The sequence below is a fragment of the Budorcas taxicolor genome, chromosome 1 (assembly GCF_023091745.1).
Source record: "Budorcas taxicolor isolate Tak-1 chromosome 1, Takin1.1, whole genome shotgun sequence".
Taxonomy (NCBI): domain Eukaryota; kingdom Metazoa; phylum Chordata; class Mammalia; order Artiodactyla; family Bovidae; genus Budorcas; species Budorcas taxicolor.
This window is the reverse complement of record NC_068910.1, coordinates 48,258,199-48,362,684: the sequence shown is the minus strand read 5'-3', so window position 1 is coordinate 48,362,684 and position 104,486 is coordinate 48,258,199. Positions and strand designations below refer to the sequence as shown.

At 42.7% G+C, this 104,486-nt stretch overlaps 1 protein-coding gene across 1 annotated transcript; it reads right to left on the bottom strand.

Moving 5' to 3' along the window:
* Positions 1 to 19,352: 19,352 nt before the first annotated feature.
* On the bottom strand, positions 19,353 to 96,994 carry SCN11A (sodium voltage-gated channel alpha subunit 11). Its single transcript, XM_052648062.1, has 26 exons — positions 96,728 to 96,994; positions 93,640 to 93,758; positions 92,569 to 92,670; positions 89,764 to 89,892; positions 88,052 to 88,155; positions 83,674 to 83,841; positions 82,821 to 82,884; positions 78,130 to 78,271; positions 77,154 to 77,351; positions 76,084 to 76,257; positions 72,330 to 72,459; positions 71,095 to 71,333; positions 66,752 to 66,934; positions 63,626 to 63,994; positions 60,791 to 61,213; positions 58,387 to 58,497; positions 57,559 to 57,673; positions 54,912 to 55,066; positions 48,957 to 49,130; positions 42,797 to 42,898; positions 42,058 to 42,327; positions 41,331 to 41,384; positions 39,879 to 40,020; positions 34,126 to 34,226; positions 26,856 to 27,126; positions 19,353 to 20,380 (listed from the first exon to the last, which is right to left on the bottom strand). The coding sequence occupies exons 1-26, from the start codon at positions 96,992 to 96,994 to the stop codon at positions 19,353 to 19,355; spliced, it is 5,334 nt and encodes a 1,777-aa protein (XP_052504022.1).
* Positions 96,995 to 104,486: the final 7,492 nt, after the last annotated feature.

The following is a 104,486-nucleotide window of genomic DNA, read 5'->3' as shown; positions in this document are numbered from 1 at the left end:
GCATCACCTGATGTGGATTCAGTAGAAGTCGGCCAGAGAAATTCTTATAAGAAAAGAAAACATTTGGGATCTCGAACCTCTTAGCCCTGGGCTGGAAGGAAGACTTGAGAGCTGGGTTGGAAGAAACAGGGTGTGCTCTAAGAGCTATGCCATGCCCTGGAGAATTGGGAGCTCGGAATACGACTTAATCTAAATGGACAAAGGAAATACAGAATGGATGTTAATGGATATTTCAATCCAAGATGAAATATGACTCCAAGGAGCATTTCAATATAATATATATTTAATTGAAATGAACTACAAATCTTAAATCAAAAATGATGTTAGTGATTCCATGCAGAATGAGAATTGCTCTGTGACCTTCATTTTCTCCCTCTTTAATGCATATTTGGGGAGAGAACTGCTGGCTCAAGTATTTGCTGAATGAATGAGTGAATGAATGAAGTTGCATTGGCAGAAGTGTTAGTCACTCAGTCGTGTCTGACTCTGTGAACCCATGGACTGTAGCTCACTAGGCTCGTCTGTCCATGGAATTCTCCAGGCAAGAATACTGGAATGGGTTGCCATTTCCTTCTCCAGGGGATCTTCCTGACCCGGGGATTGAACCTGGCTCTCTTGCATTGCAGGCAGACTCTTTACTGACTGAGCCTCTAGGGAAGCATTGGCAGAGGAGGTTTCTGAAACTATACTTTTAATAATGCAATTAATTTCCTGTGCTTTCCAGGTTTTCTACAGTGAAAAGAAATCACTTCGATAGAATAAGATTGGAATTGATTTGGGGACTGGTTAGGAATCTGTCCTCTTGAGGGAAAACTTCCTGAGGGGCCAGTAAGATACTCACTCTCCCAGGCCAGAGATGGTGCCCTTCTGACCTTTAACCCAACTACGGGGAAAAGATGAAGACAGATGCTGGTCAGCAAGGCTGGAGTGGTGAACCATCTGGGACTGAGTTTCTCTGTGTTAGGGGTTGTACGTGGAGCTGGTGTTCCAGGGGAGGCACTCAGGTGGCCTCTCCCTGAACACAGTTTTGGCTATGAAGGTCCATGCACTTGTCACATGTAATTCTAGAACAATCTGTCTGGATCTGTGGCCAACAAAACAGCAGAGCTGCAGCTAAGCTAAAGAAGAATGGCTGGCAGATGGGTGGGAACTGTGTTGAGAAACAGCTGTTAGTGCAAAGGAGAAAGGTGTGTCCAGGCCCACAGCTCCTCTCACTGGTTAGAAATGACTGGAATGTGACAAACCAGCTCAAACCTCCCTAGAGTAAGTCCCTCAGATCTTCCTGGAACTCACAGCAGAAAATTCATTGAAGGACTTCACTGGAGTGGAGGTCACAGTAGGCTGGAGCTTTCCTGGAAGGGGCAGGACTGTATCTGAGGGTCCTCTGGATGGGGAGGGTGGAGAGCAGGGATGGATGGAGACCCAGCAATGGACCAGCAGAGTGGCCGCCAAATGTCATTGGCAGTATCCTGTCCAGCAGCCCCGGAGTGATCCTAAAATGCATAGTCCAGAGCCCTATTCCTAGAGATTTCTTCCTCTCCTTTTGTAGATTTGGAGTTGTTTCCAAGAATCTGCATTTTTCACAAGTACTCTGGATGATTCCAGGGCAGCATGTCAAACATTAGACTTTGGCTACTATGTTAGCGTGGGCTGTCATGACAAAATACCAAAAGCTGGGTGGCTTAAACAACAGCAGTTTATTTTCTCACAGTTCTGAAGGCTGGGAAGTTTCAGACGGAACCTGGCAACGTTGTTTCTGGTGAGAGCTCTCCTCCTGGCTGTCGACGGCCACCTTCCCGCAGTGCTCCCACCCGGCCTTTCTTCTGTGCACTTGCAATCTCTGGGGTCTCTTCTTCTAAGAAGCCCAATCCTATCAGGTTAGGGCCTCATCCTGTGGCCTGATGTAACTTTGGCCATCTTCTTAATTATCTTCCATCTCTAAATACAGTCACATTGAGAGTTTCAAACTATGAATTTGCATGGGTTCATGCTCAGTAGCTAAGTCATGTCAGGCTCTTTGCAGTCCCTGCCAGACTCCTCTGCCCATGGGATTTTCCAGGCAAGAATACTGAAGTAGGTTAGCCATTTCTTCCTCCGAGGGATCTTCCCAACCCAGGGATTGAACCTGCATCTCCTACACTGGCAGGCAGGTTCTTTGCCACTGAGCCACCTGGGAAGCCCTAATTATGAATTTCAGGGGACACAAACCAGTCCACAGACTGTACCGACTCCTATGGAAGAGGAGTGGGTCCTGGTTACCTGGTTGATGATGGTGGAGGATGTTCAGTGAGACGGGCCAAGATTCTGGCAAAGGATCCTTTGCAGGGAGGTGACTGATATCAGATCTGTCTCCTCTTTCAGACCATTTGATGATCAGCACATAGCAAGCAGGGGTTTTACTACACTATGACACAAGTAATGTTATATGACTTTATTTTTCTAATATTAAATGGCATATGTCTGTGAGCCTCCAGCCCTCCAGGAATAAGAACTTTCAGTCATCCCTGGGGTGATTCTTCTCTCTCCCTCCTCCCAGGGGTGAGTGATCTCTCTAGGCTTCCTTACAAGGTCTGGAGCACCTGGAGAAGGTGCCCTGGTCTCACACCACACCAGTGACCATGGCTGTGCTGTTTAAACGTGCATGGTCTCTTGAAGGTGGCAAGTGACTCCTTGGTGTCCTGCTTCGTAAGACATCTTTTGCCAGGGCTGGGACACCCAGGACCTGGAACGCAACTTCCCTTTAACATGACAAGGTGATTTTCCTCTGGTTCTGCCCTGACTCCTGAACAGCCTCATTACTCCTCTAGCTCAAAATTTCTCCCCAGCCAAACTGAAGAGGCTGAACAAAGCACTGATATCTCTAACATGCAAAATCCCCTTCGTGGTCCCAGGGAACATCCACTTCATTCTTAGTCCCAGGTCATTGATCCTACACCACTCCATGCCTTCCACTCTGGGACTCACGAACTTCCATAATCTGTGCCCAGTAGGTCTGTGATGGAACAATGCTGTCCCTCGTTCTTGGTTGGGGCTTGGGAGGAACAGGGGAAAGCTGGGCATCTGGTGGAAGCTGAGAGCTTGCCTTCCAGAGTTTAATGGCCTATCCCAATCAGCTCCCTTGGAGTATTCAGGTCTCCAGAACATGATGCTTAATATGCAGGCTCTCCCAACCCTGGAAAACAGGAAAGGGCCAGAGGGTATATTTCCTGTCTGAAAAGTAATGGGGTCAAAAGAGATGGATAGCATGTCCATCAGAATGACAGGATTCTAGAATGTCAATGCCGAAGAGAACTGAGAGCTCATCGAGTCAGTTTCCTTCTTTTACAGATGAGGAAACAGAGCCCAGAGAGGGGAAGGGATTTGCCCAGGGTCTCACAGCAGGCTGGTTCCAGGGCAGGAACAGATCCCCCGGACCCATGAGTCTCACACTGGCTCTGCTTTTCTCATTCTCAGTGGATGCGGGCCTGGTTCTTCTGCTCCAACTGTATCTTATCATTTACCTGGTTCTACTAACCATACAATCACTATGTACTTCATCAGAAAATGTGTAATAGATCCTAAAGCCCTAGGGAAACTACATATATCCATATCCATACACATATGTGCACACACTTCCAGACTCCAAGGTAACCCCTGTCAGCACTGGGAAATCCGTTCTCCCAGGACAGGGGGAAAATCCCCAGTTCAGGGGCCTGGTGCCCAGCCCGTGGGACTGGCACCTAATGACAAGTGTGGACCACAGCAGCCAGCCCTCACCATCAAGCTCAGAATGGGAATGGGTGGCCACCCGAACACAGTGGAGAAGATCCATAGATCCCTCCGTTAGCAGTGTTAAACCCACAGTGCTTAGCTGAGACCTCATCTGTGAGCCATTAGGAAAGTGGGGAGCATACTTGTGCATTTCTTTGAGACCCGGAAGCCATGTGTCCTGCCCTTGGCATGAACATAGTTGGCACTGACCTCTGCAGTGAGCTGTTCAGACCCAACGAGGCAGGCTGAGGCCATGACAGTCAGTGAGAACAGAGAGAACAGCACCAGCGTTAACAGCGACACCAGCCAACACTGCTCATTATGTGCCAACAGCCTTACATGGTTACCCCACTTCATTCCCAGAATGAATCGAGGACAAAGGTGGTGGAGCTGCAGTAGGGAGAAGGGGGCTGCGAGTGACATGGGGGTGGGGTGGGGCTGGGAGGGCAAGGAGGAGCATGAGCGGCCCCCGCGTTCCTCTGATGAAATGTTCCAAGCAAGTTCTGCGTCTCCCCTGAACGCAACCCCAAAACCCTTCAGCCATCATCTCTGAGCCTCTACTGGTTGGGAAAGCAAGTGTGTGAATGTGTCCTTCTGGCCATAGCTCTATAACCACGGTGGAGAGACAGCAAGGGAAGGAGGTTGATTCTGGCCCCAAAATCATACTCTCCTCTCTTTCCGATACCTGGGGGCTCTTCCTGACCTGGCTGGTGCCAGGACAGGTCCCACCAGGCATCGGGGGCACAGCAAGCCTTCCCTTATATGCCTTTCCAGGTGGTGCAGTGGTAAGAATCTTCCTGCTAATACAGGAGATGTGGGAGACCCAGGTTTGATCCCTGGGTCGGGAAGATGCCTTGGAGAAGGAAACGGCAACCCACTCCAGTGTTCTTGTTTGGAAAACCCCAAGGACAGAGGAGACTGGTGGGCTACAGTTCATGGGCTTGCAAAGAGGGGGACATGACTTAGTGATTGAACAGCAACAACAAAGCTTCCCTTGTGCAGGTATTTCTGTGGGAAGAAGCGCTGAGGCGCTGCCTTCACTGCAAGTGCCTTATTCACTTGGGTGTCAGTTTGCCATAATTATTCATGTGACCCGCCTTCTTCCTGCTCCTCTAGGCCCGGCACCAAGGCGGGTACTGGATTTCTCCATGACCAACCTTCTGAGCAGCAGCAGGGGGCCAGGCAAGTGGACTCTCAGCCAGAGAAGAAGGGCCATGTGAGAGCCGCACCCACAAGCACACTCACCAAAAGTAGGACGGACACTGACTGTCCCCGAATCAAGGGCAGCACGCTCAGCCTCTCACCTGCAAAGCTCCGGAAGCTGCTGCAGCAGCCCCGAGTCACTAGTGGTTTTATCTTTCTCATTCTAACACCAAGCAAACTGACTTAGGGACAAAATTTTCTAAGTCAAAATGGAAAGACCAGGTGAAACACTGAGGCGACCAGTTCCTTAAAGACCTCTGCGTCATTTAGGACACTAGAGATACCCATTCAGAACTCACCTTGGAGAGTCCCCAGGGACCCTGGGAAATGGACTCCCAGGAGAATGTCCATCCAGAGGCTTGCGGGGCTGGGTCCCAGGATACAGGCCCACACACAGAGTTATTTCTTTGGCAGCATCCAAATGATTTCCTAATAATGAAAGGCAAGCCACAAGAGCCAAAGAATGAAGAGTAAAGGAATAAGATTGGGGTTCCTTGAAGGAATAGGACTACTCTTCTATCATCTTTGTACCCCTATCCTGACCCTTCAAAATCTAACAATACACATTCAGTAAATACTTAATACATAGTGATGTCAATACTAATTGAACTGTATCTCACTTAAGTTTCATAGTTGCCTCATGAAATAGGCATGGTCATTACTGTCCTCATTTTCAAAATGATTAAATCTCAGAGAGACTGAGGCTGGCTCCAAGGTCACCCCACTGCTATTGGATAACATGGATGTGAGATCCACGCAGCTGCCATTGTGTGACATGTTTTTGGCCCAGAGAGAGCAACAGAGTCCTTGCAATGAGGATGGTACAGAGTTGGGAGCAGATTGTAATCACAGAACCAGTGGCACCCTCTCTGGCTCACTCTGCTCAAATTTATCTATTTCTGGTCATTTTAAATCCAATTTGAATTCCATTATTTCATTCTGGGAATGGAATACATAGGAAATGTTGTGTCACCCTTCAAGGTTGTTGACAGAACCATTGCATCAATTAGAAATTCCTCACAATTGCTTGAAACAGAGGCTTTCAAGATTGCCTTAGAGAGTCCGCATCTCTCTTTCTCTAATGTAGGTGGGATGCAGCAGTGGGTGTTTCAGCGCTAGCGCAGCACAGCCACGGTCCTGTCAGGTCCCACACTCTTCTCTTCCTCCCCTGCCATCCTGAGGTTGTAGCTGCTATTCTTTAGTGCGCCCCGTGGTCACATCATGGCTATTAAAGCCCCACTATCACATCTGTATTCCAGGCAGAAAGGCAGAGGAGGTGGTAAAGGAAAAAAAGGGCCTGTATCAACTGATTTAGCCCCCTCTTTTAAGGAATTTGTCTAGAAGCCTCTTTCAGCAATGTCCACCATAACTTATTGGCCAGAACTTACGGCAAGTCTATTCCTAGCTTCAAGGGAGAAATAAAACTGTGTATTTTTAAGGTGAGCACTTTGACACCTCTAATATAATCAGATTTCTTTTACTAACAAAAGAGGAGAGTGGGTTTTGGGTGAGCCCCTCACCAGTTCTGCTGCAACTTTGCCTTCATTACTTTGGTCTCGGTAGTTAAGGACAGCCCTGGGGCACACCTCAGAGCGACTTAGCTGTAAGTGACTTGACCTTGAGAAACCTGGGGTGAGCCTGGCCCTGCTCTAAACTCTTCCCAGCAGCGGCCTCAGCAGCACAGCCTGTCTGGACTGGCCTCAGGTAGGAAAGCACCTGTGTTGGGGGAGAATAAATACCTTTGGCTTGACTATGTCCTGTGGCTGCTGTGAGCTCAGGGGAGCCGATGAACGTGATACTACCTCAGAGATTGTGATGGCCAAGATCTCACCACTAAGAACCAGCAGTACTGGCATCATCGGAGAGCTTGCTAGAAATGAAACTTCTCAGTCCACCCCCACCCTCCCCGCCCTGCAGCCCTACTGCATCTGTATTTTCATCAGGCTGCAGGTGATTTAGGTACATTAAAGTTTCCGAAGCATTTCCCTCTAGCAGCTGTCCCCAACCTTTTGGGCACCACAGACCGGTTTCGTGGAAGACAATTTTACCATGGTTTCAGGATGATTCAAGCATATTACATTTATTGTGCATTTTATTTCTATTTTTATTACATCAGCTCCACCTCAGATCATCAGACAATAGATCCTGGAGGTTGGGGACCCCTGCTCTAAAGCAGTAGGCCTGAATCATAAGGGAGTCCAGGAGACAGGTGAGCTCACCTAAGACACTTCCTCCAGCATGATGAAGTATCTTGGGAAAGTCATTCTCCCTCTCTGAGCTCAGTCTTCCCACCTGTTAGAGAAGGGGTCTGCACCAGACCCTTGCTCCACAAAGTGTGGTCTTGGATCAACTGCATCAGCATCGCCCTGGTAGACATGCAGAAATTCAGCCCAAGCAGAGTGACTAAAGAAGAGTCTGCATTTTGACAGCTTCCCCAGCTGAGGCATCTGTACATTACAGTTGGAGAAACCCTGCCCTAGATGCCCTCTGTGCTCTAAAATGAGAGTTCAAAGTCATTTTAGGCAACTGGTCCCAGGGTCCCAGTCTATAATGTGAGTGATGGGAGACCACTGATTCCTGGAGCTTCTTAGGTTGGGCTGAGTGGAGACAAATTCCCTTTGAGAGTGCAGTGGCTGGCAGAGCACAGGGTGGCAAGCCATGAGGCTGGCACTAAGGGTACCTGGGCTAGGTCTAGAGTTGGGATCAGGCTGGGGCTTCCTCATCAGGGATTTCTCCTTTGGAGATGGATGGGTACCTGGATCCAGAGGTGAAGCTGCAGACAGTGCTCTGGGGATGACTCTGAACCACACCTCCTTCCTCCCCTTCTCCCTCTCCAGGGAAGAGGTGGGCACACCTGAGGTAGACAGGTGAGCAGAGAATGTACCATGAGTCAATGCTGCCAGCTTTCAGCCAGAGGAGGAGGCAGGGCCCTGCCTCACCAGTCTTCTTGCCGCTGGGCGCTGCGTTATTAAAAAGAATCCTTTAAAACTGCTGGATGTTTTAGACTAAATAAAGCTGTGCTCCCACTCGGATTGAGCTTATAATGGAGTCTAATTTTATAAAGAAACCAATTAATGGCTTTGTAAATATAAAAGAAAGGATCCCTGCTTTTTTTCTTGACCAAAAGGCCCCAGAAGTTAGCCCTGTAAAAATGTCAAATCTTGCTTTAAAGAATGGCAGGACTTCTCCGAGGAGAATAACAGGAAATGACTCACAGAGGGTGCCCCGAGGCCACTCAGCTGTACAAAGGGGCCCCCTGAGCAGTCATGCGAAGCTGCTGACCCACCGACTGCCGGGAGGAGAGTGCCCCGCCCACGGGAGAGGTGGGGGGTTGCTGTCTTCTTTAGGCTGGGGCTCTCTGAAGGGCCCGGGGATGCTGGAGCGCTGGTGATGAGGCTGAGAGTCTTCTACAAGATCTGGCACCTTGAGGAAAACTCACCTAGAAATAATGCTAAGTTAACCACACAAAACTGCCAGTCCAGGAGCTCTTACCTTTACTGGACTTGCTCTGGCTCTTATCTTGGTCTCATTTGATGAGCTGGTGGAAACCCAAAAGATGTCTTCCTGGTTTCTTGTGGATTGACTCAGGCCTTAATCTTCTGTTCTGCCATCTAGCTCCCTATCTGTTTCTTTTTCACTTCCTTTCTCCTCCTTCCCCTTCTCCCCTGTTCCCCGGGCCCTTTCCCTTCTCAATCCATAGGCTTGCCTGATCCAAGGCCCTTACTAAGGACAGCAGCTCTGCTCCAGATGCCCAGATCTTCCGGGGATGCACAAATCAGAAGATATTCAGATGGAACACATCAGTATAGCCACAGCAGCCAGGGCCTGGAGCAAATAGAAGGCTCTGTGTTATTTTTTGTTGTTCTTGAAAAAAAGAAGCCATCAGTTTTGAATATTTTCTATGCCAGTTGTTGAGTGGCTGCTGCCTTGAGCCCCTGTACTAGTCAGAAAGCAGAATCTACCTCAGATGGTTCAGGAAACAGGAATGAAGGACTGTCTATGGAGGTGTGGATGCAATTGCTTTACTTACCTATTGCTGTGTCACAAATTGTTGTTGTTGTTTAGTTGCTGAGCCGTACCTGGCTCTTTGCGACCCCCATGGACTGTAGCTGCCAGGTTCCATTGTCCATGGGATTTCCCAGGCAAGAATACTGGAGTGGATTGCCATTTCCTTCTCCAGGGGATCTTCCCGACCCAGGGACTGAACCCACAACTCCTGCATTGGCAGGCAGATTCTTTACCACTAAAATTACCTTAACATTTTACATAAACCAATATACATTTGTGTTTTCATGTAGTTTTTCAGGGATGAAAATCTGCGAGCTCCTTAGCTGGGTGCCTCTCACTAATTCTGACTCTGATGAGGTTGCCACCCAGCTGTTCATAGGGGCCACAGTCATCTCAAGACTTGGCTAAGGCTGCATGACCCATTTCAGAGCCCATTTAGGGGATTTGGGGCATTTTGCAGACCTCCTGAAGACCATCTACAGATCTCCAATCTTGAATGTGTCTCCCTGTTCTTTCTCTGCTCACTCAGAGATGAGGGGCTGCAAGGGTAAACACAATGAGCATACATCTCAGAGCATCCAAAGTTAGGCTCATAGAGGGCATCGGTGTTGCTCAAGGTCACAGCAATTTGGTGGCAAAGCAGAGCTCAGTCGCCGGCTGCACTGTGAGGAAGGGCAGTGAAGTTTTCTCAGCATCTCGTCTAGGGAGCGGGAAGGCAGCTGCAGGCCCCAAAGGCTCTGAGCAAAGGCTGTTGTGGGGCTCCATAGAGCGTTCTTAAGTGTAATTGACTTTTAGGCATTAAACTTTTACCAGGATGAGCTCACAAGGTCTGTAGGGAGAAGGAGAGTGCCTGGTATTTCCTGCCTCTTGGGGCAGCGTCTTGGTGCAGAAAAGCCCATCCTCCAGGCTGCAGGATGGAGCCCTCCACTGGGAAACAGAAGAAGGGTGAAGCCCCTGAAGAGACTGAAGGCCAGGATATGAGTGTTCAGTGGCCAACGGGTTCTAACTAAATCTGGGGGGTAGGGGGCTGGGGATAAGATCACCCACTCAGTAGCCCTCCTGTGCAATGTGTCTACTGTAGGGGTGGGGAGAAGAGACAGAGGACTCAGTCCTCTCTCACAGGGAACGCCCCCTTCTCACATAGCCCCCTGACCATGTCTACTCACATTTTTGTCCCTAAGTCTGCCCCATGATGGACCTGGTTTAAATCACGACCAATCTCTGGGCATCGGTTTTCTCATCTGTATAATGAGGAGTTGGAAGGATGATGTCCTGAAATGTTTTACCCTGATGAAGGAGTTGTTGTTTAGTCACTAAGTCATGCCTGATTCATTTGCCACCGCATGGACATAGCCCTCCAGGCTCCTCTGTCCCTGGGATTTCCCAGTCAAGAATATTGCAGTAGGTTGACATTTCCTTCCCCAGGGGATCTTCCCTACCCAGGGATCAAACCTGCCTCTCCTGGATTGCAGGTGGATTCTTTACCCTGAGCCAACAGGGAAGCCCCAGTGGCGGTGCTAGTGGTAAAGACCCCACCTACCAATGCAGGAGATAAGAGATGCAGATTCAGTTCCTGGGCTGGGAAAATCCCCTAGAGGAGGGAAGGGCTACCCACTCCAGTATTCTTGCCTGGAGAATCCCGTGGACAGAGGAGCCTAGCAGGCTACAGTCCATAGGAATGCAAAGAGTCGGAAACAACTGAAATGACTTAGCACATCCCGATTCTTATCCCAAGGTTTCTTTCCAAATACACTGAGGCAGCCACTCTGAATCCCCAGGCAAAATATCACCTTTGTTTGATGTGTCTTCCCAGCAGCCTCCTCCTTTAGTTTCAGGACTAAAATAATAGTTCCAGAGGCTTATTGAGATTTCTATTAGAATTCAAAAACTCAAGGGTTTTATTTTAACAGGCTTATTAAAGTATAATTGACATACCACAAACTGCAGATATTTGAAGAGTACAATTTGATAAATTTTGACACATACTATTCATTTGTAAAACCATCAAGTTTCACAAGTGAAAACCACCACTATCAAGATGGTAAACAAATCCATCATCCCCCAAAATTTCTTCATGCCCCTTTATCCTCCCTTTTTACCAACTCTTCCCCACCCCCAGGTTACCAGTGACTTACTTTCTGTCACAACAGTTCACTAGGTTACATTTTCTTCTTTCAAAAGGAAAAGGCAACCTCCAGAATGTTAGAAAATATTTGCAAACCGTGCTAATGTCCAAAATAGATAAAGAACTCACACAACTCAATAGCCAAAAACCCAAACAAACCATTGAGAAATGGACAAAAAAAGTGAGTAGACATTTTCCAAAGAAGACATATATATGCCCAGCAGGTACATGAAAAAGTGCTCATCATCACTAACCATCAGGGAAATGCAGTGAGATATCACTTCACATCTATTGGAATGACTATTATAAAAAAGACAAGACATAGCAAATATTGGTGAGGGTAAGGAGCAAAGGGAACCCTTGTATACTGTTCGTGGGAACAAAATGGTACAGCTAAGATGGAAAACTATATGGACGTACCTCAATTTCAAAACAGATAACCATGTGATCCAGCAAACCCTCTATAGATTATATATCCAAAGGAAATGAAATCACAATCTCAAAGACATATCTGCACTCCAGAGTTCATTGCAGCATTATTAACAATTGCCAAAGCAAGGAAACAACCTCAACATCCATAAAGGATGAAGAGATAAAGAAACCGCCATGCATATATGTGCAGTGGAATGCCATTCAGCCATGAAAAAGAAGGAAATCCTGTCATTTGCAACAACACGATTGAATCTGGAGGACATTTTGCTAAGTGAAATATGCCAGACACAGAAAGCCAAATGCTGCGTGATCACACTTATATGTGGAATCTAAAAAAGTCAAACCCTTAGAACCAGAGAGCATAAGAGTGGTTACCAGCAGCTGGCAGTGGGGATGGGGTGGGAAAATTAGAGAGATGTTGGTCAAGGGGTACAAACTTTCATTATAAGATGAATAAGTTCTGGTAAGTCTAACATACAGTATAGCAAATGCGGTTAATACTGTCTTATACACTAGAAATGAGCTAAGAGAGTAGATCTTAAGTTTTCTCAGCACAGCAGAAGGAAAAAAAAGGGTAACTATGTGGGGTGATCAATATGAGAATTAACTTGACTGTGGGAATCATTTCACAGTGTATATGTAGTTCAAACCATCATGCTGTACACCGTAAATATATACAACTTTTGTTTGTCAATTATACCTCAGTAAAGCTAGGAAAAAAATAGAGTTTAAGCTATCATTGTGATTTGGCTCCAAAAGTGATTTTAAAATACAGAAAGAGCTTAGAACATGGGAAGGAGGGGGGACTTGAAGCTGTAACTGCAGCTAAAAATGTGGAAGACACAGTGCTTTTAGTTAGACTGTATGCTTGCTCAGGGTGGCTTGGGATGGGGGACTGATGGAGATTAAGGTAAACTAAATCAGCACCATCACACCTCTTGAAATCACCATTGTCTGACTAGCACACCTGACGTTTACATTCAGTTCAGTTCAGTTCAGTCGCTCAGTCGTGTCCGACTCTGTGACCCCATGAACTGCAGCACGCCAGGCCTCCCTGTCCATCACCAGCTCCCGGAGTTCACTCAGACTCATGTCCATCGAGTCCGTGATGCCATCCAGCCATCTCATCCTCGGTCGTCCCCTTCTCCTCCTGCCCCCAATCCCTCCCAGCATCAGAGTCTTTTCCAATGAGTCAACTCTTTGCATGAGGTGGCCAAAGTACTGGAGTTTCAGCTTCAGCATCAGTCCTTCCAAAGAAATCCCAGGGCTGATCTCCTTCAGAATGGACTGGTTGGATCTCCTTGCAGTCCAAGGGACTCTCAAGAGTCTTCTCCAACACCACAGTTCAAACGCATCCATTCTTTGGTGCTCAGCCTTCTTCACAGTCCAACTCTCACATCCATACATGACCACTGGGAAAACCATAGCCTTGACTAGATGGACCTTAGCTGGCAAAGTAATGTTTCTGCTTTTGAATATACTATCTAGGTTGGTCATAACTTTTCTTCCAAGGAGTAAGCGTCTTTTAATTTCATGGATGCAGTCACCATCTGCAGTGATTTTGGAGCCCCCCAAAATAAAGTCTGACACTCTTTCCACTGTTTCCCCATCTATTTCCCATGAAGTGATGGGACCAGATGCCATGATCTTTGTTTTCTGAATGTTGAGCTTTAAGCCAACTTTTTTGCTCTTCTCTTTCACTTTCATCAAGAGGCTTTTTAGCTCCTCTTCACTTTCTGCCATAAGGGTGGTGTCATCTGCATATCTGAGGTTATTGATATTTCTCCTGGCAATCTTGATTCCAGCTTGTGTTTCTTCCAGTCCAGCGTTTCTCATGATGTACTCTGCATAGAAGTTAAATAAGCAGGGTGACAATATACAGCCTTGACGTACTCCTTTTCCTATTTGGAACCAGTCTGTTGTTCCATGTCCAGTTCTAACTGTTGCTTCCTGACCTGCATATAGGTTTCTCAAGAGGCAGGTTAGGTGGTCTGGTATTCCCATCTCTTTCAGAATTTTCCACAGATTATTGTGATCCACACAGTCAAAGGCTTTGGCATAGTCAATAAAGCAGAAATAGATGTTTTTCTGGAACTCTCTTGCTTTTTCCATGATCCAGCGGATGTTGGCAATTTGATCTCTGGTTCCTCTGCCTTTTTGAAAACCAGCTTGAGCATCAGGAAGTTCACGGTTCATGTATTGCTGAAGCCTGGCTTGGACAATTTTGAGCATTACTTTACTAGCATGTGAGATGAGTGCAATTGTGCGGTAGTTTGAGCATTCTTTGGCATTGCCTTTCTTTGGAATTGGAATGAAAACTGACCTTTTCCAGTCCTGTGGCCACCGCTGAGTTTTCCAAATTTGCTGGCATATTGAGTGCAGCACTTTCACAGCATCATCTTTCAGGATTTGAAATAGCTCAACTGGAATTCCATCACCTCCACTAGCTTTGTTCGTAGTGATGCTTTCTAAGGCCCACTTGACTTCACATTCCAAGATGTCTGGCTCTAGATTAGTAATCACATCATCATGACTATCTGGGTCGTGAAGATCTTTTTTGTACAGTTCTTCTGTGTATTCTTGCCACCTCTTCTTAATATCTTCTGCTTCTGTTAGGTCCATACAATTTCTGTCCTTTATCGAGCCCATCTTTGCATGAAATGTTCCCTTGGTATCTCTGCAGTACTTGGATCCAATCTCAAAAATGACAGAATGATCTCTGTTCGTCTCCAAGGCAAACCATTCAATATCACAGTTATCCAAGTCTATGCCCAACTAGTAACGCTGAAGTTTACATTAATAGAAGTATATTGTCCGAAAGGGGGGAACAGGTTCCTTCTGGCCCTCTGGGTGCCAGGGGCTAGAGGAGATAGATTAACCAGTTTGCCTAGAAAAAGAAGGAGAAAATGATAAAAGGATTGAAGTGAAATCCAAGTATTAGGAAATGGAGTACACTGACAGAACTGAGGATGCTGATTTTTGAGACAGAACATAGCCTCTCCCATGCAGAGCATGTTTCCACAATGTAAGAACTTTGAATACATGCATTGCCTCCAGAGGCCAAGAAATGGATGGTGAAAGATCCACAGATATAGTTGTTCAGTCGCTAAGTTCTGTCTGACTCTTTGAGGCCCTGTGAACTATAGCACGCCAGGCTTCCCTGTGCTTCACTGTCTCCCAGAGTTCTCGCAAATTCATGTCCATGATGCTATCTAACCATTTCATCCTCTGCTACCTCCTTCTCCTTTTGCCTTCAATCTTTCCCAGAATCAGGGGCTTATTCCAATGAGTTGGCTCTTCACATCAGGTTGTCAAAGTATTGGAGCTTCAGCATCAGTCCTTTCAAAGAATACTCAGGGTTGATTTCCTTTAGGACTGACTGGTTCCATCTCCTTGCTGTCCAAGGGACTCTCAAGAGTCGTCTCCAGTTCAAAAGCATCAATTCTTTGGTACTCAGTCTTCTTTATGGTCCAGCTCTCACATCTGTACATGACTACTGGAAAAACCAAAGCTTTGACTAAATGGACCTAAGCACAGACGTAACCAGGAAAATTCTGCACTCTCCCTTCACTTTCAACCACATCATCTCTGTGTGGTACGGTAGTGATAGCTTAAGCACTGGAGCCAGATTGCCTGGGCTTAAATTCTGTCAGGGCCACTTATTGGCTATGTGGCCTTGAACAAGCCTGTTATTTCCCCCACATGCCTCAGTTTTCTCATCAGAATAATGAAGATCAAAAATAGTTTCTCTTTAATGAGCTGTTGTGAAGATTAAACAAGGTAATACTGGGAAAGTGGCTACTGAGTCCAGAATAAATGTTCAGTAAATGTCAGCATTTGTTTTCTCCCTGCCTCTTTGATGACTCCTGGGCAGGGAAGGACAGGATTGCCCACTGAATGAACCTGGAGGTTCTATCTGAGTTGCCAGGCAACAACCTTCAGGGACCAGCGGCTCCCTCTCCTTGAGCAGGAGGAGCAGTATGGGCTTTCAGCTTCCCTAAGGGCATTGGGCGCCAGAAGCTAACGTTCCAAAACAGCTCCCCGGAAGAGCTGACTCCTGAGTCTGGATTATTTATAAGGCAAGCTCTCACACTTGTTCCATGAAAGGGTAGGGATCCCTTCCTGGAACACCATGGCTCTGTGCCGTGGCTTCTTGCACACTTCCTGGTGGGAGAGATGGTAGGACCAGGTAGCTCATCTTGCCATCCGTAACTTTCCTGTGAAGCCTGCTCTTTGCCCACACTGTGTGTCGTGGTGTGACCTTCACCTACCTCCCCACACCCTTCTTTGAACCATCTCACTCCTCACCTTTATTCTCTGAAAGCATGACCCCCAGGGTGAGTCCTCTGCCTCCTTCTAGAGCTGGATATGCTCACTCCTCCGTGATTTCATCTGCTCCCAGGTTTTCAAATATCACCCTTGTTCTGAGGGTTCCTGTCCAGGCCATGTCCCCAAGTTTCAGGCCTGGCTGAACACTGTCACTTGGACCTGGCATCCTTAAAATCTTCAAAACGTTCAAAACTGCACTGGCTTTTAGATTTCTTCTTCCTTCATGACAACAAACAAAAATAAATGAAAACAAGTCTTGTCCCTCCTAGGCATTAATTTGGTAACTTGTGCTGCCATATATCTTGTCACCCTGGCCCCAAATCTAAAGGTTCCTCCCTAGACGCTTCGCCCCATGGACAGGCACTCAGCGCAAGAATCTGATCTCACTGCATGCCCCCACCCCTCCGTCCTCAGTGCCTCCTGCACACCAGGAACAGCATTCTGGTCTCTCTCTCCTGCATGCCACCTGAACACTCAGTCCAGCTAATTTTCTCCCCTGCTCAAACACCATCAGTGCTTCCTTCTTTCTGATACGTTAGAACTCTTCACTGTGGCATTGGAGGCTCTCCACAAAACTGTCCACTTCTAGATTCAGTTGCTGCTGCTCCACTATCTATACTCTGAGCCCAGTCAATGGGGGAGCTCACGCTCCCTTCCACTTCTGACACTCCCTACCCTCCAGGATGCTGCCGCTATTGTCTCCTCCCCTTTAAAACACCCTCCTGAACCACCTCTACCCATCACAGTCCCACGCATTACCCAGCTCATCTCAGATGCTCCCTTCTATCTTCTGAAGTCTTCTTGTGAGCCTGTCTCCACTCAGCTTTGAGAAGAGAGCTGTGTCCATGCTCTTGTTATTTTGCATTCTATTTATCATCACACAAACACCTATCTAATGCTCCTCCCAATTAGCACATATGCCCTTGAAGACATATGGTGAAGACCCATTGGTTAGAAGCAGTCTACACAAGGCAGTGTTGCACTGGCCCTCCAGAACTTGTCTGTTGACTGAACTGAGCAGGGACTGATTTGCCTGGGGGAAAGAAGTCTCAGAAGACAGGGGGCTGGCTTCATGTGTCTGCAGGATTGTCTACCATGAATAGTCTCAGGAGAGCTGAGCTCAGACCAACATCTCTGCCTCTTGTGGGTATCCTGGATCCTTGCACAGTGACAGCCATCTCTGTGAGTTTTCTAGCACCCATCCAGGGTTAATTCACCACTTCCTTCACCCCTCTAACCTTCTGGCTCTTTGAGCAGCAGGCTCATACAGAGAGATGCTGTGCTACTTTTAGAAAAGAACGTGTCGGGCGTTTGCTGCCATCTAGTGAGGAGGTGAGGCTCAGCCTCTTGCAGAAGCCAGAGGGATCCTGTGCTCTCCCCAGGAGCTGGCTCCAGGAATCCAGCACCAGTGACATGGACCATGTGGGGATGGACAGGTGTGTGTGCCAAGGGCACAAGTCATTGCACAGAACAGATAATATTTAAGCCCCTAAATTGTAATCTGGAATAGGCAAGACCATATCCTTCCAGACCCTCCCTTACCTCCAGCCAGGCAGTGTCCCTGTTAGAATCATGACCAACTATCTTTTCCAGAAAACTTGGTAGGAATCTGTAAACACTGAGAGTTCGTAATTGGAGGCCTCTTCAGGAAGCTGTAGATAATCCCCAGGGCCTCAAGCAGGACTGGTTGTGGCTTTAGAACTGGTGATTTCCACACAGCTCCTGCAGTCCTGCCTGGGAGTCCCTCTGGCTCTGTCTCAAAAGTGCCCTAGTTCTGGGAACAAGCACTCCTCTGCCGCAGTATGGCGCAGATGCCCGGGCTCCACCTGGTGAGTGATTGCACACACCCTGGGTTATTGTAAGGAACAGATGAGATTATGCATGGCAAATGCTTAGCCAGTGTCTGACCTGCAGCAAATGCTAAGTCTATTAGATATTGATAATGATTAGATAATGATGTTACTACTTTTACCAGTGCTTCAGAGCACAAGGCTGCCTACAAAACTCACAAAATTTAGGCCCTGGACATGAATACATTGAGTCATGGTTAGATCTTGTGTACAATGAAAATAAGTTCCCTCTTAATATGCCACAGCATCCAGCTTTGGCCTTACCTCCACTGGACAGTGAGGGGCAGGGCAGAGGCTCAGGGCTCAGACTCCAGGCTGCTGACAGGCACATCACCTCCTCCAGCCTGTCAGAGGTACAGGATTCCAGGGCTATTTCTGCGGGATTTTCCTGAGCCTAGATTATTACACTGTAGTTCTTTGCCCCCAGTCCAGCTAATGTCTTGCTTGGCCTCTGGGAATCTCCAGTTTTTAGGGAGGCCCTGGGCTACTCCTGGGGCCAGGCCCTTCTGATTGACTTGGTTGTTCTCTGGGCTGTGTTTCATGTATATATTCAGCCAGAACTGAATGTAGGGCTCATCAAATGACTGAGGTCTCTGGCTAACCATTATGTCTTATGGCTCCCCTGCCCTGGGGTCCAGGTGTTGTGCTAAGTGGGGTGCACTCTCCATCCAAGGTGCCCACTGCAGATATTTCACCGGAAGTGAGACTGTCTTACTGGTTCCAGTCAATGGTGTGTTCAGCCAGCTCTAGGCAGCTCACAAGAACTGACTGTGGACATCTTTCCCAACTCTACATTCAGAAACATCATGTTGGTAGCTTGAAATTGGTCATGAAGGGAGTACTCACCACAGAAATCAGTAAACACTACAAATCATGGCTTGTTTCTTTTTTCCTGAAGAGCAGTTATTACGCACTTATCAGCACACCACTGGCTATCGCCTTTAATTCCAACTTAGGTACCACATTTAAACCATTACTCACACAAGCACCAAACAAAAGAATTTTTAGTGTATTATCCGAATGAAATGCAAACTGAAAGCTTCATTTATTTATTTTTTCCCCACATATATATAACAGGTATTGCAGCTAGTGAAAGATAGGGTAGTAACTGACACAAATCATGATCATGCTTTTAGGTTTGAAATAAACTCAAAATATTCAACATTGGCTAAAAAAGTCTGCAATAAGTATTTATTGGCAGGTTTTGAATTCTCACTTAGCATGCAAAAGAGCTATATGTGATAAGCCACATACTTTTACTGGGGAAAACATCCAACAAAGGTATTGGGCACAGTACTCAGGAACACATGGGAAACATAATTTAAAACTTTAATGTGTTTTTTTGTTTCTTATTCTTTTGACATAATTCGAACTGTGCTTCGATCCTCATGTTAGTATGTCTTCTATAGACCTTTCTAATGTCTTTTTCTTTGTTAAAACTGTACTGGTAGTAATAGTCAGGCACCCTTATCTCGATAAGAATCCTTTGATGTGAGCTTTAAAATATTTTCTTTCAGCCAGGAAAAAAAGGAATGGCTAGTTCGAAGAGTTCTAGTTTTGAGTACTTGTTTGTACACAGAGCTGCGGATGGCTTGGAGCTCAAGAGGCCGGAGGCAAGGCTTGGAGGCTGTGAGGTATGGGTGGAGGTGTGGGGCTCAGTCATAATGGACCTTGCCCTCGGCCACCCCAGAGCTGGGTAAGTCTCCATTGGAGAGTGTCTGGAGGGTTGAATGAGGCCTGTCTTTCAAGGTACACTTGGTCTTCATCATGTACTTTCGAAAGGCCTTTTGAATAACAGCAGCACATCTTTCCTCTTCCTTCCTTTTGGTGGTGGTGATTATGGGTTCATATAACTTCTTGAAAGGGTTGGCCTCCATGAACTTCTCCTCTATCGCTGCTTTCATGCTATCCAGGCCACTGGACTCACCAAGTACCCTCGTGGTGAAAGCGAAGAGAATATCCAAGCAATGGAGACGATCTCCACTCACCATTGGCAAGTCCATGACTAAAAATTGGTATTTATTTGGCTTTGCCACTCGCAGAGGCTCAGGAAGGGCATCAGCAAAGTCAGAAAGGGCAGAATATTTGATAAATTGTGTTGCTTCTGGGTCAAACTTTTCCCAGACTTCGTAGAACATTTCAAAGTCATCTTCACCCAAAGGGTCCTCACTTTCTTCAGTGGCTACATTGAAGTTTTCTAAAATCACAGCAATATACATGTTGACCACAATGAGAGAGGAGATGATGATGTAAGTGACAAAGTAGATTATGGCTATGGTAGAGAGGTGACAGCTCTCTGTCTTGGGGTCACAGGAATTATTTGACTTTAACATGGGGCTGAGGAGGGCATCCCAGCCTGCCGTCGTGGTTATCTGGAAGAGGCAGAGCATGCTGCTTATAAAAGTTTGGAAGTTGAAGATGTCATCAATTCCAGAATCTTCCTTCACTTTGCGAAAAGAGTTCATACCAAAAATGGCATAAATAAACATAACCAGAAAGAGGAGAAGACCAATATTAAATAGAGAGGGCAGGGACATCATCAGAGCGAAAAGCAGAGTTCTGATTCTTCGTGCTGCTCGAACAAGTCTCAGGATTCGGCCAATCCGAACCAAGCGAACCATTCTGAACAGTGTTGGAGGGAAAGGAATCTCGGCCTGGGTTTCCAAGGCAGAAACCACGGTACCTAAAGACAAGGAGGAGGGTCAATGAATTTCCAGCAGACAGATTGATTTTAGACATATCCTGTCTCTCCTGCTTTCAATCTGAGTGAGACCAACTTTTTACCATTACTTTTCAGCTTATGTACAAAATTAAGAAGTTTTTTTACCCATATCAGGGAAAAAATATATATGTGCCTTAAACTGGAGAGCAATCTTCAAGGTTCATACAATTTAGATAGGAATTTAGATGGGTCAGGACATCTAAAAAGACCCTTCAAAGAAAAGAAATAAAATGCAGTTTATTACTATTTTGTAAGTTACCTAATGGACTTGAAATACATTATCATCTATGTTGGTCATTTAAAATCACTCATGGGGTAGCAAATATAACAGTTTTCCATATTTATTATATACATAGAATGGAAAACATATAAACTATTGATGGAGTCATTTAGATTACAATGCAAAGAGAAATTTCTGCTACTGAAGGTTGGCTTGAGTGTGAGCTATCAGTGGAAGTTGTACACCCCTAACCCCAAGGTTTCTTAAACAAACAGGTTCTCACTGTAGAGAAATTTGAACACAGCCTGCTGTAGGCAAGGACAGAGCTAGAGAAAGAAGGTAGTGTTGCGTTGCTTGTCTTTGGGCTAAAACCGCCAGAGATTTCTCATCTTTGTCAATACGCTCATTCCAAGGACTTCTGGAAGTCCAAACTCAAAAAGCTACGGGAATAAATTGGAGACAGTTTCTCTGTTATTGTAAATATCCCAGAAGTGGCATCTCAAGCAGAAGTTTCTGCAGACTGCTGAACATTTGGCCTAAAACATCATCCTGTTTTTTCATTGCTTGCTCTGCAAGCAAGTGATACAAGGATTTAAAACAACACACATTTTGACCCAAATATTACAGAATGGCTTGAACATGCTTGCCTCATAGACACAGGGCCTTGTTCTTCCTCTGAGGATCCTCTAAGGTCATTAGGTATGATGGACAGCCAATTTTTTTGAGATGTGGAATTTTTACCATTTCAGCAACAACTGGAGGAGGTCCCTCCTTTAAGGTCTGCTTCCTCTGTGAATATTTCTTTGAGTAATCAAGCTCACAGTAATTTGTCTTTCCTGTGAGCTCAGTTCTTTCGTGCAGCAAGTGATTTGGGGTTCAATTAATTTCTCTGTCTTTTTCTGATTCCTTAATGTGGTAGGTCTTAATTTTGTTGTTGTTCAGTCACTCAGTTGTGTCCAATTCTTTGTGACTCCATAGACTGCAGCATGCCAGGCCTCCCTGTCCTTTACCATCTCCCAGAGTTTGCTCAAACTCATGTCCATTGAGTTGGTGATGTCATCCAACCATCTCATCCTGTGTCACCCGCTTCTCCTCCTGCCTTCAATCTTTCCCAGCATGAGGGTCTTTTCCAGTCAGCTCTTTGAATCAGGTGGCCAAAGTACTGGAGCTTCAGCTTCAGCATCAATCCTTCCAATGAATGTTCAGGGTTGATTTCCTTTAGGATTGACTGGTTTGATCTCCTGGCTGTCCAAGAGACTCTCTAGAGTCTTCTCCAGCACCATAGTTCAAAAGCATCAGTTCTTCAGCACTCGGCCTTCTTTACGGTCCAACTCTCATATGCGTACATGACTACTGGAAAAACCATAGTTTTGACTATAAGGACCTTTGTCAGCAAAGTGACGTCTCTGCTTTTTAATAGGCTGTCTAGTTTTGTCATAGTTTTTCTTCCAAGGAGCAAGCATCTTTTAATTTCATGGTAGCAGTCACTATCTGCAGTGATTTGTGAGCCCAAGAAAATAAAGTCTGTCATTGTTTTCATTTTCCCCCCATCCATTTGGCATGAAGTTACGGGACTGGATGCCGTGATCTTCATTCTTTGAATGCTGAATTCTTAGGTCAACTTTTTCACTCTCTTCTTTCACCTCCAAGGGGCTCTTTAGTTTCTATTCACTTTCTGCCATTAGGGTGGTATCATTTGCATATCTGAAGTTATAGATATTTCTCCTGGCAATTTTGATTCCAGCTGTGCTTCACAGCCCAGCATTTCACATGATGTACTCTGCATATAAGTTAAAAAAGCAGGGTGACAACGTACAGCCTTGACGCATTCCTTTTGAAGCAGTCAGTTGTTCCGTGTCCGGTTCTAACTGTTGCTTCTTGACCTGCATACAGGTTTCCCAGGAGGCAGGTGAGGTGGTCTGGTACTCCTTCCTATCTCTTGTAGAGTTGTCCACAATTTGTTGTGATCCTCAGAGTCAAAGGTTTTAGCGTAGTCAGTGAAGCAGAAGTAGATATTTTTCCAGAATTCACCTGCTTTTTCTATGATTCAATAGATGTTGGTAATTTGATCTCTGATTCTTCTGATGTTTTTAAACCCAGTTTGTACACCTAGAAGTTCTCAGTTCATGTACTGCTGGAGCCTAGCTTGAAGGATTTTAAGCATAACCTTGCTAACATGTGAAATGAGTGTAATTGTGTGGTAGTTTGAATGTTCTTTGACATTGCCCTTCTTTGGGATTGGAATGAAAACTGAACTTTTCCAGTCCTGGGGCCACAGTTGAGTTTTCCAAATTTGCTGACACATTGAGTGCAGCACCTTCATAGCATCATCTTTTAGGATTTTAAATAGCTCAGACAGAATTCCATCACCCCTATTAGCTTTCTTTGTAGTAATGCTTCCTAAGGCCTATTTGATTTCGGACTCCCGGACGTCTGATGCTAGATGATGATCACACCACCATGGTTATCTGTGCCATGAAGATCTTTTTTGTATAGTTCTCCTGTGTATTCTTGCCACCTCTTCCTAATATCTTCTGCTTCTATTAGGTCCATACCATTTCTTTCCTTTACTGTGCCTATCTTTGCATGAAATGTTCCCTTGGTATGTCTAATTTTCTTAAAGAGATCTCTAGTCTTTCCCATTCTGTTGTTTTCTCTATTTCTTTGCATTGATCACTTAGGAAGTCTTTCTTATCTCTCCTTGCTATTCTTTGGAACTCTGAATTCAGATGGATGTATCTTTCCATTTCTCCTTTGTCTTTCGCTTCTCTTCTCAACTATTTGTAAGGCCTCCTCAGACAACTGTTTTGCCTTTTTGCATTTCTTTTTCTTGGGGATGGTTTTGATCACTGCCTCCTGTGCAATGTTACAAATCTCTGTCCATAGTTCCTCAGGCACTCTGTCTGTCAGATCTAATCCCTTGAATCTATTTGTCACTTTCACTGTTTAATCATAGGGATTTGATTTAGGTCATACCTGAATGGTCTAGTAGTTTTCCCTACTTACTTCAATTTAAGTCTGAATTTTACAATAAGGAGCTCATGATCTGAGCCACAGTTAGCTACCTGTCTTGTTTTTGCTGATGATACAGAGCTTATCCATCTTCAGCTACAAAGAATAAAATCAACCTAATTTCAGTATTGACCATCTGGTGATGTCCACGTGTACAGTCACCTCTTGTGTTGTTGGAAAAGGGTGTTTGCTATGACCAGAGCATTCTCTTGGAAAAACTCTGTTAGCCTTTTCCCTGCTTCATTTTGTACTCTGAGGTCAAACTTGCCTGTCACTCCAGGTATCTCTTGACTTCCTACTTTTGCATTCCAGTCCCCTATGATGAAAAGGACATCTTTTTTGGTGTTAGTTCTAGAAGGTCTAAAGAAGGTCTTGGAGAAGGAAATGGCAACCCACTCTAGTACTCTTGCCTGGAGAATCCCATGGATGGAGGAGCCCGGTGGGCTAAAGTCCATGGGGTCGCAAAGAGTCGGACACGACTGAGCAACTTCACTTTCACTTTCTAGAAGGTCTTGTAGGTCTTCATAGAAGCATTCAACTTTATACTCTTCAGCATAGTGGTTAGGGCACAGACCTGGATTACTGTCATGTTGAACAGTTTGCCTTGGAAACGAAGAGAGATTATTCTGTCATTTTTGAGATTGCACCCAAGTAGCGTAGTGCATTTCAGACACTTTTGTTGACTTTGAGGGCTACCCCACTTCGTCTAAGGGATTCTTGCCCACAGTAGCAGATATAATGGTCATCTGAATTAAATTCACCGACTCTGGTCCATTTTAGTTCATTTATTCCTAAAATGTCAATGTTGACTCTTGCCATCTCCTGTTTGACCACTTCCAATTTACCTTGATTCATGGACCTAACGTTCCAGGTTCCTATGCAACATTGTTCTTTACAGCACCAGACTTTACTTTCACCACCAGACACATCCATAACTGGGCATCATTTCTGCTCTGGCTAAGCCTCTTCATTCCTTCTGGAGCTATTTCTCCACTCCTCTCCAGCAGCATATTGGACACCTACTGGCCTGGGGCTGGGGTGGGTGTTTACTCCCTCAATGTCATATCTTTTTGTCTTTTCATACTGTTTGTGGGGTTCTCAAGGCAAGAATGCTGAAGTGATTTGCCATTCCCTTCTCCAGTGGACCACATTTTGTTAGAACACACCATGACTCATTCATCTTGGGTGGCCCTACACAGCATGGCTCATAGTTTCATTGAGTTATACAAGGCTATGATCCATGTGATCATTTTGGTTAGTTTTCTGTGATTGTGGTTTTCATTCTGTCTGCCCTCAGAGGGATGAGGGTAAGAGTTTGTGCAAGCTTCCTGATAGGAGGGACTGGCTGCAAGGAAAACTGGGCCTTGCTCTGGAGGGCTGTACCTTGCTCAGTTAATCTTTAATCCAATTTTCTGCTGATGGGAGGGACTGTGCCTGTAGTTTGGCCTGAGGTGGCCCAGTCCTAGAGTCTTCGGTCTATGGTAGGCTATAGGCTGTATGCTGCTGCTGCTAAGTCACTTCAGTCGTGTCTGACTCTGTGCGACCCCAGAGAAGGCAGCCCACTAGGCTCCCCTGTCCCTGGGATTCTCCAGGCAAGAACACTGGAGTGGGCTGCCATTTCCTTCTCCAATGCATGAAAGTGAAAAGTGAAAGTGAAGTCGCTATATGCTGCTGCTGCTGCTGCTAAGTCACTTCAGTCGTGTCCGACTCCTAGCGACCCCATGGACTGCAACCTACCAGGCTCCTCCGTCCATGGGATTTGCCAGGCAAGAGTACTGGAGTGGGTTGCTATTGCCTTCTCCAATAGGCTGTATGGTAGGGATAATGGTGACCTCCTTCAGTTACTGTGAGCTCTACGATGCCTGGCACTGCCTGGAAAAAGTTCAGCAAATAGTGGAATGAATGAGCTGCTCTCTTCATATTGGAGGAAGAGCTCTTTAAGTGCTCAGATGGTTGCCCCAGACTCATCATCATTTTCTAACTTTATTGCTGCTGTCAATTTCACCGGGACTTGTGCTTGAAACTGACTAATAAAGATTAACAGTCTATTTAACCATAAGCATGTTGAAAAATCTATTACTAAACCTTATCTACACAAGTTTCCATGGCTAAAAAGTAGAACAGACTATGAACTGTACCATTTCCTTGGTCCCTGAAACATCTGCGTTGTTGCTATCATGTTAAGAACCAAAATATTTTGATCCAGCATATCTGTTTATTGCATCCTTTCTGAGATAAAACAGAAGCTTCCACTTGTGAAATCCGTTTTCACTGCCTTCATGCTCTTTGAACAATGAGAAGAATCAATCCGTAGGCAGTTTTATGCAATTATGGTTAAATTATCAGTTTAATTAAAGCAGACTTCAAAAACCCAGAGTAAAATCTTATAGCTTAGTCATGAAGAATTTACCTTCGAAGTTAATGTATGTGGATGTGTGTGTATATGTTTCATGAAAAGGTGTATGGCAATAACCCTCTTTTTCTCCCTATTCTTCTTCTATAAACCTTAAGGTTAATTTCTGTCCACAGTTAAGAAAAATATAGTGATTATAGAGTGAAGCTAGTTGGTGAGTGAAACCCAAGCAGTTGACACACTATGTAATTTCCACTATAATTGAAGTGAACATGAGATACAGAATAAAGAAAAAGCACTATTTGTCCTTATGACACATTCTTGCAAGCCCCATCCAGGCTGAGCCATGGAGGCCCTCTATAAAGAAGAGGTATGGGAAGGCCCAGCAATGTCACTGGGGCACAGTAATTGTGATCTGACATCCAAAAGGATTTTGGACTAGGGAAAAAATGGAAACTAAATGCCAAATCCTTAAAACAAGAAATGTTCTTTAGGCCTTATAGTTGTAGAAGAAAATGGAACTTTGACTCAGTTCCCTGGATAAAGCAGGTAGCCCCACAAAAACTTCTAAGTCATCTTAATTTCATCTGTCCCCATTGAATAAATGATCCACATAATTACTTAACTCTATTTCAATTGTGTAGATAGTCAAGGGAGTGAAAATTACTCTGTATTTTCTAGCAACTCCCCAAAGAGAATGGCATTTATTCATCTATTTTTTTTTTCCAAAAACCACATTAAATTTAATTTTCTGCTCTGTGGCTACTCTGGACAAAATTCCAAATGATAAGACTTACAAGTTTACTTCTTGCTCTCATACTAAAGCCCCTCTGGTTGCCAGTTTTACTTACTAACAATAGAAAGGACCACGATCACACAATCAAATAAATTCCAGCCATTGGTGAAGTAGTATTGCCTCAAAGCAAAGATTTTGATGAGACACTCAATTGCAAAGATGACCACAAAGGCCAGGTTGAGACACTCAAGTAAATGTTTCATGGTGTCCGATTGGTCATGTGATTCAGCCATCATGCTCAGCATGTTGAGGAGAATGAGGATGATGATAATGATATCAAAGACCTGGTGTGTGACAAGGTCAAACACAAAGCCTTGGCATTTGTTCTGAGGAAAAAGAAAAAGGAATCATAAACCATTTGGAGTTGTAGGAATGAAATCACATACATTAAAAGGCACATACAATAGCATTTGTCCTCTCTTACATTTAAAGTAGTTTCTTGGAAAATGCACACTTTTATAGGGCAAGAAATTCTTCTAATAGATATTTTTCATTTAATTTCATTAAATTTAATTAGAAACTGGTTTTAAAATGTAGGCATACAGCTTTAATTCCATTTTGAAACTAAATAAATACGTAAATTTTTAGTAACAACATAACTTTGATGTGGTGGATGATTTGTTTTTGTTGAAATAAAACAGCTCATGTTGGGTTTAATCATTAAAAAATGAACTTTGGTCTGTATATTTCACCTATGTCTGTATTTCGACTTTAATAATGTTAATGCAGAGGATACTTGCTCACATACTTTTGTTGGACAAGACAGAATTAACATCTCCAAGGCTCCATTTGTTAGTTTAGAATAATCAGACCTTATACTTAACCAAAACTCTGTATTCAAGCAATTCTTGAAAGCCAATTTCCTAATTCTTGTTCACTTGACAACAAGGCTAGATAAATGGGATTCTGATCCGGTGATTACTAAAACTGGAAACAGAAAAACTGATTATTTCACATGAGTACTGGTGGTGACCTTGCATATTGTTTCGTATATGGCTGACCTGCTCCCGGAAAAGGTGTGCTGGGTGCTCTAGTACAGCTTCTAACTCAGGTTTGCATGCCTTGTCTACCATGTGCAGGGCAATGACTCAACTATCCCACTGTTTCCTTTCATCTCTATAAGGCACGACTTTGTTGTTTGCTTAAGTGGAAACTGTTCTTTAGCACAAACTCAGACACTGATATTGTATGGCATTCTTGACTATACATTGGTTGTTTATGTGTAATATATATATATACCATATGTATATATTAGATTATTTCATATTATATATCATCTAATCAAAGTATGCACATAGTGTTCTATTTAGAAAATGCACAGACCCCTACAAATTCATCTTTATAGTCCCAGGCATCTGTTAGGGTAATCCGGGCAAAAGAGGATGTTTTGTGGTGGTAACAGTACAGAAAGACACGCATTTTTAGGTTTAAGAACTAATATGGAAGTAGAAGCAGGAGTCCAAGAGTGTTCTAATGGAGTAGGTTATGGGAAAGTTAAGGCTGAGGTTATAATTTCTGCTTGGTGGTGCATTCAATCAACTGGAGAACAGAGATGAGAAGTTTGGGGGAGAGATGATGGATGTGTCCTGGGCACACTGGAATTTGAAGTGCCCAGTGGGACATCCAAGGGACATGGGCAGGTAGAGGTATGGGTCTGGAGCTCAGGCAGAGAGCTGGAAAGCAAATGTGGAGTTCTATGGCCTCAGAACTGATATGAACTAACATCAAGAGAATGAATGCTGTCACTATGGGAGCAAGGGCAATGAGAAGAAAAAGGGTTGGAATAGCAGTAGAAGGGTATTACATGTAAGTTGATGTCTTTGAAACTTTGCTCCAGGAGCTCTAAAACTTTTATCAAGGAGTCTGGAGAAGAAACTTGAAAGTCAAATGCATTTCCTATGTGAGAATGCATCGCGGAAGTCAGACAGGACCTGGAGAAAAGATACTTTTAAGGATGCTCTCCAAGAAAGCAGAATAAAGGCTGAGAATAAATGTAAGGGCATGGTAAACACTGGCCTTACAGTTCAACTCTAATATTGAGAAAATGGAGAAGATTAAAAATATAAGCTACCAAATGTGATAGAGGATCAAAAAAAAACTCTGTTATTTTAAGATACATTCTATGTATTTTAATGTATTATACATACATTCTATGTCATTTTACAGTGACTTCTATACCTCAGGATAATTCTTAAAGCCTGTAATGAAGCTACCTTGTGGGAATGCTTTAGGTAGAAATGATTCCAGATCCCTTGGTCTTACTGCTGGAAAGAATATCCATCACTTCTTAGGTTAAAACAGCTGTACTTCCCTCTCTATGCAGTTGCTACTCCAAAGCTCAAAAGATAACATGTAGATTTTAGAAGTTAAAAAAAAAAATCTATGAGGGGTTAAGGGCTAGCTTGTCTAGACTATAACATGCTCAGTCGTGTCTGACTCTTTGTGATCCTGTGGACTGGGGCCTACCAGGCTCCTCTGGCCATAGGCTTTCACAGGCAAGAATACTGGAGCGGAGGACCATTTCCTTCTCCAGGGTATCTTCTTGACCCAGGGACTGGACTCATGTCTCCTGTGTCTCCTTCATTGGCAGGTGAATTTTTTACCATTTGCACCACCTTGGAAGCCCAGTTAAGGGCTAACAGCTGATTCAAAGTCTAAGCTCAAATTCAGACACCAGGGGATCGGGTTTTGTGTTTACCTCATGCAGCACTGCTCTCTGGAATATAGAGTTTAAGATAAATGCTGGGCATTAACTGAGCTGCACTTGGTTGTCGGAATCACTCACTGTGAAGCCATGATTGGAGAGCCACGCAGGAACGTCTCTGGGGTCACACCTACTCCCCGATGAGAAATGCACAAACAAGCTGTAACACAGTCAGGAGTGGAGGCGGCAGCACCCCCGTGGGAGTGCAGTCCATGCCCACTTCAAGTCCACCTCTTGCCTTCTGACACGTCCAGCGCAGCATGTGTGTTCGGTGCTCAGTCACGCCCAACTCTTTGCAGCCCCATGGACTGCAGCCTCCAGGCTCCTCTGTCCATGGGATTTTCCCCGCCAGGCAAGAATACTGCAACGGGTTGTCATGTCCTCCTCCAGGGGATCTTTCCAATCTAGGGATAGAAACTGTGTCTCCTGTGTCTCTGCCTGCATTGGCAGGTGGATCCTTTTGCCACTGAGCCACCTGGGAAGCCCAGGGCAGTGGAGAGGCCTAGAAGCTGCATTATGTGCCCCTGCAACTTCTGTTCAGCTGTGTGCGGCACTGCCAGCTTCACATCCTTCATGAAACAAACTAGTAAATGTGTGTCTCATGAGTCTTTTAGTTAACTCCAAATCTGGGACCAACTGGTACTGAATCAATGGCTGCATATCAGGCACATATAAATAAAAATTCTCTTTGCCTTTCTTGTTGGCTCGAGTTTAAATAAGAACTGCAAAGTGTTTGCTGTTGTTCAGTCACTAACTCATGTCTGACTCTTTGTGACCCCATGAACTGTAGCATGCCAGGCTCTTTCCGTCCTTCACTATCTCCTGGAATTTGCTCAAATTCATCTCCATTGACTCATGACTGATGCCATCCAACCATCTTGTTCTCTGCCATCCCTTTCTCCTTTTGCTTTCAATATTTCCCAGGATCAGGTTCATTTTCAATGAGTCAGCTCTTTGCATCAGATGGTCAAAGTTTTGGAGTTTCAATTTCATCATCAGTCCTTCCAATGAGTATTCAGGGTTGATTTCCCTTAGGATTGACTGGTTTGATCTCCTTGCAGTCAAAGGGACCCTCAAGAGTCTTCTCTAGCAACACACTTTGAAAGTATCAATTCTTCGGCGCTCAGTCTTCTTTATGGTACAGCTCTCACATCCGTGTATGACTCCTGGAAAAACCATAGCTTTGACTATAGAGACCTTGTTGGCCAAGTGATGTCTCTGCTTTTTAATACCCTGTCTAGGTTTGTCATAGCTTTCCTTCCAAGGAGGAAGAGTCTTTTAATTTCATGGCTACAGTCTCTGTCCATGGTGATTTGAGAGCCCAAGAAAATAAAATCTGTCACTGCTTCCACTTATTCCCCTTCTATTTTCCAAGAAATGATGGGGCTGGATGTCATGATTTTTTCAGTGTTGAGTTTCAAGTCAACTTTTTCACTCTCCTCTTGTACCCTCATCAAGAGGCTCTTTAGTTCCTCTTCACTTTCTGCCATTAGAGTGGTATCATCTGCATACCTGAGGTTGTTGATATTTCTCCCAGCAATCCTGATTCCAGTTTGTGATTCATCCAGCCTGACATTTTGCATGATGTACTCTGTGCTGTGGGCTTCCCTAATAGCTTAGTTGGTAAAGAATCTGCCGAGAATGCAGGGTATCCTGGTTCAATTCCTGGGATGGGAAGATCTGCTGGAGAAGGGATAGGCTATCACCTCCAGTATTCCTGGGCTTCCCTTGTGGCTCAGCTGGTGAAGAATCCACCTGTAATGCAGGAGACCAGGGTTCGATTCCTGGGTTGGGAAGATCCCCTGGAGAAGGGAAAGGCTGCCCACTCCAGTATTCTGGCCTGGAGAATTCCATGGACTGTATAGTCCATGGGGTCATGAAGAGTTGGACACACCTGAGCAACTTTCAGTTTCACTCTGTGCTGTGCTTAGTTGCTCAGTCATGTCCAACTCTGTGGGCCCATGGACTGTAGCCTCCACATCAAAGTTAAATAAGCAGGGTGACCATATACAGCTTTGTCATACTTCTTTCCCACTTGGAACCAGTCAGTCATTCCATGTCCAGTTCTAACTGTTGCTTCTTTCTTGACCTGGTTTCTCAGGAGACAGGTAAGGTGGTCTGGTACTCCCATCTCTGTCAAAGGCTTTAGCATAGTCAGTGAAGCAGAAGTAGATGTTTTTCTGGAATTCCTTTGCTTTCTCCCTGGTCCAGCGAATGTTGGCAATTTGATCCCTGGTTCCTCTGCCTTTTCTAAATCTAGCTTGAACATCTGGAAGTTCTTGGTTCACAAACTGCTAAAGCCTAGCTTGAAGGATTCTGAGCATAACCTTGCTAGCATGTGAAATAAGCACAACTGGAACATTCTTTGGGATTTCCGTTCTTTGGGATTTGAATGAAAACTGACTTTTCCAGTCCTGTGGCCATGGATGAGTTTTCCAAATTTGCTAGCATATTGAGTGCAACACTTCAACAGTATCATCTTTTAGGATCTGAAATAGCTCAGCTGAAATTCTATCACCTCCACTAGCTTTGTTTGTAGTAATGCTTTCTAAGGCCCACATGACCTCACATTCTACGAAGTCTGGCTCTAGGTGAGTGACCACACCACCATGGTTATCTGGGTCATTAAGACCTTTTCTGTAAAGTTCTTCTATGTATTCTTCCCACTTTTCTTAATCTCCTCTGCTTCTGTTAGGTCCTTACCATTTCTGTCCTTGTGAATTCACTTCAAAGTGAAATTAGTACTTGAAAATGAGTATGGTACTTAAAAGCTAGATTTGACTTAGATAAATTGAAGTTCCACATACTGTTGTCAGATGAAAACTCTACAAATATAATTGTATCATTAAACTTTCGGTAAAAATTTTTCATTGTATAAATTCTAAACAGTTGTCCTGACATTTATAGACATTTTTAGTGCAACACAAATGTTTAAACCTAGGGGGATGGATTTTATGCCCTAAAACATACTTCTTTATTCAACAAATCATTGAAAACATACTTAATGCCTGGCTCTATTCTGATTGCTGGGAATAGCAGGAAAGTAAACATACCTTTGATAATTTAGGGCTTCCCTCATAGCTCAATTGGAAAAGAATCCACCTGCAATGCAGGAGACCCCAGTTCAATTCCTAGGTCAGGAAGGCCCGGCTGGAGAAGGGATAGGCTACCCATTCCAGTATTCTTGGGCTTCCCTTATGGCTCAGCTGGTAAAGAATCTGCCTGCAATGTGGGAGACCTGGGTTCGATCCCTGGGTTGGGAAGATCCCCTGGAGAAGGGAAAGGTTACCCACTGTAGTATTCTGGCCTGGAGAATCCCATGGACTGTATAGTCCATGGGATCACAAAGAGTTGGACATGACTAAGCAACTTTCACATTCACTTTGATAATTTGGGACCTCATGTTTGAATGAAAATCTCCAAGTCCTCTACATGCATCAGATATCAAGCCCCTCTTCCATACTGCTCTCTCAAACTTTTCGGTGCCCCTGACCCTCCTTGTCTTGAAAGCCTCCAAACTCACTTCTCAGAACTACCAATGGTGCCTGTGGTATGCCTTTATGATCTAATGTTCTCAAATTCCAGCTCCTCAACGGACTGTAAGCACAGAGTAGTCCTGTAAGTACCTCGTAAGGCAGGATTCAGCAAACAATGGCCCATAAGCCAAATCTGGCCCATCACCTATTTTAGTATAGCCCATGAACTCAGAATAGGTTTTACTCAGAATGAGTTTTGGGGGAAAAAACTCGAAAAGAATAAAATTTTGACACATGAAAATTACATGAAATCCAAATTTTGGTGTTTATAAATCAAGTCATACTGGAGCACAGCCAAGAACATTTGTTCTCTATCTATAATGATTGCTTTTGTGTTACAACATCAAAGTTGAGTAGTAACAGCAGAAACCACATGGCCTGCAAAGCTTAAAATATTTACTGTCTGGCCTTTTACAGAAAAAGTGTGTCCGCTCCTAAGATGGAAAGTTTATCATAAATACTTGTGAAGTGGAAGTGAAGTATGCATGACCTCAATTTCACACCAGAGAAAGGTGGTAAAATATATTATAAATACATTTTAAATTGGCCAAGATTACATTCAAACAAGCTGCTAAATTCACATCACTGTAATGAGTATATATTGAGCAGCTCCCGTGCATGCATGCATCATAAGTTGCTTCAGTAATGTCTGACTCTTTGCGACCCTATGGACTGTAGCCTGACAGGCTCCTCTGGCCATGGGATTCTCCAGGCAGGAATACCGGAGTGAGTTGCCGTGCCCTCCTCCAGGGGATCTTTCCAACCCCAGGATCAAACCCGCATCTCTTACATTTCCTGCATTGCCAGGCGGGTTCTTTACCACTAATGCCACCTGGGAAGCCCGAGCAGCTCTCAGGTGCTCACGAAAAAGTAAATTTAAGCTGTTGCCCAGGCATTTATTATTGAATCTGAATGTCTGATTTTCCTAAGAACTTGAGTCATATACCAGTGTACCTCGGTTCACATTGAGTTCTTAGGTCAAGTCTATAAATTTAAAAATTAAAGGAGAATGGCACTACAGATATCTGAGTTTCTCATCACCACTTAATGCATCTATGTATTTAGAATCAATCAAGTGCTCTCACCTGAGGCCTTGGAATGGGCTTTTGAGGTTTTTTGGATCCTAATTTTTTCATTGCATTATAGTATTTCTTCTGTTCTTCTGTCAGAAAGACATCTTGGCCACCTAAGTATGTCGAGAAAATGAGAGCTAATTATCATTAACAGAACTTTGGAAATGAATTCTGAATTTTCAGAAATAGTTTTAAAGTTATATTGCATTTCTATCAACAATTCCTAAAATTCCATTTTGAAGCAGAATGAGACTATAAAGAAGGGCCTAAAGGAAACAGGGTTTAAATTAAGGAATAAGGGAGAAATGTTACTTTTATCAGTTATATTTCTCTTTTTATAATATAAATAAGACTATAAATTCTTTGCAAACATCCACAGAAGCTTTATAAAAACTGAACATACTTCAGGTTGTGTAAATCAAACTACAGTGAAACAAACATAGAAATTAGTAATAAAAATCTAAATGAAAAGTCCTAAAAAGTGACAATTAAAATTCTCCTAAATATGCGACTGCATATATCACTAATAACATTTCCAAAAGCATCTGTCTAGAGCCATCCTAACAACAACAACAAAAAAAAGAGAGAGCTTTAAGTGTCTTCACCACTGAGTAATAAAGAACAGAAAAATGAAGTAGGATTTTCACGAAATTGGGTGAGAGAAGTGGTAAAACATCTAGAAATGCTGGATAAAATAGAACAGAATTACTTTTAAAAGATATAGCTGAACTTGCCCAAAAAGTAAGGAAAATTTCCATCATCTGAAAATCAAGAGAAAAAAGAGAAGTAAATTAGTCCTGAAGTCATGGCTTGCCTAAGGGCATTTGCTAATTTCTGCAAAAATGAGTATCTTAGGATTTAATAACTACAAGTGGGTCATGGGGAAAAGACAGTGGGGTTAGTCTAAGAACCCTGTGTGTTGGTGATGGAATTCTCCAAGTGCTGCCATTAAAGAGTGAAGAAGAAAACCAAACATATCTGTTGGGGAGAGAAAACAACCAGGACATTGTCTTAGTCTATACTCTTCACTGATAATTTGTGAATCCAAGCCTGCCTTGATGAGCATGTGGGGTTTAAATTCACACCACAGTATGGACCAAAAAATACAGTTCTAGAACAGTCTTTCCAACAAATGGAGCCAGGAAAACTGGATATCATCATACAAAAGAATGAAGGTGAATCATTACCTAACACTATATACAAAAATTAACTCAAAATGGATCAAAGACATAAATGTAATATCTAGAACAATAAAATTCTCAGAATAAAACACAGAACAGAAGCATTAGATTTGGTAATGATTTCTTGGATATGATACAAAAGGCAAAAGAAAAAACAGACCAATTGGACTTCATAATTTTAAATTTGGGGGCATCAGAGACACTCTCAATGAAGTAAAAAGGCAACACACAGAGTGGGGAAATATTTGAAAATCATATATCTGACAAGAGATTAATATTATATAGAGGACTCTGAAAATATAAAAACAAAAAGACAAACAACCTGATTTTTAAAAGAGCAAAAGGTTTGAATAGATATTTCTCTAAAGAAGATATATGAATGGCCAATAAGCATAAGATATATGAATGGCCAATAAGCACATGAAAAAATGTTCAGTGTCACTAATCATTAGGGAAATGCAAATCAAAATCAAAATGAGATACCACCTCACATCCATTAGAATGGCTACTATCAATTAAACAGCAAACAAGTGTCCGTGAGGATGTAGAGAAATTAGAAACTTTGTATACTGTACATATCACCACATGATACAGCAATGCCACTTCTATATAGACCTAAACGAATTGAAGCAGGGTCTCAAAGAGATGTTTGCACACCCATGTTCATAGGACCTTTATTCGCAATAACTAAAACATGGAAGAAACCCTACTGCCATCAATACATGGATGAAAGAGCAAAACATGATATATACATAGCCTTAAACAAGAAGGAAATTCTGCAATATGCAACAACATGCATGAACCTTAAGGACATTATGCTAAATGAAGTAAGCTACTCACAGAAAGACAAGCACTGCATGATTCCACCTACATGAGATGCTTAGAATAGTCAAAATCATGAAGACAGAAAGTGGAATGGGAGCTGCCAGGGGCTGGTGGGAAGTACGGGGAGTTATTGCTTAATGGGTGTAGAGTTTCAATTTTACAAGATGAAGAGTTATACAGATGGATGATGATGATGGTTGCACAACATTATGAATGTATTTAACACCACTGAGCTGTAACATTAAAAATGGATAAGATGATAAATCTGATGTTATGACCATTTTGCTACAGTAAAAATAAATAAAGAAAGAAAGAAACCGACAACCCAGCCCTAGGAGTTAACCAGGTTTTTTCACGATGCCTGGCAGATATTAACTATCTTCAATAATCACATGCATCATGATAGTATTAATACTGTTATTACGAGACTGCCCTTTGTGTGTTGTGAGATAAATAAAATGAGCAGCTATGGAAATTTTAAAGGCTATTATCTTCTGTACCCACAAGAACCAGCTTTCTCAGTGTGGAAAAGAGGAGATACAGCTGTACTAGTTAAGTGAAAACTTTGTCGTCCTAAATTTGAAGTAGCTCTGGCCACTGCAAAAGTCTCAAAATAATCACAATGAGCATTCTAGATTGCGGTCTTAGAACACTACCTCCCAGAACTCCCTAGAGAAATGGCTCATTCCAGATCTGGAGCAAAAAGTGTACAAACAATGCCTAGAACATACTGCCAATCCAGAGAGCAAGGAAGTCATCCAGTGCAAGGACCTGATTTGAATCCTAATTTGAAAAGAAGCAAACTTTAATATAATCAATCAACTAATCAGTTAAAGAATGAATAAATATTTTGAGAATATAGGAGACTGGAGGAAATTTGAACATTTCACTGGATTTTTGATGAATTTAAAGAAATCATATTAAACTTTTTAGATATGATCATGAAATTGTAGTTATGTTTAAAAAGAGATATGTTCTGAAAAATTGGTGGATGAAATAATGTGATGTATGTGATGCTCTATAAAAAAAATCCAGTGGAAGGATCCAGTGGGGAAAGACACTGAAGGTATAAGGATGTTCTTAAATCAATAAATGTTGTGCTGGGTGCTGGGTATTTTAGGTTCATTTTACCATATTCTTGTGAGTGTTTGAAATTTTCTATTATAAAAAGTAAAACAAAATAGAACAAAAATGCTATGGACTGATCAAAACAGCGATTTCAAATGCAAGCTTAAATCTAAAATCTCAAGGCCTGACATTCAGACTGTAGGTATTGGTTGCAATCAAGCTGCATATTACAGAGGTGACTCCACATAGCACACTCCTGAGTAACAGCAGCCACGTAGTTGCCTGGGACTGTGAATGACTCTCCCAGCAGACACTAAGAAAGCTCAGCAGTATCAGGACACATTTTAGATGGATTTAAAAAAGCTCAACAGAAAAATAAAGAAGGTCACAAAACAACAAGGGAAAAACCAAAGGTGAATGTTTAGCCACCTGATTTTAGGATTGAGAAATGCCTTCAGTATATAAATTCAAGAAAAGAGGGCAAAAGGACAAGATTGAAAGCTTGACTTCATACATATGCTAAATGTCTATAAATTTAAAATGCCATTACACAAATGTAAGAGGTAAGTCACATTGAACATACTATATAAAACCATAAGAAAAAATGATAATATCAATTTTAAGAAGAGACAAAGAGCATATAAACGGAAAACTCAAGGAAGAGATAGTTCTGGCCATCAACCCGTGAAAAAGTGTTTAACTTCAGAAACGGTCAAATGAATGAATGTAAAACTGTGAGATAACACTTTTACCCATCAAGCTAGGAAAAATAATTTAAAATTATAGACGTCAGAATGATGAGAACAGAATAAACAAGCACTTCATGTCTTACAAAAGTAGGGTACCCAGCCAGCATAGCATTTCTGAAAGGTAATTTCACAATCTGTCTTTAATGCCTTAAATCCTGAGGAAATAATCAGAGATATACAGAGAGAATTTCAAGAATCTTCATGATTATTTTAGAAGAGCAAGAAATTTGGAAATGACCTAAATGTCCTTAAAAGGGGGAGTGGGGGGAATGGTTGTAACAAATTATGATCTATCCATAATATGGGATGTAATTCATCCATGAAAATTCTTATAATAAAGATGATCTCATGACATGAACTCATAACTAATGGAGAAGACAGTTAAAAATATTATATAATCTCAACAGTGTAAAAGAAACATTTAGTATTATTTAAAAGTGACTTAGCAGCAACAGCAGCAGTTCAGTTCAGTTCAGTTCCTGGAAAAGATGGTACCAAAATGATGAGGCTTAATCTAAAATAGTTATCATTTGGTGGTCACCTTATGGATGATTTAAATTGTCTTTTTCTCTTCATCTTTTTTCCACATTTACTACAATGCCCCTATGGATTATTGAATCAGAAAAATAAATATGTGTTTGTCACAACACACGAGGGAAAAAAAACCTGTCTCTTCCCCACCATCTTCTTTCCAAGTAAGTTCAGTAAATCTGCTGAGACTTGGGTATTGAGAGGCAGGATGCAAGTTTATGGAAAGAGGAGAGTTTGTAGATTTTTCCTGTACTTACAATGGTTATACATCCTGATAAACCCATGTTAAGTTGAAAATATTGCAGGTAACTTGAAATGCATTTAATACACTTAACCTGCTTAACATCACAGGTTAGCCTTGCCTACCTTAAACATGCTCAGAACACTTAGAAATTAGCTTTCACATGTGTGTGAAAGTTGCTCAGTCATGTCTGACTCTTTGTGACCCCATGGACTATACAGTCCTTGGAATTCTCCAGGCCAGAATGCTGAGGTGGGTAGCCTTTCCCTTCTCCAGGGGATCTTCCCAACCCAGGGATTGAACCCAGGTCTCGAACCCAGGTCTCTAGCATTGCAGGTAGATTCTTTACCAGCTGAGCCACCAGGGAAGCCCAAGAATACTGGAGGGGCTAGCCTATCCCTTCTCCAGGAGATCTTATTCGATTCCAACCCAGGAATCAAATTGGAGTCTCCTGCATTGCAAGCTATCAGGGAAGCCCAGAAATTAGATTACAGTTGGGCAAAATCATGGAACACAAACCCTATTTGAAAATAGAGTATTGAATATCTCATTTAGTTTATCAAATACTGTACTGAAAGTGAAAAACAGAACGGTTGTATGGATACAGAATGTTGTAAATATATATCTACTGCTTATCCTCAGTGAGCATATGGATGATTGGGAGCTGTGGCTGCTGCTACGCAGTGTCACAGGAAAGTATTGTACTATATATCTCTAGCACAGGACAAGATCACAGTTCAAAACCTGTAGTAAAGTTTCTACTCAATGCATATCACTTCTGCCTCATTGAAAAGTTGAAAAGTCATGTAAATTGAACTATCCTAAGTTAGGGATTGTACTCTTTTTATCCTGAATAACAAGATACACTTGCAAGATTACTAAAATTTGACATAAATACTAATCCCGATATTTGTTTTTCTATTAGAGTTCAACAATGTCCTTTGTTTAAGAGGGTAGAGTGAAGAATAAAAACAATGATTAATAAAACCCAGCTGATGCAGTCCCTTTTCAGCCATAGCCTCAAGACTCTTTTCTAAGAGGCTCCCTCTTCATTCTCATGCAGATGATAAAGGCTACTTTGCACAACAATCTAGAACTGATTTATGCTCCATCCAAGCTCTTTGGAGAAATGAGGAGGTAAAAAATACCAAACAAGGACAATCCCCATACTTATCTTTTTCTGCTGTTGGTTGAAGTTGTCAATAATAACACCAGTAAAGAGATTCAGAGTGAAGAATGAGCCAAAGATGATAAAAACTACGAAGTAAAGGTACATGCAAGAACGTGCCTCAAACTTTGGCTGTTGTCCTTCCTGTTAGGGATTGTTTTAATGAAAGAAGAAAACAGTTACTGGAGAAAAATATGAGCCATCCTAACTGCTTGGTAGCAGCACCATTAACCACTCAGCCTCCTCCAGTGAGCCATGGCCCTGCAGGGAGCCCCTTTCCCCTCTTTCAGTTTCCCCCAGCGCAGCTTGAGTGCTACCATACAGTGGGGAGGGGGTGGGGTGGAGTATCTGGACTTTTCTTTGAAGCGACGGAGAATCACTGAAGGGCTGTGAGGCAGGAGAGTAGCACGGATTGCGTGTGTCCTTTGAAAACGTCTCGAGGATGTCCATATAGACACATAACTGGAGGGAGCCAAACTGAAGAGGGCCACCAGAGAAGGGACATGTCCATTTCACGCAAAGGAGCTTAACTACCAGTCCTTGCTGAACATCTACACCGTCCCCACAGAGCCCGCTACATGATGGTATTTAGTCTGTGCTTGTGTTCTGTCACTCTTGAATCCCTAGTGCCTGGCATAGCTTGTGGCGTGAGGTTCTCCACACACATTGAATGAGTGTATGAATGAATGATCAAGCTCTGGAATGGACAAAAATGGACTACAACCAAGCTGGCCTAGCTTGAGGTATGACCAAAAGCATCCAAGACCCCTTCTGCCCAAGTTCTTCACAAGGCTCTGGTTTTATTCATTTTGGGGATAGGGGTAGGAGCACCTCTCTTTTCTTTCCTCTAATCATATTCAAAGATAGAGATGAGTGTTGATAGCTCTATCATCTGCTCAAAGTACTTATGATATTTGTTATTGAACACCCGCCATAGAAACCACTATATTGGACATAAGTATTTGAAACAATTATTTTTCTCTTTTGCCTTGAAGAGTACCTAACCTTAGTCCCACTTGGCTTCAGGCATCTACTTGTTTGAATTAAGGGTAGGCACTAGTCTGGAAACAATATAATGGAAAGAAAGGATTAATGTTCAGTTAATTTAACTGATAATTTAACATAAGATTATCCAGCAAGCTGATAATCTTGCAAAGGGAGGTTCAGATGGAAAGAGGAACAGAGAAAAGCTCACCTCACTTGTACCCAGGGAATTGTCGGAAAGAGAAATAGACCGAGAACATCAGAGCTGTGAGCATGCTAGGATGTAATACTCAGAGGAAGATGAATGAGAACTCTTTTAATCCCTGTTTCATAGTGTTTGTCTTAATGGAAAAAAGGCAGAGAACCCTGGCCACTGGAACTATGATGAGGGAAGCTCTGGGCTGGCCATGTAGTCATGGTTCTCTTGATTTGATCCTAGCACTCTACAGCATGGTAGAATACAAGCTCACCTCTGTGGAATCAACAGCTGCATACATAATATCCATCCAGCCCTTAAATGTTGCCTGCAATGAAAGAAGGGAAACGTGAACACCATTATTGACTTGTCATCAACATACAAAAGCCAGCAAGTCCAGCGGGCAGATGTATATAAGATGATGGTCCACCCTTCCTGGACAGAATGCCTACATAAAGGAACAGCTGAAAAAAGTTCACGGGCATGTGTTTTGTATTATTTTTTCTTCATTTTCACAAGATAAAAAGTTTAAAAACAAGAGAAATTTCTGCCTTAAAAATTCCTAGGGAAGTTATGGACCAGCTGATGCAAAGAACCTGATTAAGGTTCTTTCCTGATGCCACATCTATTTGTACTATCTGTCCAAGACCTTGCAACCATGGTTTGACATGGGACTGTTCCCACAGGGAACTGTTACTACAGGTGTGGCTTGGCATCTGAGGCGCCACGTCTCTCTGGCTGGAGCTAAGGAGAAGAAGGCACCACAGGACAGAGTGCAAGGTCCAAACCCTTACAGGGTCTTGGAGGTTGAAGCTCAGTAGACAATCAAGTTGGTGATGCTCAGTGGGGAACAATTCCAGAGGGCATTAGCTCCCATGAGGAAATTGGGGTTTGAGTCCATTATTTCAATGGGGTCGTTATATTTTTATTGGCTGAGAAATGGTTTATGATTCTTCTAAGGGTTCTTTCCCCAGAGTGAAAAACAAACCGACAACACTTACCACTTGCAGTAGCGCAAGGTAAGCCATTAACACATTGTCAAAGTTGACATGCGGGGTGTGCCAATAGAAATTTCCACTTTCACATTGACTCCGGTTTGCAACAATGTTATAATCTATAACTGATTTTACATCTGTTGCATTAACACATCTTCCAAATCTTCCAGAAAACAGACTTACTCCCAGGATACAAAATATGAGCCAGAAAATGAGGCAGACAAGCAAAACATTCAGAATAGCAGGTATGGCACCTATGAGAGCATAAACTACCACCTTAAGGAAACAAAGCAGAAGAAAAACATAATAGATGTGTGAGACTCACCAAGCTCTTAATCTTCCCAGGATGGGTCTGATGTGTGGGGCTGCATTTCTTGAAATCTCATCGTTACATTCCAACCCTGAACCCCAACCCCATGGCAAGCCCTGCTCTCAGCTCCCTACATTACGGGTCCTTTCGGTTGCTACAGGATCGCTTGAGAAGTGTCTTCTGATGATGGTGTTTGAGACACCTGCCCTAGGACTGAAGGGAAGCCAGAGCCCAACTCGACTGTCACAGAAGTGCTTTTAGGTGAAGACTATATCTTAGACTTTTCTCTACCTCTGAATTCTAAGCAGTGGGCCAGATGGGAAGGAGTCCAGGAAAAGTTTGACAATTGAAGGGATGTCCAGCCCAAGAAGAGCAGATGGCTTCTCTACCTTTCCCTGCTAGCTGACTTTCCTCCATTCTGCCTAAAGAACATACCTTCATTCCTTCAAACTGGGACAATGCTCGCAGGGGCCTCAGTGCTCGAAGAATCCGGAAGGACTTCAAGCCCATTAAGTCAATGAGACTGGTCACAGAGACCTGGTGGGAAAAGAAGCTTTGGGTAGTACATCCAGCTTGGTGACCAGAGAACCCAGTAGGTGTTAAGAGGCATCTTTCTGAGAGGCGAAGGCATGCCCACAGCAGATTATCCAGACACAGAAACCAACAAGACCCAGCTGGAAGGGCGAGGAGGGGGAGCAGGTTAGAGGCAAGTTTTCTCCTTGCCTGGCAAAGCTCCAGCCCATATGGGTGAGAACAGTGTGTTTACATGATTTGTTTAATGAAAGACAAAAAAAAAAAAAAAAAAAAAAAGCTGAGAAACTGTTGTGAATTCAAGGAAACCAGAGAGACATGGCAATGACTGTCATGTGGGATCCTGAGTGGGATCCTAGATTGTGGGGGGAAAGGCGGTGGTAGGCGGGTAGGGTAAATTAGCCATAAAGGACCTTGTGACAACCGAGACCATTTGAAAATGGATGTGGGTTTTAGTACTGCTAAGTCGCTTCAGTCGTGTCCGACTCTGTGCAACCACAGAGATGGCAGCCCACCAGGCTCCCCCGTCCCTGGGATTCTCCAGGCAAGAACACTGGAGTGGGTTGCCATTTCCTTCTCCAATGCATGAAAGTGAAAAGTCAAAGTGAAGTTGCTCAGTCGTGTCCGACTCTTTGCGACCCCATGGACTGCAGCCTACCAGGCTCCTCCATCATGGGATTTTCCAGGCAAGAGTACTGGAGTGGGGTGCCATTGCCTTCTCCAAGGGTTTTAGTACTGGATCATGTTAAATTTCCTAAGCTTGATAATTGCTTTGTGACTGTGGGAGATAATATGCTTGTTCTTTGGAAAAACACCCTGAAATGTTGAGGGCTAATGTAGTGTGATCCCTACAACTTAATCTCAAGCAGTTTACGGGAAAAAATACAGGAAAAACTGATATGGCAGATGGGCTTAAATATTAATAATGGGTGAATCTGGGGAAAGAGTACAAAGGATTCTTTTGCAACTTCTTGTAACTTTTCCATAAACTTCAAATATTAAAATAAAAAGTTACAAAGAAATAATTCAAAAAAAAAAAAAGAATGAATGAATGAATGAATTCCTTTTGGCTAATATGCTCCCTCATTCGAACAGCTCCTTTTTGGAGAATTAAATCCAATTTTCTCTCCTAACATGCTTCTTTACAGCAGGATATGACAGAGGATTGGAAAACTCTGTAAACACACTAAATTAAAACTCAACAAACAGAGACTTCCCTAGTGGTCCAGTGGTTAAGACTCTGTGCTCCCAATGCAGTGGGCATGGGTTCAATCCCGGCCCAGGGAACTAGATCCCACCGCCACAACTAAGACCTGGCACAGCCAAATAAATAAATAATAATTTTTTTAAAAAGCTCAATAAAGATGCTGAGCTTAAGTTGAAGACACTACTTGTAGATTTTCAGCCATTCTTATTGATTATGCAGAGCCTTCAGAGGCTCAACTTAGATGGAGCGTGCTCAGCAGGACAGGAAGTGAATTATTGATACTCCTGACTTAGATGATGGCAAAGTTCACTGGTATATAAAACCACCTCCCACTAGCCAATCTCATTGCAGTAGTAACACATTTGCAGAGTAAGAGAAATTGAAGGACTATGGCAGAATAACCAAATTCTTAAATTCATAATCAATTTTAAAAAATCACCATCGATTCAAAATGTGCTTATTTATAATGGCTTTTTCCAATAAGCTGTTTTGTTCTTCTGCTTGTGACAGCATTGCCTGTTGGGAGAGTTATTTAATCAGCTTTTGCACAAATACGCCTACCTTGTTCCTATGGTGGTGGTTTAGTCACGAAGTTGTGTCTGACCCTAGCGACCCCATGGACTGTTGACCTTGTTCCTAACCAAAGGGAAAAGGGTTGTAAAGCTTAGCAGTTCTGGCTTTACTAAGTGACTGGTAGCGTAAATGGAGAGGATATTCCTGGATACACCTTTTCACCTGGAACCTCACCCCTACCTGAAACATCCATGAGAAGCGCTGACAAGAACATATCCCCGTTCTTCTCTACTCTACGGCATTCTTCCGTAGAAGTTTTCCCTAGTTTTATTTTATTCCTACCTAATTTGCATTAATCTCCCTGTACTGTGGTTTTGAGATTCCTATCATGTTATATACATTCTTATGGTTTTCTCCTTTTGACTGTTATGGAATATTACAGCATATATTTATATTTTATGAATTCATTTCCCCTTGGTGAATACCTAAGTTGTTTCCATTTCTTTGCTGCTATGAATAATAGCAAACTAGACAGACGTGCATTTTTCCTGGGTACATACACAAGAGTTTCCTTAAATGTATAACTAGAAGTGGTATTTCTGGATTTGTAAATTGGGTTCATTTGTAATTTTAACTTAATGGTGCAAAAGTTTCCCCAAATGTCTTGTATAGCAGTTAGCAGTGATTAGAAATTCCATTTTCCTAAATCCTTCTCATGTTAGATATTATCCAACTTAAAAATTTTTGTCTGTCTGATAAGTAAAAAGAAGTCTCATTTTAATATGTATGTCTGTGCTAACTGGTGATATAACTAGTGTGTATTTCTTCATACATTTATTAGCAACTCAAGATCCTTCTGTGAATTGCCTGTTTGCATCCTTCTCCTGTTCTTACACTGGGTTGTCTTTTTCTTGTTGATCTGTTGGGGGTATTTATTTACAGTGGATCATAACTATCTGTTAGGCATGCATGTGAGCTCAGTTACTTCAGTCGGGTCTGACTCTTTGAGACCCTATGGACGGTAGCCCACAAGGTTCCTCTGTCCATGGTATTCTCCAGGCAAGAATACTGGAGTGGGTTACCAGCCCTGCCTCCAGACACAAAACCTGTGCCGACCCAGGGACCAAACCTGTGTCTCCTGCGTCTCCTGCACTGCAGGTGGCTTCCTTACCCCTGAGCCACCCGGTAACCTCAACTCTCTGTTTTATATGTGGTATATACTGTCTCGAGGGTCTAGCCTGTCTTTTATAATCATGGTGTTGTTGAACAAAAAAAAGAAAGTCTTATATTTTGATATATATTTGTGGTTGTGTTTGCACTTTCCTATTCCAAAATTATAAAGATCATTTTATTTAATCTTGAGTAACAAGCAACATAAAAATATTATTCACATAACTCATTTAATTCATACAATAATGTTCGGAATTATGCAGTGGTGTACATCACTGCTGGGCGTCCCATATGGTCCTAGTGGTAAAGAACCTGTCTGACAATGCAGGGGACTTAAGAGACATGGGTCCAATCCCTGTCGGGAAGATCCCCTGGAGGAGAACATGGCAATGCACTCCACTATTCTTGCCTGGAGAAACTCCTGGACAGAGGAGCCTGGTAGGCTCCAGTCCATAGGGTCTCAAAGAGTCAGACACGACTAAACTGACTTAGCACACACACACATAACGTCACTACCACATAACATCTCAGCCACGTTACAGACATGAACTCTGAAGCTCAGTGGAGCAGCATCTTGTTTCAGATGGAACTGGGTCTGCATAGTGCTAAGGCTGGTAACAGTAATAGTGGACCACACTTGGTACTTTCTCTGGGATTCATAAAGCTATATAGTTAAAAGATTATATCTTCTCTTGCTCTACTCATTCTTGTTCCATTCAGATTGTTATCAAGGTTATGTTTGTCTCATTAAATAAGTTTGCATGCCTCCCCTCCTTTTCTGTTCCTTGTCTTAATCTGAGTAAGGTTGGGATGCACTGCTTGTCTTTGTTCAGGCTGCTTTATCAGAATACCATACCATAGCCTGGATATATAAACAACAGAAATTTCTTACAGTCTGAAGGCTGGAAATTCCAAGATTAAGACGCTGGCAGCGTCAGTGTCTGGTTGAGGACCTATTTCCTGGTTCATAGGCAGTCATCTTCTCCCTGTCTTCACAGAAGGAGTGAGGAAACTGTGGAGTCTCTTTTATAAGATCACTAATCCTATTTATGAGGGCTCTGGAATCAATGCTCTTATGTCCTAGTTGCCTCCCAAAGGCCCTATCTCCAACACCCTGGAGATCAGGTTTCAACACAAATTTCAGGGGTGGGGTAGAGGGACACAAACATGTGGTCTATAGCACTGCTCCTTGGAAGGTTGGTAAAACTTGTTTTCAGAACCACCTGGACCTGGTGTCCTTTTTGAAAGTGTGGCACTCGACTACTGTTTTGATATTTTAAATAGTTATTGTTAGCTGTATGTTTTCCATTTTGTATCTGGGCAAATTTGGGCAATTTAGAGTCTACACTCTCATTTATATCCATTTGGAAATTGATGTCAAAACTTAAAGCACTCTGCTTGAGTTTTCACAGAAAGAGAGTAAAGAAACAGCTTTAAAATCAGTGTCCTACACAGACTTGTGGACACAGGAGGGGAGGGAGAGGATGGGACAAATTGAGAGAGTGGCACTGACATATACACACTGCCATGTGTGAAGCAGATGGTAAGTGGGGAGCTGCTGCGTAACACAGGGAGCCCAGCCTGGTGCTCTCTGAAGACCTAAGGGGACAGGGTGGCAGGGAAAGGGGATGGAGGAAGGCTTAAGAGGAAGGCTTAAGAGGAAGGGGATATATATATATAGTTATATAGTTATGACAGATTCACTGTGTTGTATGGCAGAAACCAACACAAAATTTTAAAGTAATTATCCTCCAATCAAAAATAAAATAAGAAACGGTCTCCTAAGTTTAGGCCAGTAAACCACAGGTCCTAGATCAGAGACACCAAAAGTCTGTCCATTGTCTCAGGCGTCCTTCACTACAGTCAATAAGATAACGGATGCACAGTGACGAGCACTCTGGAAGCTGACAGGGAACCGCGTGATGCTCCTGGGAATACCTGTGTTGGAGCTCCGATGGCACCGGTGACTTTCTGGAATGCTTGACCCACATGGCCTATTTGTACCCGCCAACAAAGCACTGGCTCTTCAGTGTGGTGTGCTGAGCACACAGTTTGTACTATGCATTTGTCATATCTACTTTCTTAAACAGCAGGGACAAAGTCTAACTAATTAGGTCATTATAGAAGGCTATAGATGTTAAAATCAAGGACTTTGCAGGGAGGCTTACTAGATTTGAGTCTCCTTCTTCTTCCCAGGTGGCTCAAAAGACTTCTCAGGTGGCTCAGATGGTAAAGCATCTGACTACAATGCAGGAGACCCAGGTTCGATCCCTGGGTTGGGAAGATCCTCTGGAGAAGGAAATGGCAATCCACTCCAGTACTCTTGCCTGGAAAATCCCATGGATGGAGGAGCCTGGTAGGCTACTGTCCATGGGGTTGCAAAGAGTCGGACACGACTAAGTGACTTCACTTCCATCTTCTAGCTGGGCAACCTTGAACATGTTTCTATGACTTAGTTTACTCCTATTTATCTGGGAAAAATAATAACTGCAACATGGAAACACTGTGATAACTAAAAGAGAGAATGCATAAGAGGCATACGGCAGAGTACCTGGTACCGAGAAAGCAGTCGAAAAATGTTACCTACTCTTATTGCTATTGGCCTTGGCATCCTACAGACCAAGGTGTGAATTCCAGTCTCATCTGAAACAAGCTGCTAAGCCTCTGAGCTTCAGGTTTCCTTGTCTGTAATGTGGTAGGCAATACATAGGTCTGCCTAACTTGGAACACTGTTGTTCAGATTAAATGGAAAAAAAAAATGTATGTGAATAATCCTTGTTGCTTGACGATCAAGATGGGAGACCAGCCTAATCTGCTGGCTGCTAACCTGCTTTGAGAAGTCTTGAAAAGAAATTAAAAGTTGGAAGGAGAAGGAAAAGTAGAGAATGTGCAAAGTTATTCTAGATGTACATCAGACATAAGCGGTGCTTATGGAGAGAAGTGAATGAGTACCATCATGGAAAGGGTTGAGACGGTGAGCATATGAAATGCAGCATATGAGGAATGGGACCAAGGAAAGGCTGGACTGCTGATAGATAAATGTGAAGAAAAATATTCTGGAGAGGCACTCGTATGAGGCACACGGGAAAAGCAGCTCCCATGTGATCCCCTCCTCCACCCCAACCCAGCCCCCCTCAATCCCACCTGCGCACAACACAGAGACGGTAAACTTACAATCACAATGACGAAATCGAGCCAGCACCAGACACTTGTGAAATACTTCCCAAATCCAAAGGCCACCCATTTCAGACCCATCTCCAAGATAAAAATGTATGTGAAAATAGTGTCAGTACATTTAAGTAATTCTTGGATTTTGGGTTGTTTATCAAGGTTAATATCTTCAAATACCTGAAATGATAAAGCACAGCCATAGGTCAGGTTGAACTCTCTGCTGACTTTATTTTTTATTGTTCTTCCTTATTTGAATAAACTAGGATCTCTCTTGGTGATGAGATTTTGCTTAAGGCTGAACTTTTCCAGTAGAAACAATTCCTTGAGTAAGTAAAACAAAAGAAGGAAAATCCTATTTCTAGATTTCTGTTGCCACTATAGTTTCCCAGAGTCTCATCAATGGCCCCTGGAATATTAAAAAAAAAAAAATCTTCCTAATGGATCATCATACTGTCTCCTGGTCTTCCTAATCCTTTCAACTCTTGCCAACAATATCTTGCCAACTTTCCCAGAACCTCCCAGTGGCATTCACCATTTCTTTCATCCTCCTACTTACCTGGGTGGCTCTATTCAGTGGCTGTTCATTGCTTACAACAGCAAGTCTGAAAACCTTAGTTCATACTCTGGATCCTTCCAACACTGAGGCTCACCACCCTCCACCACAAACAGCATTATCCACTTATCCCAGTGTTCCCTACAGATGTGACCATTTTTGTATGTGAACCATGATGTGCAAAAGTTTGGAAAGCACTGGGCTAGAGCTCCCAATGTAAGTTACTTTGAATGTTGCTAAGTCGCTTCAGTCATGTCCAACTCTGTGCCTAACCCTAACTGTATCCTAACCCTAACGTTAGGTTCTGTGGACCGTATCCCACCTGGCTCCTCTGTCCATGGCATTCCCCAGGCAATACTACTGGAGTGGGTTGCCATTTCCTTCTCCAGGGGATCTTGCCAACCCAGGGATCGAACCAGAGTCTCTTATGTCTACCTGCATTGGCAGGCAAGTTCTTTACCACTAGCACTACCTGGGAAGGCCCAAACATTCATTAAGTGTGACAATGAAAATTAGACATCTAAGCTTTTGGAGAGACCCTTTTTCACACTACATCCAAACATCTCCTTAACCCAAAATACGTGTGTGTGTGATTCTTCAGGGTCTGTATTGCTAGGCTGTAAGCTGTCCTTTTGGCCTTTACAGTGTTACTGAGGATGAAAAGAAGGAGAGAAGAGGCACTAACCCTGCCAAGTCATTGGGAAGGCAAGAAAGAAATCAGCAATGCTGTTAGGAACCAAGGTAATCTCACAGTCCCACAACCCTAGAGAAAAAGAATAGAGAATAAAACAGTCTTACTTTCAACCCCCAAGTGGGCTTTTGACTGAAGAAGACCCTTCATCTCCTCCTCTCCCCCACTGGCTCCTGGTCAGCCTTTAGGATATCAGCTTAGCTGATACCTTCTGTAGGAAACTGTCCTTCTTCCACAGAAATGGGTTAGGTGCCATCCTACATGATATGTTGTTTCTCTTGAGTGTACCACTATGGCCCTAGTTATAGCTGTCTGGACTCCATCTGTCTTGCCTACAAGCCCCCAAGCTCTTGAAGGTCAGGGGTTGTCCGTTTCCCTCTTTCAGTTCAGTCACTCAGTCCTGTCTGACTCTTTGTGACACCAGTACACCAGTCACTCTTTGGGACTGCAGCATGCCAGGCCTCCCTGTCCATTGCCAAGTCCCAGAGCTTGCCCAAACTCATGTTCATCGAGTCGGTGATACCATCCAACCATCTCATCCTCTGTCATCTCCTTCTCCTCCCCTTCAATCTTTCCCAGCATCAGGGTCTTTTCCAATGAGTCCATTCTTTGCATCAGATGGGCAAAGTATTGAAATTTCAGCTTCAGCATCAGTCCTTCCAATGAATATTCAGGACTGATTTCCTTTAGGATTGACTGGTTTGATCTCCTTACAGTCCAAGGGACTCTCAAAGGTCTTCTCTAACACCACAGTTTAAAAGCATCAATTCTTCGGCACTCGACTTTCTTCATAGTCCAACTCTCACATCCATACGTGACTACTGGAAAAACCATAGCTTTGACTAGACAGACTTTTGTTGACAAAGTAATGTCCCTGCTTTTTAATATGCTCTCTAGGTTGGTCATAGCTTTTCTTCCAAGGAGTAAGCATCTTTTAATTTCATGACTGCAGTCACCATCTGCAGTGATTTTGGAGCCCCCCCAAATAAAGTCTCTCACTGTTTCCACTGTTTCACCATCTATTTGCCATGAAGTGATGGGACCAGATGCCATGATCTTCATTTTTTGAAGGCTGAGTTTAAGCCAGCTTTTTCACTCTCCTCTTTCACTTTCATCAAGAGGCTCTTTAGTTCTTCTTCACTTTCTGCCATAAGGGTGGTGTCATCTTTATACCTGATATTTCTTCCAGCAATCTTGATTCCAGCTTTTGCTTCATCCAGCCCGGCATTTCTCATGATGTACTCTGCATATAAGTTAAATAAGCAGGGTGACAATACACAGCCTTGACATGCTCCTTTTCTTATTTGGAACCAGTCTGTTGTTCCACATCCAGTTCTAACTGTTGCTTCTTGACCTGCATACAGATTGCTCAGGAGGCAGGTCAGGTGGTCTGGTATCCCCATCTCTTTATGTATTGTCCACAGTTTGTTGTGATCTACACAGTCAAAGGCTTTGGCGTAGTTAATAAATCAGAAGTTGCTGTTTTTCTGGTATTCTCTTGCTTTTTTGATGATCCCATGGATGTTGGCAATTTGATCTCTGGTTCCTCTCCCTTTTCTAAAATCCAGCTTGAACATCAGGAAGTTCACAGTTTACAAACTGTTGAAGCCTGGCTTGGAGAATTTTGAGCATTACTTTGCTAGCATGTGAGATGAGTGCAATTGTGCAGTAGCTTGAACATTCTTTGGCATTGCCTTTCCTTGGGATTGGAATGAAAACTGACCTTTTCCAGTCCTGTGGACACTGCTGAGTTTTCCAAATTTGCTGGCATATTGGGCAGAGAACTTGAACAGTATCATCTTTCAGGATTTGAACTAGCTCAACTGGAATTCCATCACCTCCATTAGTTTTGTTCGTACTGATGCTTTCTAAGGCCCACCTGACTTCACATTCCAGTATGTCTGGCTCTACATGAGTGCTCACACCATCGTGGTTATCTGTGTCATGAAGATCTTTTTTGTATAGTTCTTCTGTGTATTCTTGCCACCTCTTAATATCTTCTGCTTCTGTTAGGTCCATACCATTTTTGTCCTTTACTGTGTCCATCTTTGCATAAAATGTTCCTTTGGTATCCCTAATTTTCTTGAAGAGATCTCTAGTTTTCTATCTCTAGTCTTCCCATTCTATTGTTTTCCTCTATTTCTTTACATTGATCACTGAGGAAGGCTTCCTTATCTCTCCTTGCTATTCTTTGGAACACTGCATTCAAATGGGCATATCTTTCCTCTTCTCCTTTGCCTTTCACTTCTCTTCTTTCCTCAGCTATGTGTAAGCCCTTCTCAGATAACCATTTTGCCCTTTTACACTTCTTTTTCTTGGGGATGGTCTTGATCACTGCCTCCCGTACAATGTCATGAACCTCCATCCATAGTTCTTCAGGCACTCTGTCTATCGGATCTAATCTCTTGAATCTATTTGTCACTTCCATTGTATAATTGTAAGGATATGATTTAGGTCATGCATGAATGGTCTAGTGGTTTTCCCTACTTTCTTCAATTTAAGTCTGAATTTGGCAATCAGCAGTTCATGATCTGAGCCACAGTCAGCTCCTGGTCTTGTTTCTGCTGACTGCCTCTTTAGGAGAGACAAATCTGAATGGTGTTGAAAGCTCATTTCCCATTTCATTTTGGAAGCTTAGCAACAAGCTGGCTCAGCAGGTCTGAGTTTGCTCAAAGGAAGAGCAGGCTGATATCAGAACTGAGCATTGGAAGCTCCCGTAATATAACTAGGCCTAATCCAGGATGCTCCCATTTCTATGTAGCTACCCAAATCAGAGCTTCACAAACTCTAATGAGCCTTAAACCACCTAGCATCTGATTCAGCAGGTCTGGGGTGGGCCCAAGACTCTGAATTCTTAATGAGCTTCCAAGTGATACAAGGCTGCTGGTCCATATACCACATACGGTGGTGGGGGACTAGATGTTTCCTGTCTCCATTTCTCTATAAATACAGGCAGTGAAACAGGGCCTGCGTCTCTCCTGGAAGCCTCTGCGTTGTGTGTTCAGTCTCACTCTGCCCAGCCTACCCTTGCCTCGTCTGAAGGCCGATGAGAACTAGGAGATCTGTGTGCCCTCTGCTGCTTCTCTGATTGTAAGTTTTCTCACACAGGTGTCTGTGTAACCTTGTGACAACAACATTGCTTTTCCACTAAATAGCACAGGGCATGACAGATAACGGTGACTATTTGTGGAATAAGTGCAAGAACCTTGTCACTTGGAAGTATAGATAGCTAATGAAATCTAATCACCAGAAGATTACAGGGAAGCCTACAGGATGAGTGATAAAAAAAAAAGTAATCAAGGCAATTCTCTGGGATTGTCTTAGAGAAATTTGCTTTTTTGTTTCAGGAATAATGTACATAGCAGTAAGGAGGTAAATGGGCTTCCCTGGTGGCTCAATGGTAAAGAATACACCTGCCAATGCAGGAGACATGGGTTTGAACCCTGGGTTGGAAAGAAGAACCTTCTGGAGAAGGAAATGGCAACCCGCTCCAGCATTCTTGTGTGGGAAATCCCATGGAGAGAGGAGCCGGGCAGGCCATAGTCCACAGGGTTGCGAAGTTTGAAGAAGGGCAAAGCAGGTAAATGGGCTGTCTGTTGATCACAGGTTCTGGTGGACCCCAATGCATGCTCATCTCCTCTCATCTGGAGATTACACAGGTATAAAGCACTAACCAGGAAAGTAGGGGTGCCCTTGTCCCTCCTAGCAATTTATTGTGAAATGTTCTGTGACTCTAAATCAATAAGGGGAACTCAGTACTCCATTCACTTGGGATGACAAATACTAAGAGAATTTAGTTTTACATAATGGCCATATTAAGAGGAAATACAAGACATAATGGGAGGGAGAGAGAGAAACATGTAGGTGATAAAGAAAATACTGTTGCTCAAGGTGAGGGTATGTGTGCAGAGGAGGAAAGAGGGACAACAAGGTGAGGAGAGAGAGCAGAAAGGAGTTGATGACCATATGGCTAGGGAGGGTGATTGATTCAGTTATTTCCAAAGCTCATCAGAACTCACAACATACCTCAATTTGGAAGGATCTGTCATACACATAAAACAGTATCTCTTTTCCCTCCTCTCAAAGGATCATGAGTGGTGAAAAATACCAAGGCAACTTATATCCTATTCTAGCCCCTGTAGACTTCTCCTCCTAAATGTTTCATCTTTTAGAAAGCAACACGAAGGCCACCAGGAAAAAAAGAGAACAGGAGCATTGCCATCTAGAGGAGGAAACATGTAGGATACGCTGAAAATGTCTAGAAATCCTCCAGGAATGACGGACAGGCTTGGAGTTAAGGTCAAGACTCCAATAGCCACTTTAAAGTTCCAATCTGGGGACTTCCCTGGTGGTCCAGCGGTTAAGATTCTGCGCTTCAGTGGCATGGGGCACAAGTTTCATTCCTGTTCAGAGAACTAAGTTCTCACATGCTGTGTGGCATGGCCGAAAAACAAATAAATAAATAAACACATAAAAATAAAGCGCTGACGTGGGTCATGCTTCCCACAGGTAAAGCATCTTCGGCTAGGGATTTCCCAGATGTAGCATTTCTTCAGAACATGCTGGCAAAATCCTGTCCCCTAAGGGGATATACCAACAGAAATCCCACTTCTTCCTAGCTTCCCCACATTCACAGCTCCTTGAAGGGCCAAGTTGGAATGAAGCCACCCAGCTGCCTTGCCCCCAATGTCCCCACAAGACCATGACCATTTACCAGTGCCCCACTGCTCAGCAGAATCACAAAGATAATAAAGCTCTCAAACCAGCTGTGTTTCACTATTTGGTAGCAGGTTTTTCGCAGGCTCCACCAAGTGATCCAGGAGGACTTTCTCTTGTCCACAGTACAGCATAGAGAGAAGCAATTCAGGCCTACAAGGAAGCAGAGAATCACTGTCACGAGTGTCTATAATACACGTGCATTAATAGCTCAACTCTTCACCCTCCTTGTACACACCATGTAACTCTGCAAATCCTCCAACTAGAGAGTTTGAGTCTTTTTCCAACACTTTGAATCTGGGTTCAGCCATGTGACAACATTCGGACAACAGAGCAGAATAGGGGTCATCATATGCCAATTCAGACTCAGTGAGAACTTCAACAAAGATAGAGAACTATAGAAAGTATTAAAAAGAACCAATAAGAACTGAAGAAAATAATAACTGAGATGAAAAGAAATACAACACTGAGATGAAGAATACAATAACTGAGATGAAACCGTTTAGAGGATCCAGAAGAATGAAATTAGTGATCTGGAAGACACTAATTACCCAATCAGGATAGCAAAAAGAATTTTTTTAAATGTGAAGAGCTTAAGGGATCCCTGAGACAATATCAAGTATACTAGCATTAGCAATATAGGGGCCTCAGAAGGAGAAAAGAGAGAAAAGGGACAAAAAACTTATTTGAAGAAATAATGACTAAAAACTTCCCTAACCTGGGGAAGGACACAGACACCAAAGTCTAGAGATGGGAGCACAGAGATTTTCAAACAAGATGAACCCAAAGAGATCCATGCCAAGACACATTATAATTAAAACGTCAAAAATTCCCCAGTGGTCCAGTGGTTAAGACTCCATGTAATCAACGAAGGGGGCATGACTTTGATCCCTGGTCAGGGAAATAAGATCCCACATGCTGCAAGGCATGGCCAAAAAAAAATCATAAAAATAACTAAAGATAGAGAATCTTAAAAGCAGTAAGGGAAGAACTAGTTACATACAAGAGAAACTTCATAAGTCTATTAGATGATTTTTCAGCAGAAACTTCACAAAGCAGAAGGACTGGCACAATATATTCAAATTTTTGACATTTTAATTATAATGTGGACTGTATTATTATCATGTTATTGAATTCTTGCCCACATTTTCTAAGTCTTTGTTGAAATTCTTACTAAAATGAAGTTCTCCATTTTCTTTCCTAGTTTGGTGAAAACTCTTATGATCACCTCTTTGAATTCTTTACCAGGTAAATTACTTAACTCTGTTTCATTAGGATTTTTCCTGGGTTTTGTTTTTCTTTAGGGTTTTGTTCTTTCATTTGGAATATAGTCCTCCATATGCTTATTTTGTTTGAATTCTAGTTTTTGTTTTTATGAACTAGGTGAAATGGCTACCTATCTTGGTATTCAAGGAATGGACTTGTGTGGAGTGTCCCCTGTGTAGACAGCTTGCACCTGGTATCTTCAGCGGGGTTACAGGGGCTGAAGCTTGCCAGGGGCAACTCCTGGGGAGCACTTAGGTATCTGAGGCCACCTAGGCAGAGCAGCTGAGGTTAGAGTGGGCTTGGGCTGGAGTCAGGCCTTGGGGAGTGCTAAGTCCAAGGCTACCTTGGTGGGGTAGCTAGAGCTGGAGTGAATGAGGGCTGGGGAGAGTTCTGGGGGTGAGGCAAACCAAGGTGCTCTCTGCTGCTTCTGACCCCACAAAGGGATCCAGCACTTCTCTGTGCATTTGGCAGAAGCTCTAGGGTTAAAACACGGATTTCCTTCCTCTGTTCATGAGATTTCCCAGACAAGAAAATGGGAGTAGGTTGCCATTTCCTCCTCTAGGGGATCTTCCTGACCCAGGGATCAAACCTGGGTCTCCTGCTTTGCAGGCAGATTCTTTACTGTCTGAGCCACCAGTGAAGACCTGAGTAACACTCTAGGGTTGGTACATGGATCTCTTTCTGGTATAGTCTAGATGGCCTTTAAACTGCTGTTTTCTTGCTGATCCCAAGGTGGGTGGGTCTGTGCTCTGGCCCTGCAACAATATCCCTTCTTACTGTAGGTCACTAAGTTGAGGGTGCAGCTCCCATGGATACCATGTCTCCATCTTTCCTACCTGATCTATATGTTCTATCTATATGTAGTAGCTGTTCTGTAAGTCCTTGAGTCTTTTTCAGGGGAAATTGCTCTACAAGTAAGTGTATATTTGGTATTTCCATGGGTGGGGGTGAGCTCAGGGTCTTCCTACAGCACCATCTTGGATGACTTCTCCCAGAGAAAAATCTTGAGAGATGAGTTGAAGGCCTGGCCAGGGCTCTAGCCAACCCCAGATTTATGGTCAAGTTCTCTTGATCTATGACCTCAAGGATATCCTGACAATAAATGTATTGGGAACTCTACCAAGTGGTAGGAATACTGGCTCAGTGGGGTTTCTAGAAAAGTTTTCCCAAGTTTCTACTCTAGAAGTTGGGCTGTATGAATGAACTTCACCTGAATCAAAAATTTCCTGAAATGGTCTCCAGAATCCAGGGGAGACTCTCTTCACTTTTGTCTCCAGTAGAATTAGAAAGAAAGGATCTATCAAACTATAGAGCTTCAAAGAATAACAGGAAACCATCCAAATGTTCCGTGAACTGAATGTAGGAATATTGCCACTTACCTTTGGGCAAACACCTCTCTGGTTCCTTTTTGGGAACCATTTCATGTAGCCGCATAAAGGGATCCTGTGGACCAATGGTGCTACATTCTGAGAGCACACTCGTAGCATCAGACTTCTATACATCAGAACAAAGGAAAGGGGGAATCATTTTCCAACACTCTCTGTCACCATGGTTAATACCTAATATCTTATTTTAGGATTTCTAATGCATGAAACTAGGTAGGTATGAGGGTTGTCTAGAAAGTATCCCTCTTGTTAGGTTCTTTCCTAAATGCTCTGACCAGCCCTGACTCCAAGACAGAATTCTCTAATTCCTCTCCCTTGGATGATGAAAGGTAAAAGCACATGACACAGTATCTCAGCCTTTTCCTCCCTCCCATTCTTACCTCTGATCTGCTGACAAACCATACATACAGAAGCCAGGTGATGAGGAAAAGGCCATTTTACTGACAATGAAATTGTCAGCTACCTCAAGTCTCAGAATAATAGGCCTAGAACAGTGGTTGCATTGATTTTACTTTCTAGGAGACACTCTGGCAATGTCTAAAGACATTTTTTATTTTTACAGTGGCGGGGGGGATTCTATGGGCATCTAGAGGGTAGAGGTGGGGTACTGCTAAACACCCTACAGAACAGTCCACCATAACAAAGAATCTAGGCCCAAATGTCGTACTGGAGAGGCTGAGAAACCCTGGCCTAGATCTTTGCCTAATAATCTAATTTTGACAGTTTGCTCTGTACTAATCTTGATATTTTTCCATAGTGGCTATTTTGAGCAAGGTAAGTGGATGAGCTATGTTTCTTCTGGGAACACTCTGGGAAAATTACCTTCCGAAGATTCTGTATTGACATAGGATCATCTTCAGAGAATACATCAATTTCCACACTCTGAATTCCTGGACTAGTGAGATCCTTGCTCTTCTGATGAACTTCACTGGCCTGACACTGAGAAACCAAGAGTAGAATTAATACTCCTCCTGGACATCTCACTTGGGATGAAACAAGTTTGAATTTTATTTGGTTTTCTGTTCATCACGAAAATTTTGACATTATTTAACTTTTTCTCTTTACTTTTAAAAACTGCTCCTGAAAAAACTCAACATAAAATAATTCTGGAAAAACTATTATAGGAAACATATAATAAAACTTACTCATAAGTAATATAATCAAAACAACATGATTTGATACAAAATTCAGCAAATAATTAAGAAGTGAATCTTACTGTAACTTTTCAATTCAATGGCTCAATAATAAATTGTTTAATAAATGGTACTGGTATAATCAGTTATCCCTGAAAAAATACAATGCCATAATACAGTAAAAATTAAAATCGATAATCACTTGATATTCTAATATAAAAATACATGAATAAAACTATTTAAAGAATAATTTGGAAAATAATTTTGTATTCTTTTAGGTACAGAGGATTGGCTTAGCAAAATAGGCAACTGAAAGACATAAAGAAAATATGAAAATATATTAGAATATAAAAATAAAAAATGAATTTTGTCTGATGACCTGCAGCTAAATCCAAGGATATGCAAAGTCACATCTTAAGAAAGGTTTCGTCCTAAAATATATGTGAAGGTTCTTGTGAATCTGACATTGTATGGGCATAATTTAAGAATGCTGCTCCCGTTGAACATATATACACAAAAAAACAGGTACACATTATCTATGGACCAGGCACAGAACAAAAATAAAGTAATAACAATTTAAAGCATGCAGCAAGTAATGATGAATAAAAGTGTCCCATGTGAAAAAGGAAACCAGAGTTATACCCAAAGCTTGAAACTCTGGGCTGGGCTGAAGTTCTTATACTTAAGAGAGAAAGTTAAAAGAAGTTGTGGCCAATGCTTGGGGTTACAATCATACAAAGCTGCATACCTAGGGAGGCAGGAGGAAGCACAGCCTCAGAAATAAGATCTGGGCAAAGGGAGCTACTGGCTTAGTGACTGGATCTGCAAAATGCCTAGTATCACTATCAGAGAAGAATCAGCTGCCAAGACAAGACTTAGTTCTGAAATGGACCACTTAGAAGGGTCTATTAAAGACACCACAGAACTTAGACTGCAGGGGGAGTGACAGGCCCTCCCACAAAGATGAACTTTCACATTTATCTTCCAAAGTGTATGAAGAGACAAACATAAAATCAGTAGTCCTCAAAAATTAACTACAGGGAGGTCAATTTACTTGAGGAAAAAGAACAAAATTAGTATCATAATCTAAAAATGTCATTAAAATTAATACATTTATAAAAAAGATATTCAGAGTGCTGCTTCTTAGATGGTAGAATAAGGAGCTCTACAGAATGTTCCATAGTAAAATGAACATAAATGGTGGAAAATATTTGTAAAAATACATTTAAGGTTTCTGTGAATTGTCCTAAGGGCATACAGCAAATGAAGAAATATTTACTTTTTAAAAAAATCTATGCTATTCAGTAATAACAGCAGGAGTCTATGGCACTTTAGCCATGACCTGCTCTTTCGCTTCCCACTCCCCCAGCTCAGTTTGATGGAAGCTCCACTTTAGGCAGATGTGCCCAAGAAGATGGGGCTCCCTCTGCCCTCAGCTCCCAAGGAAGAGTTATGTATCTCATTAGAATGTGCAGGTCACAGCTTTTCTCATTTCCTCCAAATCTGAGTTGAAGAGGCTAAATTTCTGGTGAATGTGGTCAAGAAGTTGGATTTCTGTTTTCATTTTAGTTACTACTCATAGGACAGAGACTCTATTCCAAGTTCAAAAGCTTGACAATACTGGGGCCCTGATCTCCCTTACTCCAGCTAGTTTGCAGGGCAGAGATTCCATGCAGGAAGAGGGAGGCTGAGAGATGAGAGACTACTGCCCCTCCAAGTATTCTGGGTAGTGGCTAAGACATCTTCCCCAGGGTGGCAGGCAATTCATAAGAAACAAAATCTGTTTACGCTATATTCACTTCACCTTCCACACTCCTTTTCTCACCTTTCAGTCAGTTCTAACTCTATATTTCTTTTGGTGCTCAACCGAAGGCATTTGATGCCCTCATTGCCCCAGCCCACTCTGAACTCCTCTGGGATCTCCCACCTGTGCCACATGTGCAGACCATGATTAGAACCAGCCCCAGAAGTGCAGCCACCACACTGTACACCTTTATCATCTCCGCATAGTGCTCAGGACAGGGCAGGCAACCAGTACCCCATGGCAGCTTCCGCTTTAAACGATCTCTGAGTCTATGTATGAACCTGCATACCTGTTTTCCAGCCTCAGGTTGTGTGGCAGCCTGTCCCTTATCTTCACCAAGGGATTCAGCATCATCTTCTTCCTCTGCAAGTGGGGCCAACCAAGTCCGATCATGCAAGGTCATTGGTACAGAAGTTAGTACACCAAACTCCTCCCAGATCTCTGGGCCCTTTTTCATCCCTGTGACCAGGGGAATGATATCTTTGCTCTCTCCACCAGGGCCCTCTGTCACCTCTTTTTGCTTTGATAAATGTTGCCTCCTGCACCGCTTCCTGAAAAAATGCTCAAGAGTATGTATTACAAAACAGAAAGCCCGGCGGAACCGATCCAGGGCTACCTGGACTTTGGTTTTCTTGACTTTTCCTTCCAAGTGTCCATTTCTCTCCTCATTGCTGAAGGAATTGAGTAGCAAGGCAATGAAGAGGTTGAGTACCTAGGAAGGGACAAAGGGAGAGGGACATAGGGGAAATTTAGCAAAGGAAATAATACAGTAGGGCTCTACAACAGCTTTTCCCCAAGACTGGAAACAAAATCAAATGAAAGTTCTATGTCCTTCTATCTCCCAAGAAAGTTCATCTATACAATAAAGAAAAGGAGAAAAGATTGAGGAAGTAATAGAGACATCAAGATAAGACCAAAGAAAATTGAAGTTACAGGGTACAATCAACCAGATGCAGTCTGTGTATAAGCAGCGTGTACTGTAGAGCCTGGGCAGGGTAAGGTGAAAGGCATAACCATGTGGCAAAATCAAAAGTGGATATTCCTTGGGGATCAGCCAGAATCATGAGGTTGGACTTTTGCTGGAATTGCCCACATGGATATGAGTCTAATGTCTAGGACCGCTGAACTCTGAGGTCCTCTCCTAGCTGCACAATTTGAGAGATGGCACACTTGTGCAGGTTTTTTACCTCTTTTGTTTGTGGCTCTCACCAGTTCAAAAATATACAGCTTTCTGGGGGAAGAGTTTTATGGATGTTAATGGGTCCAGTCATACTTCCTCAGCTTCACAATGAGAATTCCCAAGTCTGAATCTTTGCTCAAGTTACCCTCTATTTGCTAAGTCCTCTTTGCCTCTGAAGTGCCTTTTTCAAGTACCGTGTCTCCCATAGTCTTTCTTAGCACTCCCTTCCCACTCCCTTGATCTTGCATATCTCCTGCTGTCTATTAACACCATTTATTAGATACTGAGGACAGTTAATTATATTTGTATGAGGATCATTAGTTATATTTGCATGATAGTCCCAACTCAGTTCTGAAGATCTTATGCTCAGGTATCCTTGCCTGTCTCCTGTCTCGTCACACCCTCAGTGGTGTACACTTAATTAGTTTCTCCATAGAGTACCATGTTTCCGGTTGTAGGTAACAGATACAGAGCAAGCTTACATAATAAGAAAATGCCACATGACAAGATGTTTGAAACTAGAAGACGGGACCAATTATGCCTTGACAGTAGGCTTGTTCCACCTTCAGTCTACCTTCCTCAGTGCTGACTTTGTCTTGCTTTGGTACTTCTCATGGTTGCATGATGTTTGCGGTTCTACCAAGAGTCACAGTCATAAAAGGACTGGAGGAAGAAAAAGGACCACTTTTTTCATCATTCCTCCTTCCCCCTCTCCTCCTTTTCCTTTCCTCTCGTCCTCCTTCTTTTAAACAGCAAGAAACCTTACTCTGCGGACATTTCTTTACATCTTTGTCATTATTGTTCAGTTGCTCAGTCGTGTCTGACTCTTTGCAACCCCATGGACTGAAGCACGCCAGGCTTCCCTGTCCTTCACCATCTCCCAGAGCTTGCTCAAACTCATGTCCCTTGAGTTGGTGATGCCCTCCAACCATCTCATCCTCTGCTGTCCCCTTATCCTTCTGCCTTCAGTCATTCCCAGCATCAGGTCTTTTCCAATGAGTCGGCTCTTCCCTTCGGGTGGCCAAAGTATTGGAGCTTCAGCATCAGTCCTTCCAATGAATATTCAGGGTTGATTACCTTTAGGATTGACTGGTTTGATCTGTTTTCAGTGCAAGGGACTCTCAAGAGTTTTCTCCAACACCACAGTTTGAAAGCATCAGCTCTTAAGCGCTCTGCCTTCTTTATGGTCCAACTCTCACATCCGTACATGATTACTGGAAAAACCATAGCCTTGACTACACAGAGCTTTGTAGACAAAGTAATGTCTCTGCTTTTTAATATACTGTCTAGGTTTGTCATTGCTTTTCTTCCAAGGGGCAAGTGTCTTCTAATTTAATGGCTGCAGTCACCATCCACAGTGATTATGGAGCCCAAGAAAATGATAGCAGTCACCATTTCCATTGTTTCCCCATCTATTTGCCATGAAGTGATGGGACCAGATGCCATGATCTTAGTTTTCTGAATGTTGAGCTTTAAGCCAGTTTTTTCACTCTCTTCTTTCACCTTCATCAAGAGGCTCTTTAATTCCTCTTCACTTTCTGCCATAAGGGTGGTATCATCTGCTTATCTGAGGTTATTGATATTTCTCCCCACAATCTCGATTCCAGCTTGTGCTTTATCCAGTCTGGCATTTTGCATTTTACATCTATGGACCAAATTAAGTAAAATATCCCTACCTCAGGCAATCAGTGGCGATTTGAATAATCGCTTGGAGTAAGATAGACATTGGGGCATCTTTAAAGTACTGCATGACAGGTTTTCTTTCATGCTTACCATACTGTCTTCAAATCAAATTCAAATGCAGATTTTTGAATATTATATAACATTAAATTTATAATACTATATTTAAATAACAATTTTCACTAGTAAAGTGCTGGAAAAGAAGCTAATGCATTTGTTTAGCCCATGCATTTAAAACAACAATAACAAAACTGAGACACTCACCACAAGTTTTCCAATCACCATGATCGACAGAAACACAATAATGCACAGCCTTGGGTTAGTTTCTTGCATACATTCCCACATGTTTTCAATCCATTCACCACAAAGGATGCGGAATACCACCAAAAAGGAGTGGTAGAAATCCCCCATGTGCCAGCGTCGTAAACACAGGACTTCAGGGTCACAGGACTTTAAATGATTCTTTTTGTTATTGAATCTAGAGCCGAAAAGCTGCATGCCAACTACTGAGAAAATAAAGACCACAATGGCCAAGACCACAGTCAGGTTTCCAAGGGCTCCAACAGAATGGCCAATGATCTTAATCAGTGTGTTTAAAGTTGGCCAGGATTTGGCTAACTTGAAGACCCTCAGCTGTAAAAAAAAAATAATAATAATAATTTTTTAAAAGACAATAAACAAAAATGGAAGAAAATCCAGTTAGGACAAATTCCACATGCTCAGCTATAATTCAAATGACTTGTTCCCAAACCACAGCATTTATAACTTTCAAAAATCTTTTCAAAGCCAAATCCATCTTAAACATGGTCAGCAACTCCATGCCCCAATCTGATATTCACCCATATCTATTTTTTGTTTTAAAAATGAAACATTTGGTCTAATTTTTTTAAATGATAAAGACTTTGGGATCATGATGGTAGAACTGAGCATGCACATTAATTAAACAAAATGAATATATTGGAACCCTGTATAATATTGGTTGTTGCTGTTATTTAGTCACTAAGTCATGTCTGACTATTTTGTGATCTTCATGGACTGTAGCCCATCAGGCTCCCCTGTCTATGGGATTTCCCAGACAAGAATACTGGAGTGGGTTGCCATTTCCTTCTCCAGGGGATCTTCCTGACCCAGGGATCAAATCTGCATCTTCTGCATTGCAGGAGGGTTATTTACTGCTGCACCACTGGGGAAGCCCCCAGTATGATGTTGTTCAGTTGCTAAGTCATGTCCAACATTTTGTGACCCCATGGACTGCAGAATGCCAGGCTTCCCTGTCCTGCACTATCTATACTAAGGGTCAAAAACTCTGGGCCCAGGGCCAGATCCATCCCATTACCTGGTTTCATATGGCCTGAGAGGTGAGAAAGGTTTTTATATCTTTAAATGGTTGGAAATAATTTTTTAAATATTTCATTACACATTAAAATTGTATAAAGTTCAAATTTTCATGTCTGTAAATAAAGTTTTATTGGAACACAGCCATGCGAATGTGTACTCTAATGTCTACAGCTACTTTTGTGCTATGATGGCAAACTGAGAGGTTTCTATAGTGACCATATGGCCTGTAGGACTGAAAAAATTTACCATCTGCTTTTTACAGACAAAGTTTGTTAACTCCTTCATTATATAATTGAGCTCACAAATTGATGTATTGTGCCTAGGAGGACTACTCAAGACACGTTCTTTTTTTCCAGAGAGAAATTCTCTCCGTGGAAACTTATAGACCTTATAGGAGACAACAACAGAAAAAAGCACAGTAACTAGTTTCACAGATTATTTCTTATGTTAACTTTTAATGTAAACCAATGGTTTAACTCCAAAGTACAATCCTGTTAAGTGTCAACTTTGGAGTTGGCCCAAAAGTTCACTCGGGTTTTTCATAAGATATTAAAGAAAAACCTGAACAAACTTTTCGGCCAACCCAGTATTTGTGGAGGGGCAGGGAGATACTGCAGGTCAGTTAGATTTCTATCACAAGAGAGGGACCACTGCTGGCTACATAGAGGGGAACTGGGGGCATTTCAGGGAGAAAATGTGGTTCTATTCTTGTCCACAGACAAACTCATAGAACTCCTTGCCTCAGAGCATGGCTGTAATAAGCCTAACCATTAGTAAAGCACGTGTAATTTTGCTCACCCAAGCACCAATAAAACTTTAGGGAGCAGTCTAATAATGCCTGATTTTAAGCAGTGTGCTTTTCTAACATATGCCAACTATAAAATGTATGCTTAAGTAACTGAATTCCACATGTTTAGAAATCCTATCCACATAGAAGGAGAAATAATCCAAAAAGAAATTATATAAATGAACTCACTTGAAAAGCAGAAAGAGACTCACAGACTTAGAGAACGAATTTATGGTTGCTGGGGAGAAGGATGGGGGGGTGGGGGAGAGAGATAGTTAGGGAGTTTGGGATGGACATGTGCACACTGGTATATTTAAAATGGATAACCAACAAGGACCTACTGTATAGCATATGGTACTCTTTTCAATGTTATATGGCAGCCAGGATGGAAGGTGCGTTTCGGGGAGAATGGATACATGTATATGTATGGTTGAGTCCCTTCACAGTTCACCTGAAAATATCACAGTATTGTTAATCAGCTATACTTCAATATGAAATAAAAAGTTTTTAAAAAGAAAAAAAGAAGTCATATCCATGTCCCCTCCAAAAAGCTAAATCTTTGAAAGAGGATGAGAGGTAACCTTTTGTGGTTTCCTGATTCCCTTCCCAGATGTGATTTCTGCCCATACCTCTTATGGGGTCTGCCGCATGGTCATTTCTGGGCCATGTCTTATATTTTCCCTAGACCACAAACTCCTTGAAGGCAGTGCTTCCCTCACCTTGCAGTCTTCCGCATACATATCAGGTACTCGGCAAAGGCTACTGGGGTGCCTCCAGTGGTTTGTGGATGAAGGGCAAAGACTGCAGAAAAGGGCTGTGCTACTGGGAGCAATGAGGAGGGACCCTGTGGGACAACACCCGCTGGCAGCGCCTGCCCCCATCCTGGGCTCTGTAGTGCATCTCCCCTTGGTAAGCCCAGCTGTGAGGGTGCCTGGCTCAGAGTTCTGTGCGGGGAAAGATGGATGGGGGGGTTGCACACACAGCAGGGAGCACAGTCCTGACGCCAGAAGACATAATTTTGAGCCTGGTTGCCTGAAGGGTCATCTTTTGGCAGCGGAGGGAGGAGAGTAGGGGTTCGACTGAGAGAAGACCGCCTGGGACTCACAAGTGTATTATAGACCTGGCTGGCAGGAGGAGTGTAACTTTGGTTCTCAGATCAAGGTAAGATGGTAAGCTTTAATCCGAAACTAGCTATTGAACTCACTGAAGACTCTTCAATCCTGGCAGATAAGTTATTCAGTAAAATAAGAAAGTAAGTGCCTTACCACTCTTAAGGAACGAAATGATATCGAACTTTTTCCTGAAACCGTATGGTTTAATATCACATCTGCCAAACTCAGAAGAGCAACAACACTGTCAAAAATGTTCCATCCTCGACGAAAGTAGTGGTAGGGATCCAGAGCAATGATTTTTAGGCACATTTCAGCCATGAAAATGCCAGTGAAAACCTACAGTGAGACAGAAAAATGAGACAAAAGAAGGTATGTCCAAGGAAATTACAGAGGTTACAAAGAAATAAACTGTATTCTCATACTTGATACCATATACCCTGCAGTCCATGAAAAAGAAGCATTTACCACTGTAGCATGGACTTCACTTTACCTTTTCCTCTCTCCCCACGACCCCACCCCACCACGGCCTCCACTACAGTATCACCAAGCTAACAGGCATCAGGATGGAGAATAAATATATTTTCCATTCTGTTAAAAAAAATAAAGCAAAATTGGCTTCTTGGTAGATGGCAGAGTAATAGGAAGTGTCAAGCAATTCCTCCTCTGAATTCTCATTAAGATACTAATAACTCCGGAGTGAGGGGAGTACACAACACCTCTGAAAAGTAAAGATAAATATCATTCATAAACCAAAATACAAAAGCAGTTTATCTAAACACTCAACCTCAATACTTTGGTCAGAAAAAAAAAAAGAAAAATTTTAAGGGCCCAGAACAGAGAATTGGAAATCACTACCAGACAAAAAAAAGTCTTTGAGCAACCTGATATAGAGGATAAACCCTGAGTTGGTTATGGTTGAAAGGAAGATTAGTGAATCAGAATATAATCTTAAAAACTCCCTCAGAATGCAGGGCACATTATTCCAGAACAAAATATTAAAGAATTAAAAGGAGGGGCAAGAGTTTAAAAAGCACTAAACTATGTCTTTTCCATGGGGAAAATAATTCTTTGTCTTTAACAATTAGATAAATACAGGCTTAAGAAATTTGCAAAAAGTTGCACAGTAGCCAAATTCAAAGTTAAATCTGTCTCCTATATCTTTGCAGAAAATAAGGCAAAGCGTTTCTTCATAGCAAATAGCACATTCTCTATCATAAACACACAGAGAAATTAAGCAGAAATGAGGAAAACCATAGTGTGAAAATAATACAGTAATATAAAAAGGGTTTTTGTTTTTTTTTAAATAAAAGAGGGTTGGGCTTCCCTTGTGGCTCAGATGGTAAAGAATCCACCTGCAATGTGAGAGACCTGGGTTTGATCCCTGGGTTGGGAAGATTCCCTGGAGAAGGGAAAGGCTACCTACTCTAGTATTCTGGCCTAGAGAATTCCATGGACTATACAGTTGAAAGAGCCAGACACAACTGAGTGACTTTCACATAAAAAGGGTTAAAATCTTTTAAAATATTGTTCATTATAAGACTCTCCTCTTTAATTCTGGAAACAACAGCAACAACCTATAAATGATTGAATCATTTTATTAAAAGTAACAGGTGGTCTATTTTTATAAATAATGAAATGACTATTTATAAAATATAACCCTAAAATAAAATGACACAAGTTAAAATAAAAGGATGGGCAAAGTTAAACCCCAGATAGGCAAATAAAAAGAAATCAAGAGTGGCAAAAAAAATCAAAGCTTATATCTACTTTTCCCTTTAAATATTGCTGCCTGTGTGCATGAGTGTGCCAAGTCTCTTCAGTCTTATTCAACACTTTTCAGTCTTGTCCGACTCTTTGTGACCCTATGGACTTTAGCCCACCAGGCTTCTCTGTGCACGGGATTCTCCAGGCAAGGATACTGGAGTTGGTTGCCATGCCCTCCTCCAGGGGATCTTCCTGACCCAGGGATCGAACCTGCGTCTCCTGTGGCTACTGCACTGCGGGCAAATTCTTTACCGCTGAGCCATCAGGGAAGCCCCCAACACTGCTGTCTATCCCCAAAATGCCACAACCAGCGCCTAAAAGCGTCCAGTGTTGTGTGTTCCAGTTAATTGTGGAGGATTCATCTCAGTCACCTTTTGACCCACTCTTCCTCCTCCTGTCTCCTTCAGGCTTTAGGTGTCTTAGCCTGACAGCATCACTAGATGCCTGGGGAACCATCAGTTTTGCAATCCAATTCAACCGCTACTTATGACTTCTCGGGAGCTCAATGGACTCCCCTTGATTCAAGTAGTTCTGAAGCCTAGAGAGCCTATTTCCACAGAACTCCACAGGCCAGCTTAATCCGGCTCCACCCATCAGAGGAAGGAAGTTTGGATGTGTTCCTTCAAGCCCAGGGCTCCAAGGCCTCCCATCATCACCGTCATGGGGGCACAACAGAAGGAGGTGGCTGCTCCCTTTTTTGCATGTGTAACGAATGGAGTGCATGGAATGGATCCACAGGCTACATAAGCAGCTTTGCATGTTTCTCTTCAATTTCCAGGACCCAGGGTCCAGCTGCTGCCTGTGTTTTCAGACACCATCAATGTCTCTCTGCCTCCTTTGGCCTCTGGAGAAGAATGTCACTTAATTAGCCACCTTTCAACTGCAAAATGCAACTTTACCTCAGTACCTGGGATGCCTGGTCAGTGGGAAATATGAGAGGTGGGCTTTGGTTACTTCTGCTAGTTGGATCAACAGGAGAACTGATGCATAGACCACCTTTGCAATTGGGAAGCCCTGTCTATGGAGACGATGCTGTCAGAGACTTTTTGAGTATTCTCTGGAACTTATCCAATAACTCTATCTACCAGGAGGTACTGAAAGATGGGTCCTGCTGACTCTGTTGGGGTAGGTATTGTGGCCCTGAGGTCACATAACATTCTCCCTCCAAGTGAAACAACCTTGTCAGGCCATTCTGGGACACCTCAACAGGAGAGAACTAAACACCCTGGCCTGGATCACCCCAGAAGACCCAGCCTATTAGAAGGTAATCTGTGTGTCAGGTTCATTGTGCAACACGGAATCTAATCCAACATATGTGTACCCAAAGGGCACTTCTCCCTAAAGACAGTATGGGGAAAAGAACTTAAATACAGACTATCTATAAGGAGACCCACCCTGGTCTTATACTGCAGTTCCCTGCTCTTCTTCATGGGAGGTAGAACCGAAGGTGACAGGCACCTGTCTACAGTTCTACACTGTCCTAAACTTGATGCACTGAGGCAGCTCTGTGGAGCAACTCCTGATTCAATAGGTACTTTGGGTTCTTGTCAATGCAAAAAAAATTTTTAAACATCCACATACATACATACTTGGAAATATTCTGATGCTAAAAATGATCATCTTTGCTAGTGAGACCATAAGAAATTAGTTTCTTCTTTGTATTTCCCTTGTTTTTAAAATTAAAAACCAAGTATTGCTTTTTATTTTTATTTTTTTAGTATTGCTTTTTAAATGAGAAAAATAACATAAAACTTCAAGAAGAAAAGATTTGACATTATGATAAGGTTTTTAGCTAATTAACTCATTAGCAAATTAGGGTAGAACATTCACTGGGTACTTACTATTTCTGATACTTGGGAAACTAATTTACCCTTGGGGCCTTCTGCAGGAATTATGAATTAAAGTGAACAGTTCTTGAAAAGTCTGTTCCCCTATCTTAGTTTTCCCAATTTAATTGAGACTACTGAAGCAGGCTCATCTGAAACCCCACCCCAGCTCACTCTCCACCTCGCAACCCACTCCTGGGAAAGTAAACCTCCTACAGCTTCCAGGCCCTGACTCACCTTTACAGGGAAAATAACACTTAGCAATGGCAATCACATTATTTTGTGACAAATGGTGTCATCAACATTACTAGGTACCATGGTACTCATTACCATGGGTCCTTGGATATGGTTAATATTTTCTTGATTATCCAAAATAGTTGACCTTTTAAGATGTCTACTTGCAGATTTCAGTGGCTGCACAGTGGATACGAATTTGCCTGCCAATGTGGGGGACACAGGTTTGATCCCTGGTCCAGGAAGATTCCACAAGCCACGGAGCAACTAAGCTCATGAGCCACAACTACTGAGTCCACATGCCCAGAGCCTGTGCTCAGCAACAAGAGAAGCCCCCACTTCTCACCACATTGAGAAGCCTAGGCACTGCAACAAAAAGGAGCCCCTACTCACTACTACTAGAGAAAGCTATAGAGCAAAGCAACAAAGACACAGCACAGCCCCCCAAGATGACTAAAGACATACCTTAACATACTAGAGAGTGAACAGGGGCCCACTGAAAGTTACTGAAATGGGTAAAAATAAAATTCTAACAGGCATTTTTTCCCTCTACTCCACCTAAGAGGACCAAAGATCCATGTTTGGTTAGACCATGCACATAATATCTAGACTTGAAAGAGTCATAATTCAAAGTTTGAAATACGTTCCATATTTTTAAAAACCTAGAATTACCAAGTTCCCTGTGTACAATATATTCTCAAAATTCTGGTCCATTTTGTAATGCTCCATGGCCAAGAAGACAGTGTTGATTATGATGCAGACGGTGATGGCCAGCTCAGTAAAGGGATCAGTCATCACAGTTCTCAGGACCTTCTTAATGTCTAGCCACCAGGGGCTACAGTCCCACACGAGGTATTTGGATGCCAGATTTTCCCCACATGGGAGGCAAGGCTCCTGTGATTTTTCTTGTTCTGGAGAAGAAGAATGAAAAAGCCCTTGAGGAGTTGGCTCTGCGCCAGTCTGGCTGCTCTTTGCCTGTGTGTCCTTCTTCCCTCTTCCCTGGCATCTTCTGTGCTACGACATGATCAGTCAAGAAGAGTACTGATGTGTAGCTAAAAAGGTTTCCCACACTCAGCTTTCATGTGGCATAGTCAAGTAAAAGTCTTTATATGCACATTGAGCACCTAGGAGCAGGGCTGCACTGTCAGAGATACAGATGGGAAAGTCAACACTGACTGGCTATGAACCCATGAAAGAGACAGACATAAGCCCAAGTTCTGTTCACCCAAGGTGGACCAAGGTAATGGCTATATCAGAGCACAGCAAGCTTCCAGGGCCCAGGGGAAAGGAAGATATTCAGGCAGCGCCATCTATAAGCACTGAAACAAAAGGCATGCAATCAGTTGATCTCAGGTCAGAAAAGGCACCCTGATTTCCAGGGCTTCATGAGGGGACTCAGAAGTGCTAAGAACCCATTTAACCCCATTCTTGCTAGAACCTGAGTCCTGCCCTTGAACACCAACCCCTGAGTTTGGTCCCCATTACCTGTTGTTAATCAGGTCCCTCAGATGGTACCAGCCTACACGCACAGGTCTTCTTCTATTGTTCATGACAGATTCCTATTCTAACTTCAATGACAACTGTCACCTCCTGGAAACTTCTATGTCTTCTCTCCTTTGGCTAACTATCATTGTCACTGAAACCTCCTGTGACTGTGTGGCCTGAACAGGAAGTCTTCTTGGTGCTCTTGGTCCCACCATTACCCAAGTGACAGCTCAGGGTGGGCCCGTGGGGAACGCCCGCTTCTTAAAAGCCATGTTGCTCACGTGCTCCGAAGAAGCACTGGGAGTCACTTTGCAGAAGTACCCATAGTGGGTTGCAGAGGGCTTCTAGGGAGCTGGAGAGAGGGAGAAGGGAAGGACATCATTGAACTTAGGCTCCCCCTTGGCCTGGGAGGCACAACTTACCCTGCATGGTAATGGTAAGGATGCTGACAGCACTCAGGGCTCTCTGCCTTTGGAAGGAGTCTCCGTGCTCATCACAGTGGTCCACTGACAGATTCTGGGACAGTCGTTTGGTTTGCTCAAGGAGGTGTGGCTGTAAGAGAAGGCATGATGGACCTTCTGAGGGAAGGGGCGGCCTCTCCTTAAAACTTCACAAACTTTGTTTCAATGCTACATGCAGTGAAGATGCTCAACTCACTTCATGTTCATTGCAAGCCAAAGGTTCAACTTTCTTAATTCACATTTACTACATAAGAGGAATATGGTTTGAACATTCATATTTTCATGTATGTACATTTCTAGAGTCTAGAGTCATACCTACAGAAACATTTATTTCTCTGTGTTTTATTCATTGTCAACAAAAAGCAAAAAAAATTTTACAAAAACTAATGCACAATGGTTTGGGGTATGAAAGCAATAAAAAGTATAATTTAGAAACAATGTTTGCAAGGGGCAAAAGTGGGGGATAAATTCAGAAAGGTGAATTGAGGCCAGACAGTGAAGTGCCTTGAGTGGCTGTCTACATAGATTTTGAAACAGACAGTAACTCAGATTTTCCTAGTGTTCCAGGGGTTAAGACTCTGAGCTTCTAATGCAAGGGGCATAGGTTCAATCCCTGCTGGGGAACCAAGATCCCACATGCCATGTGGCAAAAATACCAAAAACAAACAATAAAAAACCCCAAAACAAAAAAAAAATTTTGTAACTAAGAAGGACAGTCATATAAATATCACAAAATCCTTATATTAGTAAACTTCAGCTACTCTTTCAGGCTGTGTCTAAGAGTTTATTGATTTTCACCTTATCTAAAATTCTAAAGTATCTAGAAATTAAAAGACATAACCTCATAAACCTTCAGCTATCCAGAAAACTCAGGTATCTGTAATTACTTAGTCCCCCAAAAGTTCTGACCAACCATGGCCTTATAGGGAACTATCCCTTTGTGAAAAGCTGTTCTAAAGGCAGCCTGTAGTCTTGCAATAGCCATTTCTTATTCTGTTAACAGTTAAAGGGAAAAGACATTTTATGTTAAGAATGAGGAAAAACTTCCAAAATATTAAAAAATAAATGCAATTTCTTGACTATGCTGTGATCTGACAGCAAAGAAGCCTAGTCTAAGCCATGGGCTCTCAACCTGTCACTCCACCAGGGAACTGCTCACAGCAGCGGGGCAAGTCCGTCCATCTACTTCAAAGGCCCCTGAACTCTCTTTCCCCATTCCAGGCTCAGATATGCACACCAGCTTTCTGCCTCCTTCATCTTTCCACTGCCTCAGGAAGGAGGCTCTAGCCACTATTCCCTGGCCCGTATCTCCAACATCTTCCTCTCTTCTGATTTCTCTTCTCCAGAATTAAAACATGTTCAAACATCCCCCACCTTAAATAAGATTTTTTTTTCTATATCACATCCTTTCATAGCCTCTTTTCTGCATATCCCACTGCCTAAACAATAGCCTGGCTTGAATGCCCCATGTTGTTGTTGCTCAGTTCCTAGTCATGTCCCACTCTTTGCAACCCCATGGACTGCAGTACACCAGGCTTCCCTGTCCTTCACTATCTCCCAGTTTACTCAAAGCATGTCCATTAAGTCAGTGATGTTATCCAACTCTGTCACCCTCTTCTCCTCCTTCCCTCAATCTTTCCCAGCATCAGGGTCTTTCCCAATGAGTTGGTACTTTGCATCAGGTGGCCAAAGTACTGGAGCTTTAGCATCAGTCCTTCTAATGAATATTCAGGGTTGATTTCCTTTAGGACTGACTGATTTGACCTCCTTGTTGTCCAAGGAACTCCCAAGAGTCTTATTTAGCACCACAATTCAAAAGCATCAATTCTTTGGTGCTCACATCACATCCAAATATGACTACTGGAAAAATCATTTCTGTGCTAGCTAAGTCACTTAAGTTGTGTCCAACTTTTTGCAACCCTGTGGACTGTAGCCCACCAGGCTCCTCTGTCCATGGGATTCTCCAGGCAAGAACACTGGAGTGGATTGCCATGCCCCCCTCCAGGGGAATCTTCCCAACCCAGGGATCAAACTCACATCTCTTGCGTCTCCTGCACTGGAAGGCACGTTCTTCACTAGCACCACCGGGGAAGCCCTTAACTCTGACTTCACGGACCTTTGTCAGCAAAGTGATGTCTCTGCTTTTTAATATGCTGGCTAGGTTTGCCATAGCTTTTCTTTCAAGAAGCAGGCATCTTTTAATTTCATGGCTGCAGTCACCATCCGCAGTGATTTTGGAGCACAAGAAAATAAAATCTGTCACTGTTTCTACTTTTCCCCCATCTATTTGCTGTGAAGTGATGGGAGCAGATAGCATTATCTTAGTTTTTTTAATGTTGAGTTTTAAGCCAGCTCTTTCACTCTCCTCTTTCACTCTCTAGGCATCTCAAAATTGGTATGTGCATAACTTAACTTGCTATCTTCCTCGCCCCCCAGAACATGCTCTCTGCTCATCTCAGTAGATTACTCACCAACAAGCCATAAACCGGCATCATCCCCACCCTCTGCATATAGTCACTTGCCAAATCTTTTCCTCTGTAGATCCACTGTAACCTGTTCATCTCTCTTCATCCTCACTGCCCGAACCATAGTTGAAGCCATTTCCACCTCTTACTCGGATCACTGCAACAGCTTCTTAATTGGTGGCCTCCAGTCTCACCCTCCTCCAATCCCCTCTCTTCGCTGAATCCAGGATTTCCACAAAGTAAATCTGGTCTTATCACTCTTCTGCTTAAAACCTTTCCATACTGCTTATCCCTTGCATATAGGGTAAAGAATGAACTCCTTGGCTTGGCTTCAAGGCCTTTTACAAGGGTCCACATTTTACCACTAGAACCTCTTGCCACCATCCCCACTGGGTCATGTTCTGCTCTCCTTTGCTTCCAGGCCTATGCATGTGCCGTTCTCTCTGCGTGTGGAGCTTCATTCTTCCTCTAACCTGGTTAATTCACCCTTTCAGCTTACACACTGCTTCCTCTAGGAACCTTTTTCTGATCCACTGCTCTTTTCCCAGTCCCCATCAAGTCTGGGGCTGGTGGTCTGAAACAGATGTTATTGTTGGTCCCATCCACACATCCTCAGGCTTTCTTTGGAAACCCAAATAACTTTTACCCTAACACATAGCAAGTCATAAATTATTGTTTCCTGACTCCAGAAGTCTTGAACCAACGATAGACCAAAGGTAGTGTATAAATAGTGCCCTCAGTCCAAGGAGATTAAACTGACTTAATAACACATTAATTGACCACCTTCTCTTCCATGTATCACTTCTCCCCTCCTTTCTCAGTACTTCCTGCGATCACTTCCCAAATAATCTACTTGTACTCTAACATCTTTAACATTTGCCTTGGAGGAAATAAACACTGTCCCTAAGACATTGCTCCTGCTCTGCTCTCCCTGTGACCATCATGCTGGTCATCACACTGAACAGTAACTGCCTTCTTGGCACTGTGCCTGCATTATTAGATGTCTGTGTTATATATCCCGTGTATCTCCAGTACCTACTCCAGTGCCAAATAAACACAGTCAACACTTTACACAGATATTTGTAAATAAATGGAGAACTGAATAGACCCATGGATGCAGGGAAGTATGTGCAAATGGATGAATGGATAAATCACTGACTGACTGAATGAATCCTTTCAGTTAGATGGACAACTTGATCTGTCCCCCTGAGCGGGGCTCAAATATCATTAATTCTTTGGCCAAAACTTGCCTTTTTTGAAGAATCTTCATCAGAGTCTGATCCTGGAATCTGGTCTTGCCCAGACTTTCTTAAAAAGAAGGATTTTCTTTTCTTACTACCAAATAGCTTTCTCTTCTTTGGGGAAAAAGATGATGCTTCAAGGGAATTAAGTGAACTTCTGTCAATTCCCATGGCAACCAGAGCCTTAGAAAGTGAACAAAAGCAATTAATTAACAGATCACACTCCTCATGGAACACTGCAAATGACTTCCACTTTGGTGAGCATTCTCCCCTCTCTTCTGGTAGCCCTGGACCATTTCAACTGCAAATTGCCCAACTGGAGTATGATATCTTTATCCTTGTTTATGTGGGGAATGTGTCCTGTTTGTTCACGATACTGCAGCCCTTGAAGGCAGGGTTGACTCTCCAACATCTCTGTGCCACTAACCCTTAGCACAGTGTCCTGTATATGCTAGGTACTCACTAAATGTCTGTGTTTAATGATGCAGATATCAAGCACTTAAGAGGGGTTTCCTCCTGACAAATCTCTGCAGAGGATGAGAAAAAGCATAAAACATGATCCCTGCCTTGAAATCTTAAAACTGAATCTTGGAATTTAAGAACTGAAAAAAAAAAAATCAAGATGCCAGGGAAACAATAAGAAGGGCCTGTAAATATAACAGGAATTACAAGAAGGGAGAGATGATCATGACTATCATCTCTACAGCCATCATGATTGCTTCCAAAACACTCTCAAGCAAAGTCCCTGGACACAAACATCTTCAGCTTCCCACAAGAAAGCCTAGAGCAGAGCCTTCCTTTTCACACACGTATATCTAGCCAGCAATTTTGGATCTGTCTTTGAAGGCTCATGTTCAGAAAGCCAAAGATCATCAAAATCCCTTTCTCAAGAGCCCTGTGCCTGGGCATCTTCATGAGAGACCGTAGCAGAGCCAGCTGCAAGGGGCTTAAAATTTCTCAGAAAATCACCAGTTGGGAAAGCATTGTACAGGCCTTGTACAGAAACCTTAAGCATCAGACCCCGCAGCCTCTGGGATGCCCCCAAGTAGACCCCACTAACAGATATCATGTGCCCCTACCTCCTTCTCCTCCTTCAACAGCTGCTGGGCTTCCTGAAACATCTTCTCCTTGGCTTCTGTTTCGGCAGCTACATTCTTGTTCTGCTCCTCATAAGTCATGGTGACAACAGCCAGGGTTAAGTTAACCAAGTAGAAAGAGCCCAGGAAGATGACCACCACAAAGAAGAGGACCGAGACGAGCCCTGAGGTACGCACGGTCTGCAAGGGACAGAACACACGGGGTGACTTCACCTGGGGCAGAGATTAGACAGTAGTCATTGGTCTCTCCCCAGATCTGACTGGCTCAGCTGCCCACAACCTCATCTATTGCCTCCCCATCAACTGGAGCTCCTGATGCTCTGTCCCTCAGTAAGGAAATACCATTTGCATGTTCACACAGAAGTCCTAGTGACCTGACTATGACTTTCTCATGGGTATTTGTATTTTTTACATAAAAATGGCAAGAAAGAGCAATGCAGCATGAAGGCTGAAGTACTAGTGGTGGAACTGCAGTCAGTGGGGAAGCTGGTGAGGGGTGATATCTCTAGGAAGCATTTTTTGTACTCTTCTTCCAGATATCACATTTATAGTCTTTTTGATGTTTCTAATAGAATTCTAAAAGCGAATTTAACAGTACACTTGTTAAGGATAAAAAATACATGACACAGGATGCTCAGGGCTGGTGCACTGGGATGACCCAGAGGGATGGTACGGGGAGGGAGGTGGCAGGGCGGTTCAGGATGGGGAACACGTATACATCCGTGGCAGATTCATGTTGATGTATGGCAAAACCAATACGATATTGTAAAGTAATTAGCCTCCAATTAAAATAAATAAATTTATATTAAAAAATACATGACAAAGGTGAAGGAGAGATGGTTGGTTATAAATAAACAATAGATAAGTGGTGGAAAGGGAGAGAGGGAGGCAGGGAAGCAGGGGGCGGCAGGCGGAGGTGGAGAGAGAGAGAGGGAAATAGAATGAATAAATAAATAACCTGTCGATAAAGCTTCTCCCAGGAATCTTGGGTCATAAGCCGGAACATGGCAAGAAAAGACCAGCCAAAGTTGTCAAAATTTGTGTAATTATAGTCAGGATTTTTTTTGCTATCTTTGCATTTATATTGTTCAGGACAAGCCCTAGATATTGGAAAAAGGAACAGAGAAAGAATTACATACTCTGCAGCTGAGTTCCCCCCACCACACACACACCGTGCCCAGGGCACTGGTTCTTCCAAGAACAATGAGCTCACACTCAAAACTCCTAGGTGAAGAGAACATTTGTAGAGTGTCATCCCTCATCTTCCACACCTCGCAGTCTATGTCTAAACATGGGTATTCATAGTCTCTTCTCAAACAGATTGATTAGAAAGTTCACAGTGGCAGTTTTTCATTAAAAAATGAAGTGTAGTGACTTGGTGAACAATTTACAGTAAAAAAAAAAAAAAAAAAAGGACATACAATGACTTGATGTCTCCCTCTCTCCCCAGATACCCAGTCCCACTTCCTAAAGGCACAAATAAACAGTTACTTTACTAATTTTCCAGAAGTCTTCTATGACTACAAAAGCACATGTCTATCAATATACATCTTCTAAAATACATGAACATGAGCATTCTTTAAACACTCTTTTGCACTTTGCTTTTTTCATGGAATGATACTGAGTGGAGGTCTTTCCATATCAGCATACAAGGAAATGTCTCATTTTTTTGTGTGTCTTACATTTCTGGGATTTTTATAAATGCTTTGCTAATGCTGAATATTTAGATTACAATTGTTATCAGTCCCCTATTATTACAAACATTTGGGTTTTACTTTAAAAACAGTAGATATCTTGCATATGGGTCTTGCCCACATCACCAAAACACACCTCATTGATTGCATTTATCAAATACACTAAGAGTATGTACTTTTTTAGTTTGAAATATAGTATTCTTATCAAAGTAACACATGCTGTGGTTTTAAAAACTCACATGGCACCTCAAGGCTTGTAATGAGAACCACTCCAGCATTCTTCAACTGTCATTTATATACCTCCAATTCAACAACTTTTAGCTCGTTCAGGTCCATATCTCTAAATATGGTGCTTTTACTGGGAGGAGATCAAGATGGCAGAGGAGAAGGATGCTGAGCTCACCTCCCCCAGTGAATACATCATAAATAGGTCTACATGTGGAGCAATTCTCAATGAAAACAAACTGGACACTAGCAGTAAACTGGATATAAGAGTGTAAAGAAAGATCCATACAGAGGCAGGTAGGAAGGGAGGGGAAGCAATTAGATTGGGACTCACACCCACAGGAAGGGACACAGAAGAAAGGGATATCAGAGGCTCAGAGATCCTTCCTGGGGGGGTAAAGGGTTCGAATCACATCCTGGGAAGGCCAGCCCTAGGGTCTAACACTAGGACAAAAAGTTCCCTTAGCTGGTTTGAAAACTAGTGGGATTTACAGGAGGGCTATAACAAACTGAGACTCTGCTCACAAGGACATACACACGTTTGCTTAATCTCAGGAATAAGGTGGATGCCCACTCTCACCACTTCTATTTAACTTGATATTGGAAGTCCTAGCCACAGCAATTGGCCAACTTGATATTGGAAGTCCTAGCCATAGCAATCAGCCAAAAAAAAAAAAAAAAGAAATGAGAGGCATCCAAACTGGAAGAAAAGGGACTTCCCTGGTGGTCCAGTGGCTAAGACTCTACATTCCCAATGCAGGAGGCCCAGATTTAGTCCCTGGTCAGGGAAGTAGATCCCATGTGCCACAGTCAAGAATTCACATGCCACAAGAAAGATGGAAGACCCCTAATTAAACATAAAAGCTTTTGCACAGCAAAGGAAACCATAGCATTAGTCGCTCAATCTTGTCTGACTCTGAAACCCCATGGACTGTAGCCCACCAGGCTCCTCTGTCCATGGAATTCTCTAGGCAAGAATATTGGAGTGGGTAGCCATCTCCTTCTCCAGGGGATTGTCCAGACCAAGGATTGAACCCAGATCTCCTGCGGCCTTTACCATCTGAGCTACCAGGGAAGCCCAAGATGAAAAGACAACCCTCAGAATGGGAGAAAATAATTGCAAATGAAGCAACTGACAAAGGATCAATCTCCAAAATACACAAGCAGCTCAGGAAGCTCAGTATCAGAAAAACAAACAACCCAATCAAAAATCGGCAGAAGATCTAAACACATTTCTCCAAAGAAGACATACAGATGGCTAATAAACCCATGAAAAATGCTCAGCATCACTTATTATGAAAGAAGTGTAAATCAAAACTACAGTGCAGTATTACCTCACACCAGTCAAAATGGCCATCATCAAAAAATCTACAAATGATGCCGGAGAGGATGTGAAGAAAAGAGAACCCTTTTGCACTGTTGGTAGGAATGTAAATTGGTAACAGCCGCTATAGACAACAGTATGGAGATTTCTTTAAAAACTAGGAATAAAAGTACCATATGACCCAGATATCCTACTACTGGGTATATACCCTGAGAAAACCATTCTAAAAAACACATGTACCCCAGTGTTCATTACAGCACTGTTTGCATAGCCAGGACATGAAAGCAACCTAGATGTCTTCTGACAGATGAACAGATAAAGAAGCTGTAGTACATATATACAATTGAATATTACTCAGCCATAAAAAGGAGTGGCTTTGAATCAGTTCTAATGAGATGGATGAAACTACAGCTTGTTATAGAGACTGAAGTAAGTCAGAACGACAAATGCAAATATCATATATAATGTATCTATATGATATAGAAAATCTACAAAAATGGTACCGATGAACCTATTTGTAGGGCAGGAATAGAGACACAGACATAGAGAACATACTAGTGGACACAGTGGGGGAAGGAGAGGGTGGGGCTAATTGAGAGAGTAGCATGGAAACATATACATTACCATATGTAAAACAGATAGCTAGCACGAATTTCCTGTATGACACATGGAGCTCAACCTGGTGCTCTGTGATAACCTAGAGGGGTGGGATGGGGTGGGAGGTGGGAGGGAGGTTCAAGAGAAAGGACGCATATGTATAGCTAAGGCTGATTCATGCTGATGTATGGCAGAAACCAACACAACACTAGAAAGTAATTCTACTCCAATTAAAAATAAATAATAATTTTTTTAAAAAGATGGAAGATCCTGTGTGACACAACTAAGATCTGGCACAGCCAAATAAATAAATATTCAAATTGGAAGGGAAGAAGTAAAACTGTCACTATTTGCAAGTGATATGATACTACAGATAGAAAATTAAAGTCTTCATCAAGAAAATGGTTTAGAACTAATAAATGAATTCAATAAAATTTTAGGAATCAAGATTCAGAAATCTGTTGCATTTTATATACTAAAAATGAACTGTAGGCATGTATGTCCTCTTGAGGATCATTCTAGAGAGCTCAATAAACCTTGTATTAGAATAAAGTTTAATATGTCTAGTAAGTCTGACCTAATCAGAACCCGTGACCACTACAAGACTTCCCTAATTTTATAGACAGAGTTACATCTCTGTTATTTCTCTCTGTATTTACGCTCATCACACTTTCAAGAATTTACTGTACATCTCTCTTCCCTGAAAGATGTCAGTTTCAAGAGGACAGCACTCCTTTATACGTACTTGGATTCCTAGGACCTAAGACAGAGTTTGGCACACTGTTGGCCCTTGATACATATTTGTTATTGAGAAATGAATGTAGTCTATTTCATCAGAGTGTCTAGCATATTATCTTAATTTGAAATATACTCAGACTTGCCTGGTGGTAAGGAGATAAGAATAGCCTGCCAATGCAGGGAACATGGGTTCAATCTCTGGTCTGGAAGGATCCCACATGCTGAGGGGCAACTGAAGCCCATGTGCCACAACTACTGAGTCCACTCTCTAGAGCCCAGGAGCACGACCAGTGAGATCACTGTGCCCCAGCCACTGAAGGCCGTGCATCCTCGAGCTGCACAGCGCAACTACTGAGCCTGTGTGCTGCAGCTCCTGAGCCTGAGCACTAGAGCCTGTGCTCTGTGACGAGAAGTCACCGCATTGAGAAGCCCGCACACCACAATGAGACGATAGCCCTGCAAACCACAACTAGAGGAAGCCTATGCACAGCAACGAAGATCCAAGGCCACCGAAAGGAAACAACATCACCAGAAAGAAAGACACTCAATAAATCTTCACGGAATCTCTCAGCTCAGAGAGGACTACCTAGAATAAGGGAGGGTATCCCCAGAGGGCTACCAGCTGCTGAGGTGAATGTGCATGAACACACGTACAGCAGTGTGGGCAATCGGGGCAGTGGTGGTCACAGATCCACAAATAGAAGATGCATGCTGAGATGTCTTGCGTCAGGGCCATGTCACTGATCAGGAAATAGGTCTAAATGGGGCTTTCAGTCACAATATCCTTTATGACCTTTGACGGTCTTGAATATCCACTCCATAAAGTTGAAATATCACTATGTTTTCAGTAGGTTTCTTACCAGATACAAATTCAACATAATTTGGGGGAGAATACAGTTCTAGACATTGGGAAATAATTTTTAATTTAGTAATGCATGTCAAAGTTTGTTTAGACACTTGAAATAATCAGTGGTATTTGAGAACTATCACCACTGTTTGCATAAGTCATTAGATGAAGACTGTTTGCCACATCACTTCAAATAGATAGAATGAAGAATATAAACATCTTACCTGTTGCCCATCCACACACCACACATTTTGAATTCAGTGGAGTCTTCTTTTTTAAAGCAATAGTCTGAGGGGGAAAGAATTATAAACTCAGGTTGAAACAAATAACATTGAAAGGAAAGAGAATAGCAAATATGCCAAATTATGCTAGAAAAAGATGGTCCAGAATCTTCCAAAATGATCAAGGTGATCAAAGTGATCTCAGTGAAATGATCCAGAGAGAAACTAGAGCCTAAGCCCTCAGGATGATGCAAGAAAAGAAGAGGGAGAAGGAGAAGGAAGCAGAAATGAGAGGAGGAAGCAGTGTCACGATAACCACTTTGCTTCTCAGTACATGGGACTGAGCCAGAGACCACCCTTGGGAGAAGCTGGACACAGGGCGAGCCCGTGAGAAACTCAAAAACCAAGACAGACATGGAGAAAGTATGGCCACATGAAACTCAGGACACATGAAATTGATACACGGTTGACCTCAGAGTGGAGAGGGAGCAACATAAAAGGAGCAACATCACTGAAGAAAATACTTGGGTAGAGAGAGGCATTGTGGGAAGTTGCTGGTCCCCTTTGACCAAAGCCAGGCACTCTGAAGACATCTGTAAAAGGTGACAAGGAAGTGGGCAGATATGAAAGCTGACACCACTGTTACAGATGTGCAACTTCAGGCTTTTCCTTCTCCATGAAAACCCAGAGAAGGAGGCAGTTCTCTAAGAAATTCACCTGCCCACATGAGAATCCTGGAGGAACAAGTCATCCAGTGCTCCTAAGACATTCGTAACACAGACCGATAGATAGTACAAGTGGGGATAAATAAAAAGTAACCATGCACAAACCAAGAAGTGAACGGTGGGGTGCTTACCTTGATAGTCATTGTTACAGGAATTACTGACACATTTGTAGCTCAGATTTCCCATGAAGAGCTGCTGACCTACCAGGGCGAAGATGCTGAGGCAAAAGAGAGTCAGGATCATCACATCGACAAGCTTCTTCACAGAGTGCAGCAAGGCCCCAACAATGACCTTCAAACCTGAGGAAGAAAACAGGTGTGGGGAGAAGACCCCTACTCACACAGACACTTAAGACACAGGCAAGGAGCAGTAAGGCTTCGAAAGTTGTCTGATTGCGGGCTGGCACTGGAAACTGGCCTGACCTGGGATTCTGAAGCTGAAAGTTCTAGTTCCAACCCTGTACCTTAAAAGCTATTTGCCATCAGAGCCACCCACTGGTCTAGGACTTGGCCTCTTTATCCTGCCCTATAGATGCCACAGGGTTGCTCTGAAGGGCAAGTGAGAAAACTCTGAGCAGACACTTGCCACAGAGATGTAAGACATAACTGGATGACAGTTGTGCAGTCACTTCCCTTACTGGGGGTCACAGGCAACAGTAAGGCCAAAGTGAGGAATTGAAACTGTATTTAACATTTGGTAGCTACTACCTACAGTAACATACACAAGGTGCCCTGAGATATGGCTAAATTCGGGGGGGAAGGTTGCAAAGAAAGCTGGAAGAGGGAGCTCTGCCTGGACCCCAATAATGAAGATATCTTAGGAAACAAACACTCAGATTACTACTTATAATCAGGGCTTTTGAAAAATTCATTCAAGAAATATTTACCAAGCACCTTCAAGGTCCATGATACAGTGTTTGGCTGCCAAAGTTACAAAATAAAAAGGACACAGTCAGGTAGTGTGTCAATAAATGTTTAAAAATCAGCTTTCTGCAGAGAGGGGAGGACACAGGGAAAGTCCTCCTCTGCAGCATTTACAAAGGTCCTGGCTCACTAAATTCTGGAGTGTAGACCCCTTTTCTCCCTCCATGCACGCCTCTCCTGCAGCTGCTTTCAAGCTACCAACATGACATCCCTGGACACACAGTTGGAAACAGTCTGCTGGGGAATGAGAACAAGTCAGTCCCAGTACAATACTGATTCACAGGCTCTGCTCTCAATGGGTTCTGCTCTCTGGAGAAAGAAATTGGCAGATGGCATCTATAATGTGTGAGATGACACTGAGTGGCAAAGTTTCAGCTGATCAGCATAAACCATGAATGGTAAACTTGAGAACACAAAGCAGCATCTGATGGGAGGCCAAGTCCGTTGTGATGACCTTCCCACCAAGGGTGATGCTACATGAGGAGGAGACTTTGGGCTGAGCTGGGACATTCACTGGCTTCACCACTGCACTCATGTTCATGCCAAGATTGTGCTTTCCCTGCATGGTCAGGGGCACCAAACATGAAAATACTCTAACCTCATCTATGCTTGATTTTTTATCTATAACAAGAGGCTTGCTTGTGTCTTCCCCAAAGCAAGATGCTTTGGATGAAAGGTAGCTGTGATTCCAGAATTATTTTTACATAGCCCCATAAAAGATCTTACACTCTTCATTCCGAAAAAAGCACTGGACTCAGTGGGAGGAGGTAAGGGTGGGATGATTTGAGAGAACAGCATTGAAAGACATACATTATCATATGTACAGTTACCATCATGGCTCAGTGGTAAAGAATCTGCCTGCCAGCGCAGGAGACACCAGAGAACACAGCTTCGATCCCTGGATCAGGAAGATTCCCAGAGAAGGGCATGGCAATCCACTCCAATATTCTTGCCTGGAAAATCCCATGGACAGAGAAGCACAGTGCGCTATGGCCCGGGGGGTCGCAAAGAGTCAGAAATGACTGAGCATGTGTGCACCATATGTAAAATGGATGACCAGTGCGAGCTCAGTTCATGAAGCGGGGCACCCAAAGCCAGTGCTCTGGGACACACTGGAGAGATGGAGTGGGGAGGGGTGTGGGAGAGGGGTTCAGGATGGAGGGATACATGTATACCTATGGCCAATTCTTGTTCATCTATGGCAAAAACCATCACAATATTGTAAAGTAATCATCTTCCAATTAAAATAATGTAAATTAAAAAACAAAAGTATCCAGGGATTGCACGTGGTTCATGAGTCAAAATGGAGAGTGTGTTTACCTGCTCAGAGATGAAGAAGGGAACACAAAAAGTTGCTAAGTGACTGCCTGAATGTATATTTATATTTTATCCACATGAAATATGAGGGGCTCAGTGCAGACAGAAACCCCCAAATCCACCTGGGAAACCAAGGTCCACCTTGCAAAAGAGGAAGGGAAAAGGAAAGAGAGGCAAGTTCTACATAAAGTATCCTCTGTCAGTTTCTTTGTCACTAGCAGTTGTTTTTCTGGAGTTTCCAAAAATAGTCTACTACCTCTGTGTGAAAAAAGATTCAAATTGCCTGGAGCTCTGATAAGAGACTAGAAGAAGAAGGGAAGAAGAAGAGGGGAGGGAAGGAGTCCAGAGAGAGAATACCTTCTAATACTTTTTTGTAGAGGACAGGGGAAGGAGTAGAGAAGACTCTGCCACAATCACCTCACTTCTGATAAACTGGAATTTTACAACCCATCCTAGGCTTCACCCTGATCGCAGAGCTGATCTGGCTTCCAGGAGACCCCTTTTCCTCTCCTTCCTACTTCACTGGTGGCTCCTGCTCATCGCCTTTGCTGGTTTTTCCTCTCACCCCTCCCCTTTAGGGTCTCAGGGCCTCGTGGCTGTCAGTCCTGCGTCCTCTTCTACATTCCGTCTCTGCTCATTTTCTTCGTAACCTCATTAGATTCCATGGCTCTAAATATCATCTATAGTCTTCTAATCTCCAAAATGATACCTGCAGCCCTGAACATCAGCTTGTATTTCTAACTGCCTACTTGATACTCTGACTTGGATGCCTCATAGCCATCTCAAACAGAATGTGTCTGAAGCTAACCCCCAATCTGACCCCTGAGGCCTGCTTCTCTCACAGTCTTCCTTTTCTCATTCAGAGATGATTCCATCTTTCCAGTCACTCAGAGAAAAACCTGGACTCATCCTTGACTCCTCTTTTGCTCACATCATGTATACAATCAACCTGCCAGAAAGTCCCATTGTTTCTACCTTTAAATTTGTACAGAATCTGACCACCATTCCCCTACTCCTCTTCTGCCTGATCTGAGGTCACTGCTGCTTCTTGCTCGGATTATGGCGGTGGCCCCATGTGTCAGTTTGGGCCCTCTGAGAAGTAGACACTCTGAGACCAGATTACAGGAGATCTGGGGGGAAATGCCTGTGAGGAATAGTCTGAAGGGAGGGAATGGAGGGCGGAGAGAGCCTCAGACTGTGACCCAGAGCTGACATCTGGAAAAGGAGAGCAGGAAGAAAGCAGGATAGATAGGAAGGGCTTCAGACTGCAGTGCATGTGGGAGGTAGTCTCACCCTGCTGAGAAGCCCCTGAGTCAAAGTCCCCCAGAGAGAAGTCCCATACCCTTTAGGGGCGGGCCTGCACTAGCGCTCCCCAGATGCAGGGAAAGCAGGTCTTGGCATGAGCATGAATGCAGTGGTGAACCCAGAGAGGGGGCAGTGGGACCATTCATCAGCTGCGCTCCCTGCAGCAGGAGATCTGAGCAGCATGCATCCGTGGCAACCAACATGCCACCTGCTTGGTCTTCCTGCTTCTACCTTTGCTCCCCCGAGTTCTGTTCCCCACACAACAGCCAGAGTAATCCTTCTACAGCCATCAGGTCATGGGACTCCTCTGCTCAAAGCCCTTGCATGGCTCCCATCTCTCTCAGAGGAAAGCCCAAGACTTCCTGGGACTTAGGTGCTTCCCCTTCACCTCTGTGGCCCTTCCTCCCCCACCTAGTCCCTCACTCTGTCTGCTCCAGCCCCATCCACATCTTTCATATCCCTTGGTCTGTGGACTGGCTGCTTCCTAGGCTCTGGATACTCTTTCCCATATGTCTGCTTGTGAAACCTCCTCAACAACTTCAAATCTGCTCACATCTCACCTTTCCAATTGACACCTATACTAACCATCCCACTGAAAACTGCAACCTGTTTCCTTGAACCCCATGACTTCCAAGAGCCATCATGTTACTTACTTTTCCATTTCATTTTGAAAACGCATGCCATATAATTTACTTATTTATTATAGTTATCGCGTAAGTCCATTTCCCAATCCCCCACCTAAAATGTAAACTCCATGAAGGCAGGGAACTTTGTCTGTTTGCTCACTGATATATCCCAGGCAGGTAGCACAGAGGGTATCAGGGGCTCAATACATATTTGTTGACTGATGAAATAAATGAATAAACAGCATTGTTTGTTAGGTTTTGATTTACATATGACATATTTAGAAATTTTAACTATTCTCTTCTGCTAAGAGTCAACGTTGAAAGTTAGAGTGACTTACCTGAAATTACTGAAATTGCTTTCAAAGCTCTGAATACTCGGAAGGTACGTAGGGATGACAGACTGAAGCTGCTGGCATTGATATATGGAGAATATGACACAAATCTATAAGACAAAGCACGAGGAAAGTCCAGGCTTACTCAGTCATGGATCTGTCCTACACATCTCCACAAAAGCCACAAGTAATTACAGCCTGGGTTCTGTCCACCAGCATGAAATCTGCAGCCTCCCCTTCCAGCCCCACCATCATCTCAGGACCTGGCAGTGTCATTCTCTATTGCTGTAGATCCAGGGACCATAGATTGCACAGGAGACTATTCTCAGCTGATCTTTATATTTGGACATAGTCGGGGATTCCTTGAAATAGTTGTGGCAGCTGTAGCTACATTCATGGATAACAGAAATCAACTTAAACATTTACTGATTTGCTACCAAGTTCCAGGCCCCAGTACACTTCCCTAAGGTCTCAACCATGTGGCCAAGTCCAGAAGCAACCTAGGCAGTCTGGCTCCAGAGCCCATATTCTTCACCATTGCACTATACCACCTCTCAGTAACATCTGACTATTGACCTTGAAATGTAAAACTCTGAAATTACTAGTACTTACCTCAAAGGGCTTTTGTGAATATTAAACAAAAATATATGCAAAGTGCTTAAGACAATGGGCTGGTACTAATTAAATAAGGTTGGGTTTATTATTACTGTGCTGGCAATGGGCCATTTTTTCTCTTGCTTTTTATTTTGCTCATCATTCAGATGCCAAATTGATGTCCTCTCCTTCGAAAGAACTTCAGCTCTCACTCATGCTATACACAACAACTAACTCAAAAGGGACCATAAACTTAAATACAAGAGCCAAAATGGTAACACTTCTAGAAGGAAACATGACAGAAACTCCTTGACCTTTCAGTAGACAGAGACGTTCTAGACCCCTTTGTTCCTCCCCCATCTTCTGACAGCCAGAATGACACACAGCATCCTATGCTAGCACTAACTGTAGCAGGTTTAATGGTCATGCTTCACTGGACATCCCTAGTGGCTCAGATGATAAAGAATCTGCCTGCAAGGCAGGAGACCTGGGTTTGATCCCTGGGTCAGGAAGATCCCCCAAAGAAGGGAAAGGTTACCCACTCCAGTATTCTTGCCTGGAGAATCCCATGGACAGAAGAGCCTGGAGGGCTACAGTCCGTGGGGTCTCAAAGAGTCGGATACGACTGAGCGACTAAGCACACACACAGATGCTTCACTTCCCCTCTGAATTGCGAACAGAGTGAGAATCATGCATGATATTTCTTCATTATCACAATGCTGGGCCCACAGAGCCTGGCCCCGTAACAGGTCAGTGTTTGGTGAGTAAATGGCTGAAAAAGTAAGACCATGCGTGTTGGACCAGAAATGGATTTGTGGGGGATTCCCTGGCAGTCCAGTGGTTAGGACTCAGCACTCTCACTGCCATGGCCCAGATTCAGTCCCTGGTCAGGGGAAAAAAAAAAAAAAAGAGATAGAAAGGATGAAGTGGATTTGCGTGTGTGAAGTTCTCTGGCCAGTTGGCTACATGGTGCAGTTCAGTGCCAACCAACACTGCACTCAAGAGTTCTAGGCTTTACTTGGCTGTACTCAGCCACACATGTGGATCCACACAGAACCCAGATGGAAGCCAAAGGGCTTCTTTCCCACCCCTAGTCTCTTCAGCAAAAATCTTAACATTCTTACGCTGTTGCAATGACAATGGAGTCCAGCCAGTTCCACGGATCTCGCAGGAAAGAAAACTCATCCAGAATAAAACCTCTTGCCAATATTTTAACTAATGCTTCAAATAAATAAATCCCAAGGAAGACATACCTACAAAGCAAATCATCCAGAAGAAGAAATATGATAAGTGATGTGACACACAGAGAGCCCCTCTATCTGATCTGACCTTCATGAGGTTTGATTCCATTTTAATGTGACATTTAACATTACGGTCTTAGCAAATCAGAGTTCAGAAAGGCAAGGTCCTCAAGCAAGTTCTGATATTTCGGATTTCTGATAAACAGGTCCATGAATAAAGTTGCAAAGCTGTTTTTAAATCACTAGCTTCATAGCCATTTTCTTGAGAAAACTTTCAGCCAACATGGACAGTCTTTTCAACAAATGGTACTGGGACAGCTAGATATCCACATTTATAAGAATGAAGCTGGACCTTTACATCATGTACAAAAGTTAAGCTCAAAATGGATTACAGCTAAATGTAAGACATGAAACTATCAGAGTCCTAGAAGGTAATATTTGCAAATCATATATCTGATGAGAGGTTAATATTTGGACTACATAAAGAACTCCTACAAATTCAACAAAAAAAAATTAAATAATCCAACTTTAAAATGGCCAAATGACTTGAATGAACATTTCTTTAAAGATTATATACCAATTGCCAACCAGCCTATGAAAAGATGTTCAATATCACCAATCATCAGAAAAATGCAAATCAAAACCACAGTGCGATAGCACTCATACTCATTAGAATAGCCACTTTTTAAAAAAAATAGAAAGTAAGTGTGGGTGAGGATGTGGCAAGATTAAAACTCTTGTGTACTAGTGGTGGGATTATAAAATAGTGAAAATACCATGGAAAATATTTAGCATGAAGAACCTTCAAAAGATTAGAATTACCATATGATTTGGCAATCCCACTTCTACGTATATATACAAAATAACTGAAAGCAGAGTCTTGAAGAGATACTTGCATACCCATGTTAATAGCAGCAGTATTCACAATTGCCAAGAGGTAGAAGCAACCCAAATGTCCACTGACAGATGAACAAATTGATAAAATGTGGTACATACATACTATAAAATATTACTGAGTCTTGAAAAGGAAAGAAATCCTGTCACATGCAACAATATGGATGAACCCTGAGGTCATATACTAAGGGAGATGAACTAGTTTAAAAAGACAAAGGTTAAACTAGTAATCAAACACATAGAGACATGAAGTATAATGTGGTTTCCAGGGGGAGGGGAAGGCAGAATGAGGAGTTATTATTTAATGAGTACAGTTTCAGTTTTGCAAGATGAAAAATGGTTGTGGAGACAGAGAGTGGTAATGGTTGCACAACTGTGTGAATGTACTTAATACCACAGATCTGTACACCTAAAAGTGATTAAAATGGCAAATTTGTGGTAATGTGTATTTTATCACAACTTAAAAAAAAAACTATTTCCATTTTATTCCTTTAGTCCATCATGTTCTGTCTTCTAATTTATTTCCCTTCTTCCCCTTCCTCCTCCTCCAAAACATAATACCCTATTTCTCTTGTTATAATTCCAATAAAAAGTGCTGATTGGTGTGCACACACACACACCATACACATACTGGTCCCACATCTGGGACAGAAACAATTCATTTGAACAATCTGCTGGTTCAAATTAAAAGAAGTGGACCTTTTCTGGTAGAATATCCAGTCATTGTTAGCCTTCAAAGCTAAAGAACTAAGGTCTTAGGAACTTGAAAAATCCTAAAGCAGCTAATTACAAGAGCAGAAAACGGTCATGAGGCTGCCTTGGGAAAGAGCTACTTCCTGCTTCAGCTTCTTTCTTAACTGCTCACCTTTCAGGTGACAAATAAACACAGAAGAGTAATTACTGTGTACCCTGAGATGCCATCTTTTAAACTCAGGTATAATTTATAAAAATTATGGGTCTTTTTAAACAAAGGCTGTAATTACAGATATGGAGGATTCTGCATGGAGAAGGCAATGGCACCCCACTCCAGTACTCTTGCCTGGAAAATCCCATGGATAGAGGAGCCTGGTAGGCTGCAGTCCATGGGGTCACTAAGACTCAGACACGACTGAGCGACTTCACTTTCACTTTTCACTTTCATGCATTGGAAAGGGAAATGGCAACCCACTCCAGTGTTCTTGCCTGGAGAATCCCAGGGATGGGGAAGCCTGGTAGGCTGCCGTCTATGGGGTCGCATAGAGATGGACACAACTGAAGCGACTTAGCAGTAGCAGCAGCAGCAGCACAATTCTGCAAGTTTTCATCCAGATCTCAAACAAATGAGACAGCCACCTCTGACTGCAATTTCTGTCTAGCCATCTGGCCTTCCACCTCTCACCCTACCATTCTCTCTTTTCTAGCAGAAGCCTGGCCAATGGTGGTACATGCAGACCAAAATGACATCTGCTGTGGAATAGAACCATGCCCACCAGCAGGAAGCAGCGCTCGAGTTCTCCATGAGAGGGAGACTTCACCCCTCCAGGCAAATCAGGCCCACTTGGGTGTGTCACTGTCAATTCAACCATAGTTAGGGTATCCAGTCAGGGTCATGGATGTCCAGCTAGTAAACCCACTTCTAAGACTCTATTCTGAGAAAGTTGCAAAATGAAACTGACTCTGCCAGCATTGGTGTTGGGGATCTGGGATTATGGGTGGCTTTTCCTTCTCTCCATAGCCAAACTCTGATGTAATCATGATTCTTTAAGGTCTATTTGCTTAAAAACATAGGATAAATGTGTGCAGGAAAATACTTACTCAGCATTGTCAACATTCACGCTAATGCTGCCCTTCTGATGAGCTAAGGCCATGAACACACAGTTGATGATGACAGTACAGATGATGAACATGCTGAACAATGTGAGCGGGGCTGTTAAGGCAGGTGCACTACAGGATGGCCCATGTCACTGGTTATTGTCGTAGAGGCTTCAGGGGTCCCTGCAGGGCCCCCTTTCTGCAGAAGCATCTGTCTTTTGTGAGTGTTGACTGGAACAACCCACAGCTACCCCCTTTCTTGAAGAATTGTCCTCAAATGGCAGCCTCTCACCCTGCAAGGCTACATGCCCTTGCCACACGTCTGACCTACAGACTTGCAAAAACTCGCCCTCTGGCTTTCAGGTGGGGCAGCTCTGTGATACAATCCATGCTCTGAAGATCCCTGTGGGCTCAGGCTGATGCCTGATGTAGACTCAGCTAAGGCCCTGTCCTTGTTTGGCTCCTCCTTTTGCTCCATGATGTTTCCCGTCTTCCTTTTCCAGACGGCACTCCTCCACTAAATCACTTAATTAAGAATCCCATCTCAGGCTCTGCTTCTAGGGAACCCAACTTAAATAGATATTCCTTCCCGTTTTCCTCAGTACTTCATTATGTCTACCAACCCACGCCTGTCTTTTTCACATCTCCCCCGCCTCCCATCTGAAACTGCCAGGTTTCTTCTCATCCCCTGTAAATCTGTACTTTTAACATTAGAAAGTGTTTCCAAAAAAGCTTTAAACACTGTAGTTCTACCACAACTCATTTATCAGCTAAACTCGGTGTACAGGTTGCCAGTTTACAACCTTTACTTGGGTCTCAGCTTAGATGTTCCATTCTTCAGGAGGCCATTCTTGATGCCTCCCAAGCCCAGTTGAGCCTCTCGTCTCCTCCGAGGCCTCAGGGTCCCAGACGGGGGCCCAGCCCCAGCACAGCCCTGCCTGCCATGCAGTGGGGCCACTCAGCCAGTATTTGTTGAAAGAATGGGTTGTTTCCACTCAATAGACACACGAACCCCTAGAGCTTGTGCATGCTTCCCATGACCTGGACTTAGTAAAAGAAGCAACAAAAGGATATGAATGGACTGAGATTCTAATGGCCAAACTTCTGATTGAATTGAAAGGCCCCAAAATGAACAAGGCACGTTTGGCGCTGAAGCGGTAGATTGTTCTCTTTTTGTTCAACACCATAAATGTCTGCCAAAAAAAAAAAAAAGCAAAAAACCACACAACAGGAATTATATGCAGTGACAAAACAATATTCATCATGAGTTTATCTCGGAGAAAATTCAGTGGAACCATAGGTTGAGGTATGGCTTGTCATATTATGACAGCAGCTTCTGATTGGAGAGTTACCTTCTGAAGCCAGAGGTACTTTCTGAGCAGCTTACACTGTCACTTTGGAAGCCAGTAGATCTCCCCCACCCACGTGGCTTGGGTCTCTCTCAGAGCCCCAAGACTCTGATCTGTTGAAAGTCAGTCCTTACGTCTAAAATAATTGTTGAGCTATGGACTTTTCACCCAGTGACATACTCTGGAGGCCACAGAAATGAAGTGCATGGGCCCTGCAAACAAATAAAAAAGAGATAAAGAGTAATAACTGAGTCAAATAAAACCCTTTGTATTGACTATTTATGGAGATGAGAATTAGAAGAGAACTTGAAGAGACAGTAGTAGAACTGAACATTCACTGGAGTCTCTGCTGCCTTGTCATGAGTATAACCAGGGATGCAAAATCCAGGAAAGACCCACCAAATGGTGCACTTCTCACCCAAAGTGTTCAACTGGGCCCTGCTGAAAAACACCTGTTTCCTCCTTGCATTTCTTCCTGGGCTCTGGGCATGAAGCTGCCTCTGGACAAAACCAACGACTCACAGGCTTCTAACATCAGCCTTCAAACCATCCCCTTTCCATATAAAAGTCATCTGCTGTCCCCTTACGGGTTCCCAAGGCTGTTAGTTATAAAAGCCTTCATAGAACTAGGGTCATTCCCATCTCCCATGTCACTGTTCTTTTCAGACTTGCAGAAAGTACTCCTTGACATGTAATTCAGCATGTTCTCAGACAGGGAAGACAGGTCTTGTCATCCAGGCACAGAAACAGCGGGTTAGCTGCCACCTTGGTTGAGGGACCAGAACTTCCGTCACTGTCAAGCATCAGCTTCCTTCACTGAGCTATGGAACTTGTCTGCTGGCCATCTGGCAGCAGGGAAAATGTGGACTAGGATGTTTTCTTTTTCCCCCATAACAAAATGAACTGGGCTACAGGATTCCTTGAAAGCTATGAGCCCAGGAGTCTAAGACTCACTTTGGGGATTCCGTATACTTCCTTTGGATAGAAAGATGATTTTAGGGCAGAGAGTAAACCTCTCCCTGAGGTGGGTCACCCGGATTAATAGGTGGCATGATATGGCTCTATTTCTGTGCCCTTTGATCTTGATGTTTTATTAATGCCTCCTCTGACTGCTTTAAATATTTCAACTAATGGTGTATTTAACTACACTTGCCAAGGTTTTAATGATTTAAAATATAGGTATTTCCTGTCTGCTTGCTGACACATCTCCACCCTTTTCTCTTTCAAAAATGGAAGCTTTGAAAGATAAGAAGTGACCTGTGACTACAGAAAGAACACTTGGGTTTGAGTCCCAGCTCCACCACTAACTGGCTGCTTGACCTGGTATAAGCCACTTCCCCATCAAGGCTTTGTTTCCTCATCTGTAAGGTGAAGTGCTAATGACACCACCCATAGCTCACAGGAGTGCTGAGAGCACTGGCATGTGAGGCTGTGGGCGTAAGAGCTCTGAACAAGTATCATGTCTCCTGATTTAAAGGGAGGACCTGGATTTAGAAGAGATGGTCCTAGAACATCCACCCCAGCTGGAACAGAGTCTGTCCTCCCAGGACTGTCCATAACACACCAAGCTGCTGCCTTCCTCCTGGGTTCCCTACCCAGGCTTGAGGCAGAAGGAGGTCTCCTGGAGTTAACTTATCTCCAATGACTCTGCCTCTAAGAAGTCCCTGGAATCCTGGGGCATTAGGAGAAGGAGAGATATTGAAGTGTTTTTGTTCCTTCATCTCCTTTCTCCTTTCTTTTTCTTCCCACTCATACCGCACTTTCCTCCATTACATAGTCCTCATTTGGCCTGGTAATCCCATCTGTTCAGTTCAAGGACATACAAACCAGGCAATCTTTCTTTGGAGAAGTCAGTTTCTCATGGGTGCCCACAAAGGATGCCCTCAGCATGCCATATTTTCCAGGACTTGCCCCAAACTCCTCAGCTTCCTTCCTCCCTGTCTTCAGTCTGGCAAAGTAGGTTTTCCATTCTCTGCTGGATCATGCAGTGAAATGATGATGGCAAAGTCTTCTGAGTCTTTCCTGAAAGGGGATGGCTTATAGAGGACTTTCCTCACTGCCCTGCGTTTTCAACCAGCCATCAGAAGAGCCTGAGCTCACACTTCCTCATTCAGGACCCTCTTTGAGAAACTTTTATTAGAATTTCCCTACATCTAGGTAGATAAAACAGCAAGACTATCACATATTGGCATGGAGTTTACATATAATCTGCATGTGCCCACTTGATTACAATATTCTTAAACTTTATTTATTGAGCTCCTCTTATGTGTCAAGTGTTGGTTTGGGGCTTTGACCTTCATATTAATAACCTAAAAAGCCTACTGGTTAAGAGTTTCTCAAGGTAAACTCTAGTTGCTGAAACAGACATTCATGGACAGTGGTATTAATCCTTCATATCAGCACAATGCTTTACAGTTTATAAAGTGCCTCCATCGCATGTCTATGCTGTAATGAAGGGAAAGCAGGCATTGTTCTCATTTTACTGATTAGGAAAGTGATAATTAGTGAAATTATTTGCCAAAACTTATAAATTCAAGCACTTGAAATGGTCTGTATTCAACCTTTCTGATTGCTAGCCCAGTTCTTTCCTGACACCATTTTACCCTTCTACTGCTCCTAGTCCTTATCTTCTCCAAGATATGCATTATTATAGAGAGAAAGTTAGTACTGAAAGCCATTCTTAGGACTATGAAATCAAAGACAGGGTGATAGCAAAGGAGAAGTGGGGTCTGGCCTCTTTATAGCCCCAGAAGATCCTTGCAATGCCAGTTATACTTTGTGGTGAGAACACTCCCGTCTCCTCACAGAGGTACCTTGTGATTGCTGTAGAATGGGTCCAAGTCTTCTAACGGCTTTGCTATCAGGTCACGGGGAATGTCACCATAAAGCTTGGGCAACTTTCTGGAGACCTTTAGGTCGAGTTGAGGTCGAGGCTCAGGTTCTGCTGCTTTCCAATCTTTGGACTTCTTTTTCTCCTTTTGGATGGCAATCCGCTTCTTGATTGCAGCCAAAGAGTCAGGAGTGAAGGGGCGGAAATTCCTCCCATCTGGAAAGATCACTGGGTAGCACCTGTCATCCATCTTCACCCTCGGGACAGAGACAAGCAGTAAATAGATTCTCAGAGAGATCTGGGAGGTAGAGATCACACTCTAATTTCTGCCCTGATATTCTACTTTCCATGGATAGAACCATGGAGTCTACAGAGTTGAGACTGAGATGGGGGGACTTGGGAGCTCATTAACTGTGGGGAAAATCAGGAAGGTGGACCATAACTGTGGATATACCAAGAATTTGGGGCATACGTGAGACCAAAGCAGAACATCATTCCTGAAGGACCTGGGAACAGGTGGGAAGCTGAGTTCAAGATCAATGAGCAGAAGAAGCTCAGTCTGTAAAACTGAGCACCAAGCAAGACAATAAGACTAAATCAGCTGAACTACTGAAATAGGACCTACTAATGGTAGACAAGTGGTCACAATATGAACAGGAGAGGAAGGAACAGGAAATCAAATGGACCATAACTGGGGGTTGTAAAATCAAAACTATGAGTTCATGAGTCTTTCTTCACCTTTGGTCAGCAAAGTTCTTGAAATGTGATGGGATAGAAACAAAAGAGCCATAAACATGGGCATGAACATTTATACTATCCTCTATGATCCTATGCCAGCTCCCTTATTTCTGAGATCCAGACTAGGCAGAAGCAAGACTCCAAGAAAGCAAAAAGGGTTTGCCAAAGCCAATAGGGTCACTCTATCATAGGATAATAGCTCTGCCAGCCCTTATCCCGGATAGTAATTTCTACAAGGACTTTCTCCACAGCTTCAGGCTTAAAACTAGACTCAGAAAAAAAAAAATTGTGTTTCAGTTGAATGCATTAATTCTCCATATCAAGCATCCTCTTCCTTTCTAATTTACTGAATGACAATCTAGGACTAATTCTTACACCTCTCCAGGGAATTACAATGGGGAGTCCAACATAGGACTGGTGTCTTCATTCAACAACCATGTGTTCAGTGCCTGTTCCAGGCACAGTGCTAGGTGATAATGGTGAAAAAACCTCCATTGCTCCTCCAGGCACTACAGTTATGCTGCCCTGCTGTAGTGGAGAAGACAGATAAAAGACATGAAATTATAACAGAAAAAGACAAATGCTACTCTAGGAAAGTAATAGAGGATGAGTATCTAAGCAGCTTTGCAGAATCAGGGATGGGTTACCAAGGCTTTAATGTCTGAGTTGAGACCTGAAGGAGATGTAAGTCTCAGAGAAGAAAATAAGGGACATCAGAGTGTTGCAGGGAGAGGAAAGAGCATGAACAAAGACACATGGTTGAAAAAGCACATTATCCATCAACAGGTCTTGTTTGCCCAGAGTGGAGATTTTTGTGAAGCATGATGGTCAGTCAGCATCAGAGAGCATGTGGGGGCTTATAATATTTAGTAAAGATCATGAACTTCACCCTGAGGGTAGCGGAGGGTGCTAACATTTGAGTTATTACTATTACAGAGGAGTAACACTATCATTTTTTAATATCCCTCTTACTGGTGAGAATGGATAGATTTGGGATAAAGGGATGAAGGAGTTGAGAAGGCTAGAAGAGGAGAAGTGAGCTTAGAAACCGTGCAACGGGTCATAACCACTGAGGATGACCTAATGGAGTAGATGGATTTGAGAGTCATTTAAGAAACAACTGGATTTGAGGGCTAGGAAGGAGCCAAGGCTCCTGGATTGGGCAAGTGGGTCAACAGTGCCACTCACTCACATAGAGAGCACTAGGGAAGGAGAAAGCTACCGGTGAGCAGATTCAGTTTAAAACACATGGAGTTGAAGCTACCGACGGGATCTGCAAGCAGAGAGAATCAAGAAGCACTTCAGTACAAAGAAATCACAGCTTATACACATTAGGCTCTGAAAACAGCACATTAAAAAAAAAAAAAAAACACACTAAAAACATGGCTAAAATTTCCCTTGAAAATCCCTTTTTGCTGCTGCTGCTAAGTCAGTTCAGTCGTGTCCTTCAGTTCAGTTCAGTTCAGTCGCTCAGTTGTGTCTGACTCTTTGCGACCCCATGAATCGCAGCACGCCTTAGGGGGGTACCATATTGAAGAGGCATCTCAATTCATTTGTCAACAAATTCAGTACTGCCAGTTTTCTCCCAGTGCCAGAACAAGTCACTCTTTCTTCAGTGAAGAAAGTAGCTGGATTGTGTTTAAGAGTCATAATAAAGGCAACATAAATATGTCTTTAAACACACTAAGGGTAATGTAATATTCACAAGGTGTGAGCTGTATGTCAACAGAAACCCAACCTGGGACCATAGATTCGGAGGATTCTGCCCTCCACTCATTCAGGGTCAAGCTCGTAATAGATGTGCCCAGATGATGGAACTGGCCATACTATTTAAATTACTCTCTCTTCTCTCCCCATCGCTCCATTCCTCTCCCCTTCTATTTCTCCCCTCTCTTCTCTCTCATAAACGTGTATAGTTGAATTTATATAAATGAAGTAAGCATATATGATACTCTACTGAATTTAGCTCTAGAGCTCATAAAAGACATTTAAGACAAGCATAAAGTCCTTTGCCATAAATAGCATATGAATTTTACTCGATCCTATAATATGGTTGAGCCAGGTAAAGACACTTGATGACAAAAACTAGACTTTATGCTAAGTTGCAGCAAGAAATACTGCGGAGGGCTCTTGACATGATAATGAGATAATAATAATAAATAACAAATGAAACTGACAACCCCCTGAAACTGCACACACCAAAATTTGTTACAGACGATGTAATAACTAAAGAACTACATCTTAAAGGTAACACTGGGAGGAGGGGGGAAGTATGAAACCATTAGGGAAAATGTAATCAGAAGAATTTTCTGACCAACAATAATAAATATGTATAAATTAGCATTTGCATCTATAGAGGATAATTTCTCATGAGCTTTGGAAAATAACCTGGATATAATGACACGTATTCAAGAGCTGTTCAACACAAGTTTTAGATTCAAATCTTAAGCCACAATTATTTTGGCATTCTTCTTTTAAATAACGACAATTAAACTAAACTGTCTAAAGAAGAAAAAAAAAGGTAACACTGAAAACCACAAAAACTGACCCAGGAAAAAAGAAGAGTTTATGAAAATTATCGACTCAAATCTGATAAAATAAAATCACATGCAGTAAAATTTTCTTATTAAATGAAAAAAATTGATGGAAGAATCAAATACTCTTTAACAGAAGTAGACTCAGGAAAACTGGACTGTAGAAACAGAGGCTGCAATGCAAAATTAATTAAGGTAATGAATTAATCAAATCAATATGGCACAAATTATAAATGATAAAATTTGGAAACATTCAAATACAAAAATATTTACTTCTGAAAATTTCTGTACAGAAAATAATTTCATTGCATGGAAAATTCATTAAAGAATTAATTTGTGTGTGTGTTAGTTGCTCAGTAGTGTCCAACTCTTTACGACCCTGTGGACTGCAGCCCTCCAGGCTCGTCTGTCCATGTGATTTTCCAGGCAAGAATACTGGAGTGGGTTGCCATTTCCTTCTCCAGAGGATCTTTCTGACCCAGGGATCAAACTCAGGTCTTCTGCATTGCAGGCAGATTCTTTACCATCTGAGCCACCAGGGAAGCCCACAAAGAATTAAATTAGCTAAGTGAAATTTTTTCCTAAGCCTCATTAATACTCAAGCATGGAGGCAAGTTTTTCTAGCATTAAATGATTCGTTACCCAAAAAACTGAGTATATGTTCCCAAACAGCAAAAAGAGAATCAAAAAATGGAGGATGCATGGGCTCCAAGGTATACTGTACCCAACCCAAGAGTGCAATAAAACTATTCCAGGATATCTGTACCTCAGTGGTCTTTATCCAATGAGAATTAGAAATCAGAGCACCATAAGAAAAAGTCTTCAAGAATAAAGAATAAATTCTCTCTAACAAAAATATATGATTAAGAAACTGGCTTATTAATAAGAAAAGAAAGATAATTAGAAATTTCATGAAAATAAAATGTTCTTCAAAAAGTCATGTTTTACACATGAGGCCAACTAAATGATCTGAGCAGCCAACAGATTATAAGGATAGGGGAAAAAAGAGAGTCCATGTGACCTGACACTTAGAACATTCTCCTTCATGCAGCAGAAGGTCAGTGATATCAGAGCCCACCCCCTTCTTTAAGGGTCCAAATATAGTACTTGGTTTTAGAGACTTGTAGCTACAAAAATCATTATATCATATTAGTTTTTTTTATTTTTAGCAATCATCTGATACATAAAGAAAAATTAATTATAATTACAGGATAGACTTCAAAATGTTACAAATGTTATAAAATAATGTTACAAGCTGAAGTTGGAGAGAAAAGATGAAGGGAAGCTCAGAGGCACCAACTTCCTCATCCTAAACACTTAAGAGAATTAAAACATTCTATGGAAGGTCAACACATCTAGCAGTACAAGTCTATCCCTTAAAACTACACAGGAAATTAAGTGCAAAACCAAATTAGAAATACAGGGAACAAAAACTGGAAGAAACCATGAGAAAGGCAGAAGGGTTACTGTAAGGAATTAAATCCTTCATCACACACAGTCACAATTCAATAATTTTTACTTAAACTTGATCAATCAAGAAGTAGACATATAAGAGAATTATTTAGAGTTAAGTGAGACAGTGACCAGAAGACTGAAAAAAAACTGAAATGGTTAAAAGTAAACTAGATATATAGGTTAAGGTGGAAACATTTCATTTTTCATGTTCGATCCTTCCCAACATTTCCTCCTCCAGAGCTATCTGAGTTATATGCATGCATGTGACTTTCATAGGATTGAAAAAAGATTGTAAAAATTCTTCAAGGGCTCAAAACATTCTCTAATTCAAAATAGAGAGTCAAAATATCAGGTATAAAGACAGGCTCTAAATCTCCTAGCGTCAGAAAGGAAGCAAGCTTAATCTCAATTTATAGTCCTAAACCAGGAGACTGTGTGAATTATGATTTGACACAAGGCAATCCTGGAGACTGGGAGCCCCGTGAGAATGCTCTGCCAGACCCCCATCAGGTGAAAGGCTAAACTGGCCAGTGAGGTGGTGAGCCGTTTGTCAGGGCCTCTGAGGGCCTGTCTGGGCTCAACAGGCTCATGGGCCCACTCCCACCAAATAGACAGAAACAAACACTCACCTAGGAAGGAGGGCAAAGGCCTCACTTCCATTAAGCAGAGACCCTAAATTCATCAGGAATCTGCTCTGTTAAGTAGCTCCAGACCTTAATTCAAATCTATAGCTTTATAGAGTTATTTAGATCTGAATTCCAATTGTTCGTTCACTCATGTGCTGGGTCTTACAAGCCCCCAGGGTCTTACAATGGTGTGGGGAATCAAGTAAGTCAAGCACGAAGGATGAAGCCACACAATGAGTGCAGCTGCAGTAGATGAAGCACCGGGGGCTTTGGGAGCCCAGAGGAAGGCATGGTTATGAAGGCTAGAAGTCAGAAGAGTATGGTGTGAAAGCACTGAGGATAGCAAAAGGCTTTTCTTTCTTGTTTATGATTTTACCTATAATTACAACAGCTACATAATCTTACTGTGCTGGCCATCTTAGTTTGCTCTACAGGTCTCTCCCCATCCTTTCCCACCCTACTCAATGTCCATGAACTGATCTACATGGAGCCCCCTTCCTGGGGTCCCTTGAACTCTGGCTTCTGGTTGAGCTTGGCCAATGGGAGGCACCGGCAAGAGACCCAGAGAATGGGGAGAATGGGGTCAGGGATTTCTTTCCCAACTCTCTTCCTGATGGCAGCATGTGGCACAGTTCCTGTCAGCTTCCCTTCTGGTTCTATCCACACAGCTTCACTTCCAGTTCTATAGCACATTCCCCTTCCCCGTCAGATGTAGAATATAATGTCACCCTACTCTCAACACACCTGAGAACAGCACTCTAACGTGTTTCTGTTACTGTAACTCTGTCTGAACTTTTATAAAATGTCTCTTAGATAAAACATCCTCAAAAATGCCCAGTTTGAATGTGCCATCTGTTTCCTGCTAGGGCTTGGGCTGATAGAATCATCCATTAAAGAAAATTTAGAAAACAAGGAAATGATCCCTCACAAACCAAAGCTACCGACCACATGCAAGTTTTAACAGTTGGGGGGGATTTCTTTTCTGTAGTCTTCTTGTGGATATATTTACATAGCGCTCATTGCAATACATATGCCATCTCACCCTGTGAATTTTTCAGTTTACATGACATTTCAAACATTTTCACAATGATAGATGTCATTTAATGATGTCTATCTTGTTCCAGGCAAAATTATTATCTCATTTAATCCTCAGAGCAATCTGATGAGATAAATATTATCCTTGGGGGATTTCTGAAAGGAAATATTCATCTGGAATTAAGCCGAATCCCTCTCTTAAGAGACAGAGATTTTAACCTTACATCTTCCTTTGACTAGTGTTTCTTGCTAGTTTTCTCTAGGAGCTCGACCCTCACACTTTTCCCTAATCAGTGAGAGGAAGTCACAAAAGGATTGCAGCTGTACAGCCAGAACCTTTCGGCATGGATCTGGTCCACACAATCTAAAATGCCAAAGGTCCACCCTGAGGTTAATAAGAGTCTGAGCCATGGGCTAAGCACTGTCAAACACTTTAAATGGATTATCTCTCATAATTTCCCAAGAGAGCTACAGGGTAGATATTATTATATCATCCACATTTTACAAAAGAAAACAGGGCTTAGAGAAATGGAAATACTTGCCTATGATCCCATAAGTGCTGGAGAATCTCAATTCATGCAATTCTACCTATCTGCCTACTTTGTTATACTTAAGCTAAGACATTCCAAGAAGGTGACAGAAGGAAGTCAGGAGAAAAAAGCCACACAGCTTCCAGCTGAGCTGGGTGGATGGCACCCTCACTGTGTGTGACGTTCTTTCCTGAACATCAGCCTCACTGCTACCATTCACATGTCACTCCCACAGGCATCCCACAGGTCCCACCATGACACCCTCCCACTCACCCAAGCCCGAGAGTCCAATGGTGACTATACTCTACAGGATGCCCTTTCATCCATTTTGGGCGGTGGTCCCCATAACAAGTTCCAACTTTTGTGATGCATAAGTCATATTCATTAATGCGGGTTTCAAGAATATATACATACTCTTCCTCCTTCATAGATCCCATAAGATCAGAAAGAAAGCGAACATGTACAGACTTTAACACAATTTGATCTCCATCCAAAGCCAATCCCAAGCTAGGTACTAGCTCTTCTAAAAAAAAAAAAACACCCTCATGTATATCAATTTCTGATTAAGTTAACTGGCCACAGGGAATCCAGAAAATGTTTGGAGGATTTGCACCATAGCCTCAGATGGAGACCACGACTTGAACACATCATTTCTAGAAAAGCCCAGTTTCTGACTCAAAGTCCAGGGTTGCAAGCACCTACCAGGCCAGCCAGCTGACCATCTTCTACCCCATGCCCTCTCAGAGCACTTGAAAGGAGGAAAATCACCTGATGGACCCTATTGCCTAAGCCGTGTATCCTGGTACCTGGTCTCTGCCTCTGAT

Excerpts from the sequence above, each read along its gene's own strand:
- SCN11A (XM_052648062.1), bottom strand. The coding sequence starts at position 96,994 with ATGGATGACAGGTGCTACCCAGTGATCTTTCCAGATGGGAGGAATTTC. Across the intron at positions 72,460-76,083 it reads ATGAAGATTCTTCAAAAAAG|CCACACCTCCTTGAGCAAAC; the intron begins GCAAGTTTTGGC and ends CTTCTCTTACAG. Across the intron at positions 61,214-63,625 it reads TGGTGATTGGAAAACTTGTG|GTACTCAACCTCTTCATTGC; the intron begins GTGAGTGTCTCA and ends GTCCCTTCCTAG.